At 46.4% G+C, this 120900-nt stretch overlaps 4 protein-coding genes and 1 pseudogene across 8 annotated transcripts; 3 read left to right on the top strand and 2 right to left on the bottom strand.

The window, feature by feature from the left end:
- Nucleotides 1–2000: 2000 nt before the first annotated feature.
- MBD4 (methyl-CpG binding domain 4, DNA glycosylase) lies at nt 2001–11045 on the bottom strand. 3 transcript variants are annotated; one of them, XM_042911237.1, is made up of 8 exons: nt 10760–11045; nt 9518–9748; nt 8079–8917; nt 5276–5350; nt 5064–5198; nt 3808–3957; nt 3205–3308; nt 2001–2293 (listed from the first exon to the last, which is right to left on the bottom strand). In XM_042911237.1, the coding sequence occupies exons 1-8, from the start codon at nt 10846–10848 to the stop codon at nt 2216–2218; spliced, it is 1701 nt and encodes a 566-aa protein (XP_042767171.1). In that variant the 5' UTR covers nt 10849–11045; the 3' UTR covers nt 2001–2215. The 3 variants fall into 3 exon arrangements, with proteins under 3 accessions (XP_042767171.1, XP_042767160.1, XP_042767174.1); XM_042911226.1 differs by having other exon boundaries at nt 8055–8917; XM_042911240.1 differs by lacking the exons at nt 8079–8917; nt 10760–11045 and having other exon boundaries at nt 9518–9617.
- Nucleotides 11046–11108: 63 nt separating this feature from the next.
- On the top strand, nt 11109–84388 carry IFT122 (intraflagellar transport 122). Of its 3 annotated transcripts, none has more exons than XM_042911213.1 (30): nt 11109–11377; nt 18704–18770; nt 20116–20200; nt 25593–25671; nt 27409–27485; nt 30076–30142; nt 31079–31225; nt 32292–32468; nt 34449–34524; nt 40588–40779; nt 40936–41074; nt 42257–42459; nt 43719–43856; nt 45445–45609; nt 48222–48419; nt 53499–53639; nt 57658–57711; nt 61064–61225; nt 65498–65664; nt 68442–68613; nt 70645–70747; nt 72648–72788; nt 73934–74028; nt 77238–77338; nt 79377–79542; nt 80527–80638; nt 81293–81418; nt 83097–83176; nt 83512–83676; nt 84071–84388. In XM_042911213.1, exons 1-30 carry the CDS (start codon nt 11337–11339, stop codon nt 84158–84160), a joined length of 3726 nt encoding a protein of 1241 aa, XP_042767147.1. In that variant the 5' UTR covers nt 11109–11336; the 3' UTR covers nt 84161–84388. The 3 variants fall into 3 exon arrangements, with proteins under 3 accessions (XP_042767147.1, XP_042767153.1, XP_042767142.1); XM_042911208.1 differs by lacking the exon at nt 11109–11377 and adding an exon at nt 16081–16099; XM_042911219.1 differs by lacking the exon at nt 32292–32468 and having other exon boundaries at nt 11110–11377.
- LOC122213615 lies at nt 24184–24838 on the bottom strand (annotated as a pseudogene).
- A 6919-nt stretch (nt 84389–91307) lies between the features above and the next one.
- On the top strand, nt 91308–96907 carry RHO (rhodopsin). Its single transcript, XM_042927549.1, has 5 exons — nt 91308–91710; nt 93917–94085; nt 95355–95520; nt 95627–95866; nt 96732–96907. The coding sequence occupies exons 1-5, from the start codon at nt 91350–91352 to the stop codon at nt 96840–96842; spliced, it is 1047 nt and encodes a 348-aa protein (XP_042783483.1). The 5' UTR covers nt 91308–91349; the 3' UTR covers nt 96843–96907.
- A 7630-nt stretch (nt 96908–104537) lies between these two features.
- Nucleotides 104538–116325, top strand: LOC122213424 (histone H1.8). Its single transcript, XM_042927550.1, has 5 exons — nt 104538–104637; nt 112095–112354; nt 114093–114456; nt 115562–115623; nt 115941–116325. The coding sequence occupies exons 1-5, from the start codon at nt 104538–104540 to the stop codon at nt 116187–116189; spliced, it is 1035 nt and encodes a 344-aa protein (XP_042783484.1). The 3' UTR covers nt 116190–116325.
- Nucleotides 116326–120900: the final 4575 nt, after the last annotated feature.

The following is a 120900-nucleotide window of genomic DNA, read 5'->3' on the forward strand; positions in this document are numbered from 1 at the left end:
GCTTTGGGTTTGACTATTAACAGGCATGGAGTTTCTTCTTAATGCGTTGCAAATGTCTTAGAATTAGTGATGATGGTTGCAGAACATTGTCAGTATACAGAAAATCATTTAATTGTATATTTAAACATAATTGAGTGATGAATTTTAGATTATGTGAATTGTCTCAATGAAAGAAGTTAAAAAAACAAACACTTGAGTGCTTATTCTGTATAAAGTACCTTCACTGAATTGCATTATCTCTGTGACCCTCTCAACCTGAGGTTGTCATTCAGACCATCCCTATGAGTCACGTTAATGTAGCACTTTTATTTATTTCAAAAAATTTTTTAATATTTATTTTTGACAGAGAAAGAGAGACAGAGCATGAGCGGAGGAGGGGCAGAGAGAGAGGGACACAGAATCTGAAACAGGCTCCAGGCTCTGAGCTATCAGCACAGAGCCCAACACTGGGCTCGAACTCACAGACCGCAAGATCATGACCTGAGCAGAAGTCGGATGCTCAACTGACTGAGCCACCCAGGTGCCCCTATTTATTTATTTTTTTAAGTTTATTTATTTTGAGAGAGACAGAGACAGTGTGAGCAGGGAGGAGAGAGAGGGGGAGAAAGAGGGAGACACAGAATCCGAAGCAGGCTTCAGGCTCTGAGCTATCAGCACAGAGCCTGATGCGGGGCCCAAACCCACAAACCGTGAGGTCATGACCTGAGCTGAGGTGGGACACTTAACTGACTGAGCCACCCAGGTGCCCCCAGATTTTAAGTAATCTCTACACCCAACATGGGGCTCAAACTCACAACCCCATGATCAAGAATCACATGCTCTACTGAGCCAGCCAGGCACCTATAGAAACCTTTTCTGTAGGCTGAAGGCTCTACAGAACCTTTTCATCTTTTTTCATCTGTCCTCCAGCACAGAGCTTTGCACTTAGTAAATGCTACTTTGAGGTTTGTTAAATAAAGATGTAATGGGACACTATAAAATGGACATTTGCCTTGTGGGGTGGCAGGGATGTGGCCAGTTTTCCCATTCTCTGGTCAAAATTCAACTCTCTCTCTAAAAACTAAAACTGGCTCACTAATATGGAAACAACCCACTAGCCCTGCAGCATATTCCACCCTACAACAAAGGTAGTTTCCCTAACAATTTATTTTTCATTTATTCAATCAATTTTATTTTCAAATTATACCTTAAAATGGCAATTGGTAATTAAGACTTAGTAACTTGGGATTTTTTTGTTGTTGTTGCTTGGTGAGTTCTTTCTAAGGTAAACGTTTCAGTATTTGTGCTACAACATTATGATGCCTGTATTAAGAACAGCACAAAACTGGGGCGCCTGGGTGGCGCAGTCGGTTAAGCCTCCGACTTCAGCCAGGTCACGATCTCGCGGTCCGTGAGTTCGAGCCCCGCGTCAGGCTCTGGGCCGATGGCTCGGAGCCTGGAGCCTGTTTCCGATTCTGTGTCTCCCTCTCTCTCTGCCCCTCCCCCGTTCATGCTCTGTCTCTCTCTGTCCCAAAAATAAATAAAAAAACGTTGAAAAAAAAAATTTTAAGAACAGCACAAAACTTAAAAACTTTCACAATGGGGTCAAGGTGCATGAGCCAGAAGCTGATACTCTGAAACAAAATGGCAGGCAGATAATCACAGGTTATCAATTGGATGCTGGGGTCCAATCTCTAATTACTAAAAGCCAGCACAGAGTCATCAAGAACACATGATGACAAAAGTAACTTACTGTTATCTTTTTTTAGTAAAAAGACTAATTGCCTATTATTAGCTGCCTATTATACCCTGTAATATCTTTTCTTACATTTTTGGTTGCAAACTCTTTGATTGCTTCCTACATAACAACTGTGTAATTCCATTTTTATTGAAAGAGAACTGAAAGTCTAATCTTTCCTTAAGCAAGATTGATAGAAATCTGCTTTGTATAATTGAGAGTTGACAGAAGATTTTTCTTCAACTTCAAATCATATTTTATTATTGGAAAATCATTTACATTTTTAGGTTTCTTGTCAAATAATTTATTTTTTAAAAAATCTCAAAACATGTTCTAGTACATTCAGTAACAAAGATCTACCAGTGTTACACATATTAAGAAAACCTGTATCATGTTTCTAGTTGGAATAACTAAAATCTATATGCCTGTGCTTAATGGAGCTCTTAACTTACTTAAGTACAAAGATATAAAAACTGAGTTTGAAAACTTCAAACAATTTTAAGACAGACTTAATTTTTCATGATTTTCCCAAAGCCAGTCATGATATTTGTTTAACTTATGGTCTTCAGGGTGCACCTGGAAGAAATACAACACATTGGGAGACAGAAGTTAGTCAGAAATACATTTTTAAAATGGGCCTTTCAAAGGTACAGTAGGGGAACAATACCTTATTGTAATATTCCTGCAAATTAAAACCTTTAACCTAATTAGATTCATGAGTACTTAAAACTCTATCTTACATTAAGGCAATCCTTCACAAAGTACTTTCCAATTTAGTACTGATCTTTAACATGACCTAGCACGTGGGCTGGTGACAACATGAGTCAAGTATTAATATGCCATTTTTCAGAAGAAGGTTATAGACCCTGAGAGTTATCACAATAAATGGAGGAGCAGGGATGGGCTTAGCCAGATCTACTGGCTGAATGCTTCAGGGTGAGTCACAGACTAAGAGGGCAGTGTACCAGGCCACCTGGCAGTACCCACCGGCTGCCAGGACACCCGCTGGATGTCTGTGGACAGGGGACACTCATTTGAATGGGTAGCTGAAGTAGGGCCCAGTTACTGTAAAAGCAGTCTGGGACCACTAGGAGAAACCCCCACAAGCATATATTCCAAGTCCAAACCTGCCTGCTTTCCTTCAGTGGTGTCATTTTTGAAGGCTAATATGACTATGACAGGAGGAGAACCACATCAGGCTTAGAGACCACACATGAATAGGAATGACATTACAGGGCCAGAAGTGATAAACTGCTGGAGGTCAGTCAGAGGCCACACCAAGGAGTCTTTATGGAGGTGGGAGTGTCTACGGATCCTCTCCCTTCTGCCAACAGTCCCATGCCATCACTGCCCCTCAAGCCTGGAACAAAACTAGTTGTGATGGTGGCAGCACATGTGCCCAAGAAACAGTTTTGGCTATTGGATGGGTGTATTTTGCCTCAGAGACAAAATGTGCTGGAGATGTTATGGCTGGGGGTGGGCCTCACCTGCTTCCACTCATTGACGCAAAAAATTCGGTAAGAGTCATTGCCATATTTGCCAATCCCGTGAAGCTCAATTGGGTACCTCCACTGCTTTGTCAGATATTCATCTGCAAAGATAAAACTTCACTTATCAGGTCAGCTTCTAGAAAAGATACTTTCCCCAAATATGTGGTGATGCAGAGCTGGATGGTGAGAAGGGCAGGAAGGGACAGCAAAGAGTCTTTCCTAACAACCCCAGTTCTGATGGCTCTTTCTTCTGAATTCCCACAACACCCCTGTCTAAACCTCTCACCTGCCACTTAGTAACCATTGTGATTTTGTGCTGTGCTAACTAGACAAAGGTAAAGTCCCTGAGGTCAACAGGGCCTTCTGCTTTGCTGACTTCTTCATCCTTCCTAGATGGCCTGCCCCAGTGCTGAGCAAAGATTTACTGCTTGGGTCAGTGGGAGACTGTGGTTTGGGGCAAGTGGATTGTTTTCACATGCTCTTAGCCCTTGGGCTGAATGACCTCTATTAATATAGCATCCTAGAACATTAAAGTTTAAGGTTTGACTCTCTTAAATAGGCATAGTTTATGTTCTTTCCTTTGGGTATATGGGAAAGTACCTGAGAACTTGATAATGGTTTTTGCTCGAAGATCATAGAGACCAAGAGGTTTAAGAAGTTCTGACACATCTCTCCAGTCTGCGGTTCTTGCTACCTCAGCGGAAGGGTACTTCTCTAGAAACTCCCAGAGCACAGGGATTGCCATTTTACCTGGGAAGTAAAAGTAACTGTGATTACAAGCCTCCTGATGGGTTGTTTTTAAGTTCAGGTACTTCCTCTCTAGAAATCTCATACAGAGGGGTTTTTGTTTTGTTTTGTTTTCCTTTTTAAATCCCTGATGAGAAGCCATTACTTGAACTGGTAACCACCTTCAGAGTCAATAACCAATACTCCTGACGATTTGGCTAAGAGTTAAAAAAATTTTTTTTTTTTTTAACATTTATTTATTTTGAGACAGAGAGACAGAGCATGTACGGGAGAGGGTCAGAGAGAGGGAGACACAGAATCTGAAGCAGGCTCCAGGCTCTGAGCTGTCAGCACAGAACTGGATGCAGGGCTAGAATTCACAAACCGCGAGATCATGACCTGAGCCGAAGTTGACCGCTCAATCGACTAAGCCATCCAGGCGCCCTGATTTGGCTAAGAGTTTAAATCATGCTGATACCTGGCCTTGCATGATATTAATTTTCTTTTTTTTTTTAATTTTTTTTGAATGCTAATTTATTTTTGAGAGAGACAGAGACAGAGCATGAGTGGGGGAGGGGCAGAGAGAAAGAGAGACACAGAATCTGAAGCAGGCTCTAGACTCTGAGCTGTCAGCACAGTGCCTGATGCGGGGCTTGAACTCACGAGCCGTGAGATCATGATCTGAGCTGAAGTCGGACACTCAACCAACTGAGCCACCCAGGCGCCCTGCATGATATTAGTTTTCAAATAATCCAGTCATCAGATAACTAGTATAAAAGCATACAGAACACAAAGTGCCAATGACATTAAAGAAAGCATTCAATGAAAAAGAAATGCTTTTACACATGACAGAGGGTGGAAGAATGTTAAGTAACTGATTTTCACTATGACCAAAACTAGTTTGGAAGTAGAAAATAAATGACAATCTATCTGTTCCTTAGTGCCAAAAAGGCTTTGGCTGTCATCTAGTCTAACTTCCTCATAGCTGAAGAGCTGCAGGGCTGCAAGAAGTCCTTGCCTGAGGTCACACAGACTCAAAGTTCAACTTGAACCCAGGGCTCCTAATCAATCCAGTGTTCTTTCTCCTCATTGCACTGTCTCTAAGATAAAGATTAAAATAATCCACAAACCTGAGGTCCGATTGAGAAATATAGTAGCGATGAGGAGCTTCCATGGATCATGGAAAAGTGTTTCTTGGACGAGGTTAAAAGGTGACCGAGGAGGTGTCCACTTCTTAAAGGCTTTGCGTCGTGGGGGGCTAAGGGCTAAACAAACACACTGCATCAGAGCTGAACATCTGAAACAGACTTAAGATCGGATTTTCTGATTGGGAAAGGGATACCTTCTTTGTTATATTTGCTGGAAAAATACAGGCTTGTTTTCCTTTTTTCTATTTGTGTCCGTGGAATGGTATCTTCTGAAAAGGAAGGGTGAACATTGTTTATAGAAGCTATGGCTTAGGCTAAAGAAATACTCAGGGGTACAAATAACAATAACACACTACTATTATAAAGCATTTAGTACGTGCCAGGTACTGTTCTAAGCAAAGCACTTTACAAAAATTAACCAATTTAATACTATGGACCTACAAGCTAGGTACTATTTACTTTTACCTTACAAATAAGGAAACGGAGGTACAGAGAAACTAAGTAAACTGCTCAGGGTCACACAGCTAGTGACAGAGTTGAAATTCAAATCTAGGCAGTCTGGCTCCTGAGTCCATAACTTTGACCACTGTGTTACACTAGTATTCTAAGACATGCTCAGAGTTCTTAGTACTGAAAAATTAGAATATGGAATATTTTAAATTAGGACATACTTGTACAATGTGGTCATTAAACCATTTTGAGACTATATCATGAATAGCTTCCCCCATGTTCTTAACTTTTAAATAAAAACGCAATATTCTACATATGATCCCAATTTAATAAAAAAAGAAAAAAAAAGATTAGAATGTAAAAAACCAAACCGGTATAATGGTTATTGCTAATTGTTCTTTTCTCCTTTAATTTTCTATATTTTCCAAAATTTCTGTGGTGAACACTTTACGCTTAAAGAAAGGACCCAGACAAAACAGAACCTGCCGAAAAACCTGATTTGGACCTTGGAATACTGACCACTGTCTACTGGGAAGCTCAGTTAATTTAAGAAAGACCATTTGACCAGCATTATTGGGCTTCCCAAGTTTTTAAAATCATCACATTTAATACTCTCCATAAGGTTACCCTCTAAATTTGAATGTCTGTTAATAATATCTTGCTATTTGTATAGCGTGAGCCATCTTTTTCACTTCTCCTTTTACTTTGTAATATTCTTGATGTGAAACACAGGACTGGTGAGGATTATTACCTCCATTTTATAGATAAACAAACTAAGGCTTAGAAATTAAACAACCATCCTGGGGTGTCTGGTTGGCTCAGTCAGGAAGAGCATGAGACTCTTGATCTCAGGGTCATGAGTTTTTGAGCTTCACGTTGGGCACAGAAATTACTTTTTTAAATGTTTATTTTTGAGAGAGAGAGAGAGAGAGATAGGCAGACAGTGCACAAGGAGGGGAAGGCCAAAAGAGAGGGAGACACAGAATCAAGAGCAGGCTCTAGGCTGATAGCACAGAGCCCACACAGGGCTCCAAGCAATGAACCATGAGATCATGACCTGAGTGGAAGTTGGACACTTAACTGACTGAGCCACCCAGGTACCTAGGGCATAGAGATTACTTAATAAAAAAGTTAAAAAAATAAAATAAAACAGCCATCCCAAAATGAGAATGGGATCGACTATAGATTGGGATAGGTATCCAGCTCTCAAGATAATTAGCTGTTTTTTGCTATTCTATTTTGAATAGGCAAAGCCTAATATAAAGTCAAAAAAGAGAACAAAGGAAACTGCTCTTATTAGTTCCATTTCTTTTGTGGGCTCTTACAAATAATTATTAACTAGCCTCTTTTATTATTAGGAGACTGAAGCTCGGTTTACCTGGCAATTTCCAACTAAGCCAATGGGAAAGTCTTTACTATTCCATTGGACACCTCTTAAACTAAGGCTACTTCACCTGGTGTTGAGAACTAGACTTCTTTACAAATAGGATACTTCCATTTTGGTCACAAAAGGATGTTTTTCATATTTTATTTACCCATTATACTAGCAATAAAGCTACATAAACCTTAAGATTCTAAGAAGCTTGAAGTCTTTAAAGGACAGGCTTGTCCTACGTATATATGAAGCACAAGGTATATATATAGAAGCACTTCCTAGGTATATATGGTTCAGCTTCTATTAAAGATAAAGGAATTCCAGGCACAGCAAAGACATAAAACCATGAGTAGGGCTGAGAACAGGAATCAAGTCTAACCCCGTTCTACCATTTGTCCAGGCTGTCTCCCCATAGGACTTTAAGTAAAATTCTTCTTCTTTAAAGGAGTTATTCATTATGCCATAATGGCATAATGAATATATAATACAGGGCTACTCAAAAGGTCTTCTTTTTATTTCTTATTCACTGAGGTATTATAAAGGCAAAACTACTAAGCTCTGAACTCTGTATTAAGAGCATATTACAAATAATAGATGAACTATGTGATTACAGTTTTGAATTATTTAGAGCTCTAAAGCATTTTAGAGAAGCATTACATTATAATAGAAGATAAAAATGACTATGATATGTACGAAATGAAATTGGAAGTCACACATCAGTGATAAGTAACAGAAGGGGTGCAAAAGAGTAGACACTGACTATTCACAACCAGTTTATGCACATCAAGATTCTTCCCCAAACCTTTTCTCACGTGGAGCTTTTTTATTTTCCCTAAAGTTGTAATATTATTGGCTGGAAAGAAGATGGGAAGAAGGGAATGCACTGTCGGGGAGAGTCCCTGCTGTTGAACCAGGGAGAGATGGTAGCAGCTGTTAATGGCACAATTCTCCTTTGCTGGGGGTATCAAGGCAGTAGCCAGCCAGTTCCCTCTATGCCATGGGTTTGAAGATTGGTTAACAGAGGTACTAGGAACAACTGGTAGGACATATCTGATATTTGGCCCTATTTCTTCATTCTATTCCCACATCCTAACTGGGTACCGGCATGAAATATACTGTCTGGGAGTATAAACTCATCACATGTTTACCAGCTGCTTCAGCGCTCTGAATACCTTGACATATTTTCACAGAAATAGAGTCTTTCTCCGTTTGTGAGCAGTTGTCATCCATTTCAGAGCCACATTTTAAAATGTCAGCATGCAAATGTTCCTTCCTTTCCCCAGCTTCTACTTTTGTTCTTATTTCCTCAGATTCTAAAAAGGTTTCCTCACACTTCTTGCTGTGTTCTGCTTCTTCGGTTGAACATAATTTGTTTATGATGCCAGGAGTTATTTGTTCAAAACAAAAGTTTGATCCTGAACTCAGTGATTTTTCTTTTACAATTCTCTTTTCTTCATTGGTTACACTGAGGGTCTTGTTGCTTGCTCCAGCATCAGAAATGGAGAAAGTTTTATCAAGCTGACTTCTTTGCTCAACAGGTTCACTTTCAGCATCTGCCTTATTATATTCAGATTCTCTTTTCCTATTACTTTGAGTAGACTCGGGAAGACCCTTCTGGCACCCTGTTTTTGTTTTCTTAATTTGAATTCCTTTTAAAATAGTCACCTTTCGTTTGGACTTTCTAACCTTTCTGGAGTCAACATCATTAACACCCTCATCTTCTTTAAAGTTAGATGGTCCTCTGCTATTTTGCGATTCCAAAGTACCACTTGGCAGGGGAAAGACACCTTTTCTCCACCAGCTTCGTGTCCTGAGGTTCCAGTTTGAATTGCTCCTTTCATTTTGCATTTGGGATGTCAGAGGCGCTATGTTGTTATCTTTATGTCTGGCCTTGATGCCCCTTTTAGAAGGTACAGTAAAATCAAAATCTTCTGGTGTAAGAGAAGTCTCTCCATTTTTGTGAAGATATTTAGCAAGTGAACTTTTGGATCTGAACTTCAGTCCTTGTGGGCTAGAAAATGATATTAAAGAAAACTTATTGGTAGTAAATAAAAGTGAGTTTTACAAAGAATTGGACCACATTTCAGATTTTTAGTTAATAATTTCCAAATGTTGCTATGGGTATTTGTCATTGAAAATTTAAAAAGCACGGGGTGCCCGGGTGGCTCAGTTTGCTAAGCGTCCAACTTTTGATTTCAGCTCAGGTCATGATCAAGCCCCACGCTGGGCGTGGAGCCTGCTTAAGATTCTCTCTCTCCTTCTTCCCCTCCCCCACTTGCATGTACTCTTTCTCTCTCTGCCATGGGTATTTGTCATTTAAAATTTAAAAAAAGTGATAAAGTGGTACTTCTAAATAGTTTTCTCTATGATAGTATAATTTTATAAATATTTACAAACTACAAATTTAAAGGCACCCATTTGAAGTAGAAGTATGTAGTACGTACTTGTTCCCAAATCACTTGATATAACTAACCTGTGACACTCAAAGAACAGAATCCATAATGGCTGTTATGATAAAAATAGAAAAAAGCCAAGTTCTTGTTATGCTTTCCTGCTACCTATCTAGATAAAATAATTTGGCTGTGCTATCGGTACCACATTGTATGCTCACCTGATAAAATATACATCATATCTTCCTGCTGTTTTCCCTGATAACCTTTGCTTCACAACTCTTTCCCATCCGCATGGGACAGACTTACGGCATTCTGTCATTGTACTACCACCAATCTGACTGGAAGCAATGGATTCTTGCAGCAGGGGATTCCACTCACTGCTGTTTTTTATCACCATTTGCTTTTCATCTTCTCCCACTCTTTCCAATTCCAGAGTAACATCTTTCTTACTAAACAAACAAAAAACAAAAACAAAGTACAGGTGATTGGCTTACTTAAAATTTATTTTCCTCTGCTTATTCAATTTCAATCCATGACAGAGCAGGAACCATATGGACTATTTAGATTATAGGAGAGATTAAAATCAGTATGGACCAGTCTTATGCTATGTGATTATCTCTCTGTCCTGCAACATGGGTTAAAAACGATTGGAAATCTCTGTATAATCTATAGAGGTATCTAACCCAGATTGTTTTCTACAAATAGGGAAACTAAGCAAGAGTTAGTAACTAGAATTAGAACCAAGTTCTTCTGAAATATTTTGGGGTTAATAATTTTGGGGGTTTGGGTGGGTCTTAAGAAATTATATAGTTCACATTTTAGGAATAAGGAAACTGAAGCCTGATGAAAACAGCACAAACTTTAAAGTCAGTGAACTGGGTTCAAATCGCAGCTCTTGCGATTTACCAGCTATGCGTCCAAGAGCAAGTTACTTAACCTCTTAAAGTCTCCTTTCTTCACCTGTAAAAAGGAGGTAATACTTTCTTAAAGGTAGTTCTGGGGATTAAATTTTGAAAAAAACAAATCAGTAGATAAATCATCCTAACCCCGTATCTCACATATACAAGTACTGTACTCGAAACAAGACTGTGGCTTCCTCTGGAACTTCCTATAGGACTTCCATTTTGGGGTCAGCGGCGCTGGCTGCTTAACGTGACATCTCCTACAAGGTTTTCCTGGGACCCTGCAACCCAAGCAGATCTCTCCTTGCTCCCCTTGCACAAAACCTCCCTGCTCCTTCCACCTCCCTCGTCATTTCGGGTAACGAAGTAGGGAGCACCCTAGGGCTGAACCTCACAGAGAATATCTGAGCCACAGCCATTGCTCCGAGTAAACTAACCCTGTGGGTCTCGAGCTCTGTCGATCCTAGGTTAGAAAGGACCACCAGCCTTCTATCCACCCCAGCCCGCTCCCCTTTTATAGTTGGTGAAAATGAGTCCCGAAAGGGGACAATGACTTGCCGGAGGTCACTGGGCTGGTCTGGGTCTAGGCGCTCACTGGAAGTGACCGAGCGGGCAGCTCCGTAGTCCCGCAGGCTCGGACTCTCCATCCTAGCCGTGCCCTTCAAGGGGTCTCCCGCGGCAGCAACTGGCCAAGAGGGTACGACAACCAAGGAGTGGAGCAGAATAAGATGCGAAAGCTTCTTCAGCTCGCAGAGCAAAGCTGAAACCAAAGCCGAAGAGAGTGAATGTCCGTCAGATCCCACCGCAGCTCCCTCACCTCCCCCTCAGCCACAGGCGCCATTTCCACGGCTCAGCCAATCAAATCCTTCGTCGAGGAAGACGTACCGCCTTCCGCGCGTTCGGACCAGTAGAGCTAGCGCTAGTCGCGCAGACACCTTTTAGGCCCCGTTCCATCTACGCTTTTGCTTCTTTCTTAAGCCTTTCCATTTAGACCTGCGCACTTGGAACTCAGCCGCGCGCCCGAGGCTCACTGCGCATGTGTGTTGCCAGGGGTAGCGCAGTAACGAAAGCCGTTAGGGGAATAGGGCCTGTTACTGAAGCGGGAGGAGGGGCTTGAGGCGTGAGGGAAACCGCGATGAGGGCCGTGTTGACGTGGAGAGATAAAGCCGAGCATTGGTGAGGAGCGGGGCGGTCCGGGAGGAGCGGGAGGCCGAGCCCTGGCGGGGGTGCGGGAACCGTTGCGGGAACCCCCGTGGTTGCCAAGGGCAACGGGCCTGCGGCCTGGGCTGAAGGCACTGAACCCCGGGTCTGCGCGACTGCAGGGTCGCCCTCCCACCCCTTTGCGGATGGAGAAACTGAGGCCTGGCGCGGGAGCAAGGGGGTGTACCACGCGTGAGGTAGTGGCCTGTCGAGGCCGTTTTACACAGACAGAATCAATGTCTGGCCCTGTCCAAGTCCGTTCTGGGTTCAGCTTACACCCACGGCAGTGTTTCTCGAACGTCACGATCTTTGCCACATCCACATGTTACCCATACTCTTGTTTCCTTGGCGTTTTTTTCTCTAAATTGTCTCACTTACTTTCACTCAAATATGATTTTACAAGGAAACTATTGCTCCGTATTTGAAAATCAGTACCATTTGCTTTGAGATAACTGTGAAACTTAAAGCAGCGAGAAACAAAACGGTATTATTAAGTTGTAGCTGGATACTGGCAACTAGGAATCCTTTAAGCCCCTGGTCTATAGTCTGGAAAACTGGAAGGAAATTTATCCAGCGCCGTCAGAGAGGTGCTGGAGATGAATAGCGTCAAACCAAGACTTTCTCCTGTGCTTAATTAGAAGGCTTGAAAGAGAATCACCAGAGAATGACTTTCTCGCCTTAGGAGCGGATGTTAATGTTCTATTCCATTTTTATCATCGAAATCCATCATACAATGAAACATTTTGGGAAATGCTGACTTACTGGATCGTTCTCCTCAGCCTGACTTTAGAAATCTTCCTAGATGGTCTTTTCAAGCTTCATTGTGCAGCCTTTGTTTTGGCCACTGGAACAGGGCCCTTGCCATTCCCTCTCTGTCTTTGCTTAGTCTCTTCTGTGTGAAGCTAGCATGCCTTCTTTTCTCATTTCCTCACACTGAAATTCGGAACATTCTGTAAGGCTCCCTTCAGAGATGGTTTCTCCCTCTTCTGTATTCTGCACTAGTAATAGCTAACGCTTACTATGTGCCAGGCACTGGCTGAGAATTATGTCTTTTATCTCAGTCATTTCACAACATTCCTCTGAGGTAGGTACTGTAATTACCTCTGTTTTACATGAAACTGAAGCACAGAGAGGGTCATTAATTTGCCAAGGTCACACAGTGAATGAGTGGTGGAGCCAGCTTTTTTCCTCACTCCAGAGCCAGTGCTGTTTGTTAGCTACTACATTAATTTTCTTCATGTTACAGAGACTGCAAACTCAAATGCCTGCAGGAGTCAGGCAGGCAGTATCATGGGAGGTGTTTATTTGCATCTTAAACTCACAGAATTGCCTGTCTGTCTTAGGAGGATTCTGCTTTTCTACACCCCATTTCTCTTGAAACAGATAGCCTTCGCAGTATATCTTTCACTTCTTTTAATAGAAAATTGAGCTTAAAAAATTCTTTTTACTTTTTTCTTATAAAGCTGCTGAAAACTAGCAACTGAACATTTGGCTTTGAGGTCAGGGAGTAAGAGGGAATGGCAAGGAGTGTGGCAAACTAGAGATCTCATGCTCTGCCTAAAAGGGGCAGCTGCTGCTCAGCTCCTGCCAATTACTCCCCTGCAGGAATTTGGCCTCGAGTGCTCAGATCTTCCTGTTTCCACCAGAAGCTACGGATTTTTATGTGAAATGCCCTAATTTTTAAGTGTTGGCAACTAATTTAAAAAAACTGAAATAAAACACCATGTGAGCCAAACAAAACAGTTGCTGGCCAAATACAGCCTGATTTGCTCCCAGTTTTCAACCCCAGGCATAGATTTTGTTCATTCCTCTCTTGTGGTACTTAGAATCTGTCTAGTATGAGAGTTATTTGTGAATCCGTTATCCCAGAAGTCTATAAACCCTTCAGAAGCAATGGCTACTTTTTATTCATTTCAAAGGCATATTCCAGAGCTTAGACAAATCAGTGGTTGGTGTGACTATTTGATGGATATATGTATTCATGAATTAATGAATGAGTGAAAGAATGATGAATGAAGGTTGGTTATTTGGGTTTTGGCCCATTACAGCTTTGAAAACAACTGTTTAGAATAGGCAGTGTAGGGGTTCTATAGACCAGCGATCTTGGTGGCAGCAACATATGCCAGCTGGTAGCCCAGAATAAGACAAAGCAAAACAAAAACTATTTAAAAAAATAGGTAGTAGATCTAAGAGATCCCAAATATCTAAGATTAGTCCTCCACAACTGAACCAGCCACTGTCTCCTGGTCTGCTGTTTTGCTTCCAGTCTAACCTTCCCATGGCAGGAGGATTTCTCTTTTTTGAGTCCTGCTGCTGTGATCCATTATTCTACTTTGCATAATCCTAGATTGACTCCCATTTCCCTTCTGAATCAGATTGTGCATTTAACTAGGTGGTCCTGTTACCATCCCTCCTCCCCCACTGCTTGCTAACATTTAAATTTATGCTTTCCAGTTCAGCTGAAATCTCCATTTTTCTATCCAAAGCTCCTTCCTAGATGCTGTCTTATTCTCTGAACTCCCTCATTTTTTCCTTAAAACCACTGCTCCAGGTTTCCCTCAACCATGGTGACTTTTCTGGCTAGACTGCCTTATTCCAGTAAGGACAGCATCTGCTATTACCCTTCAGTCGTACTAGCTCATATTTAGTGAGTACTTGCTATAGGCCAGACAGTGTTTACACGCATTATTTTATTTAACCTCCACACAACCTATGAGGTTAGAATAATTACCCTATTTACAGGTGAAGAACCTGAGACTTAAAGTAACATAATTTGTCTAAGATTCCAAGCAGGTAAGTTGGGGTGGGTCAGGTTGGGCAGGATTTGGAGAGGCACCTTGACCTTGGGACTTCATTTACAGTGCGGTGGGCACAAAGTTGGCAGAGGACAATTTGCAGGACTTGCTCTCTGTCTCTCTGCAATGTAATTTGATAATGTATCTTTCTCATAAAAGGTGGCAGATGGGTAGAGAGAGCCATCCTGTAGTGTAATAAACTCTGCATACTGGTGACTTCTCCAACCCTGGGAGTGTTCAGAGGCTGGATGGCCATCCATAGGGAATTCTTGCCTTGGTGGGGGAGTTGGACTACATGACAAGTTCTAGGGTCTTTCCCAATTCTGAATTTCTGTGCTCTTGTCAACCCTGAAAATAAAACAGCCAGTTATTTTGCCAGCAAAGTGGGTTTATTCAGGAGTAGGAGAGCAGTTGCAAGCAGGACAGCAATTGGGACAAGCAAGCTATGGTGAACCATAGGTAAGTCCAGAAAACAGAGGAGCACTCTTTTATAGAGGAAAAAGGGGAATTGGGAGGGGCTGTTATAAACAAAAAGTCCATTAAACTGGGAGCTCAAAGTGTAGTGGCTTTTTATTGGCTGAGTTGTGACAGTCTCTCATTGGCTGGGCTGTTGCTGGGCAAGGAGAAAAATCTTCCTTCATCTAGGGTGGTGATGAGGCATAAGCTTCTTCCTGTTGAGTCTTCAAAGGGCTGCAATAAAGGTACACCATGAGAGCTCCCCCTTCTGGCCTCCTAGCTCCATTTTAAATGAGGTTTCCTTTATTTGGTTTCATAGTCTCATGATGTAATTAAAGTCTGAAGGGTTCAAGATAAAACATTGTCAGGTTGTTGGTTATATTCATTTTGTGTCTAGGACCATGCCATGCACCAAAGGCCCATAAATGTCTAAAATGGGGTCTTTGCCCTTAAACTGCAGGGGACTATAATTGACTGTAATTAAGGGGACAAGATAGTATTTGAAACAGTGTAAAATATAGACGATTATGTAATTCAGAGCTATGATAAATTATACAGATCCTAAGTACCTTAAGAGTTTAGATTGGGGTAAATTGAACATTATGTTGTACTTTAGGAAGGCAAAATTCAAGACGTTTATTTATTTTTTATTTATTTATTTTTAAATATTTGATTTAAAAAAATTTAAAAAATTTTTTTAAATCTTTATTCTTGAGACAGAGAGAGAGAGACAGAGTGCGGGAGGGGAGGAACAGAGAAAGAGGGAGACACAGAATCCAAAACAGGCGTCAGGCTCTGAGCTGTCAGCACAGAGCCTGATGTGGGGCTCGAATTCATGAATTGTGAGATCATGACCTGAGCCGAGGTCAGATGCTTAACCGACGGAGCCACCCAGGCGTGCCCCCCCCCCCATTTTTTTAATGTTTAATTTTGAGAGAGAGAGAAAGTGTGAGCAGGGGAGGGGCAGAGAGAGGTGGAGACACAGAATCAGAAGCAGGCTCCAGGCTCCAAGCTGTCAGCACAGAGCCAGATGTGGGGCTTGAACTTCTGGACTTAGGAGATCATGATCTGAGCTAAAGTTGGACACTTAACTGACTGAGCCACCCAGGCGCCCCAAATTTCAAGACATTTAGAGAAAATGAATTTTCATATCTGAGAGGAAGACAGTTTAAGACTTGGCCCAAATCAGACACTCAAATGATTTTCTGAGAATTCAACCCCAAATGATCCTTATGAAGAAGATCCCCACAGGAACCACTTTAATGAGCTTAGATTATCTACATTGCAGAAAGGGAGCCACAGGACCACGGATGACTGTAGAAGAGTGGTGCAGATCCTTTCCAAAATCTGGTACCTCATCACAGTAACCCACAGGTGTCAGGTGCTTGCACAAGGGTGGCCTGTGCACTCAGAGGTGGGATGGCAGCTCTCTTGCCTTGTGTTGTAGGTGAGGACTAAAGCTTGGACAGGGCATCAGTTCTAGCCCCAACTCCCTTCTGATTTTCATTTTACCACCCTGTTTCTCCTCAGTGTGATACATGCCAAGCACATTTCCCCATAGGTTCAGAGAAAGAAAGCCCAGGAAACAGGCCCAGATCTGTTACCAACTAATAGGAGGAAGCTGAAGAACTCAGTGTCTGTGTTTGCTTCTATCAAGAGGGATGCCTAACTGGAAAGGGTGTAATATTCATCAGCCAGCTGTTGAATATATGTGAAGAATTACTATTATTTTAAAAATTATTTTTATTAAAGGAGGCTGTTGTTGTCCACAGAACCTATATAAAATTTTTTTTGGATTCTACATGTAATGCCTTTTTTCCCCCCATTGATAAAGCATGGAAACTGTTGCTATTATATTATCGACTGTGACATATGCTAATAATAATGAAAATAAGGGCCACAGATCATAGTGGTTAGATCTTGGGCTTTGGAGACAGACTGCCTGGGTTTGAATTCTGGTTCCACCTCCACTCAGTAGCAGTATATTTCCTGGCAAGTTATTTAGCTTCTCCGTCTTAATTTGTCTCATTTGTGAAATAGGTATAGGGTTGTGAGGGGTAAGTGAGCTGATACATGTAAAACATTTAAATTGTACTTGCACACATAGTAAATAAATATACTTAATAAATGTTATCCACTGTTATTGTTAAAGTATTAAAGATAACAGAGATTTGTCATATTTGACAATAGTTCAAGTAGAAGGTAGAGAGTAGAAGGTAGTATAGCACAGACTCTACAGTCAGACCCAAGTTGAAATTCTGGCCCTGCCACTTGCTGGTCGTGTAATGTTGGGTGGGATAGTTGATTCCTCTGAGCTATGGTGTCCTCAACTACAAAACCGAGTAATAATTCTTACTTCATAGAATTGTGAGGATGAAATGAAATAATGCATTGGAAGAGCTCAGCACAGAGTATCTCTGCAAAATGCTCCAAGTACTCTTACCCGGGGTCTGTATTTCTAGATGACTTCAGGTATCAGGTGAATTTATCCCATGCTAAACCTTTGCAGTAGGCTGATTTGGCAGTGCTATCTAGCACATTTTTACTAGAGTCACCTGAACTAATGAAATCCCCTGCCGAGGGCATTCAAGAATCATTGCAATATGGCCCCAGCCTGTTGTTTTTCTAGCCTGATCTCCCCCTACTGCCTTACATATAGCCAAAGTTTCAGTCAAATTTGATTATTTAGATTATATGCTATTCCCCACCTTCATGTCTTTGCTTGTTCTGTTTTCTCTGCCTGAAATGCTGTACCCTCCAAATCTCCTCCTGCATGTCTCAAAAGCCCTATTTTTCTCACATACTTTTTTCTTCATGAAGCTTTTTCTCATCCTTTCTCCAAATCTTTTCTGCATCTTCCTCATTTGAATCCTGTAATATATGTTTTAATGTATCTCCTAAAACCTTTACACAGTATTATTCTGTAGTCATCTAATCTAAGAGGTCACTGATTGTAAAATACCGTTATTTTAAGTACCACTAAAAAACCAAAAAATGCTTCCAGTTAGGCTGACACATCATCAATTATAAGATACATAACCTCAGAGATTTTATTTTGAGAGAAATAGAGAACAAGCAGGGGAGGGATAGAGAGAGGGAGACAGAATCCCAAGCAGCCTTCGTTAAGTCAGTGCACAGCCTGATGCGGGGCTTGAACTCATGAACCTTGAGCTGAAATCAAGAGTCGGATGCTTAACCAACCAAGCCACCCAGGCACACCCTCCGCCCCCAACCTCAGAGATTTTAAAATGTGAAAAAAATGTATGCTTCAGAGTTGATGACATATGGTAGTTCTTTGTGAATGTGTCTGAGTCATATCTTCCCAGTGGATGGGATTTCTTTGAGGGCAGGGAGCGAATGTGATTTACTCATTTTGTATCAGTTACTATTGCCTAGCACCTAAAAGGCATTTATTAAATATCCAGTTGGTTGGAAATAATAATGATATTTTTATTTTATTTATTTTTTTAATGTTTTTATTTATTTTTGAGACAGAGAGAGACAGAGCGTGAGTGGGGGAGGGGCAGAGAGAGAGGGAAACACAGAATCTGAAGCAGGCTCCAGGCTCTGAGCTGTCAGCACAGAGCCCAACGCGGGACCTGAACTCACAGACTGTGAGATCATGACCTGAGCGGAAGTCGGATGCTCAACCGACTGAACCACCCAGGCGCCCCAGTAATGATATTTTAATAAATGACCAGTTTTTCAGAGACATGCGGATTTAGTAACCCTCACGCATTCTCTCAGTTTGTGTAGTCTTTATAGGAGAGTTAGTGCCTTCAACTGTTGACCCTTTGAATCATCTCTGGCGTCTGGACAAGTGGAAACTGGGACATGAAGCTAACTGCCAAGTAAATCGTGATTGAATGGACTGCCAAGGTGCGGTGGCTGAACGGAATTTGCAACCAAATGCAATTCTTAGCCATTATTTTTCTCTCTCATACACAAGCAGTATTTCATAATGGAAATAAAGTTTGCTTTCCTGGCCATTAGCAGACCTCATCCTTTTGGTTCCTAATTGTCCTTTTGTCTTGTCTTGTCTCCTGTTTAGTATATATGACCTCGCATTTAAGCCCGATGGAACGCAACTGATTTTGGCTGCAGGAAACAGATTACTGGTAGGATTTTGTCTGAGTTTCCTTTTTAAGTGCTTTTTTCCCTCTCCCTCTTGTAAGTGCTCTGAAATTTGACCCTTTATTTTTTAAGATAAAAAAGTCAAGGGCGGAAAAACCAGTCATTACTTTTTAATAGGGAAGGAAATGGGCTATTTAAAACAGGTAAGTAAACTGTCTATCAGATAGGAACCTGTGAACAATACCTCCTTTGGAGTCATTAATCTTTCCCTTTTTACTTTGAGACACCCATGAAAGAGTTGAAAACAATTAATCAAAATGCCTTTGAAACTGGGCTAGTGTCAGTTCACATTTTGTCCCCCTGAAAAATTTAAGCAACAAGACTGAAGGGGTTCCCTCCCTGAGAAGCCAGATAGCTTGACCCCAACTTTTAGGCATTGGCCTACCTAAACAATTCCATATGGATGCTGTCCTTTTTTCATATTTTCAAAGAATATAGCTAGTCTGGAACTTATCCCAGTATATAAAAGTAATTTTCAGAGGACTCTTTATGTTTGACCTAAAAACCTTTGTATGATCTCTCCTTCCTCCTGCGTAAGTCCACTTCCCCTTGCTCTGTTGTCTCTAGATATGCAGACTGACTGATCTCCATTCTCTTTATGGTAACTACATAATCTTAAAGCCTTGGTTACATTGTTCTGCAGACTTCTTCTCGCCAGGGTAAACAATCCAAATTCTTTTACTTTTTTTTCATAGGTTATCTTCTCTAACACTGTTTTTGGAGGGTTTTGCCTTGATTACTCAGATAGTGTGTTTTTTAAATATCCACACATTTATAGATGTTACAGTGCTACAAAATATCCTAAATCCATGTTACAGCTGGGTTTTATAATATTTCCTCTGATTTGTAAACCTGGAGTTCAGGTCTATGACTTTCAAACTCTTGATAGCAAATATGAAACATTTCTCTATTATGTTGATACTGGAGTCAGGCTAGAACTAAAATTTAATCATGTTGTAGCTGATTCTTTGTGTGTGTTGGCTTTATTTGGGAGGGTTTAGCTTGATTGGTCATATATCCAAATTCACATAAGATGAATGAACTTTGTAGTGAAGTTCCACAGAGTGAAGTTCTATTTCTCAAGAATTAATGATATGTTCCTGGCCATGTAATTCACAGAGTTGGGACCTCTACTTTTTGGGTTTCTCCACTTAGAGTCACATTCTTTCTGGGTTTTTTTGGTGTAGTTTTTACTTGATGCAAATTTAGAATATTGACAAATGTTTTGTCATTTAAACAACAACAACAACAAAAAGCAGCAGCAACCTGCAGGAATTCTGACTAATAGATGTCATGTGGATAATGTGTAATTTTGTGTCTTTTTGCCAGGTTTATGACACCTCTGATGGCACCTTACTTCAGCCCCTAAAGGGACACAAAGATACTGTGTACTGTGTGGCGTATGCAAAGGATGGTAAGAGGCTGCTCTGGTTTTATACCCTCTGTAATGGTCTCATAGCTGCCATTTTTCTCCTTAGTCACTCCTTAATTAGTGTTAGTAAGCTGACATACAACTCACAATCACAGAAGATAGTTAAGTTTCTTACTTTATTTCAATCATTCAAGTCAATAAGGGCCATCTATGTGCCAGGTATTATTCTAGGTGCTTGAGATAATGAAGTAAATTAAACAGTATGCTGGAAGTAGGGCAGAATAAGGGGAGTTGAGAATGCTGGATGGGGCAGGGGATGGGTATGGGAAAGGAAAGGGTGGTGACGGTGGGCTTATTAAGATAGGGACAGATGAGCAAAGTCTTGAAGGTGGAGAGGCAGTGAGATTCTGATAGTGGGCATCCAGAAGAAGAAAAACCATAGCAAAGGCTCTCAGGTGGGAGTGTGCCTTCCAGGGGCTTTCGTGGAGTGAGTCAGGGGGAACAGTAGGGGATAAGGATAGAGAGGTAATAGGTATGGATGGGGTGGCCAGATCATGTTGGCTGTTATAAGGACTTTGACTTAGATTCTCAGTGAAAATGGGGAACCACTAAAGACTTCTGAGCAGAGGAGAGATCTGATTTGATTTATATTTTTAAAAGGATCCCTTTAGCTGATGTTTTAGAAACAGTCTGCAGGGGGTAAGGGTTGGAGCAGGGAGACGAGTGAAGAAAGCATCATCCAGGCAACTTTTGTAACACTAGTGATGGTGGCTCAGATCTGTGGGAGCAAAGGAAGTAGTAATGAGTGGTCAGATTCTGGATATGGTTTGAAGGTGGAGCAAACAGGATTGCCTGAAAGACGGTGTGTGTGGTGTGAAGAAAGTAGTCAGGTGTGACTCTAAGGGTTTTGACCTGAGCTACTGAAAAGGTTGGAGTTGCTTTCCACTGAGATGGGAAAGGTTTCAGGTAGAAAAACTTACAGTGGAATATCAGGAGTTCAGTTTAGGACATGTTGAATTCGAGAAACATTGATGCTGGAGGGGAGAGGGGAAGGACTTGCCAGGAAAGAGTTGTTGAGTTGGCAAGAGGAGATGGGATCTATGACCTAGATGGGACATGGTGGGAAGGTAGAAGGTACCACCACGATGTTGGCAAGTGGGGGCATGTGGTATTAGGAATCTAATGGAAATTCTTTTCCATTCTTTCAGTGAAGTAGGAAGCAATGTCACCTGAGAGTGAGGATGGGGAGGGAGGTATCAGAGTTGAGGAGAAAGGAAAAACTGGAAAATTGCCATTTAGGAGAATGGCTGAGTAAATGTACTGTGAAATCCCAAGCAATACGAAGGGCCCACTTGAAGCTGGTTATGAATTGAAAATGAGATTCATTGGTGTGATTATGTCTTTCTCTCCACTACTTGAGCTGCATAGATGCAGGGACAGGGGTGGTGGAGACTTGGATTTAACCAGGTTGGTAGGTTTGCAGGCACCTCTGAAGATGAAATAAGAGGGCAAGGGAGTGGAGGATGTATGTGAAGCAGTGATCATATACAGTGACTTTGAACTGTCGGCCATTGTAATGAGGGATTAGAGGACCACAGGGGGGTGGGCAGTGGAGAGGTTCTGGTGGACTTGAAGAGGGTTATTGGATGTGGTAAGGTGACAAAGAGAAGTGGCAGTCAGAGAATGGGTGCATTCTCTATGTGGGATTAGTGGAAAGAACATGGACTTTGGAATGAGATGGTTCTACGTTCCAATCCCAAAGGTTCTGGGAGTTTGAGGTAGTTATTGAGTCTTCTTGAGTCTCAATTTCCTCATGTGTCAAACGGATATAGGATGAGAGGTAACATTCTGTGACCACTGCTGAGAAGGCACAAAATTGGAATGTTACAATGCTTGAACAAACTTTGGAGATCAGTCAGGTTCCAGGTTTTTAACTTCTTTTGGATGATGAACCTCTTTGAGAATCCAATGAAAGCTATAGACCTCTTCGTAGAAAAGTGCACATTCTTCATATATACACACGATTTTGTGGGTATAGTTTTAGTGTCATCTAGCCCAATGTCTTCATTTTAGCCCATCATAAAGACATGGAAAAGTCAAGTAACCTGCTAAGGTCATGTAGCAAGTCAGTGGCAAAAACATTATTTCTTGCCTCATAGTCAAGTGTGCTGTGCCACAGTAGCCATGGTTTTTTTTGGTTGTTTTGTTTTGTTTTGTTTTTATGTGTGTGTTTGAGTTCAAATTCAGAGTAATGCCATGAGAAGGCCTTGGGGTCCTCTGGAGTTATAAGCCTGGGGACTCTTTGGCTTACTATGCCACTAGGGCCCTTGAGGGTGTCAGAGTGTGGCCTGCCATTAGTGGCATTTGTCAGCATTTGCAGAGTCCTGTCACACATATCATCAGATTTGATCTTCCCAACAACCCTCTGGAGCACTCAGAGAAGTTCTCAGCTCCTCTCACGGAGGAGAAAACAGGTTTGGAGCAATTACGGTGGCAGCCGGTCATGGTGGCAGCCGGTGACGGTGGCACATATGTGCCTGCCCCAGATCCTCCTGACTGCAGAGCCCTCATGCCTTCTAGTATTTCATGCTGCCTCTTCATGACGCATAATGATTGAGAAGTCTTTTAATTCCTCTCAATCGGCCTTTTCTCCTTGGATCTAGAAAGGGAAATGCTCTCAATTATGGTATTGCTCTTTAAGTTTGCTTGTTTCCAGTGTCTCCCTTAAGTTTAGCAAATACTTAATGAACAGCCATGATATAAAGGTATGTAAGAACTAGTTATTTTGGTTCAAGAAAAACATGACAATATGAAGAAATAATTGTAATAGTAGCTAATATTTTTTTAAGCATTGATTATATTCTGGGTACTGTCTGAAATACTTTAATCTCATTTAATCATCACAACAACTGTGAGGTGAATACTATTGTTGCAGCCGTTTTTCAGATGAGGAAATGAAAGCATGGAGATGTTCAGGAACTTATTTCAGGTCCGGCAGCTGGTACCATCACTGGGAATTCCAACTCAGACTCTGAGCCCATAGCCCATACTCTTCAACACCATGTCTTACTGTCTGCCAGTGTTGGGGGAGTAGTGACAGGAATAATAACAAATAAAAGCAGCTTCTGAAAAATAAATACATACATACATACATACATACATACATACATGCAGCTTCTGTGTATTTAATAGATGCAGCAGTATCATATGGCTCACCCAAATATCTACTGTTCCAGCCATTGTGAAAGGTGTTTTACAGATATCATCTTAGTTGTCGCCCTGCACAAAGTCTCTGAGGAAGGTGTTACTACCCCTTTTTGTTTCAGATGTAGAAGCTCAGAAAACAATGACTTGCTCAGAAAACAGGTCAACTTCTATTTGCCTTAAGAACAAAGTCTAAAAATCCTTAACAAAGGTTACAAAATCTGGCCCATGGTTAATTCTTCTTCTTTTTTTTTTTTTATATAATTTATTGTCAAATTGGCTAACATACAGTGTGTAAAGTGTGCTCTTGGTTTTTGGGGTAGATTCCCATGGTTTATCACTTACATACAACACCCAGTGCTCATCCCAACAAGTGCCCCCCTCAATGCCCATCACCCATTTTCCCCTCTTCCTCACTCCCCCCATCAACCCTCAGATTGTTCTCTGTATTTAAGAGTCTTTTATAGTTTGCCTCCCTCATTCTCTGTTTATAACTATTTTCCCCCTCCCTTCCCCCATGGTCTTCTGTTAAGTTTCTCAAGATCCACATATGAGTGAAAACATATGATATCTTTCTCTGCCTGACTTATTTCACTCAGAATTATCATGGTTAATTCTTCCTTATCTCTCTCCAGAGTAGGTGAAGACTCCTTATTGTTTGCGCCTTGATACTCTGCTCCACCTCTTAAGTACTACTTGCAAATTTGCAACAATGTAATTAATAAGTAATTACTTATTATATGTTGCCTCTCTAGTCCATTCTTTCATGGTTTTCAAAGAATTTTAAAAACTTTAATACAGTTCAAATCAGTGTGCCAGGTTCATTTCAGGTCCTTCTGTGCCAGACCTGGGGGCAGGGACTGTTTCAGTTTCTCTTCTTTCTCTCTGTCTGTGATGACGAAAGTGTAAAGGTATCTACTGCATCGAACATCAAACTTCATGTTATCCTTATCTTTATTTAATTTCATTTATTCTATTTTTAAAAAATGTTTTATTTGTTTTTGATAGAGAAGGGGACAGAGGATCCAAAGTGGGCTCTGTGCACACAGCAACAAGCCCGATGTGGGGTTCAAACTCAAAGAACTGTGAGATCATGATCTGAGCCGAAGTTGGGTGCTCAACCAGCTTAGCCACCCAGGCGCCCCATGCTTATTTTTCTTGATCTTGATGGATTTGGCATCCTTTCATCTGGCTGTGAGCAGAAAATCCTTGATTTCTTCAATTTGGCAAGGCGTGGCTATGAGGGGCACAAGGGAGCGTGCAGCTGGCACCACCCGAGAGACCTAGTCCATTCTTTCATAAAGCCCAAGTAGTGTGGACATGAAAATCTCATTTGTTGCTCTTGCTTAAAGCCTTTCTTTGAGTTAAAGAACAAGATCTTGACTATGGCCTTGAAGCTGCTAGAGATCTATCCTCTACCCACCTCCCCCTTGGCTCTTGGTATTCCATGCTGCTGCCTCTCAGCCACTCAGACATACCAGGCTTTTCTTACCTCAAGGCCTTTGTATATCTTTTCTATCCATGTGGATGGGTCTTTTGCCTCTACCTGGCTAAGCTTTGCTCATCCTTTAGGTCTCAACTGAAGGTTCTCCTCCTGAGAAGCTTTTCCCTCATCTAAATTACATCCCCCAGTTATTCTCTTTCCTAGGACTCACTTCATTTCTTAGCACATTATGTTCATGTTAGATTTAATTCATTCAATGCCTACTTTTCCCACTACACTAAACTCTGTGAAGGTAGGGATTACATGTGCTTTAATTACTACTTAATCCTTAGCATAGAACATGATACTTAACATGTGGTAGGCCCTCAATACATCTTTGTTTACTCAGTGCCAGAAAAAGTAAAATTTGAACCCAAACTTCCTGAACTGCCAGCCAGTACTGATAAGAAAAAGAAGTAGAGGGGCGCCTGGGTGACTGTCGGTTGAGCATCTGACTCTTGATTTTGGCTGAGGTCATGATCCCAGGGTCGTGGGATTGAGCCCCATGTTGGGCTCCATGCTAAGTGTGGAGCCTCCTTAAGATTCTCTCTCTCTTTCTCTCTCTCCCTCTGCTCCTCTCCCCCCCCCCCCACTCTCTCTAAAAAAACAAAAACAAGTAGAGAAGCAGCTGACACTTGCTAGTTAACCTTAAAGAACTAGTTTTCTAAGAAACTCCTTTCTAGGAAATACTCTTTGAGAAATGCTGGTTTAAAACAAATATGAGTTTTCTTTTTAAAACACTTTTAGGCAAGCGCTTTGCTTCTGGATCGGCTGATAAAAGTGTTATTATCTGGACCTCAAAATTGGAAGGCATTCTGAAATACACGTAAGTAACCATTTAGGTGTGCAGTATTATTGGTTTGGCTCTGATTGAGCTACTGTAGCAAAAGCCCCTTAGAAATAATATAAGGAAGAACTTTTTTTCTCTGCAATTGAGTTTGAGGTTAAGTTATAGATAGGAGTATATGGTGGGTATAGGAAAGTTGGGTAATGAACAAATGAATGAACATTTGAGCACAACTAGCCTGGCCAGCACTGAGCTAGGTGTTTTCATATAGCTCAGTTTAGTTACTCTGACACCACAGATTCCACCTGAGTCCAACTTGTCCCCTTCTAATGCCCCCATTTCAGGGAATGGCGTCACATCCACCCAGTTTCAACAGCCAGAAACTTGGAGTCAGTGTGCACCAGGCTTCCTCTCTGCAGAGACTTTGCTCATGTTCTTCCCGTTCTTCCCATTCCTCCTCCGCCAGGTTAACCCTACTTGCTCTGCAGATCTTAGGCTCATATGTTGCTTCTATTTGAAGCCGTTCCTGCCCCTCTAGACTCAGTCAGGTCTCCTTCCTGGTATTTCTCACAGTTGTAGTTTTACATTTATTCTGGTGATCGATGGCTGTCTCCCATCAGCCTGTAAATTCTGTGAAGGCAAACACTGCATCTATTTTTGCTTACCCATGTGTTCCTGGTGCTTAGTGCAATGTCTGGCCCATAATCAGTACTTAACAAATGATTTTTTTCTTTTTAATTGTGATGAAATACACATAACATAAATTAATCATCTTAACCGTTTTTTTATGTGTACAGTTCAGTTGTATTAAGTACATTCATGTTGTTATATAAAATCTCCATAGCTCTTTTCATCTTGCAAAACTAAAACTCCGTACCCATTAAACAACTGCTATTCCCTGGGCCCTCAGGCCTTGGCAATCAGTATTTTACTTTCTGTCTCTATGAATTTGACTTCTTTAGGCACCTTATGTAAGCAGAATCATATAGTATTTGTCATTTTGTGACTGATTTATTTCACTTAGCCTAAAGTCCACTAAGTTTATCCATGTATCAGAATTCCCTTCCTTTTTAAGGCTGAATTATATTCTAGTGTGTGGATATAGCACATTTTGTTTATCCATTCATCTGTCATTGATGGACGTTGAGTTGCTTCTACTTCTTGGATATTTTGAATAATGCTGTTATGTACATGGGTATATACATCAATGAACAACTTTTGAATGAGTGAATAAATAAATGAGCGAATGAATGAATGAAGTTATAAGCAAAACGTTACCTAGAAGCGAAGAAATAAAGTAGAGGCTGAGATGACATACGTGACTCACTCAGCTTTCGCTATTGTCTCAGGATTTGCCGTGTTTCCAGATCTTGGCCTGTAACATCTTCATTGCATCTCCATCCTGTATTTCCAGGCCTCCACAAAGCAATAATTAACAGCCGTGAATAAAGCACTTCCTGTGTACCTGGTGCTAGGCTAGGTACTGTACATCATTATCTTATCAGCTCACAAACCAGAGGTATCAAGAGTGCTGGTCCTGGAGGAGGTTGCATTTAAACCAGGCCAGTCTGGTGGGTAATGTTTAAGAGAGGAAAATGGTGGGTGAGGGGCAATCCAGCAGAGGAGAATTCATCCCTGTGCTTTTTGTTGATCACTGGCATAAGAGCCTGTAGTGTGTAGTCAGAGAGACTGTGGGCTCATCATAAAATCTTCAGTTGTTGCCACTGAAGCATTTGTGGTTTGCTGCATAATAATCTATAGTTGTTTACTTGTTAGGCACAATGATTCTATCCAGTGTGTCTCCTACAACCCTGTTACCCACCAACTGGCATCTTGTTCCTCTAGTGACTTTGGTAAGTTCTGATTCCTGATGTCTTGTCCTGGAGTTACTGAAAATCTGGGCAAAAAATGTTGAAATCCATCCAGAATGTGGTGGTTTTGTCCTGAGAGAGTTCATGCTACTTCCCTGCCTTTAATAGCTGAGGGGAGGCTGACAGTTATCTTTAAATTGTAGAGAAACCAAAAGAGTGAATGGTGACATTGAATCTGGTACAAAATCTGGGAGACAGCAGGAAGGGCCCCAGGGAGGGAAATGGTAAGAAGGGTGGGAGAGCACAGACATAACGTTATGCTGCTGCCTCTGGGGAACCTTCCCACCTCACCTGGCAGGAACCAGTGATTGTCTCCACTTCTGTGTCCCCCAGCATCCTTGTATGTGTGAAATTCTTCACTATTTCAACTTGTGCTTCTTGTGTAGTGTGTCACCATTACTTGTCTGGTGGCTGTAGCTGTCCTTCCTGAGGGGCTGGATACCCTGAGGAGATTACTGTGGCCCCACTCATGGCATTGGCATGGTGCTGACACAGAGGAGAGGCCAGTGAAATGGCCCTTGAGGCAGGGAGGGAAGGAGCAGAGGCCTGTAGGTTATCTCTGTCAAGACCAATTTTGCTTTAAGCTCATCAGTTCTGTCTTCCTTGCTGACAGTGGGTACAACAGAACAGCCATTATTGAGGAGTGAGAGACCATGTAATCCCTCTCAGTGTTTCACGGTCCTTATCCTACCTGTGTACCTCACTGCCAGAGTGACAGAGATCTGAGGTTCAAGAGAGAATATAATTGAAAGCACATTGTATAAAAGGGAAAGGGACTGTCATTCATTAAAAATGTTAACCCCTATGTGAGGCACTGGTCTGTGTGCTTACTTTTTTTGTTGTTTATTTATTTATTTTGAAGGAGAGAGAGCATATACAGGTGTATATGTGAACATGGGAAGGACAGAGAGAGAGAGAGAGAGAGAGAGAATCCCGACACAGGACTTGATCCCATGAATCATGAGATCGTCACTTGGGTGAAATCAAGAGTTGGACGCTTAACCAACTGAGCCACCCAGATGCCCCTTTGTGCTTACTTTTGTGATTAAAAAGACAACATAGAATCCCTGCCCTCAAAGAGCTTGTGGTTTGGGGCAGGTGGAGAGGTAGAATTTGTAAAAATAGAATATCAAGTAATAATAATAATAATAACAATTAATAATAATAATAAAATATTTGTTGAATGCTTGTGATGTGCTAGGCACTGTACTGAGAGTTAAAATGAATTCCTATTTGAGCTGTATGACCACCCCTAAGGTCAGATATTCTCATTCCCACACCACTGATGAAAAAGAACTGGGGCTTAGAGTGGTTTGGTGACTCACTTGAGGTTGCCCAGCTGATAAGTGGTGGAACCAGGGCTTGGACCTCGGCCATGCAATTATATCTAAGGCATGATCTGCTAAATAGTGCTGAGGGAGGCCCAGGAGGGAGAGGTTTCCTTTGCTGGAGGCTCCAGGTAGGCTCAGTGGAGCATAGACAAGATGTATAAAAGTTGAACATTTGTGGGAGGCATTCTAGACCAGGGAGAGGGAGAAACAAATAGCTTGTTTGATGTTGCACCTTGCTATGTAAGTATATTATTGCCCTGGATTTATTTTCTTGATCATACTTCATGGCTCAGGCAAAGAGTAGAACTTGTTCGTGTTGCCTAGATGTACACCTGTTGTAGGGCACTGAGCCACTAGCAGGAGGCAGTAAACCAAAAGTGGCCAGTGTGCCTTGGACAAGGCACAGTCTAGACAGGGTCATGTGCTGTTGGTGAGGCCTGAGAGAGGAAACTGATTTTTAGGAAGCATCGTTCATTACTTTGGATGCTGATTGTACCCTGGTTGTAATGTAATAGTTATGAACTGTGATGTTGCCATTTCTTTGAGTTAAACCTCTGAAATTCACCAATCTAGGGGCGCCTGGGTGGCTCAGTCGGTTGAGCGTCCGACTTCAGCTCAGGTCACGATCTCGTGGTCTGTGAGTTCGAGCCCTGCGTCGGGCTCTGGGCTGATGGCTCAGAGCCTGGAGCCTGCTTCCGATTCTGTGTCTCCCTCTCTCTCTGCCCCTCCCCCATTCATGCTCTGTCTCTCTCTGTCTCAAAAATAAATAAAACGTTAAAAAAAAAAAAGAAAAAAAAAAGAAATGAAATTCACCAATCTAGAAATTCACCAATCTACCTTGCTGTTTTTTCTTTTTCTTTTGAAATAATTATAGATTTGCTGTCAGTTGCAAAGATAGTAGAGTTCTACCAGGAAATGAGGCCTGGCACAACATGTGTATATAGTTCTGTCATTTCATCACGTGTGTAGATTACCATTGCCACAAAGACATTCCTTTATCTCCATCCCCCTCCTATTATCCCTAATCCCTGGCATCTGGTAACCATTAAGCTGTTCTCCATATCTATAGAATTTTGCCATGTTGAGAATGTTATAAAATGAAAGCATATAGTACATGACTTTTTGAGATTGGCTTTTTCATACAGCATAAAGCCCTGGAGGTGTATCAATGGTTTGTTTCTTTTTATTGCTGAGTAATATTCCATCTAATCTTATCTTCCTTTATATATTTTGTGTTGAAGGCTTGTGGTCTCCTGAACAGAAGTCTGTCTCCAAACATAAATCCAGTAGCAAGATCACCTGCTGCAGGTGAGTTAAAGGCAGCTCTGAAGCTTTATATTCCCTCCTCTTCTAAACAGACTCTTAGAATCTGGTTAGGTCACACAGTGGAAAAGTTCTTGTGTGACCTAGTTGGTTTGGGCCCCTATGTTTTCTCTTTTCTTTTACTGTCTCCTTGATGGGAAGGACCTGTGCCTTTGATCATCAAGCAAAAGAGAACTACAAGTTGCCTTCCTGTAATTATCTAGTAATAAGTCTCCTCAGCTAGAAAGCTATACTCAGTGGAGGTTTTCTGGAGGTGCGAGGCTGTCCTTGTCCAGGCAGCATGTGTGCTAAGAGAAAGCATAGGCTTTGATACTAGACCTGGATTTAAATCCAGATTTAGTCACTGATAGGCTCTGTGACCCTAGGAGGTTCCTCATTTTACAAATAGAGATAAAAATACTCAATAGGGCTGTTGTGAAATGTGCACAAACTGAGTATAAAACAACACAGTACCTGATGCATTAAAGACTCTATAAATAGGAGCTATTCTGGCTGTGCAGATTCTGAGTGTAGCCATTCTTTCATTCAATATCTGTTAAACACTTATTTGAGAAGCTAGGTATACACCAAGACACAGATTCTGTTCTTAGATGCTCTTATAGTAGGAGGAGGTTGAAATGGTGAGTGGAGAATAGAGGCTGGCTCAGTGTTGCAAGCACAAGCTAAGGGCTTTCATGGAGGTATGTACAGAAAACCGTGGGAGCTCAGGAAAGGGTGATACTGCCTTCACATCTCACTGTCGATTTTAAAAATAAATGGGGCTTGATGTTTGGTCCTCTGATTTTTATATCAGGACCAGGATGAGCCCTTCTGTTGCTGCCTCATTAGACTATATTTTGACCAGGGCATCCTCCTCACTGGCTTTACCTTCTGTGTGTTCCTTTCCCTCTCCCCATGCCCTTTCGTTGGTTGTATGAACAGCTGGACAAATGATGGTCAGTACCTGGCTCTAGGAATGTTCAATGGGATCATCAGCATACGGAACAAAAATGGTGAGGAAAAAGTGAAGATTGAGCGGCCAGGGGGCTCCCTCTCCCCCATATGGTCCATCTGCTGGAACCCTTCAAGGTAATCTTATAGCTGTCCTCCTTCTAGGACAAATACTATTAAGAAAAAGAGCTTTCTCAGCAGGCTGAATTCTCTTCCTAAGGTGTCCCTCCATTCAAAAGCTTCTCACTCCATTTGACTGATGTTTTGGAACCCATTCCATTTGAATGGAATTTTTTAAGAGCCCATCTTGAGTTTTGGAATGAATCCCAGAGATTTTAGCTAAGCAGATGAACTATCTAGGCCAGCCCAAAGCATGCGCGCGCGCGCGCGCTTGTGTGTGTGTGTGTGTGTGTGTGTGTGTGTGTGTATGTTTGTGTGTTTGTGTGTGCATATGCTACAGAAAGCCCATTTCTTTATGAATTAATAGCTCACCTGTTTGCTGTGGCTTTATTTGGGTCTTTTCCCTTTTTCATTTCTTCCCTTCAATTCTGGGCAGAACATGTGCCCACCCAATAATAAATAGCTGTTTCATGAGCCTTTTTTGCTGCCCTTGCCAAAAAAGTAAAAATTAAGTCTAGAAATGTCCTCAAAGCCTATAGTTCCACAAACAATTGGCATCTACCTTCTCAAACCTTACACACACTTTCCCTCTTCTGCCCATGTGACTTTAAGGGTAGACTAATAACTTTAGGTGCTATTTGTATAATCCTCTAATATTATTAAATTCCTGGTATCCCCCACAAAGTCCTCTGAAGTAAAGGACTTAATTGTTTACCAGCCCAATGTCATTTTACAGGTGGTACCTACTTGATTTACAAGGTTGTTTGATTCCATTGCCTTTCTTACACCAGATTATTATGCTTCTTCCTGAATAATTGTGTCCAGCCCAGGGCTGTACCATGCATATCTAATGCCTTCAAAGGCCATTAGCCTACCCCAGAGTTCCTGCTGTTTGATTTTGTGGCCACAGATGACTTTGTGGCTGCACGGTACCATTTTTAATTCATGAGAAGCAGGATGCCCAGTATACCTGGTTGCTGTCCTCTTCCGGGCAGGGTTCAGGGGCTTCTTGACAGGTTTTGAAATTATAGCTTTAGTGCAGTTCTAGGCAACATGATTGTGAACAACCACTTACTATCTACAGCCGATGGGAGAATTTCTGGATGAACAGAGAAAACGAGGATGACCAGGAAGTCATGGTCGACAGATATTTTCAGGAAATCCCTTCCACTCTGAAGTCAGCAGTGTACAGTAGTCAGGGTAGTGAGGCAGAGGAGGAAGAACCAGAGGAAGAGGACGACAGTCTCAGGGACGACAACTCGTGAGTGTGTCCTGAGGAGCAAGAGCCCCCCTCCCCCCTTGGAAGGGTCGAGGCCCCAGCATAGACCTGCCAGGCAGACACTGCTCTGAAGTTCCTTTCTAAGAGGGTTGGGGGAATTGTTGGTGAAAGCTCCCCCAGCAAGGGGGAGAGCCCACCCTTATAATTTATGTTATAAAATGATTCTTTGGGAAACTTAGGAAATACTGAAAATCTAAAGGAGAACTTTTTAAAGGTTCAACTTTTTAAAAAGGTTCAACTTTTTTGTAAAACCCTATCCGCTGAGGGAATCATTATTAGCATTTCAGTGTATTTCCCCCTCAGTCTTTCAGTGTGTTCATATGATTAAATAAATCATATCTGACTCTTTTTTTCCACTTAGCCACCATAAAGCAGTCTCTTTCTGGTAACATTAATGGTCCTTTTAAAAAGAGGATTTTTAATACCTGCATAGGATACGCTGTGTGGATGCATCATAATTCATTTAACACTTCCTCTATTACTAGACACCTTTCTTAGCCTGTTCCCATAGTGTACCTTACCTTGTATTTGACAGGACATGTATCGGAGAGGAAGCCCTTGCCTTACCCACAATCCTCACACCCAAATCCTGGCTGTCTAGGCATTCTCTCTTGTTTTTGATCGAGTTTACCTATAAGGAAAACATTGGCATACTGGAATGGGGAAAGCTGGGGTAGCCAGGATATTCTGATTGGGCAAAAGTGATCTAGCTTGGGACTTTGCAAACTGTGCTCTTTGATATCTGGGGTTCCTTGGAAGAAGGAGGTGGGAGATGAGGGACAAGGAAAGGAACAAAGGGTGGGCTTCAGGTCCCTATTTTTGCTTCAGTCAGATCGGCCCCTTTTATTGCTTGACATGAGATTTTGTCCCACTTCCAGGAATAAAAAAGAGAAAAGGGAAAAAGGAGGTTGAAAACTATCAACCCAATTGATACATGTGACCTCCATAAGAAGGTTCACCATGGGCTGGGTTCCTGGACTGTGTTTGGACCTCATATGAATCCTACAGAGTTCACCTGCAGGTCCCTTCCTGTTAACATCCCTCTCCATCTTCATCTTTTTTCCCTTAGTTGTGAATTAGTGCCTATATTTGCCAGTTTGCCACCCTTGGCTATGTTTTGCCGGTGAGGCTGCACCCCGCCTTGCCTGCATATCTAATGGTGCTACCAGATGACCTCAGGCCCTGGGCTTGAAAATTAATAAACAAAGAGGAGGCAACATTAGGTGGAGTAAGACCAGGTCTCAAGGGCTGAGAATGTCTGTCTCTTGAACTAGATTCCCAAGTAGCTTGATCCCCAGCCTCAGCTGAAGAGGTTTCTCCGGTGTGCTGGTCCTACGGCCCTAGTCCCAAGGCACTGATTCTGATAGGTGGTCAGTTTCAAAGGCAATTGCTGGTCTTCAGAGAGCACACTATATTTTATTCATCTAGTCAGAAACCATTTCACCTGTTTGAGGACCCTAACTGTGAGAGAACTGATCTTTAGGTGTTGATTTTTCCCTCTTCAGGAAGCGCAAGCAAACTTCCTCTCTGTCCATTAAAACATCAGACAACCCATTGCCCTTTCATTGCAATAGATTTGCTTCTCCATCATATCCCCACATTTTATAGTACATAAATAAAAGGCACTCTTGGCTCTACAACCTTGTGCTTTCTTAGCACTGCTCTCAGGAAGCTTTGAAATGAGGGGTTTAGCTTCTTCACTGTGGCAGAGGCCCAGCACCACAGCCTATGGTAGGGCATTCAATGAAATAACAGATCCAAGAAGGATCACCTTGCCTCATCCCACTGGACTGATTGATGGGTTGGCCCATGTTATAACTTTTGGCCTCAGTATTGCTATATAACATTTGGTAATCTGACAGTCTGGCCAGGGGTTTCTTTTTCCTGTTGTTTGTTAAACCCTTGGGGCTACAGTTCTCAGGCCATGGCCCCACATAACCTCTTTTGTCTTCTGTTGGTTAGAGAGGAACATAATGACATCCTGGCTGTAGCTGACTGGGGACAGAAACTATCCTTTTACCAACTGAGTGGAAAACAGGTATGTAGTTCTGTACAAACCCAGTGGGAGATACAATTGCAGTCATGCTTGTTCACTTTTAGAGGTTATATTTTTGGTAATTATACATTATTATTCTTGTTGGCTCCTGTTTATTGAACATTTACTTTGATACCAGGTACTATGCCCAGGTTTTGCATACTTTATCTCATTTAATTCTTACAAAACCCTGCAAAGTAGGTACACTGGTTACTAACTTTTTAGAAACGAGTAGACAAGACTCAGAACATGAAATAAAGATTATACCCAAATAAAGATTATACACCTCATTACTACTGAAGGTGGTGGGGATGGCTTAGGTACCACAGCCTAACAGGTGAGAAATACAGCCTGTTCAACGGAGCCTTTGTTTAGTAATATTCTTAGTCCTTAAGAGGGGTTTCAGTTATGTAGCCTAGTTTGCGGGCCATTTCTTTTCTACCTCATCATTTGTCTTTTTTTTTTTTTTTCCATAGTTGAGTAAAGACAAGATAAAAATAGTGAAGTGTCTTCTGAGTTTCCCATGGCTGATTTCCCCAAACCCTCACTTTAATTATCTTGTATCTAGCCCTGGACTATCTGTTCATCCACTTGATGTGTGTATATCATCATTCAACACATATTTATTGGTACATCTATTGTGTACCAGGCACTGGGCATAGGTATTGGAAGTTCTTGGGAACAAATAACCACACTACACAGAGAGAGAATGGAGTCTTGTTGCTACAGTGACAATAAAAAAGAACTTGACCTGGTGGTCAGAGCCATGGGAAATATCTTGCATGTATGTAGCACTAGAGCTCATGTTGTGGCCCAGAGTTTTTGAATGATAAGCAACCTAACTGCTGAGATAACCCACTTGGTTTGGGACAGTAAAATTGTTTCCTTAGTGGTTGTCTTTTAAATCTGGGAAGATTTAGAATTAAATATAGGATGATGAAGTAAATCAAACCTATACTTTTGTGTTGGTCTTAGGTATATATAATTTGTGTATTTTTAGCTATTTAAGTGTTTATAATGTTTAAGGGTATCTGGGTTTCTCTTGCACTGTTGGTGGGAATGCAAATTGGTGCAGCCGCTCTGGAAAGCAGTGTGGAGGTTCCTCAGAAAATTAAAAATAGACCTACCCTATGACCCAGCAATAGCACTGCTAGGAATTTATCCAAGGGATACAGGAGTACTGATGCATAGGGGCACCTGTACCCCAATGTTTATAGCGGCACTCTCAACAATAGCCAAATTATGGAAAGAGCCTAAATGTCCATCAACTGATGAATGGATAAAGAAATTGTGGTTTATATACACAATGGAATACTACGTGGCAATGAGAAAAAATGAAATGTGGCCTTTTGTAGCAACATGGATGGAACTGGAGAGTGTGATGCTAAGTGAAATAAGCCATACAGAGAAAGACAGATACCATATGGTTTCACTCTTATGTGGATCCTGAGAAACATAACAGAAACCCATGGGGGAGGGGAAGGAAAAAAAAAAAAAAAAAAAAAAAGAAAGAGGTTAGAGTGGGAGAGAGCCAAAGCATTAGAGACTGTTAAAAACTGAGAACAAACTGAGGGTTGATGGGGGGTGGGAGGGAGGGCAGGGTGGGTGATGGGTATTGAGGAGGGCACCTTTTGGGATGAGCACTGGGTGTTGTATGGAAACCAATTTGACAGTAAATTTCATATATTAAAAAAAAAAAAAAAAAAAAGGGTATCTGGGTTAATGATAATAATAGCTAACATTTATTGGGTTTCAGGCATTGTATAAACTCTTTATAAGGTTAACTCTTTTAATCTTTGTAACAACTCTGTGAGGTATGTACTGTTACCACCACTTTACATGTAAGAAAGTTGAGGCACAGAGAGGTTCAATGACTGCCCAAAGTCATACAGTATAGTTAGTGCCCAAGTGTGGTTTGGAACCCAGGCAGACTGATGCTAGAATCCATACTAGAATATCTATCATATCTGTCTTGTGATGACCATTTAGAAGTTGTAATTGAGTAATCAATTTATATGTCCGATTTTAAATTGAAAGATGTAAGAAATTTTTAGTAAGTACCTAAGTAATATTGGAATGTTAAAGAGATTCATTATATTTTGTCTTGGGGTGGGGTGGGGGATGATTACTGATCTTCCTGAATCTATATATTTATGTCTTTATTCTTTCAGCAAATGTGGAATAATTCTTTGTTATTTCTTCAAATAATTTTTCTTCTTCATTCTCTCCTTTCCTTCTGGGTCTCCAATTACACATTAGACCTTTTGATACTGTTCTCCAGGTCATTGAGGCCCTTTTCATTTTTTAAATCTTCCCCCCCCCCCCCCCCAACTCTGATCTGTTGCTCAGTTTTCAACTTCATTGACTCTTCTGTCATCTGTAATATTTCTGTTAAGCCCATCCAGTGAATTTTTGTTTCAGTTATTTCATTTTTCAGTTCTAGATTTTCATTTGATTCTTTTTCATTATTTGTTCATTCATTATAGATGTAGGTATATTTGCCTTTATATCCTTGGCCATAGTATAATAGCTATTTTAACATTTTTATGTGCTAATTTGTATCTGAATTATCTTGGGGTCAGTATCTACTCATTGTCTTTTCTCTTGAATATGGTTCATATTTTTCTGCTTTTTGGAATTTTGGGTTATATTCTGGACATTGTAAATGATACATCATAGGTACATCATAGGGATTAATTTCTGTCATGTTCCTCTGAGGATTATTGTGTAGTTGTTTTGGTTTTTGTTTTTTTTTTTAAGTTTATTTATTTTGAGAGAGAGAGAGCACGCTGTAGTTGAGCTTTTTTAAAACAGGTAGTTAACTTTGCTGGACTCAACATTCAAACTCCACCTTTCTAGTGTGAGCAGCAGCTGAAGTCTCTATTCAGCTCTTTAGCCTTGCTGGGCTGCTTGGCATCTGCCCCACATGTGTGTAGTTCAGGGAACTCCAGATATTCAACAGAGTGTATGTGCAGAATTTTGGCTCTCCCTCTGCATGTCTCTTTTCTGGGATTTCCCACCTCATTTTTAAGCTGTCATGGCTTGAAATTCTGTGCTCATCCAACAGGGTGCTGATAGGGCCTGCCCTCAGGCAAAAAGCCATTAAAAAAATGAGAAACTCACCTAGGGCCAGGCCTTTCTTCCAAATGCTCATGTGTCTTCAGTTTTTGTCTGCTTCTGGTTGCTCTGTAGTGCCTTCAGGTGGTTGTAATTTATAGTTGGTTCAGCATTTATAGTTGTTACCTGCAGGAGAGTTGGCCTAGTGGGAACTAGTGAGCCATTACCAGAAGCTGCAAACCTTCTATGTCATGACTCATAAGATTTTTTTAGTTTTCTTACTATCATTTACTATCATTACTGTAAGTGCTAGGGGATTTACTATCATTATATAAGTGCTAGGGGAATTTTGGTGTTAGGCATTTGAAATTTTTATAAAGGAAAATTGAATATATAAAATTAATAATTACAATTTATTAATTAAAAACAATTTTTTAACATTTATTCATTTTTGAGAGACAGAGACAGAGTGTGAGTGGGGAAGGGGCAGAGAGAGAGGGAGACACAGAATCGGAAGCAGGCTCCAGGCTCTGAGCTCTCAGCCCAGAGCCCGACATGGGGCTCAAACCCACAAACCATGAGATCATGACCTGAGCCAAAGTCAGATGCTTAACCGACTAAGCCACCCAGGTGCCCCAAAATTATTGCAATTTAAATTAGTTTAAGGGAATCAACTAAAATCCCTTAAACTAAGGGATTTTAAAATCTGTTCAAAATTTAATTCAGTAAATGATAATCAGAGGCCCCTTTTCAATTAGTTGTTTACTTTTGCTAGACTTATAAATAGAAAATATTTGTAAATTGAACTTAAAAACTTAATGAAGAACCAGGTTTTTAGGATTATTTCTTTAATAAACTGTTAGTTGTTGTGAGGTTTTTTTTTTTTTTTTTTTTGACTATTAGTTTAACAATGGTAATCATAAATAGTCTTTTTATTTACAAAAAGCACCCTCAGGGCAGCAAAAAACTCCAGTGACAATAAGGAGCTTGGGTTTTAACAGGTTAAAAGGGGAGAGAGGACATCAAATTAAACCTATAACTACAGAGCATTGAGAGCAGTGCTGTGGGGGAGGTGAGCACAGGGCCATGGGAGCACAAAGGAGGGAGCACCCTTGGGTAGGGTGAAGAGATAGGGGATGTTTTTTGTAGGAGATGACACCTGGTGGAGAGAGAGAGAGGGAGGATAGTTCTGGCTGGGGTAGTGGTGGAGAATAGCACTTGTGAGGACATGAAGGTCTGAAAGAGCATGGTCTGCTTGGCAAACTATAAGATGTTTGTCTTGGCCAAGGGAGCTGAGCTCAGGAGCTTGACCTTCATCCTAAAAGCTAAGGGGACAGTACCAAAACTGAAAGACAACTCATAGAATTGGAGAAAATTTTTACAAATCATATATCTAATAAGGGACATATATCTGGAATATACAAAGAATTCTTACAACTCAATAATAAAAAGACAACCCAATTAAAAACTGGAAAAAGGATTTGAATAGAGATTTCTCCAAACAAGATATACATGTGGCCAAATAAGCACATGAAAAGGTCCTTAACATCATTAGACATCAGGGAAATGCAAATCAAAATCACACCCACTGGGCTGGAAAAATTGGAACCCTTACATACTACTAGTATGAATATAAAATGTTACGGTCACTTTGAAAAATACGGCAGTTCCTCAGAAGGTTAAACATAAAGTTACCAGCTGATCCAGCAATTTCACTCCTGGATATATGTATCCATAAGAGATGAAAACATGTCTGCATAAAAACTTGTACACAAATATCCATAGCGCTATTATTCATAATAGTCAAAAATTACACATGGCCATTAACTGATGAATAGATAATAAAATGTGGTATATTCATGTAATGGATTCCATGTAATGGAATATTATTCAGCAATGAAAAAGAATGAAGTACTGATACACGCTACAATATGGATGAGTTGGTCACAAAAGGCCACAAATTGTGTGATCCAATTCATAAATTGTGAGATCCCATCTCCCATTTGGAGATTTGTGAAATCTGCAAAGTAGACAGAACTATAGACACAGAAAGTAGATTAGTGGTTGACAGAGGAGGGAAAGAAAAGAGAATTGAGATCAACAGCTACCAGGTATGTGGTTTCTTTTTGGGGTGATAGAAATGTTCTGAATTAGTGATGCTGTTTGCATAATTAACTGCACGCTTTTTTTAATGTATATTTACTTTGAGAGAATGCACACACATGTGTACACCATATGCGTGCACACACACACATACAGGTGAGCAAGCAGGGGAGGGGCAGAGAGAGGGAGAGAGAGAATCCCAAGCAGGCTTTGCACTGACACAGGGAGCCTGAGCCAAAATCAAGAGTCGAATGCTCAACCAACTGAGCCACCCAGGCATCCCAATTATACACTTGAAGTGGGTGAATTGTATGGTATATGAGTTATACCTCAGTAAGGTTGTTATAAAGAGAAGTATGATGGGTGTAGTTTCAGAATAGAGGACAGTTTTTTAAACCAGATGAATTTAGCTTTATGAAATACTTAAGAAGAAGAAGGAGAAGGAGAAGAAGAAGAAGAAGAAGAAGAAGAAGGAAGGAAGGGAGGGAGGAAGGAAGGAAGGAAGGAAGGAAGGAAGGAAGGAAGGAAGGAAGGACCTGAGGGGAATCATTGAAATCCTTGCAAAGGCTGTGTGTGGAGGAGGCCTGTGGGAGAAAGTCCGAGTGGGAGGAGGGTCCAGATTGGCTGAGGAGCTAAGATACACACCTAGAGCACCTAGTGGGACTCCGGGAGATAACTGCCAACTCAAGCAGTGGAGGATTCAGCTGTGTGGAGGGGAGAAGTAGGGAGCTCCAGAGGAGGCTGGCCTGTGTTCATGATGGAATCACACAGGAGTTAACTCTGGCCAGCTTGCCCTTGTCTTCTTGACTCCCCCCATTAAAGTCATTAGGAAAAGCCCTTAATTGTATCGTGAATAGTATGGATTTAGGAGTGGTTTTTCCCTTGGTGTGTGTTCTCTTTCCTCAGATTGGGAAGGATCGGTCACTGAACTTTGACCCCTGCTGCCTCAGCTACTTTACTAAAGGGGAGTACATTTTGCTGGGAGGGTCAGACAAACAAGTATCCCTTTTCACCAAGGACGGAGTACGGCTTGGGACTGTTGGGGAGCAGAACTCCTGGGTGTGGACGTGTAAAGTGAAACCTGACTCCAACTACGTGGTAAGAAGAAGTCCATTCTGTTGGGCTGTTGCCTGACTAGGCACAGACATCAGCCATGTTTAGCCAGTCAGATCCTTGACATTTGCTCCTGACAAATGGGAGGGCAGACTCTTTCTCCAGAGAGAGCTGGGAATTGACAACTCTCTTTCCCTACAGGTGGTAGGCTGCCAAGATGGCACCATTTCCTTCTACCAGCTTATTTTCAGTACTGTCCACGGTCTCTACAAGGACCGGTATGCCTACAGGGATAGCATGACTGATGTCATCGTGCAGCACCTGATCACTGAGCAGAAAGGTAAAAGGCAGACTTTGGGAAGAGGGATAGGTTGAGAGGACTGCTGACAGAGCAAGTAAAATGATAGGAAATGTTCCTCCTCAGTCTTTTGGAAACACATTGGACTACTGGTTCTTCTTTTGTTTTTTTCTGAGGGTAAGGGGAGGATGTACATGTCTTTGAGAATCTAAAGAAAGCAATAAACCCTCTGTCTCAAAAAAAAAAAAAAAGGCACAGACTCACATAATTTTGCTGCTGCCAATTCCAAGGGGGACGTGGACTTCTTGACTAAGGGAAGGGTAATGTATGACACATCAGAGCCAAGGTGGCTGAGCTGCATCAGTCTTTGTGGATGTGTATCCTCTCTGGTGTGGATATACTGGAATGCTTCTCTCTCACCTTCATCTCCACTTGCCTCCTGGTGGGTCCTTACCCCAGAGGTAAGCAGGGATAATGGGTCATCACACGCTTAGAAGATCTGGGTTCCAGGCCTAGCACAGTCAGTCTGAACCTCAGCCTCCTCCGCTGTCCACCCAGTAGCCATGCTGATTAAATGGGCTAAGGATCCACTTATTTCAGATGTATTCATATACAGATGTTTGGCCACAGCACACTGCCTGGTGCCTGTGTGTGGGTATGCACACTGAGGGTTGTCTTACAGATTCAGTGGCATCCTTTGGTTCCCATCTGGGAGCACCTCTGTTTGAAGATTCCAGCTGTGCTGGTGAGGGTATAGCTACTTGGGCAGTTCCCCAGTTTCCCTTATTGGGGACACTTTCTCCACCTGGTCTGCAGTTAGAGTGTGAGAGTCTAGTGTATACAGAAACTACATGCATTTCCCTGTTATTGTGGGTGGTGGGTGGGGAGTGGCCAGAGATGTGGGTATTTATTCAGATGGACTTCTGATCATCAGGGGCTGTTAATGCTGTGCAGAGGAGTTTTAAACTTATATTCAGTAAGTGATGGTAATGCTAAGAATTTTACTTTCCGTACTCAGGTGTAAGCTTTGGACCACAAAGATTGTATACGATTTTGGATTCCCATATTTAGTAGAGCTGATTGTACATATTAGACAGTCTGTAAAGATTTTTTTTTTTGATGAAAGTGTCTCCTTTAATTGCCATTAAATGATAGCTTTTAATTTCTCTGCCTTCTACCTTACTTAACGTCATGCTAGAGCTGGAGTTTTTTTTTCTTTGACAGTTCGGATTAAATGTAAAGAGCTTGTCAAGAAAATTGCCATCTACAAAAATCGATTAGCTATCCAACTGCCAGAGAAAATCCTCATCTATGAGTTATATTCAGACGACTCGTCAGACATGCATTATCGGGTGAAGGAGAGGATTGTCAAGAAGTTTGAATGCAACCTCCTGGTGGTGTGTGCCGATCACATCATCCTCTGCCAGGTGGGCACCAGGTTGGAGGAATCGGGCTGAATCTTCTTCATGTTTCCTCTAAGGATAGGGTACCCAACTCATTGTTTTAAAGTTGGACACCAAGAAAGTCCCTTTCCCTCAAACTCAGTAGCTGTTCATTGCTTTCATTTTATTGACATCTAGAGGAGTTGGACTCTACCGGAAAGTCATGGACCATAACTAGGAAAATACCTTTTTGTATTGCAAAGCACTTTGTTATACTAGGATCATACATATTTTAATGACTTAAAGCATATACTGATAGAAATGATCAATTTTTTGGTAAATATATGTAATATATATATTACATGTATATTTTACTATCTGTTAAACAAAAATATTTATGATATCAAGTCAAAAATAGTAAAGGAAGTTTTACTTTTTGAGAGATTTTTTTCACAGAAAAAAATTTTTCAACTTAGAGCTTCCTAGAAAATGTCTAAGTCAATGCCAGGAGAAGTTTGGAAAGACTTTGAGATAAGGCCAGCCCAGCATCTTTCTTGGAAGTAGAGGTAGATTTGGATTCATAAAAGTAGGCCTGTTGGAAGTGATAAAGTTTTAAGAAATCCTTTAGCAATCACTGTATGTATGGGCACCTGGGTGGCTCAGTCAGTTAAGTGTCTGACTCTTGGTTTTGGCTCAGGTCATGATCTCACAGCTTTGTGGGTTCAAGCCCTGCATCAGGCTCTGTGCTGACAGCATGGAACCTGCTTGGGATTCTCTCTCTCTCTCTCTCTCTCTCTCTCTCTCTCTTTCTCTCTCTCTCCCTCCCTCCCTCCCTCCCTCCCTCTCCCTCTCCCTCTCCCTCTCCCTCTCCCTCTCCCTCTCCCTCTCTCTCTCTTTGCCTCTCTCCCTCTCTCTCTGCCCCTCCTCAACTCACACTGTGTCTCTCTCAAAATAAATAAACTTAAAAACCACTGTATGTAAAATACAATTAAAATCTCTCTTATGTCTAGAACTAAAAGCAGTTTTGAGGTGCAACAAGTTATAGGATAGATGTGGCAAAAAGATATGCTTTTGGATGCTGCCTTTGGCTGTGGCTGCCTAGAGGTCTGCACAGAAGATGTGAGGCTGAGCTGGGCTCTGTGGTGAAGGCTGTGTGAAGGATTAACGAACAATGCCAGTCATGGGGACTAGATCCAATAGACCCTGAGGTATTTTTCATCCCTCACATGCAGGAACACCTCCTGGGGAGGGCTGGGAACACTTACTCTGTCAAATATCCATGCAGAACTGGGTTTGCTTTCTAGGAGAAACGGCTACAGTGCCTGTCCTTCAGTGGAGTGAAGGAGCGGGAGTGGCAGATGGAGTCTCTTATTCGCTATATCAAGGTGATTGGTGGCCCTCCAGGAAGGGAAGGTCTGTTAGTAGGCCTGAAGAATGGACAGGTGAGTGTTCTCATGTGTCTCCCATCAGGCTGATAATCTGTGTGCCGACACAGGGACCAGTCTCATTACGACCCTGAATGGTTTCTTGGGGCAGGAAAAAGGGTGTCCCCCACCCCACATTTGCCATAGGCACATTGGAGGGCAACCCAGATTTTCATGTTTTGAGAACAGCTTCAGGCCAAAGACTTTTAGCATGCGCATCCTGGCAGGGTTGGCACTGTGGCTTCTGGGCTGCCTGTAGAGTGGATTAGTGGGTTTAAGGGCATCCAGAAGGTGGGAGATTTGTTAGAGGTGCAGTTTCAGTGGCTTGCTAAGGAGGGAGGCATAGCTCATTCTTAGGTGAGATCCCTATTAGGGCAATGAATGGATTAAGGCAGTGAGTTTCAGCTTGTGTCTTAGAGGGTACTGGTCTTCAGGCAATTATTACTAGATATTGTAAGAAAACTGGGCCCTTTGCTCATATAGATGTGGAAAATCTAGGTTATACAAAGTTAAACAGATTTGTGTGTGTGTTCTTTGCTCAAAATAAGAAAAGTTCTAAGTGGGCTACATGGAAATTTGAAAGTGAAAATATAACCGCATTAGCCTGAGAGCCAAGCTGTCTAGCAGATGGCTTGTGGCTGAGGCTTATCAGGCCTTTCCTGGGGACAGAAGTCATGAAGTATGAATTAGTGCGGGCTGCAGGGTAGCAATACCAAAGGGTGGAAAGTCTGCTTCTTTCTCACGGTCAGCTGTCACTTCCATTGTGAGACCTGAGAACATGGATTTTGGGGGCAGGTCAACCTGGGGTCATGTCTGTGCTTAGCTGCTTACTGGCTGTATGACCCTAGGCAGGTCACATTGCCACTCTGAGACTGAGGTTTTACAAATCAGGATAATGCTTCATGTTGCATAAGGCTGTCAAAAATAGTCAATAACTGATAGCTGTCATCATCCTTATCATCATCATCATCATCATCATCATCATCATTATTTTGCTGTAGTTACACCAGATGTCTTGTCAGTGTTTAAAGTAGCCTCTTCCTGGGGCGCCTAGGTGGCTCAGTCATTAAGCGTCCGGCTTCGGCTCAGGTCATGATCTCACGATTCGTGAGTTCGAGCCCTGCGTCAGGCTCTATGCTGACAGCTCAGAGTCTCAAGCCTGCTTCAGATTCTGTGTGTCCCTCTCTCTCTGACCCTTCCCCGTTCATGCTCTGTCTCTCTCTGTCTCAAAAATAAAAAATAAAAACATTAAAAAAATAAAATAAATAAAGTAGCCTCTTCCTGTGTTAGTGTGACTCAGATCTCCCAACTCTGAAGTTTGGGTAGTGTTATTAACAAATCCCCGTCAAGCAGACATTTAAGAGAGTTTCTTGCATCTTGGGGCTTGTCATTACTTTGGCAACCTCTGAGGAACTGTACTTCTGGTTTCCTAAGGATAAGTCCCCGCTCCCTTCTTTTGATGAGTTCTTTTCTCTGCACAGAGCCTCTGTTGAAGTTAGTGGGAGTTGTTCTTGTAGAACACATGGGATTCCAATACCTGGCAGAGTTCCAGAGTCTTGTTGCCATGGTAACTCACTTTTTTTTTTCCTCTCTGAAATTTTGCCAGATCCTAAAGATCTTTGTGGACAATCTCTTTGCCATCGTCTTGCTAAAGCAGGCCACAGCTGTGCGCTGTTTGGACATGAGTGCCTCCCGTAAGAAGCTGGCCGTGGTGGATGAAAATGACATGTGCCTGGTGTATGACATCCATACCAAAGAGTTGCTTTTTCAGGTGAAATCCCAGAGTTTCCATGACATGGTCCTTTGACTTCTTTTTTAGCTTCCTAGTTCCTGCAGGAGGTGCTCACGCTCTGGCTCCCAGGCAGATCTCTGGGAGGAGTGGTGACATGGAGGGGTATAGGCTTTGAGCAGGGGTGCAGAGCCCAAGTGGCCCCAGGGCACAGCCCACCCCCTCCCACACATGAGCTGCAGGAGCTGGAAAAAGTCTCTTTGAACTTTGGTTTCCTCACAGATAAGATGAGCAAGTAACACTTTTCTTTCTGTGAACAGTAAAGAAATAATAATAAATATCAGTGGGGCATGTGATAGGGTCTCAGTGTATTGTTCAATGAGATGATATTCTTTTGCAAAAGGGCTTCTCACCTATTGGAGATATGCCTGTATCTATGAGTGACCTAAGACGTAGTAAAGAAATAGGACAAGTTTTGTCATCTGAAAGAAGGGAAGGCATGGGGGAAGCCCTCCCTTCTATTTATTTCACAAAGATGCTATAAGAGCCAGCAAAATGTGAACTGTTTGGGGGCATAGGCATTGTTTACATACCATTTGGTCCTGTGGCCGGTGGAAGTGTGTCACTGGAGAAGAGAGCCCAAAGGCTTCATGCCCACCACCTGGCTGGCATTCTGCCAGACTCAGTGCCACTCTTTGCCTGTATAGGGCTTTATAAGAGGTCAGGGCCCATTTGCCTGAAGCAAGCTTCCCCTAAAGCTGACTGGCTTCTTCAGCCTCAAGTCTCCCAGTGTTAATTGGCAGATTGAGGTCCCCTTCTCAGGGCTCTTCTTTGTCCCTGGGAGCAGAATCAGCAGGACAGAGGGATGTTAGAGTGTAGGGAGCTGCCTCAGTCAGTTAGAAGGGGCCACCTGGCTACTGCTAGCCCAAGGTGGTTCCAGTAGATAACAACTCATTTATATCACTGTGGAGGCAGAGTGGTTAAGGGAAAGAAAGAGCATAGGCTTTGTCTTCAGACAGACTTGGGCTCCAGTCCTACCCTCACCACTTACAGTGTGATCTCAAGCAAGTTAGCACAGTTCATTGAACCTGAATTTTTTATTCTCTCTGAAATTGAACTTGTAATTGCCCCCTCACAGAATTGTTACAGTACTAAACAAGAGACTACAGTAAGTAGCTCAGTGCCTTACAAAACATGGCCCTAAATGTTACTTTTCCTCTCTTCAGCCTCAACACTAACTCCTGTAGGTAGGTTAGCAGGCCTCCAGTTGTGAATCTGTGTCTGAGCCTAGAACCATATAGGAATGGAAGGGTGTGTGTCCTTCCCCATCTCCACTGAAGGTTCTGTAGTAGCTAGGGAGGGTAATTCTCAGACCTTGTCAGGAGATATAAGCATTCCCAACTATCTTTTTTTCTCTCCACTGCCCCTGCCCCCTGAAAATTAAAACAGCTCTATTGTTTTTGCTTAGTATAAAAGTAATCCATGCTCATTATAAAAGATTCAGACATTGTAAAAGATTCTAGGCAGAAAGGTATGAACATCTGCTCCCTGGGGCTCCACTGCTAAGCAGAAAACGTATAGGAGAGGGAGTGCCCCCCAGGGTGACTGTATTTCTACAGCATGAGAATTGTAAATGCAGAGATGATATATTATTTTATAATGTAAAAATAAGTTTTTTTCCTTATTATAAAAAATAATAGATGTTTATGATCAAAAGAGAATTTCAGGCAAACAAAAAACATAACAAATGAAAAGCACCCACAATTCCACCCACCCCAAAACAATCACTGTTAATTCTTTGAAACATATCCTTTTATTTATTTTTGTTTGCTTGTTTTATTTTTGTTTTTACTTAGAGTTAGAGAGCACACACACACTGGAAAGGGGCAGGGAGAGGGAAAGAGAGAATCTTAAGCAGGTGCCACACTCAGTGTGGAGCCCAACGCAAGGCTCTATCTCATGACCACAGGATCATGACTGTGAGATCATGACCTGAGCTGAAGTCAAGAGTCAGGCACTCAAGCAATTGAGTCACCCAGGCACCCTTGCTTGTTTGTTTTATTTTATTTTAGAGAGAGAGAGAGCAGGTGCACATGTGGGTTGGGGAGAGGGAGAGAGGGAAAGAGGAAGGGAAAGAGAGAGAGAGAGAGAGAGAGAGAGAGAGAGAACCCCAAGCAGGTTCCATGCTTAGCACGGAGCCTGACGCAGGGCTCAATCCCATGACTGTGGAATCATGACATGAGCTGAAATCAAGAGTCCGATGCTCAACTGACTGAGCCACCCAGGAGCCCTGGAACATATCCCTTTAAATCTTCTGTGTATAGCTGTGTGTACTCATTCTGTAACAGAAGTAAAGCCACTTTGCTCATTCTCTCAGTAGGTAATGATTAATATTTGGGATAATAATACTTTTTTTTCAAAAGTAATGCTTGTTTATTAAAAAAATTCCAACATAAACAAGTGCATAGAGGCATAGAGGATTTTGCTTCTATGCTTCTATCCTTTTCTTCTGCTTCCCTTTTCCTCCCTTTTCCCCCATCCCACTCTTAGCAATTTAGTTTGATTCAGGCTTTAAAAAGTGCCTAGCTGAATGCAGGAATGGTGGCAAAGGCCAGGGTGGTTGTCAAAGGATCCTTACTATTCCTGTTCTTCAGGAGCCAAATGCCAACAGCGTGGCCTGGAACACCCAGTGTGAGGACATGCTCTGCTTCTCGGGAGGAGGCTACCTTAACATCAAAGCCAGCACCTTCCCTGTGCACCAGCAGAAGCTACAGGGCTTTGTGGTTGGTTACCATGGCTCCAAGATCTTCTGCCTCCATGTCTTCTCCATGTCGGCCGTGGAGGTGCCACAGGTAACCAGGGTGCTTGTCAGCTCTCAGCCGTGGCAGGGCAGACAAGACCCAGGAAGCCAGGCTACGCATTTGTGTATTGGGTGGGGGATGGATGGTGAGGAGAGAGGGAAGAGAGAGGAGTTGCAGTTATGATGTCATGGAAGGTACTCTGGACGAGAACCTGAAACTCTGTCTCTACCTTATACAACCTGTGTGTCTTTGGACAAACAGCTCCACCCTATTGAGCCTCCAATTCTTTCTGGTCTCCCTTTCCTGGTTGGGACAGGGAGGGGTATTCAGGGTTGTCTGTCTGCAGACAGAGTCTGTTTCACTGAGGGCCATGCATGGGGCAGAGGGGAGCAAGCCAGCAAAGCTGGGAGTCTAGCTGGGTATATGCGCAGATGTGTGAGCATGGTAGTGTGTGTGAGGGAAAGAGAATGTGGGTCAGATGGAGGGGCGGGGCGCTGAGGTGTGTGAGCCAAGAAGGGAGCATGGGACTATGCACAAGTCTCTCAAACTAGGAGGAGGCCAGAACAGAAATGGGGACCTGGAGCCACAAACAGGAGGACAGAAACACAGGAGGGCAGAGATTGACAACCTAAGTCTGGTCTGGCCTAATCCCAGCTGTCCAGGCTGCCTGTCTGCTCTGTGAGTGAATCATGCCCATTGTAGAAATGCCCTAAAATAGAGGCAAGCATGAAGGAAAGACTTAGCTCTCAGAATCCCATCCTCAAGAGAATCACTCTTTTTTTTTTTTTTTTTTTTTTTTTTTTTTAAATTTTTTTTTTCAACGTTTTTTATTTATTTTTTAGGACAGAGAGAGACAGAGCATGAACGGGGGAGGGGCAGAGAGAGAGGGAGACACAGAATCGGAAACAGGCTCCAGGCTCCGAGCCATCAGCCCAGAGCCTGACGCGGGGCTCGAACTCACGGACCGCGAGATCGTGACCTGGCTGAAGTCGGACGCTTAACCGACTGCGCCACCCAGGCGCCCAAGAGAATCACTCTTAAACGTCTTAGAACATATCCACCCAGGCTTTTTCTATATGTATACGTAATATATGCAGGACATACAATTAGGAGTATATAATTTTATATGAACATTGTAAACAAAAGTGGAATCTACTGTAAATATTATAAATCTAATCGATGAAACCTCAGATTTGCTGTTCTTCCTTTACTGAATGTGGACTATAAAAGAGAGAGATTTTTAGTCATCTTCCTTTATCATTATCTTCCAATTTAACCTACCATTTACATATTGCCGGCCCATCACTATATGAATTATTGCCTGTCAGCTAGCAGTGTGGCTTTTTCTCTCAGCAGTCTACTGGAAACATGGCTCCACATCAATAAATATACTTTCCTAGCATTTTTAAGATACTAAGATGACTGTAGATTTACTTATGGTTATAAGAAACCATACAGAGATCCCTTGTACAACTTGCCCAGTTTCCCCACTGGTAGCAGTCTGCAAAACTATAGTACACATGTATTACCTGGATAGGTTCATGTGTCTCCCACCACCAACCCATGAGATCTCTAATGTTGGACTGCCTTTTCTTTCTTTTTTTTTTTTTTTTTAATGTTTATTTATTTTTGAAGGAGAGAGAGACAGAACACGAGTGGGGGAGGGGCAGAGAGAGAGGGAGACACAGAATCTGAAGCAGGCTCCAGGCTCGGAGCTGTCAGCACAGAGCCCGACACAGGGCTCGGACCCACGAACTGTGAGATCATGACCTGAGCCGAACTCAGATGCTTAACTGACTGAGCCACCCAGGTGCCCCATGGGCTGCCCTTTTGTTATAACCATTCCTGCCTCCCTGCTGTCCCCACCCCCACATTGTTTTTAATGACTGCTTTTTGTCCTGTCACGTGGATGTTCCTTCCACATCTTACACAGCCACTATCTTTTGTTGGACATTTACACTGCTTACAGCTTTTTTGCTATTGTTGATAGCATCTTTCTTGCTAAGTCTTTGTACCTGTCCCAACTTAGCTCTTCAGTATGAATTCCTTGAAGTCAAATTGCTAGGTAAAACGCCACATACATTTGAAAGATTTTTAGACACATTTCTAGATTGCCATTCAGAGAGACTGCATCAGTCTGTGTTTGCCCTCCACACACACGTGCCCTACTCACTGTCCCCGGCTCAACTTCTTTTTTTTGGGGGGTGAGGGTGGAGGGCATGATACCATTTTATTGAGGGGCTTCAGAGGATGGTCAAAGGGCTGGCAGGACAGTGAGATCCTATGTCCTCAGCCTGGCCAAGATCTCCCCACCTTTATAGTCACCAAAATCCTGGCCTGGCTTCTTACAAAGGGTGGGGCTGGAGTCCACTTCTTCCTCTAAGTTGTTGATACCCTTGCTACTCATTATGCAGAAATTATTAGTGCCTGGCACAGAGCAGTTATTTGGTAAACATTAATGGAATTCAGATTTGAGGTAAAGGAAAGAGAAAGAAAGGAAGGAGAGAGGTGGGTGGAAGTGGCGTCAGGAGGAGGGGCAAGAATAGCCCCTACTGGACTGTTTCCTAATAGTCCTCATCTGCCCCCCATCCCAGATCCATGCACCGCATCCACCAGAAACCTAGTCTTTCTTAATCATGCCAAACACACTATGTTGACTGAAAGTTTTTCTCCCAAGACTGCCATCCCAACCTCAAAGATAAATGCAGTTTGCTGCTCCCTGACTTTGGCTGACCAAGAAGAGCCAAAAGGGGGGCCTGGGGCTTCCTCTGCCAAGCCCTTAAGATTCAGAAGTCAGAGTCATCCCTCCCTCACCCCCCCCCCCCCCCAGCCCTCCATGGCTTCACCAAGGCCATCCTGCTGATGCAGCAGGTCAGAACTGCCAAGGGTTAGGAAAGGCAGCCTCAAGACAAAGGCTATTTATCTGTTGCCTCTGCCTCCAGCCATCCTGTGGTTTTGGCCTAGAAAGGAGGGAGAAAGCATCAGACCACTCTGGGGATTTCTGGTTTCCTTTCGAAATTTACATCATCTTGTGCAAGAACTGGTTTGTTAGTGCTGCCAAGTAGGGCGGCAAGCCCTTGTCAGGCTTCTTGGGGTGAGTGGTGACTTCATGCTTGGAATGCAATAGTGAGATAAAGTAGAACTCAGAGGGCATTTGTTCAGTTAGGATATTTTTAAAATTCCCACTCTCAGATTGTACTTCCCAAGCAAGCCCGAATGTTAATCATTCATCGTCTCCTCGATTCTCATGTGCCTGTTGTGTCCTCATGGGGTATTCAACACGGTGAGAAGTGTGCAGTTTAGGGGAAAGAACACTGGCTTTGAGTTCTGACTTTGCTGCCCGAACCAGCTGGGATCTTGAGCAACTCCTTTCACTCTTTGGAGCCTCACTTTCTATGCAGTGGGGTTAATATACCTGTTTTATGGGTTTTGTCTGGCCCAGTTCCTATTGTTATTGTTATTAGCAATCTTAAAGTACAAATGCTATGAAACAGAACTAAATTGGAACAGGGTGCTCACTAAGGAGTTTAGAAAGGAAAGCTCATTGTGCACAGGGAGTGTGGAAAGCTTCCAAGAGGTGGTGACACTTGATCTGAGCCCTGAAAGGTCTGGGAACATAGAGAGGAGCAGCAAGGGTGTTTCAGAGAGAAAGGTAGAGGTAGGAACAAGTCTGGAGAGTTGGGGAGATGGCGAGGAGCTGGTGCTGAGAAAATACAGTGGATGTACTGATCATGTCCTGTTTGCCCATAGTAGTCTGTGAGCTGGGCAGGGCATCTAAACAGAAGTTAATCAGTTTACCCAAAAAAGCACCCAGCTAGGATGTGACTGAGCCAGGCCTGGCTTCTGGCTCAGCTGCTCCCCTGTCCGTACCCCTTTACCCCTCTAAAGGAAGGAAAGGTAGACAGAATGGTATGATAGAAAAGATGAGCACTCCTAAACAGCCACATCTTGCTGTCAGAGGGCAGAATGGCTTACAAAGAAAAAGAAAAAGAAAAAAAAAAAAAAAAGCTTTAACTCTGAAGCTAAAAAATGAGACAGGAAAGTTCAAAGATAAAGGCCCCAAATGGAGAAAACAGCACTTCCAGCTCCACATTTGAGAACCATTAGCATGAGGTACTGGCTGATTGATCTCTACTGCCCCAGAGAGATTCAGTTCCCTTCAGCACACTGGCTTAAAACAAGGGCAGGGCCTTCTTATTCAGGATGCCAGATCCAGCTCAGACTTGTTCTTGTGTGCACACATTCATGTACCCCACATCCAAGAGCCAGGAAAGTGCTCTTCCTTGTGTTTTCCTTGTGCCACTTATGTGTCCTCAGACTGTAATCAGAGAGTGATAATAACCTGCAACACAGACCTGTTGGGACAGATGCAAAAGCAATGTGTAAACCTAAGAAGAGAAATTATTAGGAACCATTCACAGGTATCACAGTGAGGCAGCCCCGTCTGGGAGGAGGGATGGCAGGAAGGTTCCCAGCCTTCCCAGGTAACCTGGAACAAATCACTTACCTTTCTTGGGTAAGCTGGTTTCTTGGCCCTCTTTGTAAGAGACCATCTCAGACCCCTTCCTCACAGTAACGTTGTTCCTTCCTCCACCAAACAGAGACTGAAGGCCTGCTGGGGGAGGTTAGTACAAGCCCACCAGTGCCTTCAGGGGTTGTGCCCAGACTTGTGGAGGAGAGGGGCTTGTCATTATAACACAACTGACTTCTGGATAAAGGGCAGAGAAAGCTCAGACTCCTTTCCTTGAGGGGTCAGCAAAGACTTTCCAGAAGAGGTGACATTTTAACAGGACCCTCAAAGCCAAATAGGTACTTTCCAGTGGGTGAAGAGGAACAAGGGCATTCTAGATGAGGGTGATACCTTGTGGTAAAACAGACCTGGAGGTGGGGAAAGCTAGTGGTGGAGGGAAGGATAAGCAAGAAGTTTGTGCTGCTGAACACAATTATTTGGCTATGAAAAGGAGTGACAAATGGAAGGCATTTGGGGTGAGAAGGGTACTGATTACTCCTTATAGTATTCCTCTATAGGCATTTGTAATTAAGTCAGTGCACACATCTGGAGTCAGGCTTTGTATGAATCTGATTCTTTCCATTGTCTCAGTCTTCTTTCTTTTTGATGAAATCCTGCAGTCTGCTCCAATGTACCAGTACCTGGATAGGAAAATGTTCAAAGAAGCCTACCAGATTGCTTGCTTGGGTGTGACAGACACTGATTGGCGTGAGCTGGCCATGGAAGCTTTAGAAGGATTAGAGTTTGAAACAGCAAAGAAGGTAAGCATCTAGTCAGCATGAGCTAGAATCTGACCCTTGGAGGGTCCCTTGAGGCAAAAGTGAGTCCAGGTAACATATGGAGAGGCAGATGCATACAGTAGAGAGCTCTGGAGATAGGCTGACCTGTGTTCAGATCTCAGCTCAGCTATCTCCTAACTGGGTCTGGGCAAGTAACTCATTTCTAAGGTTGTTTGTTTCTAAAAATAGGGTGGTGATTGGCTTCATCCTCACAAAGTTCAAAGGGTCTAATGTGATAATGTCTGTAAGGCCAGATATAGGAGAAATACCGGATAGATTTTAGCTGTCACTCTTATTAGCTATCATTTATGTAAAGCACCTAGCTGAAAGCCTAGCACAATAATAGGGACATACTAAAGGGTAGCTTTAAAAAAAATTTTTTTTAATTTTAGAGAGAGCACAGATGAGTGGGGGAGGGGCGGGGGGAGAGAGAGAGAGAGAGAGAGAGAGAGAGAGAGAGAGAGAGAGGGAGAGAGGGAGAGAGAGAATGAGAATATCTTAAGCAGGCCCCACACCCAGCATGGAGCCCAATGCAGGGCTTGATCCCATGACCCTGGGATGATGATCTGAGCTGAAATTAAGAGTTGGATGCTCAACCGACTGAGCCACCCAGGCCCCCCAAAGGTAGTTTTTATTATTGGTGTTTTGTTATTGGTGTAATACTTATTGGTATTAGCCATTAATTACACAATGCTATTTTTCATGGTACTCTACTAGGTATGGTGAAGAGATGGTCAAGCTCTCTGATTCTGACAGCAGTGTTACTCCCCACATACCTTCATGGCCTTGATTCATGGTGTCATTTACTGGCCAGTATATTAAAGCTACAGAAACTGGCTGACAACATTTGACCCCTTTCTACACATCAGAAAAAGCCCAGCTCTGTCTGAATTGGGTTTTCATCTGGAACCTGATGTGGGAAGAAGGAATGGCCTTCAACTCCCTTTCCCCTACTCCTCCCTTCCCTCTTTATCTTTCCATAGCCAATTAATCAAATACTCCTTTGTCCATATTACTGAGCATTCAGGGAAGGAATTACAGGAATATGTGATGCTTGCCCTGTGTTGGGTCCAGACTTCTAGGCATGAAAGGAGAGAGGATCTGAGGCCAGATACCAGCTCTGCTATATATAGACTGGATGGCCCTGTGCTAGCTGCTTCTCTCAGAGACTCCATCCTCCCATGTCTGCAGTGGGGATGGTGAATGCACTAGCTGCCCTGCCCTCCTGACACAGGGTCCTTAGGCTTACCTACCACATTGTAAAAGGGCTTCTAGAACTAGCAATGGTTATACAAATGCTAGCTGTTATTAAAATAAGTAAAATTTCTGTTATTTAATTATGTTATGTTTTTAGATCTACTAAGTGTCAGAAAACTGGTAATAGAGGAGGGCTTTAAGAATTCAGAGGCAGGAGGAAACATTCTTATGGAGGGAGCTTCCTTCTCCTGTCCCCCATCCCTACCCCCCCCCCCCCCCTGCCAAACCTCCCTGCCAAAATACCAGGAGGGATGAAGAATAACAAAGTATTCCTAGACTATGTTTTGTTTTCAGCCTGGAATGAAATTTAAATTTTTTTAAATGTTTGTTTATTTTTGAGAGAGACAGAGAGTAAGCGGGGGAGGGGCAGAGAGAAAGGGAGACAGAATAGAGCCTGAAGCAGGCTCCAGGCTCTAGGCTCTCAGCTGTTAGCACATGAGCCTGAACTCATGAACCAGGAGATCGTGACCTTAATTATGGCTGAAGTTGGACACTTAACTGAATGAGCCATCCAAGTCCCCCTAGCCTGGAATGAAATTTAAAGTCTTCCTTATAGATTGTCATCTCCTCATACCCAAGAACTAAACACCTACCTCATTTTAGTTCAGCCAACACTGCCTAGCATGGGGTTAGGTGCTCAGCAAATGTTTAAATGGATCAAAACAAAGCTGGAATGAACCATCATTTGTTTAACACTAACCCCAAGCTTGTATTCCCCAAACACTTCCTGGAAATAGAAATTATTAAACCCACAAGATTTTGACCATAGACTTGAGCTTGACCATTTTATCCAAATCCCGAATCCCCAGCCTTTCTTTTTATGCTTTGCCAACTCACTCAAGCAAACAGGAGGTGGAGGGTGGTGCGGGAGATAAAGTAGTGCCCTCACTAGATGGCAGAGGAGAGCTGTTTAGCACCGGGGACTGCTGCCTTGAGCAGAACTGCAGATGCTTCCCGGTTCCCATGCTTCCTTCCCTCTTCTGAGGTTATTCACGGGCCTTGTGACTCTGACCACTCAGACCAGGGCACCTCTGACTCTATAGAATGTGTTAGGGTCGAAGGAACTCTGAAGCAGATTTCTCAAGGTGGCAAATCCTAGAATCCTAGCAGAGCAGAGCTAGAAAGACCTTGGAGAAGACATCGCTAGTTTGCCCCTTTCCATAAGGCAGACTTGGGAGCCTAGAGGCAAGGAAGAAGTTCAGGGGCCCCCAGCTGGAAAGTCTCAGAGCTAGGACTGAGACCTGGAATGCTCCCTCTTTCCTCTCTGCCCCTTTGTGGACATTCCAGGTTTTCCCCTTTCCTATGGTTTTAAGGAAGCCCTGATCCAGAAGAGAGCTTATAAGATCTCCAGTGAGGAACACAAGAACTCTTGGTGCTCCTTTGCTCATGTGATGCCTACTTTATCCTTTCAAAGAATTCCTCTTCAAGAATACCCATTTGCCAGGTTCCTATTCTGTGATACTCTTCTTAATCCTGCCTCCTGCCACTGCCCATGCTCAGACAGTGAATCTGTTTTCTCTAGAGTATCTAGTTCATACTTGTATAGCTCCTAGCTCACAGAGATTTGATGATCTGTTTAATCTGCTTGCCTCTCCTTTTAGAGTATGGACCAGTGAAATGGGGAGGGGTAGAGGTCACATTCACCTCTGGATCCTCAGTCCCTGATAGGATGCGTAGCCCTGCAGGATGAAAAGATGAAGTCACATTGTGGTCATCTGCGAGGCAACCAGAGGCCAGATGACTTGATCATTTCCCCAAGTCTTTTTAGGATGGAGGGCATCATGCAGCAGAGTAGAGGTTGCAAGTGGTCAGGGTGTTTCTTCCGCATTTCATATTCAAAGGACTCCTGGACCTGCTGTCTCATCTAGGTGTATCTCAGTCCATTTCAAATGGGACAGTGTAAAGCAGCACACCTGGGTAGAAATGTTGACAGCAAAGCCACCTGAAGATCAGCCTGACATGATGGGTCAGGTTCCTCTCTAAACCCCTTGCAGAATCAGAAGGCAGAAAAAAAAAATTACCTAACACCAATCTTCCTGAGGAAGGCTGCCTAGAAACTTCTAGCAACCTATGGGTTAAAGTCTCTGGGTTTACTGTGAGTGGAAGGCAAGAGCTACACTTTTAGGATTTACATAAGAGTTTGCCTTCCAGGAACTTGGAGTGATTTATTCCCTAACGTCCCCCTCCCATCTAGAAACCATTTTTATTCCTTCTTAACTTTCTCCTCCCACCCCCCCCCCCCTTCCTCCTCCTCTGTGCCAGTACTGTGGGCTTTGGGTGCCCTGTGTTTATGCACAGTTGGTAAGCTTAGCTGTCTCCCACTTTCCGTCCCAGTCATCTAGACGCATAGCAGTGTCTCTTCAGTCAGTACACCTTCCCCACTCCCACTCCAATGCCACTGCCTCAGAGTATCAGACCGCCCTGTTCTTTTCTTTTGCATAGAGATTTCTCCAAGCACGCACCATCACAGACTGCAGTATCATAGTTTTGTTTTAACTAATCCCAAAGTGATTGATGCAACCGAGACGTCTTTGCTGTTCTTTGTGTGGACTAATCCCAGGGATAAAGCCGTGCCTCACTGGGTGGTATAACCCTCCTGAACACATGGCGATTAATCAATGCTTGCTTCTTTTCCCTCGTTACTGGCTCACTTTCTAATGCTTGACTTCCCACCCCCAGCCAATCACCCACTTTTGAAGCCCAGAGGGCAGTTGATTTCATTCTTTTATTTCTTCCCCTGTAGGCCTTCACCAGAGTACAAGACCTCCGATATTTAGAGCTCATCAACAGCATTGAGGTAAATGACAAAATGTTCTTCCTTCTCAAGAAAGCACAGACTCGCAGTCAATGGCTTATAGGGAGCTATTCTAGCAGGCGAGAACGTTAAGGGCACACAAATAGAGCCTACTGGTGTCTGGGTATTTGGGCCACAGCCTTGGCCTGGGGGAACAGAATGCTGTGGGGGCAGGGAGACAGCACATGGGAGCAAGGAATGCCATTTGTCACTTGGTAGTGGGGTAAGGCAGGTGGGTTCCTAATCTCTCTGAGCTTTGTTTTCTATCTGTGAAATGGGCTGTTTTCCCAGGGTTGCTAGGAGGATTAAATAGGTTCTTAGTAACTGGTTTTCATCCTTGTAGTGGTTGTTAGGTGGTTACCATCCTGTAGGGCTCAACAATGTGCCAGTACAGGAGTCATTTTCCAAACTCACATGAGCTACGCCCCATCCACAGCAATGGGACCTGGGGAGGGAGCCAGTGTAGTGGGTGGGCAAAAAAGGCTTGTTCTATGGGTTCCATTTGCTGGGTAGCAGTAGACAATACTCTTAATTCCTGTGACTGTCTGTAAAAAGGCGTACATATTTTTTCTCCTGAACAGATTTATTGTGAGGCTAGGGGAATGTGAGATACATTTGAATTCCCATATGGAAGTAGTGAGGAAATCAGCAAATGTCTTGTCCTTGTGATTCAGTTCAGCATAATAAACACCTGTCATGGGCCAAGCCTTGTGTTGAGCCCAGTGGGCAAAGAGCTGAGTGGAAGAGAGGCCTGTGGGAGCTCACAGACTGCTAAGCCTAATGATAGTTGCCACTTGTTGAGTGCCTGCTCTGGGCCCCATGCACGATCAATGTGTATACTACAGCTGAGCCTTGAACAACACGGGTTTGAACTGCATGGGTTCACTTATATGTGGATTTTCTTTTCAGTAAATATAGTACAGTAACTGTTAACGTATTTTCCTTATGATTTTCTTAATGACATTTCCTTTTCTCTAGCTTACTTTGCCATAAGAATATGGTATATAATATATGCAACCTATAAAGTATGTGTTAATTAACTATTTATGTTGTGAGTAAGGCATCCAGTCAACAGGAGACTAACTGCTATTAGTAGTTAAAATTTGGAGAGTCAAAAATTATACCTCAGTTTTCAGCTGTGAGGGGGTCAGTGCCCTTAACACCCCTGTTGCTCAAGGGTCAGCTGCATTTTAAATCCTCACAGTGACTTAACGAAGCAGATATTGTTCTTATCCCTGTTTGATAAATAATGAAACTAAGGCTCAGAAATCCTATGCCACATCCCCAAGGGTCCAGAGGCAAAAGCTTGGTTGGAATTCAAAGCCAGTTCTAATTCCCAAGCTCAAGCTACCTTTTTTTTTCTTTTTTTTCTACATGTATTTATTTTTGAGAGACAGAGTGAGACAGTGCACGAATGGGGGAGGGGCAGAGAGCGAGAAGAAGACACAGAATCTGAAGCAGGATCCAGGCTCTGAGTAAACTGTCAGCATAGAGCCCTATGCGGGGCTCGAACCCACGAACCGTGAGATCATGACCTGAGCTGAAGTCAGACGCTCAACCAACTGAGCCACCCAGGTGCCCTTCACGCTATCTTTACCTGAGTTCCTGCTGCCATCTAAGTTGCTTCTGATGCACCGCCTCTATAACCCCCACCCCAGCACTGTCTGAAGGAGCTTACTTACCTGCATGGTGAAGGGTTTGTTCAGAGCCATCTACTTGAAATGCCCAGTACTGCTTATTATAGGGGCTGGCATTTGGGAATCCACTGGTCTGGATCTAGAGGCCTTAACATGAAACCATGGAATATGTTCTTTATGCAAAGGTAACTGACTTCTGTGAGGACCACCTCTTGCCATTTATCATGTCTTACTGCTTCTTCTAGTGTGCTATGAGGAGCTGGGCAGTTGGTTAAACTTGTAAGAATTGCCTCTTGAAAAAAAAAAAAGAATTGCCTCTTGAAAAAGAGTAAATTGCCTTCAAGCGTTGAGCCATTTGGGCTGCTCTGAAGCCTTAGTAGCTTGCTTCTAGGCATTCGGCATCATTCCAGAGAACTGAGTTCCATGCTAGGCTCCTTTGGGATAGGGGAGATGTAACCATACTGATAACAGGAGGAAGAGAATCTGCCCATATGGCTACGTACATACAGAATAGACGTAAATCATTTTTTATTGATCATGGTGATATTCTGTGGCCCAGGCCTAAATTCCATGCCTAGTAAGACCTATTACGGCAAGATTTTGATTCACTCCATACAGTTAGTAGTTAGTTTATTTGATTAATTAGCCTAAACTACACATAGTTTAGCTAAATTTATTTTTCAATTTTGGGTGTGGGTTTTTTGTTTTTTTTTTTTTGTTTTTGGTTTTTTTTTTTTTGGTTTTTAAAAATTATTTCTGTCAGTGGGGAAGCATGCATGTTGCCTCCAGCTGTTAAAACTTTCACCAGCTTGTCTGGGAGTTTGATTCAATGTCTCATCTTCCCCCACTGTGATACACTTGCTAGAAAACAAGCAAAAGGAAACTGCTGGGGATGAGACTTTGGGTGCTATGGAGTGTTTACAAATACTTGAGCTGTAGACTAATGAATGTTCCCTAACACCAGAGGAAGGAATATGTCAGTTATTCTCTTCATCCTCAGTGCTGCTCGTCTGTGTGTGTGCCTGTGCAGGTATGTTGTTGGGGACTGTCACATGTTTCTGAAGGTGGTATTATGTGGTACAAAGAGCATCTGGAGTCAGACAGACTGAGTCCAAATGCCAGTTCTCTATGACCCTGACCTGCTCCTCTTCTGAATCTCAGCTCTCTCAGTGGTACCACTTACCTGTGGGTCCTGTCAGCACCTAGCAGATGCTCAGCATGTGGCATTACTTGCCTTCTCTTTAGAGACAGGGACATATTAAGACTCATTATCCCATTTTGTTGTCTCCTTGTGAAGAGACCCTAAGCTTTCTCCTTGTCTGCATCACCATGAGTCACAGCTCAGCCAAACCAGGCCTGGGGACTTGGGAGATCCTGAGAGCTTGGGGGCCACCAAAGAGTGGGTAATACACACCATCCTAACTAGCCAGTTGTTTCCTTGGAAGATTATACAAGAAAGCAGCCCTGAGGAATTTCCATTAAACAAACAAGAGTTTGCGTTACTTTTGATCTTCACTCATCTGGGGGAAAAAATCTGCTTTTGTTGTCAGGCATTCCCACCAGAAACCTAGGGGAGAGACACAACAGCCCAGGAGCCAAGTGGAGGTTCCAGTAGAAAAGCCCAGGGGCTTAACTTGAAATAGCAACATCTAACCTTTGTAAAGGCTGCTTCCTGCCATGGCTGCAGGGGCTATTTCCTGTGCTTCTAATTTTTCCAGGAGAGGAAGAAGCGGGGAGAGACCAACAATGACCTGTTTCTGGCAGATGTGTTTTCCTACCAAGGGAAGTTCCACGAAGCTGCCAAACTGTACAAGAGGAGTGGGCACGAGAACCTCGCACTCGAAATGTATACCGACCTTCGCATGTTTGAGTATGCCAAGGTAATCCAGCCACATCCTGGGCCCAAGCTGCCATGTGGAACCCACCAGTGTTCTGCCACCATGGTGCCCAAGTTGTTTACCCTAAGATATGTTATAGATGGAAAATAGCAACTGCCTTATTAGAAAGGGTTTGGGCAAATTGGCAAAGGAACCATCAATGGCCACTGGTTCAGGCTGACCTAAAACTGACCTTTCAGGCTGACATCAAAGGGACAAGAGTATGACAGTTGAAACCTTTGTCAGTGCCAGAGCTGGCTGGAGTGTGAGTCTGAACCAACATGTCCCTTCATTAATTGTTCAGGGTTCAGGGTTTCAGGTCTTTCTCCCACAAATTCTCTTAAACTGTTGTAGAAGCCACCGAGAACCCACATCCTCAGACATGAGCTGGTTCTACCATTTTCATACAGGACAATATGGTTCACTTCAGCCACGGTTTCCTAAGTGTCTGCTCTCAGATTGCTACCAGGCTTCCCACTAGGCCTTGGAGACACCATGACAGAGTCCCTGCCCTCCAGTACAGTGTGCCTCCTGTCACCCCAAGGATGTATCTGTAAGGGTGATGGTGGAGATTTCCTCTTGCGTTTGTAGATCCTCTGTTTTGGTTAGTTTCCAGTCGGTCTGTGTACATGACAGGGGTCTTCCCAGAGCAGGCTCCTGATGGTTTGTGTGAGAACGAGTCCCACTGGGGAGACCAGGCCATCAAGACATTTGTAGTTCAGCCTAATGCAAGGTGAAAAGAGCCTTGGGTGCATTGAGCAATGAGGCTCTTCCTTCCGCAGAGATGCTTTTGTTAACCTGCCTTTCCTGGTACTGTCAAAAGACACTTCAGAATGTTATTAAGTGAGTCATCAGCTACAACCAGTTAGTGGCTATTAATGGTAATTATCTAGCTCACAAGTTCAAGATGGAAAATCCTCCCCATTTTTTTCCTCCTTTGCTGTTCCCAAAGATGGCTATGCTCTTTTATCTTCCACCTGTGAGATCCTGGGGCTGAAGGTTGCATCTCAGTCACTGGGATGTGGCTCAGGGGTTTCTCATCATCAATATCTGAATGAGCACCTGGGTCCCAGCCTGTCTCTTCACCTTGGTGCTCCCTTTACTCCATCCGTCAGATCGGAGTGCTCGAGGTTCCCCCACTTTGCCCTCTTCCACTCTTTTACCCTTTCCTTATACTCCCACCATGTACATATGATTGAACACCGCATTCATACTGAGAACAGCTAAATCAGTGCATCATTTTCTAGGGATAACAACATAACCTGAGGACAAAACCTTAACTAAAGGATTAAATGCCTAGGAGTGAAATTTAGGCATTAGGAACAATGGGGTGTGGTTGTTCTTCAGAGCCAGCAGCCTCTCCTGGAACTTCTGAAACCTCCTAGTCAGCAGCCCTGGTGCTCGCCTTGGCATCTGCAGAGCTGGAGAAAGTCCTAGTCCTTCCTCTGGGTGACCTGGGGAAAGCCTCTTCACTTCGTTGAGCCTTCATTTTCTTCTCAGAGGTTAACATAGCTACAATTCAGCTCAGAATTGCACAAAATAATGTATGAGGAAGCCCTTTGTAAAGACCAAACTATAGAAAGGCTGGGAACATATGAGGAGCCTAGCATGAGCACAGACTGGCTGTTCTTTAGGCCTCTCCCCGGCCAGCCCCACTCCTCGCCCTGCGCTGAGGCCCCTCCTCACACCTCGGCTGGGCTTTGGCACCACAGTCTCCCATCCAGAAATGCAGCCCACTTACACACTCCATCTGGTCTGCCTCTCTATGAAGGTAAATATTCTGGGGGTTGTTTTGGTTTTAGTGTTTGATCGCAATTCCAAGTAAGTTGGTTCTGTTTCAATCCCCACCCCCCAGTAGTCTGACTTTGAGGAAATGTGTATGTACACATTATGTTGGGGGGGGGGGGTGCGGAATACAGTGCTTATTAACATGGCATGTTTTTGTTTACTTGAAAATTGCTTCCCAAGATTCAATCTGGTTTTTGGAAAATTTTTAAATTACATTCCCACGTACAAATAAATTGTATGCTTTCCGGATAAGTGACATGTTTATATGGTGATAAAGGGAATTATAATGCTCTTAACTCTTATATAGTATGTCCTTATCAAAATCACCAAGCATGAGAACACTGTTTAGTCTCATTCATCACTCAGCACAGTCTCTTTCTGTCCACTCCAGGACACAGTCTTTGCCATGGCCCCAGATAACATGTAAATTAGCTTCATGGAACCAAAGAACCTTTGAAAACTGAGTTTGCTGGGCCTTGAAGGAACCATTTCGACTCAGCTTCAGTTATGTCAGAGCTCCTGGAGCTGGGCTGTTGGGCTAGAGGTGGCTGCTTCAAGCATGTGAGCTGTGTGCCTGGCTGGTCTCCTTGTTGATAATCCAAATTTATGGCTTGCTCGTGGCCTCTGACCCTTCTCACTGTAGTCGCCCTGAGTCCACTGAGCACTCACTTTGAAGGATATTTCTGTTCTCTTAGGATGCCTGTTTTCTCCAGTTGCTAACTTCATCTAACCAACCAGGTTAGCAGAGTTTCTGACTTTGCACTGGCATAAAGGGTATGCATTGTAAAGGCTGTGTGTGTAACGGCCCAAACTAGGCATCTTCAGATAGTCAGTGATTGTTTCCAAGTTTCTTTCTCTGTGTGAACTCCAGAGAGACCAGATGCCAGCAAGATGGGCCTGTATTTTATTGGATTTCCAGCATCAGAGTAAATGATGCCCTTTCCTCCCCTTACAACAGTTGGTTGTCTTAGGCCAATCTAATGTATTATTTTAGGGGCTACACAATTACCCTGAAAGCAAATGGAAAAAAAGGAGAGCTAATTGTTCAAGTGGGTTTTTAGCATACATTGACTGTACTTTCCTGACAAATGAGTGCTAATCATGGGGAAAGGAGTGCTTTTTTTATACTTTATGAGGTTGACACAGCGCACTCTCTGCAGGGTACATTATTCCTAAGACAAACCGCTTCTTACTAGTAATGCAGATCTGCTTCTAAGCGCTTTTAATTTCCCTTTTTGAAAAGCCCCACCTTTAAAAATGTCAGCACCAAAGCTTCTCAACTATGGCAAACTCCCACGCATATAGTTGGGGTAACTATATCCTGAAAAGAGGTGATTTTCTGAGGCTGTTTCTCATGCATTCCAGGGCCAACCCAGGGAAGCTGGGCATAGAGCTTCAGAGGCCTCCTGTTGTGGTGGAAGGACATCTCTTCCTTTCTGGGTTCTCTCTAGGCCTCTTCCCCGACCCTACCCTACCATGGCCTCCTGCTGTCCCTCTCCCTACAGACCTGATATCCAGAACAGAGTGTTCTCTGCCCTAGCCACGTAACTGAGGAAAAAGCCAATGGGATGATACCCTAAGTTCAGGCAACAGAGTGTGAACAGAATCAGAAAACAGATGGAAACAGTACTTCCAGTGTGGTATGGTAGTTGAGGAGAGGGCGGGCTCCCCTAGAACTCTGTACATCATTTTGTCCATTTAAGTTTATGGGACTACGTCCTTAGCCTCACTCTGAGGCACATGGTATCATTCCTATTACCTGAATAAAGATCCTAGATCTGAATATTTGAAATTAGGCAACCGGGGGCGCCTGGGTGGTGCAGTCAGTTAAGCGTCCGACTTCAGCTCAGGTCACGATCTCGCGGTCCGTGAGTTCGAGCCCCGCGTCGGGCTCTGGGCTGATGGCTCAGAGCCTGGAGCCTGTTTCAGATTCTGTGTCTCCCTCTCTCTGCCCCTCCCCCGTTCATGCTCTGTCTCTCTCTCTCTCAAAAATAAATAAACGTTAAAAAAAAATTAAAAAAAAAAAAAAAAAAAGAAATTAGGCAACCAGGTTGTGGAGTCACATATAGGAATAGTCACACAAATAGCCAACTCTATATGAGAGAGAGACAGAGCTACCTGATCACAAAACCCCAGCACTGCAGAGTTTGTGTACAGTACTCGAGAGAGTCCGGAAAGTCTTGTTTAACTGAAAGACAAATGTCTGTTAGTGGGAGGGGCAGGAAACATGGAGGGCTACAGTCCTTGACACCGTTCTGGTACCCCCAAGGAGCACCTGTGGAGCAGCCTGTGAGCATTCCTCCCTGATACCTGGGACTGCGCCCCCCCCCAACCAGTCAGCCATGCAGGGATGAGCTCACGCCTGCATCCTGATTGCCTGCTTCAGCCAAACAGAGCCCTTCCTTGCTCCAGCTTTCGGCAGCCTGACGTAATGCTGGCAGCAGGAAGTTCTAATCCGGAGTGTTTTTGTTTGTTGTGCTTCCTCAGGATTTCCTTGAATCTGGAGACCCCAAAGAAACAAAGATGCTAATCACCAAACAGGCTGACTGGGCTAGAAATATCAACGAGCCTAAAGCTGCAGTGGAGATGTACATCTCAGCGGGAGAGCATGTCAAGGCCATAGAGATCAGCGGTGACCATGGCTGGGTCGACACGTGGGTTTTCAGTCCCTGCCCCAAGAAGCATTTGGCAGCATGTCATGTCATGTCACCTCTTGGTTTTGACTGACAAGGGAAAAAATAGTTTTTCTCTAAATATATAATCCAAATGTTATAGTGACTGGGTTTGGGGGAGACACAGAGATTGAACAAGGCAGGCACTGCCTTTGAGGAGCTTAGTGAGTCCCTGGGGAAAGGGTCGGGGGTGGGGGGAAAGTAGGGGGAGATACCCAGGCATTAGAGCTGCCATTGACTGAGCCTCCCTAGGAGTCAGGCACTGCAGTATCTTGCAGGCATTTGATTCTCTCCCGTACCCAAAGCTGTGGTGTTTCCATGAGGAAACCAAGGCTCAAGGACCAAGTGATCACGTGAGGCAAAACAGCTGGCAAACGGTGGAGCTGGGCTTCAAACTGACCTGGCTGATTTCAGTGCTCCTAACATGTGTAATGGTAGGAACTAAAAAAGAACAAGAACAGATCTAAGCACATCAGGGAAGGAGACATGAATTCTCAGGGGAAGAACTGTGGCCATCTTCTCCTAGGAGGTGGTCTTTGTATGAAGGGCCTTGATAAATTTTAAGAGGTAGAGGTGGTAGGAAGGGGAAGGGTATGAGGCCAAAAGAACATCACAAACCAGGCGTCAGCTGAGATTGGAATACACAAGTGGGGGCAAGAGGGTGATAGACAACTGGCTGCAGGCAGGGGGATCTGGGCTGGCCACCTCGGGAGGGCCTCAGGCGCTAAGCTGAGGCATTGAGATTTGTCAGTAGGAGTAAGAACCCTGGTCATGGCTGTGCTGCTGGAAGCTCACTCAGGCAGTGGGTGTAGAATGGAGGGAAAATGAGAGGGAGGCAGGCCAGACAAATGGCCAGTGCAGTTAGTTACCAGAGAGAAGTATGGTGGCTGCAGGAATGAAAGAGACGTGGAGGAGCCACAGCTGACAGGACCCAGCTGGATGTGGACTTGAGGCTGGTCCAGCAAGGGAGTTGAAGACCGATTCTGAACTCTGGGCCTGATGGTCAGTAATGCCATTTTCCAAGGTAGAAAACAGAAGAGGAGTGAGAGTGGGGTGGGGCCACCCAGAGAGAGGATGGATTCAGTCTTGAGAATCTTAGAGCATCAGACCTCCAGAGGATGGCTTTCTTCTCCCTCAGTCAGGGAAAGTAGGCTTCACATTCGTGTGTGTGTGTGTGTGTGTGTGTGTGTGTGTGTGTGTGCGCGCACAGGTGCACATTGCCATATCTGGCAAAGAACAGGTGAGGGAGTGGCTCCTGAGGGTGGCTCAGTCTGAGCCCTAAAGGCTTTTGGTTATTCTGAAAGCCACATTGTGGTCAAGTAGTGGCCTAGGCAGGACCTGAGGAAGGAGAGGGCTGGTTAATGATTATGTCACCTCCTTGAACTCCACCATGTAGTTTGCGTGTATGCCCCTCACAAAGGGACTTTGGTGGATGACCTACCATCCCATCTTTCTCTTGTGCAAGAATACAGTTTCTTGGAGACAGAGGCAACAGATCTTGCCCCCCAAATTATTCTTTTCACAGAAGGAATGTTACAGGAGAAAGCCAGGAAGATTTGTGGCCCTGCTCTCCCCTCTGGTTTTTCATGTCACTTTCATTTGCAACTGACATGTATCAGGTTATCCTGGAGATACCTAACTAGTTTGGGAAAGAGATATTTAAGCATGTTCCCTCTTTTTCCAGGTCTGGCTGTAAAAGGTGCCTCTTCCCCAGGGACATTTGGTTTGATGGGTGGGGCTGGGGGCCTCTTAGGGGTTGGCTGTGCCACCTTTCTCCACTGAGAAGTGTTATTTTTAGATGCCATTATTATTCTAAGTACAGATTGACAGGCCTCCCTGAGCTTGCCTGTCTATGAGACAGGGATCTGTTACAGCTGCTTCCCCTTCTTTTCTCACAAAGAGAAAGCTGGGTAGAACCCCTTTCCTCTGAGAGAGCTGGTTTTACTCCAAATCCCGCCTGACCAGAAAGAACGAGCACATTCCATCCAGCCTTCCTGCCCCATGAGTAGTGGCGGGGGGGGGGGGGGGGGGGGGGGGAGGGGGGAGTGCAGTTACCACTGGGAAGAAGTGGTGGCCAGTGATGATCCCTGTGTCCCCTCACCTGTGGTCAGCACCTTGGCCAGCAAGAGAGGCACAGCCAAGATTTCCTGGGGGCCTTTCTTCCAGAGCCCCACACATGCCTCTTCCTTTGAGGTCCTATCAGCTGAAGAATTCTCATGCCTCTGCCTCTACTTTCCTAGGAGAATTCCTGAAAAGGTGGTAGAAAGAACATTCTCCCACTTCATGGCTTCAGAGTCTTGAGCACCCTGCTTCATCTTCCACGTAGCTTTTAATCTCATCTGTAAAATGAGAATTATAGTACCACTTCTTAGGGCGGTGAAGATTCAATGAGATCACACATGGGAAAGCTCATGGCACTATGCCTGGTACCAGCAGGTGATTAGTAGATGTTTGTTTCTATCCCCAGATCCTGCTGTGTAGATAGTGACTCTGTGAAAGGCACACAAGGTTGGGGAGAATGGTGTCCTTTAGCAGGTGACTTCTCCCAGTCACTGGGCAATGTTTCTGGATTATGTATTCACTCATTTAATAACCACCCATCAGACACCAGGGGCCATGGCACCATATTGATCACTGGGGACATCAACATGAGTCGACACGCAGCTCACCCTCAAGAAGACCCAAAAGCTAATGCTGCTTCCTTCGATCAGGCCCCTTTTACAGGAGTCCATCTTCTCCCTATGCTTTCATCTCTCCAGGTTAATCGACATTGCCCGTAAACTGGACAAGGCTGAGCGGGAGCCCCTGCTAATGTGCGCTCATTATTTCAAGAAGCTGGATAACCCTGGCTATGCTGCTGAGACCTATCTGAAGATTGGCGACCTGAAGTCCTTGGTTCAGCTGCACGTGGAGACCCAGCGCTGGGACGAGGTGAGGGTAGAGCCTGCGTAATGGGTCAGGGGGCCCCACCTGGCCATAGTCAGTTTTTTGGGGTTTGTATGGGGAGCAGCTGCCCCTCATCATGGGAATGAACATTGGCCTGGCAATCAGGAGACTAAGCCTCGAATTTTCTGAGCCAGAATGTCTTAGAGGCCCTTTCAGTATGAGCTTTCCATTTATTTGCTCATTCAATCATTCATTCAGAAAATCTTTTTTTTTTTAATTTTTTAATGTTTATTTTTGAGAGAGAGAGAGAGAGAGAGAGAGAGAGAGAGAGAGCTTGAGCAAGGGAGGGGCAGAGAGAAAGGGAGACTCAGAATCTGAAGCAGGCTCCAGGCTCTGAGCTGTAGGCATAGAGCCCGATGTGGAACTTGAACCCATGAAGCCTGAGATCATGATCTGAGCCAAAGTCGGAAGCTTAACTGACTGAGCCACCCAGATGCCCCATTCAGAAAATCTTTATGCATTGCTGGCTTTGTGCCAGCCCTGTAGTACACACTGTGGACATGAGAGTTAACAGCCCTCACTGTCTGCTGTTGGTCTGAACTGCTTTTGACCAACGCCACATACTGATGGATCTCTGGCACGTGTAACATTCAAAACCTGCTGGGTGCCTTTTAACAGAAAATGCCACCCATACTCTCCATGTGCAAGCTGCCAGAGCTTTTTCATGGGCAGCTCCTTCTCCTCCGCTCTTTCCTAACCTGGATATCTCTGGCATGAGGGGTGGGTGTGAAGAATTAGCCGGGCTAGTAGCAAAGATAGCTAGGGCCGGGCTGGCAGTAGCAGCTGATGTGCTGCCCACTCTGTGGCTTGACTCCCACCCTGTAGCTCACTGTGCTACCTGTGTAGCTACCTGTGCCCTGGATTGAAATTCATTCCCAAGAGGATCGGAGGCTGTACCTATGGTCCTCGCTCTACCCCACCCACCCACCCATGCACCCACCCACTGAGGTCTAGTTTACAGAGCCATAGCAAGACCTTTTCTGAGTAAAGTTATCTGACTCTCGTCTGCCTTATGAATGGCTCCATTTGTTGAGGTGACAAGGTTACTGATGAGAAGAGGTGGGGCCAAGGACAGGCAACAATGGCTTCTCAAGATAAATTTATTAGGAGATTTCTTTAGCAGCATATATTACAGCATTTTAGAACCATTAAGTCCTGGGGCACCGGGCTGGTTTGGTCCACAGAGCTTGTGACTACTGATCTTGGGGTTGTGAGTTTGAGCCCCATGTAGGGTTCAGAGGTTACTTAGAAAAAAAATTAATAAGGGCACCATTCGGTTAAGCGTCCGACTCTTGATCTCAGCTCAGGTCTTAATCTTTGGGTCATGAGTTCAAGCCCTGCATTGGGCTCTGCGGTGGGTCTGAAGCCTAGATAGATAGATAGATAGATAGATAGATAGATAGATAGATAGATAGAATCATGAAAGAAAGAAAGAAAGAGAAAGAAAGAAAGAAAGAAAACGAACGAACCACTCAGTCCTAACTGTGCATCAGGCAAACTTTCTCCTTGTTGCCACATACTGTCCCCCATGACTCATTTCTAATTCTCCTGGCCTGACAGGTGGTTCTGGGGCTTAGATAAAGCAGTCACTGGGTCCTATACAGCACCAAGTCCACAGTCATCTTTGACAGCTAATAAGCAGTGATGATGATAATGTCAATTCTGTTTCCTTAGGTGTCGCCTGCAATTAAAAGAAATCTGTTTGCAGCCCTACAGGAGCCCACGCAAATCCTTAAAATAAAATGTTTCCGATTCTGTGCCGCTTCTGTGGTCCAGAAACAGACTGTGTTGTTATTGAATCCAGTCGCTTGCATATTGCTGTTAATTGCCTTTTGTTTTCAAAGAGCTGATTTGTTTTTGCGTTTCTGGGGGTGGTGGTAGGGGGAGGCACTCTCCCCCTCTGAGTTGTCAGGCTGGCAAAATATGACACATTCCTAATGGATTCAGCCAAGTGCCATGTTTTCATGGGGGCTGTCGGGGCTGCTTTATTAAGAATGCATTTGCTCCTTCCTCCAGGCCTTTGCTTTGGGTGAGAAGCATCCTGAGTTTAAGGATGACATCTATGTGCCCTACGCTCAGTGGCTAGCAGAGAACGATCGTTTTGAGGAATCCCAGAAAGGTAGGCCACACAGACTGCCACCTTGCAGAAGGGGCAGGAGACGGCACTGCCAAGGCGTACATTTCAGGAAGGCTACCAAGCCCCTCCCATTGTGGGCTTGATGATGGATGACTTCATCCTGGGGATATGACATGTTTCATGGTGAAAGACTGGGGAGCAGTGGAAAGAACATGGGCTTTGGAGTTGGACACACCTGGGTCCATCACTCACTTGCTTCCGGACGTTAGACAGGTCCTGTCTCTTCTCTGAGCAAAGCACTGTGCATTCAAATATAGCTTCCCACTCAATCCTCACGACAGCCCTATAATGTAGCTACTGTTTCCTAGATGAGAAACAGGTTGGAAGAGGTGAAGGGATTTGCCTGAAGTCCCACAGCAAGGAAGTGGCAGAGAGGGAATTTGAGCCAGGCTGGTGTGGGGACAAAATGTGAGGACTCCCACAGAGTGTCTGGCATGGTCTCACCTGCCACTTTCCTCTACCGCAAATAGGAATTTGGGTTCTGTTTCTGGCTCAGATAAATGGGGTGACCTCTGCTCTTTGGCATTTCCATTGGTAAAGTGGACTGTACTCCAGGTATGGCAGTATCTGAGATAGGAGTGAAAGAAAGCACAGAGCTTTAATTGGTGGTAATAATTTTAAAATGTGACTTCCTTCTCTGTGTCAGGCACTGGTTAGGCGCTTAACTATATAACCCTGAACCTTGCCAGCAGCCCTGCAGAGACACCAAGGCTAACTGTGCCCTGCAAAGTCAGAAAGCCATGGTTGGACCAGGATCTGGCTGGCTGGGAACCGGATTCTTGTGACTAGGTCTTGCTGCCTACTTAAGAAGTCTTCTTATTGAAGCTGGGTGTGTCATATTCCATAGCATCTCATTTACACTTCTATATGGTAACAGTTGCCACCTCCGGACACATTGCGGAACAAATGTCTCCCTGTTGGAGCTCCTCAGCTAAAAGCCCCCATTGAAAGACAGCATGTTCTCTTCTGCTTTAGCATTTCCAGAGCACCCAGTTGCTGAAGTATGTGCATGTTTGGGCAAAACACATCAACCTATCCATCTGTCTGTGTCTGCCCTTCCAAGAATCCATCGCCATAGTAACTTGGTACTCAGACAAGAGATTATAGATGAGACTGGAACAAAGGCCAGACCTTTTCCTTCTCTAAAGCAGAGGATTTGGATCATCTGAGTCTCCATATGTGGGCAAGTGTCATAGCTACAAGTGCTTCCCTGGCAGCCCCCAATATCATGACGGTCTGTCTACATAGTCAAGATTCAGGAAGTTTCTGTTAAATGGATATAGAAACTATTGAGAGATTTTTTTGCATGTTTTCACAAATGTTTGATTGCTAGAACTGCGCCATATTTTTCAAGGTTGTCATTAAAAAGCACACAATTGAAGACTGAGGACTTGAGTTGAGCTAGGTTCTGTGACCTTGGGTATGCCACTTTACCTCCACCTTAGTAAGTCTGTTGTGATCCTCCATCAAGGAATCAGCAACACTCTGTAAACTACCAAACCTGTTAAAGTGTCAGGTGCTATGAGTGTCACCCCAGATGTCACAAAACTGTCCTGGAATGGATTGAGGGTAAAACCTCACTGGTGATGGGCAACAGTGCTGTCCTCAGACTTTGCCCTGCAGTTTGCCCCCTAGGATTTTTCTCTTCTGCCATGCCTTTCCAAAGTCAGCTGCCTTTTCCCTGCCAAAAAGGAATATATCTCACTGTACTTTTTTTCAGGATGTAGCTTTGGCTATTTATAGCCTTCGGCCTGAGAGGCGCATCCCAGCAACGAAGTGCTGCAGATGCTCCCAATGAATGTCCTACTTCTACAGCAGCCCCTTGCAAGCCCCGCATAATTCCATCCCACTCCTCAAACTGTGTTTTTTTTTGCCCCTCTAGCATTCCACAAGGCCGGGCGGCAGCAGGAAGCAGTCAAGGTGCTGGAGCAGCTCACACACAATGCTGTGGTGGAGAACAGATTTAATGACGCTGCCTATTATTACTGGATGCTGTCCATGCAGTGCCTTGATATAGCTCAAGGTAAGTAAACATCGGCCAGGCCGCTTGTTTTCCCCAGCCCTGCTCTGGCACCAAGATAAACATCGAAAGAGCTGGGACGTTTTAATTAAAGCCCTGGGCTTGTTTACTGGGTGTATTGTCCGTAACCCTGTCTTGCAGCAGCATAATCTGGTGTGTCATCTTTTTCCAGTTTGCCCATAAATTTAATGATGGTATGAGGGCCATCCTGGGGTTATGGTTGGGAGGTCCTGCCCTGTGTTGCTGATTCAGAACATATCTCTCCCCTGCTACCTGGGAGCCTATAACTGGACCCAGGTGAGCACTGGTTTAAAAAAAACTTAATTAAATAGAAAGATGAAGAAGAGATCACTTTACAGTAATACACTCCAGATTCTCACTCAGCCCAGGCAGAAAAATAGTTTCAATGTTGCTTTCTTGAGATTTCCCATGATGCACCGAGGGAGTTCTGGAAGCAGAGGGGACTGGGAGATGTTTTTCACTGGACTAAGGCCAGCATGCTGGAATGGGAAAAACACTGGAATTGAGGCAGTTAGGTGACTTTTAACAAGTCACAAATTCTTCCTAAGCTCTATATCCCCATCTGTGGTGTGGGGATAATCCTATCCTGCTGCCTTCGTAAGGCTGCTGTGAGCCTACCGAAGTTGTGGTCCTAGTTTGGAAACTGTCAGGCCCAGGTGTAAGGTGGCATGTTTCTGTCCGGCCAGTGGTCTGTGCCTTGGATGAGGCATGGCACAGAGGGAAGAGGCTTGAGGTGAGATGAGTAAAGCCGACGTCTGCCCACCCTCCATGCCAGACTCCTCTGGTGTGTCCGGGTGCCAGTAATCACCTGCTTCTTGCTGCAGCTGGCACTTCCCCGGTGGAAGGACCCAGTAGGCTGCAGTGTGGGATCCAGGAGGACTTTCGAAAAATGTCCTCAGACTTTTCCTGGCTACATACTCTGCCCAGCTGAGACTTTTCCTGTCTTGAGATGGTCCCAGCTCCTAAGCAGCACCTTTCCCATCACTGCACTTCCATGTCACTCTCCCTGGCACGAGCCTGATGTCGGGGGAGAGCTGACACTAGCAATGCTGCCACTGCCTCGCCTTGTAGACACGGCTTGACACATTTTCCCCTCTTGCCCTACCCCCTCCTGCTCCACACCTCAGACCCTGCCCAGAAGGATGTGATGCTCGACAAGTTCCACCACTTCCAGCATTTGGCCGAGCTGTACCACGGCTACCATGCCATTCATCAGTATACGGTAAGGTGGCTAGGAGATGGGGTCTGGTGAGGGTGCTGCCTACTAAGCTAGGGACCCAGGCATGGCTTACAGAGCAGCAGACCTCTGGATGGAAAGTAAACCGACTGGGCAGGATGTCCTGCTGAGAAATTCTGATCTTCTGGGAGACAGAGTTTGGGACTTCAATTTTCCTCAGTTAGCCACTTTTTGACCTGTAGCAAGCTGTGGGCTTCTGAATTAATAAGCCAGGGCTAGCATGGGCCTTGCTAGTTGCCAGCTTTAGGTTTGTAAAACTCAGGCAGACTCTGGGTTAGCCAGACAAAGAGCTATCTCTAAAATGATCAGGGGTGGATGTTCCACTCTAGATGGGTGAAGGCCCAGCTCTAACCAAAGGCCCCAAGGTCTCTCCTAGGCCCTGCCACTCAATTGCTATGTGACCTTGAACAATTTGACCTTGAGCAATTTGTTTTCTCTCTCTGGCTCTCAGTTTCCTTCTCTATAAAACGAGGGCTGGCTTGATCTCCAGAGACCCAAATGGTTCTTTTTAGTCACTCCCTGATTCTTTTGATTAAGCATTTTAAATCTGTCTCCTGACAATGGGGAACAGGTGATAGGTTGTTATCAGTTCCCTCATTTTGTGTATCCTCAATCTCTCAGCAAATGTTGATTAAGCTCCTACAATGTGAGCTTATCCTGTGCTAATAAACTAAGAGGATAATTCCAATAACCCACCTTTATTGAATACTTACTACTTAGCAAGCAATGTGCCAAAGACTTTATTGTATCGATGTATTTAATCCTTTCAATCATGCTGTGAGATAAGTAAGTATTGTCATCCCCATTTTACAGATGAGGAGACTGAGATGCTGAACACAGAGATCCCACAGTTAGTACGTGAGAGCCAGGATGCAAGCCCAGACGGGCTGGCTCCGGAGCCTGTGCTCTTAGCTTCTGCTCCTCCACCCCCTCTAACGTGGAGAAGGCCAACGACCGGCCTCACACCCCAGCTCCATTGTGTGACCTTGGGCAGGTTGTTTACTTTCCTCTGTGCTTCAGCTTCCTTCTCTGTAAAATGGAGATGATAATAGTACCTACTTGATGGTCTTGTGAGGATTAAATGAGTTAATATTGGAAAAGCACTTGGAAGAGAGCCTGGCACAGAGTGACCCTAGATGAGTGTCAGCTATTCCTCCTGCCCTGTGCGGAGGCTTCCAGCCAGTTTTCCGTGGGCCTTCTCCCCTGCAGGCTAAGCATTTCACAGTTCTTTGCCCATCTTCAAAGGCCCTACCTTTTACACCGGGTCTTTGCCCCACATTTGTGCTGGGCACTCGGCACGTTCTTTGTCTCTGAGGAAAGTCTGGCAAGAGAGACTCCTCTATTAGGCAGAGACAGCTGTCAGTCCTTCATCTCATCTCTTCCTCACACCAAGGTCAGTGGTTTCAAGGTACCTCATCTTCCCTTACAGTCTTTTCAAGGCCCCTCATTTCTATTAGGTGCTCATGTGGAAAGAAGCCACCCTAAAACAGATCCTAAACTCAACTCAGCTTGAAAGTCAGGACCCCAGCTCAGTGTTGGTTTGCCTGAGCCACTCTGGAGCTCAGCTCTTTGTCTCCCTTCTGTAATAACTGAGCTCTTCTCCAGGACCTACATGCAGCTGTGAGCTTGTGGCATCTTCACACCAGCTGGGGCTTTTCATCCTAGCTGAGGCTTCTTCATTGGGCCATTTCTTTATTCAACAAATCCCTCCTGTGTGACAGGCCCTGTGCTGAGGCCTTGGGACACAGTGGTGAACAAGACATCCCTGCCCATGAGGAACTCACAGTCTGTGAACAAGCAGTTGTAGTCCAGTTCCTTCAAGAGAAAAGCTTAGAAGACCAGGAGGACTTCCTGGAGGAAATGATCCTAAGCAAAGAGGAGGGAGATTAGTAAGAATGGGGCAAGGGAAGAGGAGGGGAAGAAATGGCATTCCTGGCGGAGGTCACAGCATGTGCAAAGGCCTGGAGGTGGGTGGTATTTTAGGGTCTGGCATCAAAGCCCAGCAGAGCAGCTCTGAGTCAGAGCAGACTGGAAAGGGGAGCATCAGACCTATCCTGATATGATGGCTTCTTTCCCAGAGGAGAAGTGTTAATCTTGAGGACCCTCCCCCCATTCTGTTCTTTCTGGGACATTTCTTAGCTTCCACACCTAGTGCGATGTAACCAGAGGCAGGCTTCTCCCTGGCTCTTACCCAGAAAAGGATGCAGTCTCAGGTTTTCTTGGGTTCTTGGAACTAACAGAGGCTGTAGAAATTTAAATGAGAGCTAACAAGAGAATGTTGGGCTCCAAACCCAAGAAGTAGTATAAAGCAAGTCCTCACAAATGTAGACCAATTAGGGTCTAAGTCCTCCTGGCTCCCTGATGAGTACAGCCTAGCAAGACCCTTCAGGAAATGTCAGTTTATTACCATTGAAGTGCTTGAGGGGGAGCTGGCGTGCTTTCATCTTGTCATCTTCAGTAGTCTCAGTTTGCACACAATGTGCCAGATTCCTTCAAAATTCCTTCTTAACCTTTTATGGACCCCTCCCTGATAGAAAATTCCCTGTGCTCTACCATGCTGAGCTTCTGGCAGCCTCTAGGTACAGAAGACCTATTCATGTGTGTTAGTGCCTGGTCTCTTAGGGCCTGTGCCAGGTGCTGGGGGCACGGGGCTGAGCCCTTGAGGAGCTCCACTACATGTACATGTTTGGTGGGCATCAGGCGGCTAGGCTGCTTCTGGAGAAGAGGCATGTGATTTCATGCTCTAAAGAGTTAACTGCGTCCACTTAAAGACATGCTTATGTCGGGTCATGTCCTAAATTGCATAAAAGAAAGGTCTTCTTTCTCGAGCTAATTGGAGACAACTTGAGCTCGAGGAAGTGGAATTATTATCAACACCAGGGGCAGTGCAGCTTGGAAGAGAGGCATTCTTGGGCTTTGGAATCAGACCTGGGTTTGAATCCCAGCTCTGCTCTTTTCCAGTCTTTTCTAGCTGGATAACTCGGGCAAGTCGTCTCTCTGGGCCTCAGTGTTTTCATCAATACAGTGGCAATGACAGTGTATCCTCACAGGATTATGTTGAAGACCACATGAGACGGCGGCTGGAAAGCACACAGTAGATGCTCATTAAGGGAGATTGCTCTTCTACTGAAGTAACTCAGAATCATTGGTGTCTGCCTTAGGAATTCAATCCCTATTTTCTTTTCTCTCTGCAGGAGGAGCCTTTCAGTTCCCATCTTCCTGAAACCCTCTTCAACATCTCCAGATTCCTACTGCACAGTCTGACCAAAGACCCCCCCTTGGGTATCTCTAAGGTGTATCCTTTCTCTCACCCCCACCCTCAGTCCCACCCCTCTTGTCTAATGGCCCCTGCAAAGTTCTTTCCAGAGCACTTTACTGGCAGATCCTTCCCTTTCTCCTGTAGCCCTCAGGGAAGAGAGAGAGAGTTTGTCCTGCTGCTGCTGTTTTGCTGTAGAAGCATCTCAGCCAAGGGAGGCCAAGGGGCCAGTGCCAAGAGAAGATTTGTTTTTCAGGGCTCTCTGGGCTTGGCCCAGCAGTGGGTCTCTAACCAATACACTACCCAAGCCCTCCCAGAACCCATAAATGAGGGAGTAACTGAAATATAGAAAACACTTGGACTCTTGGGCATTTCCCCGGGTAGAAGGGTGATGGGTGTTTGTTCAGCCCAGTAGATGGAGCACCTGCTGTGCCCCAGACACTGGGCCAGGCAATAGGTGACGAAGTTGCCATCTAGTAGAGGAAGTAACAAGTGAACTGGGCTTAGTTCAGTGGGATGTGTGCTGTGCCCAAGGGTGGAATGCAGCTAAAGCTCGGGTCATGGTCAGGCAAGGCTGTCTGGAGTTGCTGACATCCATCCCATAAGCTACCAGGGAAGACGGTAGAGTAGATGTTCCAGGAGAGTACCCAGCACATGGAAAGGCACAGAGGTGAAGTGAGCATGGTGTATGGGAGCAGCTGAAGAGGGGAGTGGGAGCCAAGCTGGGGATGCAGTGGCCTGAGGGCCTCCCTGTGAGTTGGCCTCACCTTCCCCAAACCTGTGAGGGCCATTGAGAGGCTGTAAGCAGAAAAGAGGATTGAGGATGCATGCTGCCAGAAACGACCAGGATACAGCCAAAATCCTTAAAGTCCTTATAGTCATAAAAGTCCAAAAGGACATTCTCCTTGTCCTCTTCTAAAGCTTATATTCTCTCAGTCCCTTTCCAGCCCCAACCTTGCCGCCTTTCTGTGAGGAAAAGGCCTTCCCAGAAGAGAGCTCAGAGGTATTAATCGGTTAGAACTAGCTTCTCTAAAGGGTTCCAGGCCCATCATTTACATTTCAGGGGAAACTCCCCCAAATCAAGCTGTGCCTTCATTGACTGAGACCTTTGCAGAGGAGTGGTCAGGGCCACACCTGCCAGAGCCTCAGCACATGTGTCCAACCTTTCCAACAAGTTCTATATAAGTCAGCAGAGTTTGATTGAACCTCTGCCCTAAGCTTCACCCTATACTGTCCACTGGGGACCTAGAAATGGCTCCTGACATGGTCCCTGACTGGGAGGGGTGACAGTGGAGACACAGACAAGGAAACTTACCACCATGTAACTGCTAGGGTAGAAGGTGCCACACTGGGGGTGTGGGGAAGCAGGAGCATCAGGGGGAAGAAGAGTGCCAAGGAGGCATGGTACTTGAGGCTTGCCAGGGAGAAGTGGGGAAGGGGGTTCACCAGTGGGGCAGGGGAGGAAGGGCAGGCCTGGCCTGGGCACATTTAGCATTTAAGGTGACCTGGGATCAAGTGTAAAGGCCTGTCAGCCTCAGATTGAGGAGCCCAGAGGAGAGCCTCAGAGAGCCGGGGAGGCTGTCCCTCAGAAATCGCTGTGGCTCCTGGTGGAAGTGCAGGCAGAGAGAAGTACTGTGCACCCAGTGACCTCTGTGAGCTGGATCTAAGTGAGCTCCCCAGGCAGTCTGGGACCTGTCTCCTCCTGGCGAGGCTGGAGCAGGATGGCACTTGGTGCTGGGCATTGTAGGACCTGGCTGGCAGGCTGGGCGAGGTGGGGAGAGACATTTTGGCCTAGTCAGGGTACAAGATGAGCCATCAGCAGGCCCAGAGAACCTAAGCAAGGTTAAAATATTAATGGAAACTGCACTGTCTTTATCTCTGGAAAAATCCCTGTGCTTTGATATCCGAGAAGTACACTTACATCCCACAAATGAGAAAAGCACTTCTCAGGCTCCTGCCCATGCCGTCCTGGCACTAGCACAAGCTGTGTTCCAGCACGGGGCTCACTTTGAGGGTAGGCAGTGCCAGCTCTCAGGCCCAGTGTGGCCTCTGCTGTCCTTAACCCTGTCATTGACAGAAAAACACTCTTCACTCTGGCTAAGCAAAGCAAGGCCCTGGGTGCCTACAAGCTGGCCCGACATGCCTATGACAAGCTGCAAGGCCTGCATATTCCTGCCAGGTTCCAGAAATCCATCGAGCTGGGCAGCCTGACCATCCGCTCCAAGCCCTTCCATGACAGTGAGGTGAGGGCACAGCTCCCTCAAGCAGGAGGCTTCTCCTCCTCTTCTTGAACATCTCCTGATGCCTTCTTTCCTGGCCTGGGTTCTGTTTGAAAGATGGCTACCATGCTCTCAGGGCTCTGTGAGCCTCCTCCCCTTCCTAAGCCTTGGTTTGCTAACTCTTGCTTTTCCCTCTCTGCCTCCTCTGTCCTCTACTCAGCCTCCTGTGCTCCAGCCACAGACCCTGGTGTGGGCCCCATAGTCCTACCCTCCCTTGCCGCCCAGCTCTCCTCTGAGGCTCTGAGTTGGCTGCAGCCCAGCCCACACTGCTCTGCCTTTAACCTCCTTCTGCTCCTCTGTGCCCAAGTGGCTCTGCCTTCGCCTCATCCTAGGATCCCCTGCCCTAGTCCACCTTCCTTCTGGAACCAGGTTATCACTGTCCCATGTATCTGCGGCGCAGCTGTGCTCCAGCCCTCTTCTTCCAACCTGACAACCTATTGTCTCTTTCACAATCTCCTCCTTCAAACTCAGAGACTTGGCATCAGACAGACCTTGGTTCAGATCCCATCTCCACCATTTCCTAGCTATGTCTGTATTTCTCTGAACCTTGGTTTCCCCCTCTATCAAATGGGGACATACATAATAGCTTTCCCACAGGACAGATGAGCTTGCCCAGATAATGTGCTTAGCACGGTACCTGATGCATGGTAAGTGGCCAGTAAATGACAGCTGTGGTGTTGTCATTCCTGCTGGAGAAATGTGCTGCTGAGCCCTGCCTGTGAAGGAGTGTCCAGAGCAGTGGGGCCCAAGTGATGGGGCCTCAGATGCCTCTGTAGGCCCTTATCCTGAGTCACCACAGCACAGAGCCCTGAGCCAGTGCCCCCTCCCTGCCCACACAGATGGCCTTTCTTCTTGGCAGCCAGGCCCCAGGGGGCTGAAATCAGAGTGGGGAGCATTTCTTCCCTCCAGGTTGGTCCTTGGGCAGTTGTGGTTCTTGTGCTTTTGTAGGAGCTGGTGCCCTTGTGCTACCGCTGCTCCACCAACAACCCATTGCTGAACAACCTGGGCAATGTTTGCATCAATTGCCGCCAGCCCTTCGTCTTCTCCGCCTCTTCCTATGGTAAGTCTGGCATGTGCAGATGGAGCAGCCAGTGGATGGCTGAGCCCTCTCCACTGCTTACTGGCCACATGTGTCCTCATTTGTAAATTGGGGACAGTGTGACAACCCACCCCACCAGATGCACAGTCACTAAGGGTTCCCAGAAATAGGACCCCCCTGCTGCCCAGACTTGAAGCACCCACCCCTCAGAACCTGGTGTGGGGTTTTGCATAATATAAATGCCCAGGTGCCACTGGTCGGGCATTGGGTCTGGGAGGCTAAGATGGGCTCTTAAGTCCCAGTTCCTTCTATGTTGATGAAGGATCAGAAGCCCCTTCCAAGTAGCTGGGCAGAGGCCGTTCTTCCTCCCTTGGAGAGGAGCCCATCCAGCTATTAGGGGGAAGAAGGAAGGGCTAAAGACCACTGCTTCTCACCCATGCACATACACGCCACATGTGCACACACATGCATACGTGCCTGCTTCCTCCAGACATGCAGTGTTCAAAAGACGCGGCCCTGCTGTGTCTCCTTGCTTACAGAGAACCCTGCTGCCAGGTGGGGAAGGAACTTTGATCCTCCCACCTCCCCTCATGCTGCCTGGTGAGAGCATCCCAGCCCCTAGCTCCTCCTGAGCCGGCCTTCCCACAGCCCTTCCCTGTGCCCTGTGCCCTCTAGAGGTGCTGCACCTGGTTGAATTCTACCTGGAAGAGGGGATCACTGATGAAGAAGCTGTCTCCCTCATTGACCTGGAGGCACCAAGACACAAGCACGAGAACAAATGGCAAGAGATCACAAGCAGCAGTATCCTGGGTGCTGGGCTGGACCTCTGTGTGTGCCAGCCGAACACAAGGCCTGGGTGCAAGGCAGGAGGCAGGAGGGCCTTGGGGGATGGCTGGGCCAGTGGGGGCAAGGGCATGGCAGACTACTGCTGAGTGATTGGAGAGGCCCAGATGGTGGCAGGGACAGGCTGGGAATGGGCAGAGAGCTGGCCAGGGTGCAGAGGTACAGGAGGGGACAGTGCATGCCTACAGACCCAGAAGAGGCATGGAAGGGGAGATGGTACCTTGGTCTTCACCTATGCCTCGTTCCTGGGAGGGCCTCCCGCCTACCCTAGCTCCTAAAAGCATACTGTCTATGCTTCTGGCCATGCAGAGCTGATGAGCAACCAACACAACATATGATGTCTATCAACTTTTGTAGTCAGGTTACTTTTATGTACAAGAGACAGATGCCACAAGTCAGGCTGAGCAAACAAAAGGTGTAAAGAAGCCTAGTCTTAGATAGACACTCAGCTGGATCCAGGTGCTCATTCGGCACCAGCGGGAGGCTGTCTGTTGTCTTCTTGGCTCTGTTGTCCTCTGAGTGACTTCATTCTTTGATAGCACCCACCCTGTCCCACCAGCAATACCAACCCTGAATCCCATCAGTCTTACAATCCTGGGAAAGGGCTGACGGTCCTCCCAGCATGACAGCAAAAACCCCAGGGCACATCCTCGCTAGGATACCTTAGGCCAAAGGCCACACCTCAGCTTATCCCTCTAGCTAGGACCATGTTCATTGTCCCAGCTAGACACAGGCGGAGGGCTTCTACATGTGACTGTGCACATTCATCACCTGTGGACCTTGGTAGCACACAGCAGTTGGTTCAGCAGGTCTGAGCGGACTGAGAGCCTGAGTTTCTATAAGCTTCCAGGTGATGCCAGTGCCACTGGTCTGTGGGCCACCTTTTGAGAAGCAGAGCAGAAAGGAAAAACCAAGGAGTTGTTTGCTGAAAAAGGGGGACAGAAATCATGTCTGCATGCCAGCTTTCTGCACACCCAAGTCAGATGGTTTGGCTAACTTGTTACTGCCGGGGGGCCACATGTCATACCTAACTTGGCACCAGCAGCCTCCGTTCCCCTGGGGCCTTCCTGTGGGAACCCCACTCACCCTGGCCTCACATCAGCCTGGCAAAAGGGGGCAGCTCCCTAGGCACCTTCAGCCTGGTCTGGCTAGCCTTAGGACTTGGGAGTTCTCACCCCCTTCTACATGAAATAGGACCTGTAAGGCCTTCTCAACTGCCTACAAACTACATGGTGATTGCTAAGTGTTTCTCTAGGAATTGCCAGGTTTTCTGGCCATGGTTTCCAGGTAGGCCCATTATTTTTCCTCCCACCCGCGGTAGGCCTGCAGCCTCCACTTACTAGGTACTTCTGGTCAGCAGGCCTACGTGGGCCATGGCACGGTCTGTATGGGGCAGCAAAGAGCCCATCAGAGCCCCTTTCCTGCATGTGCACTGGGGCCCAGCCTCTGTGTGACAGGGGCTGTCTCCTCCCTGGCCTATGTTCCTTCCATTTCTCTATCTAGAAACCTATTCCACAGACGAGTCATAGGAAACACTCCAGGCCCACATAGAGTTCCCATGAATCTTGCGTTGGGTGGAGGGCAGGACCTGTTTCCCACTCAGCCTCAGGTTGCATCCTTGACCAGACCCCTCCAGATTCCCAGACTCTGAGGCTGGATGAGACCACGGACTCCATGAGAGATGATGACCCGTTCACAGCAAAGCTGAGCTTTGAGGTGAGGGCACCTCTCTGAGTGATGGGCTGTGGAGACACCTGAGACTTGTTGGGAGGGGTGACTCAGATCCCTTCTGTACACATTGCTTGGCATGAAGCAGACTTGTTCCCTGTTAAGGCCACTGGGGGAATTGAGGTGATGGGTTCCCCCTCACTAGAGATGGCTAGCAGGAGCTACTTGACCTGCCAGCGTTCTGTCAAGGTACCTAGCAGGGGAAGTTTCTGGGGTCCTCCCTGGTTGCCCCCAAAATTCTGGGATCATGACCCATATAAACATGTCACCCTGGCTGAGTGAGAGCACCTGTGCCCCCTGCTTCCCACCTGCCCACCCTGCAGCAAGGTGGCTCAGAGTTTGTGCCCGTGGTGGTAAGCCGGTCAGTGCTCCGCTCCATGAGTCGTCGGGATGTCCTCATCAAGCGCTGGCCTCCACCCCTGCAGTGGCAGTACTTCCGCTCACTCCTGCCTGACGCCTCCATCACCATGTGCCCCTCTTGCTTCCAGGTACTATGCCTACAACTCATATGTGCTTACCAGTTTCTTCTTTACACTGCTTTTCCATTTCACAAGTGTCCCCTTGGGGAAGTCCTGGGTGGCTCAGTTGGTTTGTGAGTTCAAGCCTGGTGTTGATCCCCGCTTGGGATTCTCTGTCTCCCTTTCTCTCTGCCCCTTCTCTGCTTACACTGTCTGTGTCTCTCTCAAAAATAAATAAATTTAAAAAAAGAAAAGGGGCCTCAGACCCCAGACCCTTCCCCCCTTTGTTCTAGTCCTCAGACAAAGGTGTTCTGGATCCTGTGTTTCTAGCCCTGACTCACTGCCAGGCCTCCTCCCCCTTGGAAGGGCGACAGTCCCTGCCAGGCTCAGGGGTTGGCACTGGGTCATGACTGTTTCTTCTCAGATGTTCCATTCGGAGGACTACGAGCTGCTGGTGCTTCAACACACCTGCTGCCCCTACTGTCGGAGACGCATCGATGACCCCGGCCCGTGACTGGCCCCCTCAGGATCACCACTCCTACCAGGGCCACCTTGTGCTTGGATGGGCTGTCACAGGAAGAGTTAAACTGTCAGAAAAAAAAAAAAAAAAAACTGTTACTTTCAGAAAGGCTCTGAGTTGGTGGCAGCCTGCTGGAGTCCACAGATCTGTCAGACCATTAACATGTACACTTTGTGAACAGATTGCCTCAATAATTACAAATAAAAGGGCTACTTATTTTCATCAGTGTCTGCATTTTAGCAAATCTTCATATTGTCTGCAACTTAATTTCCTTATGCAAAAGTGCACCTGTTTCTAATTTGATCTGAGAGGAACATTACATTTGCCTGCTCTTAAAATTTAATCTAATCGAAATGGCAATATGGGAATAGGTAGGGGAACGAGTGTTTATTTATTTTGGTTTAGCGGGGCTCTGTCTTGACCAGAAAATAAGGTTCCTGGCTCCACAAAGACAATGGCAAAGAGGGCCTCTCCACAGAGGTTCTGGAACCCACCCTCTGCTTCCTGCCTATGGCCAAGCCCCCCTTTACTCCATTCATCCAGCCCCACAGAGGCCTCTACCCCACTGAGGCTTTCCCCTTCCTTCCAGCTCCTGAAGCAAGTGGGTCTGTTTGAGGTTCTGCTAAGGTTGCTGCCCCTGAGCGTCAACAGTGTCTGATTTGGCAGCTTGAGAGCATGGGTGGGTAGCACTTTGGAAGCTGAGGAGGGAGAACTGACGTTTATTGGGGACCTTCTCTATGCCAGCCGAGTTTCATATGTTGTCTCAGTTCTCACACCAGCCTTGTGATGGAATCGTTATGATTTCCTTTCTGTAGCCATGAGAGTCGGTGGAGGTGCTGGAGCCCAAGGGCTCATCCAGCCCTCGGTGGAAGCCCCTGATCTGCCCTTCCCTGAGTGCCCTGTTCCCTTTGCTTTCCACACTACCTGTCCCGGAGGTGGCAGTGATCCAGTGCTTTATGCAAAGTCCTGACAGCAGGGGAAGGAGAACTGGGCTGTCAGATAAGAAAACCACCCCTGTGATTGGATATTGATACTTTACAGCTCTTCTGTGAAGTGGGCAGAGCCGGACAAATGTCCCCATTGGAGGGATGAAGACTGAGGCCTGGAGACAGGAGTGGCTGCAGAGACCACCCAGTGGTGAGTGCTGAAGCTGGCCCCCTGCCCTCCCCCTTCCTCTCCTGCCTCCCTCTGTGTCTCTCTTTGGAGATGATGGAGGAAAATAAAGAAAGGAAGCCAGACAGTTGTGCCAACAGAACTCCTCCGTTGAGTGTCTAATTACTTACCATCATGCATGCTCTCTCTCTTGCTAAACATTTATTAATGTGTTAGGATTTCCATTAGCGCATTATTTGAACTAAAATCATTTGCATATGGCTGGGAAAAAGAGAGGAGAGAGAGAAAACAGCCCTAGCCACCCAACAGGCGTCAATCACAGTGACAGATCAGATGGTCGGTGGCTAGAGGCAGGGGGTGGGGGGCCCACCCTGAGACTCCAGCATGCATCTTCTCAGCCGAATAACACAAAAACCAGGGTGTGCCGTGCCAGGTTCTGCTGCCGCGGGGAAGCACAAGGAAGCTGTGGAGGTCTGAGACAGTAGCTTCCTTTAAATCAAATGCTTACTGGGTACCAGACACATTGCTAAGCACTCTCCATGCGTCGTCTTCCTCAATCCTCAACAGCCTCCAAGAATGCCCATTAATGCAGATGATGAAACTGAGGCTCAGCAACATTCTCTCCTTTATTCAACAAATACTTACTGAGCCAAGATGCAATTCACACCCAGGCACAGCCTTTGCACCTAAGCATTATGTTCTGCATCTCTCCTGTCTCAGCCTAGACAAGGTCTTGACCAGGCCCATTCTTTCTCCAAGGCTCAGTTTCCCCATGTATGCAGAAGGGCCTCCTCCAGCTCTGACTTTGAGGTTGAGCCTCAAGTCTCCATCTGATGAGGCTGATGACCCTTCACATGCTACAACAAGGAAGGCACTGTAGGGATGTTGAGATGCCCATTTCACTAAAAGGCCACCGAGGCCCGGACAGAGGCACAGCTGCTGGAGGCTGCACAGCTTGGAAGTGGTTCAGGCTGTGACTTGATCTTCCAAGTCCCCAGTGCTACCCATGTTCCTAGAAGGAAGAAGTAAGGAAAAGGGGGGGGGGGGGTTTGCACAGCCCAGAAAGAGCCCTGGACCAGGCCTTAGGTGGGCCTGGCTTTAGTCTGGCCTCAACCAGCTAGGTGTCCCCATCCATCCCAGTGAGGCTGCTGAAACCAGGAGCCCCTCGTGGCTCTTGCACAGGTAGGCAGATGTCCTGTCTCCAAGGTTGATGCCTATGGCAGACACCAAGTGACCTTCCATTTGTGCTAGCCCCACCCTCAGGGTAGGTGGGAACCTTAGCAAAGAGGCCTGCACTGGGCACGGCTCTCTCCCTGGGTCCAGCACTTATCCCAATACTCCACCCAGACTCCAGAACATCTTCCTAGAATGAGAACCTAATCATGCTTCTCCCCTGCTTATAACCCTCCCCGTTGCTAGCCAGCCAGCACCCGGATTCCTAGGCCTGCCCTCCCCTGGCCGGCCATCCACCCCAGGCCCCAGGGCCTCCATACCAGCTGGCCCTTTTCTTGCTGTGCCTTGGTTCAGTTGTCCCCCATTCTAGGCTAGGGAGCCTCCCTCCTCCCTCCCTCCTGGTCTATACCTTGCTCCTCTGGGATCTCACAGCACTGGGGCTGGGAACAGAGCCCTACATCCCATGGTTATTTGTTTTTCCTTTGTCAGCTGGCCCCTAAGCCTGGGACCTCCTTGAGGGCAGGGGCTATATATGATTCATCTCAGTGTCCCTAGCACCCAGCCCTGAGCGTGGCACCTAGAAAGTGTTTGACTAATGTTGGGGTAGGAGGGAAGTGGGGGGAGGGAGGAGGGAGGAAGTGGGACTGGAGGAGAAGAGGAAGGAAGGGGGGGGAGAGTGGGTCCATCTCCTTCCTTTCTTCCTTTTGAGATTCTCAGCTCAGTCTAAGGCCTCGCTCAGCCATGGTGATGCAGCTAGGTGGGGCTAAGCCAGGGAGAGGAGGCAGAGAGAGAGGAGGAGGAGAAAGAGAAGGAAAAGGGAAGAGGAAGCTGCTGAACCAGCAGCACCTCCATGCAGAGGCTTAAGGGCTATTTGTGTGCTACCTACTAAGCCCCTAATCCTCCACGGCCAAGTCAGAGCCCTGCACCTGGGCTCCCAGGGGGCCAGGCTCAGGGAAGCTTGGAGATAGGTGCTACCATCTTCAGAGACAACTAACCCCAGCCCTCCACCCCCATAGCTCGTCCCTAAGCCTGACTGAGGGGCCAGTGGCTCAGAAAGCCACCCACACCGGGGCTTGTCCCTTGGCATGCTCCTAGGCCCCTTCTGGACCAGCTGGCATAGAAGAAAGCTCAGACTGGGGAGTTAGACAGCCAGTTCACCTCCGGCTCTGCTGAGGAATACTAACCCTCTGAGCCCATTTCCTCAGTGGTCAAAGGTTAGGGAGTGAGACCTCCTCATGGGGGGCCAGGAGTTGTTCATCCACTCGACAAATATTTATTGAGTCCTTGCTCCAAGCTGCCAGCTCAGATTCAGCAAAGTCCAGGCCAGCCCAGCCCTGTACTCTGGAGAGAGATGGGCAATGAATCAGTAAGGAGACAAGTAAGACCACTGCTGACAGTGATAGGTACCGAGTAGAAACGAATGTGATGTGGGAGGCAGAGGGGGAGGCCCGGTGTGTAGAGTCAGGGGCCTCTCCAAGGAGTGCTTTGTAAGCTGAGACCTGAATGAGACTCTAAGAGGCTAATACTGTCAGCAACAGTCATTGATCACTTACAGGCAACAGAGTAGGAAACTGAGGCACAGGGAAGGGAGGGGGCGGGGCTGTGTCCAGGCGGCATGGCCTTAGAGCCTCAGACCAGATGTAAGGGTAGGTGTAAAGGGGCTGTACCCAGCTAAGGGATACCATGGCTCCTAAATGATAAGGTGTGAAGATCTGTGACTGGACCCTGGTGGGAAAGCAGGTCACATCAAACCTGCAGATGGGTGTGGATCCCCCAAGGTTTCCTAGCTTCAGCAAACTGAGGCTGGAGAGGGGAAGTGGGACTTCTCAGGGTGACTCAGGGTCCCAGGCGAGAGTCCAGTGCCACCCCCTGCCTTCAGAACCACCACTGCTGCCCCAGGCCTGTGTGACTCAGTCTTGTGGCTTTCCCACCAGCCCAGCACAACCTCTTTTTTTCTTTTTTCTTTTTCTTTTTTTTTGGTCATTTATACCATGATGTAAACAGCTAGCAGAACTTTCCTGAGAGCTATCTTTCGTGTAGGGATGGAGGCATGGCCAGGCAGGTGGTAGCCAAAGTTTGTTATGTGATCTGGGCCACTGACTCACTGACCACCCTGGACCTCAGTCTCCCCACCTGTGAAATGTAGCAGGGAGGGTCGGTGACTTCTGTTGAACTTTTTGCTCACTATGAGCCTGTTGCTCTGAACAAAGAGCGTTTTTTTGTTGTTGTTTAAGAAAAGGATTCTTTGTCATGCCTCACAGAATACAATGCAATGTCACAGTGGTGATGCCTTTAATTCCTCCCTGGCCATAGCCCTGTGACAAGGGTCATTAAACTCTGAGACTTAGAGAGGGAAGCACTGATTGAAATAACCTAGATCTGTCTATCCACTCGATCCGCAAATGCTGAGCACCTACTATGTGCCAGGCCCTGAGGATACATCAGTGAACAAAACAGACAGAAATCCCAGCTCCTTCCAGTGTATGGGAAGTGATTTACATTTTGCAACGTCCTGAGAACCATGCTCAGCTCTGGGAACCCTGCTGAGAGCTGGGCAGACCACACACCCCCACCCCCCACCCCTGCCTGCTCACATGACAGCCTGTGAGTTGGACAAAAAACATGTGAACAGAGCATAAATTAAAATCTTCCAAGCTGTCACAGCATTAGGAGGAGGTGAAGGCAAGGTGCTGAGGTCTATGGTTGAGGGCTCACCCCAGCCAGCTCTGGGCTGTGTGGGGGTCAGTCTTGACCCAGGGAGTCTGGTGCGCCTCCCTCCGTCTGGCTACCAGGGCCACGTCAGAATCAAACCCTCCACCTTGACCTCATTAACATTGGGCCTAATCACTGAACCAAGCACCTTAAACTGCGAAAGGTCACACCCCAGCAGCCCTGCCACGCCTTCCCTTGAGCTCATTCCACCAGTACACACTTCTGCAGCCCTCCATGTGCAAGCCCTGACCGCCCGCAACAGGCAGGGATCTGGACTCTCAGGCGGGCTGAAGGGAGGGGGAGGGCTTTTCTGAGGAAACAGGTCTGGGGGTGTCAGGGGGGAAGAGACTGCATTGAAGAGAGTATAAGGGCTGGAAGTCTCAGAGATGGGGACACTTCCCTGGCCGACTCCTTCCATCGATCACTAAGTTCATGGTTCAGACTTCACCTTTCTGGACTGCTCCGAACGACAGTGTGTTGGGAGCGGGTCACGATCTGAACTTGTCCTATTTCATTTGTTTCAGTACTTATTTGTGAGCGCTGCCAGCCCCACAGAATGGTACTTCCTGTGGGCATCGTCCTTCTCTACCATGTTCATCAGAACTGAGCACTGTGGGTGGAGCACAGTAGGTGCTCCATACACGTTTGTGGTTGGAGGCTGGTCATCAAGCACCGGTGTGCTGGGCACTGCCATGTGCCCCACTTCATTTCTCGGGGGGCATCACTGTGCCCCTTTCACTGATGGGGGGAGCCTGTCAGTGCAGAGCCATTCGCCCCCAGAACCTGATTTTGTGGAGTGACCTGCCACACAGCTTCCAAGGCCCACTGTCCCAGCCCAGCTGACACAGACGTCCCCAGATGTGCCCTGTGTGTTGCAGTGTCCAACCAGTTCTTTTTCTAGGCTCAGCCTCACCTTCACACTGGACCCAAGCCTGCCTTGCTCACGGCAGTGATCTGGTGCCTAGCATGTCACCTGGCACACAGCTGCCTCCTGGATGCAAGGCCTTGCTTCAGGAGCCTTAGAGCCTCTGTCCCCTTTCTGCTCCAGTCACCCCCTGCCTGGTCCCCTCCTCTATCCTCACTCCCTCCAATACATCTTGGGGGCATTTGAGCCACATTTCTGCCCCTTATGATCTGCCCAAGCCACTGCCCAATGCTATTTGGATAAAACCAGGTTTCTCAGTTTGGTATTAAGACCCACCAGAGCTGGCTTCATAGCCCATGTGCGGCCTCACCCCTGACAGGCCTCAGGCCTCTGTCAGCCCTTGTCTTTAGTCTCCCCTGTCTTCCCTGCTTGGCAACCTAACAAAATACTCCCCTCCCTCAAAGACCCAAACTTCACCTCCTCGGACACCTCACCGTTATAAGCGGTCTCTCCTCCCTTGGCCTCATGGAAACCCCTCCCTGGACCTGGATCTGTTCAGGGTCTTCCTCGGCGCATAACCTCCTCCTTTCTGGATTTTTGTATCCCCAGTGGCCTGCACATGAATATTTAATGAACGAGTGAGTGAGTGAATTCCAGTTCAAATACTTATTGAGCTCCGGGTCTATGCCAGGCTGTGGTCTGGCATGGAAAGTGCCAAAGATGGCAGGACGTGGCCCCTGGCCCTCATGGAGCTCATAACTTGGTGAGATGGACTAGTGTTAGGGACTGAGCCAGGAGGTGACAGGTGGGGAAGAAATAGGTAAGAGGCTGAGAGACTCAGAGGAGACATGAGAGAGCTCATGGTCCAGTGGGGAGGAAGACAAAGTCCTCTGGCATGAAATGAGGGGGACGTGGGCGTGGAGCCAGAGGTCCCAATGCCAGGCCAAGGCCAACAGACTGAGATGGGCAGAGATTCCTGGGGACTAGAAGAGTTGGGGTTGGGTCTCCTGCCCTTTCCCAGGGTCCCCAGTACCTCCCTTCTCTGGCCCCAGGCTTCTGCCTAGAGTCACCTTGGCCGTTCTTGGAAGCCAATTAGGCCCCCAGTTGCAGTAGTGGGGATTAGTATGATTAATAATGCCCCCAATCTTCCAGGTGCTGATTCAGCCAGGAGCTTAGGGAGGGGAGGTCACTTTATAAGGGCCTTGGGGGGGGTGCTTAGAGCCCAGAGTCGTCCAGCCAGAGCCCTGGGTGGCCAAGTTCAGGCCTCAGCAGCACTCTTGGGTCTGAGCCGCCCCCAGGGCAGCCACCAGGACCACAGCCATGAACGGGACGGAGGGCCCGAACTTCTACGTGCCCTTCTCCAACAAAACGGGTGTGGTACGCAGCCCCTTCGAGTACCCACAGTACTACCTGGCTGAGCCATGGCAGTTCTCCATGCTGGCCGCCTACATGTTCCTGCTCATCGTGCTTGGCTTCCCCATCAACTTCCTCACGCTCTACGTCACGGTCCAGCACAAGAAGCTGCGCACGCCTCTCAACTACATCCTGCTCAACCTGGCTGTGGCCGACCTCTTCATGGTCTTCGGTGGCTTCACCACCACCCTCTACACCTCTCTGCATGGATACTTTGTCTTTGGGCCCACAGGATGCAATTTGGAGGGCTTCTTTGCCACACTGGGCGGTAAGAACTGGTGTATGGGTGGCTAGCTGGGGGAGTCAGGAGTCAGCGGTGGGGAGGGTGTGGAGGGATCTGGAGAGAACTCCATATTTGGGGATGGTGGTTAAGAGGACTTCTCCCCTCTACATTCATCAGTGCTCTCCACTTAATCAACAAACACTGTCAGTAATGATAAGCTAGGCTGCTGTTTATTGAGGGCAGGCATTGGACACTGTTTATCTCACATAGAGTGGTGCCATTGTCTTGCTTTGCATCAGGGAAACTGAGGATGAAAGAGTCAAGGGCCTTGCTGGGGCCACATTGTGGTGAGGATAGAGCTGAGTTTCCAGCCCACATTTCTTTTTTTTTTTTTAAATTTGTTTTAACATTTATTGTCAAGAGACAGAGCACGAGCGGGGGAGGGGCAGAGAGAGAGGGAGACAGAATCTGAAGCAGGCTCTAGGCTCTGAGCTGCCAGCACAGAGCCCGATGCCAGGCTCGAACTCACGAACTGAGAGATCATGACCTGAGCAAAAGTCGGACACTTAACTGACTGAGCCACCCAGACGCCCCTAACATTTATTCATTTTTGAGAGAGAGAGGGAGACAGAGCATGAGCAGGGCGGGAGGGTCGTGCAGAGAGAGGGAGACACAGAATCCGAAGCAGGCTCCAGGCTCTGAGCTGTCGGCACAGAGCCTGACGCAGGGCTTGGACCCACAAACCATGAGATCATGACCTGAGCCCACATTTCTGCGGCTCCTCAGGCCATGTTCTATTTCCCTCGGAGAAGCTGTGCCTTGTCACACCCATGTTGGGCAGTGGGAATAGAGCTGGACAAGACAGATCTCTGTGCTCAGGGCTTTCAGACCGGGGTGGCACACAGATCATTAGTCCTCTGGCCACTGGACTTTGCCTGTGCTAAACAATGGGCTCAGTCTCTCCCCAACAGTGTCTATCCAATCTTGCAGAGAAGGGTCTGCCTGTGTGTGGCAGCCCTATATCACTCCTACCTCGTGGCATGAGACTGGGTGATCTGTGACCATTGAAGGTGACAAACGCCCAGTGGTGGCCGGAGATTCCCCAGGCATGGGGCTGAGACAGTGTCCTGGACATGTGAAAGAGGGAGAAGACAAGGAGGCAGAACAGTCCTTGTGGCTGGTGCTGGGCTCTCCCAGCCACCCTGGCTCTCTCCTGCTTGCCTGAGAGGCCATGTGTCCTCAGAGAAGGGGGGCACTTCTGGATCTGAGCCAGGAGACCTAGGCCCTTGTCACTGCCCTGCCACATCCCTGAATGTGCCTCTTCTCTCCTCCGTGCCTCACTGTTCTCATCTACTAAACGGGATCTGTTATCTCTGCAGCAACCCCATCAGTTTTCTAGTCAAAGGAACTATTTGATCGCACTTTTCAAAGCTACAGATCTCCACACAGGTCTAGTCCCTCCCCTATGGAAGGGGTTTCTTGGAAGGGGATAAGCCCCCCACACACAATAAGGCTGGAGGTGGGTTGAGGAGTCTCAGGCTAGAAGGCAGGGGTGAGATGGAGGCCACATGCAGGTAGACACTTCTCTGCCGGGCTGGCATCAGTTTACAATTATTTTCCTGGAGTAATACTTAGTAGTGTTGTTTTTCTCTCTCAGAAATGTCCCGGTTTGGTTGATAAATTCTATGGCTAACCTCCTGAATGAGTTTCTGGGGTGATGTGTAGGGCAGTTGTCTGAATTCCACCATTCTTTCCTGCTTCTTCTTCTGGGCAAAACATTGCTCAGCTTTCTGGCTCCCAGGTGGGGACCCACAGGCCCAGGTTATTTCATTCCCCACAGGGGAGAGGCTGCTGCACAAGAGGGAGAGCAGGAATTCTAGCTCCAGCAGGCACTCTGCCTGTTGCCCCACGAAGTGCACATTCTTCTGCAAAAACTCCCTACAGGGATCCTAGTCTAATCATGACCCTGGAATCTGATTTCCTGTCCTTCATGAACCCAGAGCCCTGACTGAACTAACTCCTCTTCCTGGGAGGTACCCGGTTCACTCTCTTCTCAGCATAATGCCTTTCTGCCTCACAGCCCCTTGGCTCCTCTTCTCAGAATCGAAGCCCTCTCTTTCCCAAGTCCTGGCTCCAACTGTGCCTTAGGTGGCCTTCCTGCCTGCCCTCTCCCATCCAGGAGGAGCGCTTCCTTCTTGGACAGTGGGGTCCAGGCAGGTGATGTGTTGACTGATAGCTGACTGCCTTGCAGGTGAAATTGCCCTGTGGTCTTTGGTGGTCCTGGCCATTGAGCGGTACGTGGTGGTGTGTAAGCCCATGAGCAACTTCCGCTTTGGGGAGAACCATGCCATAATGGGCGTCGCCTTCACCTGGGTCATGGCACTGGCCTGCGCTGCACCCCCCCTCGTTGGTTGGTCCAGGTAATGGCACTAAGCAGAAGGGAAGGGTCCCTGGGGTGGGGGTTCTTTACAGGGTCCCCGGCCAGGACTCAAACCTGGGGCTCATTCTGGGCACCGAGCTTATATGTCCCCCACCCCAAACACCCACCCTGGCAGCTCTCCCAGGGTTGGGGTTTAGGGTAGGGGAAGAGAGAATCAGACCCTAATGTTGCTCCAGGAGCTAGTGCCACCTCCTGGGCCCCATGTCAAAGGAGAATCCAAGACGCCCAACCCTTAACCTTGGCTGTGCCCCTAATCCTCAACTAAGCCAGGACCAGATTCCAATCCTCTTTGCCCCATAGGCAACTCCCTCTGACCTTGGGCCTCAGCACCTGGGGAGGCCAAGCCTACCTAGTGCAAGTGGGTGACACTGTAGCCCCTGGGAACTGTGTCCTGTCCAGCCTCTAGTCCATCATCTGCAAATGGGGCTCAGATGAGAGATGGGAGGACAGTGGTTTGGGAAACTGGACGGGTGACCCTGTGGCTTCCTGGAGGCCTCGTGTCCCTCTGCTTCTAGGAAATTCCCAATCTTTCTTCCCTTCCCTCCTCTCTCAGCTTCCTGGGGTCAATTTTCTTTTTTATTTTATTTATTTATTTTTTTGTCCTTTGTTGAATCTGAGCCCATCGCCTCCAGCCTCTTTCCCTGTTTTCTCCAGTCCTGCCCAGTCCCATCCCCACAGGCACAGCCAATAGACACTCCATTGTCACCATCCTCTGAAATCACAGAAACATCCTAACCATCTGTCCCTGGGACCTCTTGTTTCTCGAAACTGTGCAAAGACCCCTTAGTTACTCTGTGTGCCCATCTTTGGCCTAGAAAATACACTTACCCTGTTAGTAAGACCCTAGTTTGTACAAACTGCCTCAAATACAGAGTTCGGGGGCTTTTCTCGTCTCCCCACCAACCTCTGCCTTGCACAGCCTGAGCCTCCAGCCACTAGAAGCAGCCAGTGTGGTGAGGAAACACAGTGCAGGTCCGCGGTGTCCGGGCTCTGCTAGGCAAGAGACTGGACCATCTCATGATAGCATGGCTGTTTTCACAAGGGCATTTGAATCCCTCATCTCCGTTGATTTGATCCTCACAGTCATGCAGCCATGCAGATATTTTATTATGCTTCTTTTAAAGAGAGGGAAAGTGGGACCCAGAGCAAGCCCAGCCACACAGCAGGTGTGTTGGGGGCCTGTTCCTCAAGTCCCTCACATGTGGGTCTCCCCGTGCCCTCTCTTGCCCCGTCCCCCTCTGGTGGTCAGGTACATCCCTGAAGGCATGCAGTGTTCATGCGGGATCGACTACTACACACTCAAGCCAGAGGTCAACAACGAGTCCTTTGTCATCTACATGTTCGTGGTCCACTTCACCATCCCCATGATCGTCATCTTCTTCTGCTACGGGCAGCTTGTCTTCACAGTCAAGGAGGTATGGACCTGTGTTGGGTGCTGGGGACACATACATTGGTTGGGTTGAGACTGGCCTCTGTCCCAAAGGAGCCACAGTCTGGACAGCAGACCCTGTGTCCTTACAGGCGGCAGCCCAGCAGCAGGAGTCAGCCACCACCCAGAAGGCTGAGAAGGAGGTCACTCGCATGGTCATCATCATGGTCATTGCTTTCCTGATCTGTTGGGTGCCCTACGCCAGCGTGGCATTCTACATCTTCACCCACCAGGGCTCCAACTTTGGCCCCATCTTCATGACACTCCCGGCGTTCTTCGCCAAGTCCTCCTCCATCTACAACCCTGTCATCTACATCATGATGAACAAGCAGGTGCCTGCTGGTGGGGCGGAGGGGTCCAGGGGCCCCAGGCTGCAGGCATTGCCTGCGGAGGACAAGCCATGTCCTTGACTGGGCCTCAGTCATTTCACCTGCAAAACTAGGCAGGGAAACTGGTATCCCCCAGAGCATCAGAGTCATCTAGGAGAAATGCAGATTCCTGCTGAATCAGAAGCTCAGGGTGAGCCCAGGAACCTGCATTTCTAACAAGCCCACCAGGTGACTCTCACACTGGCTCAAGTATGAGAAGTGCCAGTCCAGACGGTTCTGGAGGCCCACTTTAAAAGTCAAATGGTCTAAGTCCCAAGCCTGGGAATGGGATGGTGCCAGTCTCCACAAAGCTGAACAAGGAGCTAAAGTCTTATTCCGAGGGAGGAAGGGATAAAGCAGTTCTTTAACACCAACCAGTGACTTCTCTGCAGAATCCATGAACCTGTGGGGGAAAACATGGTCTCTAGAGTTAGGCATATTGGTTTCAAATCCCAGTTCTTCTTTTTTAGCTGATTGACACTTGGGAAGTCACTTCCCTTCTCTGGGCTTCAGTGTCTTTTTCCCTAGAGAGGGTAAAATCCCAAACTCTAGGGCTATATAAGGTACTTACAGATAGCCCTTGGCACACAGAGGGCATCAGGGAATGTCATCAGTAGCAGAGCCCTCTTGGGTTTGGTCCCTGGCATCTCTGGGGTGGGGCCACATGCACTTACTAAATTCCCTCCAGGAAGCCAGATTTGAGAGGGGAGTGGAGGCTGTGAGAGCCAGAAGCAGGGAAGGGGTTGGAGGTAAATCTCGCCAACCACTCCAGTTTGCTACACACACTTTCGGTGGACCCTGATTCTGACTCACGTTCTTTGCCTTCCAGTTCCGGAACTGCATGCTCACTACCCTCTGCTGTGGCAAGAACCCACTGGGTGATGACGAGGCCTCCACCACTGCCTCCAAGACGGAGACCAGCCAGGTGGCACCAGCCTAAGCCCTGCCAAGGACTCTATGGTCAACTGTAGGAGTCTCCCATTCCCTATGCCTACCCCCAGCTACAGCTGCCCCACCAGGAACCAGGTCTGTTGGAACCAGGTTGCGCAGACTCCTTGAGTTAAAAAAAAAAAAAAAAAAAAAAAAAGAATAACGAGAGAAAAATGAGGCTCCCCACTCGACAAGTATGACCCGATCTGGAGTCCTGAGTTCCCAGGGGCTGGTGGGATCTCTGCCCCTCCTCTCCCCAACTCATGTCTCAGGAACACAAGAACTCTTGCTCCCTGGAAAGGTGTCCCAGCTTAGGGATAAATGTATAGCACAGAGTGGGGCACACAGTAGGTGCTTAATAAATGCTAGATGGATGAAGGAAGGAACGAATGGGGGAATGAATGAAGGAATGAATGGGCAGGGAGAGCATATCTACCCTCTCAAAACCACCTTAGCTGCAGCTCACCTTCAGCTGGTGTCCTTGAACAGTTTCCCTCCCTGGGCCTCACTTTCTTCGCCCGTAAAATGGAAACCCCAAATTCTTGGTCCTGCAAACGCATGGCTGCTGTGAAGATCAAATGAGATTTTGATCTCATATATGTGTGTATATGTGTGTGTGTGAGTGTGTGTAAGCACTTTGTAAATGGTAAGGAGCTGTACAGATTGTAGTTAACATTATGAATAACACCAATTAATATAATTAACTAATATGATCATCTCTTCTTGATAGTCACCATTTTGAGACTGGGCAAGGCCCTGAGCATCCAGCCTCAGCAGGTTTTTTTAAAATTCACCAGATGTCAAGGCCAGACCAGGGCTGGTGGTCGGTCTGCAGAGAGGGACTGTCAAGGGAATGCAGAATACAGTCATCAGGACTGAAAAAACAACGTCAGGGGACTGCAGTCTGGGACCAAGGCCCAGGGTCTCACCTCTGACGTGAACTCCCAGGCCCGGTGCCTCCCCTTCCTCATGCAGCCTAGGGAGAGACAGGCCTTTCTCTCAGCTTCTGCAAACTACCTGCCCTCCTTCCCAGCCCCTAGGCCGCAGCAACTCTAGGCCAGCATGGAGCTGGGCCTAGAAGCCATATGCTAGGCTAGACTCTAGGCCAGCATGGCCATATGCTAGGCCAGCAACTCTAGGCCAGCATGAGCTAGAAGCCATATTCACCTGCCCACATTTAATGAAGAGCTGAGTCCCCAGTGGAACCCTTTTCTCAAAGATCTCAGAAACAGAAAGTGGGAAATTCAGATGGGCCCATCTTCCCTGGGGATGTTCACAGATCCCAGAGTTGAGCACCCTTGCTGGGTAAGCCTGTTTTTAGTAGCTCCAGTCCATTGTCCATTCTGGAAAGTCCTTGCTGCAAAGCTGGTGGGAACTCTAGGGTATCAGAATTGTGCTGCTTGCATAACTGCCCCTCCTCCACGTAACCAAGACCAGAAGCTCTAACTCTTCCCAGCTCTGCCTGGAGACTAGGCAAATCGGGGCATTAAAAGCTCAGCTCTTATACTTGGTGTTAAGGGTGGTGGTTTTTGTTGCTCTCAAGCTCTTTCTCTGCAGGATGGATTGAAATTGGGCAGTAATTTCCACCTGATCTCTAACCCTGGGATGCTGGGTTTGGGCAACCAGCAGGGCCCCCTGCGGGTGTGGGGTGGAGGGAGCAGGCCCGGGAATGAGAAAAGCCCCAACTTTGGAGTCACAGAAACCCAGGTGACCTTTGAAACTGCAAGCAAGTTTGGCCATCTCTCTGAGTCTCCTTATCAGCAAAAAGGAATCTGAACCTGAGCTTGAGGGGACCGCAAACTTCGCGTGGCCAGCCTGCTTCCTGGTGCACTGTAGCCAGTGGGAGACTTCTGACATTACTGGGCCTCAGCTCAGAGCTGGCCTTACCAAGAACACCATCTGCAAGGGGAACAAGGATGGAGACATAGTCTCAAGAGTTACCCTCAACCTCCAAGGTGGGAAAGGGTGGCTGGAGCCTGAGATGGAAGTTCCCCAGTGCCATGGTGGGGGCTGAAGCAGGTAATAGCTGGGATCTCTACTCTTGCCCCTCTAGGTGATATACTCTGCCTCCGTAGGTGATGCCAGTCAGGGTTTCTTTGGCTGCAAGTGTCAGGAAATCTAACTCAACAGGGCTGAAACAGAAAGGAGAAATTGTTGGCTCCCCAAAACAAAAAAACCCAGGGCTTCAGGCATGGCTAGATGCAGGTGCTCAGATGTTATCAGACTTCTGTATCTCCCCTCTGGTTATAGTTTTCTCTGTTGGCTTTGGAAAGGGCTACCAGCAGTCCCAAGCTCAGCTAGCCTTGCAGGAAGTGAGCTGTTTTTCCTGACAGTTCCAGCAAAGGTCCTGGGTAGGGCTCTCACTGGCCAGGTCTGGGTCACCTGATCACTCCTAATCCTGTCACCAGGTTAAAATGGGGATTCATCCTCTGATAGGCCCGGCTTGAGTCACCTCATTGTCCCTAAACCTATCACCAGGCTGGGATGGGGATGTAGCCTCTCATTGGCCAGGGCTGGGTCACCTGATCACTCAGACCAAGGTAGGGTTAACCCTACATAAACCAAATGGTCTGAGTGAGGGTGGGGACTGGAAGGAGCCCAAAAGATTCCTGGGGGAGGGGGGGTGTCGTTACCAAAAGGAAGAGGCCCAGAGGTAGGGTGGGCAGAACTAACGGTGGCCCAGAGGGGCTGGCCTCTGTCTAAGTAGGTGATGTCCAGCTATACCAGGCTTCCCTCCCACACTGGGGACCCAGGGGAGAAGATTCCCATGGTGGGTCCCGCACATCTCACTCTCCATTTCTGATGTGTTGGGCCAGGCATGGCCATGGGAGAGACATGCTTGCTTTGCAGGCAGCCCTCTTTCCTCACTGCCCCACCTCAGTCCACTTATTCTGAGGAGTGGTATCCTTGTTTTAGCTACATATTCAGAGAAAAAAATTAACTCTCTAGCCAGAAGTCTCTTTTTTCATGGTAGAAGGGAAAACCTCTTTCCCTCCTTAATTTATAACCGATTTGACAGGCACTTGGGGACATTTGCCAATAAAGGCAAAGGAGTGCTGACTTAGGTTTGGTTGAGGGTGTTACCCACCTCATCTCCAGGCTCCAGGTAGCCAGCAGGTTTATGGAACACCTCTTATATACAATCATATCTACAGTCAACCTGATCTTAGGAAGCTGACCCCAGGCCAGGATGAGCTGGGGACTCAGAGATGGGTTGCAGGTAGCAAGTCTCTGGGCTGTAGCCTGGCCAGCCACAGGGACACAGACCTCTCTCACCCCTGATCTTACCTCTGGGAGGAGAGAGTATGAACTAAGCCTCCCACCCCCATACCACCACAGAGACAGCAAAGCCTGATGGCAATCTGCCCCATGTCCCCCAGTAGACACATGCACCCCTGACGTCCAGGGTGGCCCCAGAGAGACAGTGCATGCCCTTCTCAGCTCTGCAACCTCACACCATGTTCCTGAACCTCACTAGGTCTCAGGCCTCTGAGCTTGAAAGAGGAGACTCATCTCAGTTCGTAGAATTGTCCACAGACTAACGAGATTGTTGCTATAAAAATTTCAGTGCACGGTAGACACTCAATAAATATGAGTTTCCTTCCCAAAAATGTGAATCAAGTTCAAAGGAGCAGCCCCTGGAGTGGTAGGAGATAGAGCCCCCGGTGTGAGAGTCAAGAAATTAAAGTAGCAAAGGGGCCTCAGGAAAGGGGGAAGCAAGTGCTAACTGCCCCCAATATTTATTCCCTTTCTTCCTTTTAATAATATCACATCAAGTTCTAGCTGGGCACCTAGCTATCCAGTGCAGGACTGCACCTCCCAGTTTCCTTTGCATCTGCAGTGGCATGACATTAAGGTCTGGCCAGTGAAGTATAATCAGAAGTAGTATATGAAGTTTTGGGTTGTGCATTTCAGAGAATGGAGGCATCCTTCACTTCTCTTCTTTCCTGTCTGATGGCTGGAATGTGGTCGTGATGACCAGAGCTGCAGCAGCTATCTTGTATCATGAGGTGCAGTCCGTGGGCAGAGAACAGCACAGCATCAGGAGAGAAAGAGACTGCAGGTCCTCTATGCTGCCTTCCTGCCCTGCACAACTTGCACTTGAAGAGTCTCATGAGAGAATGACTTCATGGTTTCTTGTTTAAGCCACTGTTATTTTGGAATTATAGCTGGTTTCTTCACTAACACAGAGGGCTTCCATGCTGCAGCCTAGGGTCCGGACTCAGGAAGATTTAGTACAGGTCCTTTCTGAACTTTAGTGTCTTCATGTATAAATAAGATAGTGAATATAAAATATGTACATGGACATAGAACATGGCAGCTATTACCATATCTACCCTGCCCTCTATGCATTTGTTGACTAATGTCACAAATAATGTCCTGATGCTACAGGGGCTAGAGTTACACAAAACAAGACACCCTATCACTGCTTCAAAAAGTTTAGAATGCAATCTTCAGACCTATGAGAAAGTTCACATGTAGGACGCCCCCATTCAATGTTCAAAGATGGTAAAACAGTTGTCAGCAGAAATTTAAATTCCCTACAGACCTCAATAACCGTCAAATAAGTACACCAAGCAGCCCGCCCTCTCTCCAGCATCTGATGCTCACAGTTATCATTTCCCTGTAAAAAGGCAATGCTCTAGAAGAATTTTTAGATCTGCAGTGCATTTTAGAACTTCTTCCCCTCCAAATGCAAAACTCTATCCTGGCACAGCCTGGGAGCAGGGTTTCACATGAAGCTCATGGGAATGTTTGTATCTCCAAGTTTTTCTCTATTTCTCAATTCTTGGAAATTTCCCACAATGTGATCAAAATTGCTGCCCCTGTGTGTGCCAGCACCATGTGCCTCTTTGCCTCATCTCACCTCCTGCTCTAACGTGGTTCCTGCAGATGGTTCTCAGGTCTCCCTTCATTCAGCCAGGCTGGGCTCTGGCACTGAGGCTCCACAGCAATAGGTGCTGAGCCCCTACTGTGTGCCAGGCACTGTGCTATGCACCAGGGATACCACCAGAAAAAGTCAAACACAGCCCTGCCTACCCCCAGGGCCCTTCAGAGCTCAGGGGCTAGTGTGGAAGAGTGGGAACTTAGGGTGCTGGAGGTCCCAGGGGCTGCTGGAGCCAGAGGAGAGGACCCTAACCTCCTAAGGGGTCAGCGAGGGCTTTTCTGAGCTACACTGAGGCCAAAACGATGAGTGGGAAACAGTCCAGAGAAGGTAGGTGGGGGTAAAGAAGGGGGTTCTAGGCAGTGGATCAGTTAGCTTATGCTGCATGACAAACAACCCCAAACCTCATGGTTTAAAACAACACACCATTGTTGTTTGTGACTGTGAGTCAGCCAGGTGGTTCTGCTGATCTGGACTCAAGTTGGTTGATCTCTGCAGATCTCTAAAGCATCCATGGTCAACTGAAGTTTTGGCTGTTTGACCAGCTGTGGGCCGGGTGGCAGGGGTGACTGAGCTGCGAGCCTCTGAGCTCCAGTGGGCTAGCCAGGATTGGGACTGCCATGGCATCACTTCCACCGTATCCTGTTGGTCAAAGCAAGTCACAAGGCCAGCTCATATTTAAAGAGTGTGAGAGGAGCTGCAAAGTTGCATGCAAATGGACATGGATATGGGCGCGGGTGAGAAATTGGGGACATTTTTGCATCCATCTAACACACACACAAAGGAAACACAGAAGAAAGCCCAGGTCTCAACATCTAGCCCATTCCAAGAGTCACAGAGGTTGGACTGTGGGCCTCTAGGGAGAAAGGGGCTCCATAAGCAGGACAAAAGAGGTCAAGCCTCCACACATGGACAGTAGGGAGCTATGAAGGGTGCTAGGCAGGAGAGGAGTGATCTCTGATTTCACTTTAGAACACTTTTATGGCCATCACCTCCCTCAATCCAGACTCTGGTGCTGGAGAGTCCCTGGAAAAATCCCAACAATAAAGGAGGGAAGGAAGGAAGAATGGAAGTTTGTTTTAAACCTGTCCCTCCAACTCCTACACCCTCCTCGGAGGTAACCAATGCTATTACCTTGGTGTGAATCCTTTCAGACCTTCTTCTATGCCTTCACTTGCATGCACACTCACACACACACACATACTTGCACAGACACAAATTCTTTCTTCTCAGAAAGGGAGAGCATATTCCACGGACACATTGTGGTTCATTTTGATTCATTCATTCATCTATTTATTTATGTATTTTCTTCTTTCCTTCTATCTCTGTGCCCAATGTGGAGCTCAGACTCACAACCCCGAGATCACAAGTTGCATATGCTCCACTGACTGAGCCAGTCAGGAGCCCCTCTGGTTCGTTCATTTTCACTGCTGTATACTACTCCACCATGTGACTAGACCACAGTTTATTTGTCTGCCTTTCTTTTGGTGGGTAGTTAGGTTGTTTTGAATTGTTGCTGGGATTGCAGCGAGGATCTTTATCGGTGTAAGGGTTTCTCTCAGATTTATACCCACAGTGCCATGGGGGGGGTGTGTGTGAATCTATCTTTAGTTATGTTCGATGTCACTGCATTGCTTTCTAGAGTGGCTATCAGCTTACCCTCCCAGTGGCTATGTCTTTCTTCATGTGCTGGACACTCAGCATCTATAGATCTAATTTAAATATCTGTCATTCTACCAGGTGTGCAATAACCACCTCATCCTTGTTTTAATTCACCTCATCATTTCAAATGGCTGCAGAGTTTTCTGCAGAAGGGAGTAGTTCAGTCAAGCCTCCAGTGATTCATGTGGAAGTTCTCTTTTTTTTTTTTCTTTTCTAAATAATGTAGCAATTGTTTCTTTTCTGACTACTGCACTTCTAGGACAGAGAAGTGCAATTGCTGAGTTCAAGGGAATACCTTTCCAAAGCAGACTGCACCCCAATTTACACCCTTAGCAGAGGCACTGAGGGCCAGGCTCCCTGCATCATTGCCTGTGCTGTCTTCAATTTTAGTCAATTTGATGGGGAGCTAGTATCTCATCATTGTTTCAATTTGAATTTTCCTGAATGCCAAGGAGGTTGAGAATATTTTCTTGGGTTTATTATCAGCCTTTCCGGTGAATTGCCTATTCATATTCTTTGTCCATTTTATCAATGGTTATCCTTATTTGTGGAGACTTGCTAGGCAATTTTATTTAAAAATTGCTCATTCATCCTTCAAAATTCTTTCTTATAAAACAAAACAAAATAAAACAAAACAAAAGGAGGCCACAGGTTGATTTGGGGGTGTCAGCTCCAGGCAAACCCCACCAGTGGGCCTCCAACTTCTTGATAAACCAAGGCCAGCAGTGGCCTGGGAACAGGAGCAGCCCTGGAGCAGGTGGGATTGGAGGCCTCAATGGTCGCCTCCCCAACCCAGGTGTGCCCAGTTCCCCATCAGCATCTCCAGGCCCCGTGGAGTCAGAGGGTGCAGGAGGGATCAAGCATTTCAGCACCCATCATTTTGCCATGGGACCTGAGACACAGAGAAGTCAACTGACTCATATGAGGTCACCCAGGAGTGGGTGGCTCAGCTGGGGCGTCGGCACACAGGCAGGGTTGCAATGCCCCATCCCAGCCCTCCTGCCCCAGTCAGCAGCTCAGAGCCTCCCAGCCCAATCAGGGGCTAATTGGAGTGGTGGGGCCGGGCTGTGGATATATAAGAGGAGTGGGCAGGCCTGGCAGCCTCATGCCTGGGGAGGGGGTCAACTACCTGCATCTGTGTCTGCATCTACCCGTGCAATGGCTCCTGGGAGCATTGCCTCCAGTGACACCTCCACCTCCTCAGCATCCTTGACCTCCGCAGTGGGGTCATCTGGGCTGTCTGAGTCTGAAAAGCCAGGTAGGCAAAGGGAGGTGGGGTCCTCGTGAGCTGGTTCCCTGGATGTTCTGGACCCTCCTCTGTCATCCAGCCTCCGCTCCTGGCCCCGGCACCCATCCTGGAAGCCGTTTGAATTTTCACCTGCTCATTTGGCAGAAGAGCTGATGCCAGAGTTAGCAGGGCCAGGTACAGCCTGGGGGCTGAGGCTGGCCCAACTCCAGGAAAGCGGGCAGAGCGGGGTCTCTCCAGCTGGAGCCCATTTTCTTTTGGTGGGGAGGGTGGGTGGCCGGCCGCAGCTGCAGGGCAGCTAGTTGGAGGGACATTACATTTGATGCAGAGCCGGGCCTTGAATTCAGGGCTGCATCCCAAGTTTCAATCAACAAACAATGCCTCAGTGTTTCTCTGGATATAGATAGGTTCATTCCCTCCAGGAGCTCCCAGTCTGATGAGCTAGACTGCCTCACTGATGGATCCCATTTGATAATAGGGCATGCGCCTTAATGTCAGGAATACAGAGGGCTCTAGGAACCCAGAGCAGTTGCCGACCCACTCTGGGAGATCAAGGAAGGCTCTCTGGAGGAGGCAACCCCTGAAAGAGGGTTAAACCTCATCCAGGACAAGAGTGTGAAGCAAGAGAAGCATTCTGAGGATGAGTAAATACTCCTTCAGAGGAAAAGTTAGAGGGTGGGCTCCAGGTGCCTTGGAGCACACGGCAGAGTTGCTCATCCTGGCTTGGGAAGTCAGGGCGGTATATAAATCATGGTGCTGTGTGGGCCTTAAAGCAAGAACTACCTGATGACCATGGGTGACAAAGGCCAACCAGGCAGGGGGAAGAGCATGGGCAGAGGCCCAGAGGTGAGGGGGCTGGGGGAACATCCAGTTGTTCACAAGCCCTGCTCTGGCCAGGGGCAGAGTGGCATCACAGGAAGGGGTAGCCTCCCAGGCCTCAGCCAGGGCCTTGGACCCTTACACTGAGGGCCAGCAGGAGGTGAGGGATATGAGAAGAAGGCTGAGGCCCTCGGGGTGGGGTGGCGGAGAGAGAATCCCACAAGGAAGGGGTGGAGTGGTGTGGGGAAGGGTAGGGAGGTCCAGGAGGTCGTCCAGGTTCTTGCTTGGGTGTCTGGGTAGGTGTGGTGGTGTCATTCCTGGGGAGAGAAGATGGAGGACAAGTTTGGGGAAAAGCAATGACTTCTGGTTCTCCCAGGATGTAGCAGGCATTGAATGATGCGTAATAAGGAATTGAATTCAGCCGCAGGGACTGGGGACAGAGGAGACTTGGGGTGGCTCCCTGGGACAGGGCCTGGTTTGGGGAAGCTGAGGAAGGGTTAGAACACTTCCCACAGGCCAGGCTGGAGGACACTGTAGCTGGGAGGGTACAGATTCCCTAGGGGCTCTATGCCCACTACACAGATGGGAAGACTGAATCGAGGAGAAGAGAGTGAAACTCCCAAGGTCCTGCAGGTGGCTGACCAGGGACTCCACCCATTCACAAACTTTGGCTTCAAAATGAATATTCCCAGACACTGGGCTCTTCGTGGCCAGGAGACAGCAATGGTTGAATTGGATTAGGTCTCTACGTTTGCTTGACATCTAGAGTCTCTGGGTGTGTTGTTTGTTTGTTTGTTTTTTTCTACTTCGATATGTGTTTGGGGGAAAATTATATATTTATGTGTATTTAACTAACTGATTCTCTTTAAAAAGTCTTTAAGTTTTGCAAATTGATCAGAAACCAACATTTCTCTTTTTTTTAATTTAATTTATTTTTTAAATTTACATCCAAGTTAGTTAGCATATGGTGCAACAATGATTTCAGGAGTAGATTCCTTAATGCCCCTTACCCATTTAGCCCATCCCCCCTCCCACAACGCTCCAGTAACCGTCTGTTTGTTCTCCATATTTAAGAGTCTCTTATCTTTTTGTCCCCCTCCCTGTTTTTATATTATTTTTGCTTTCCTTCCCTGTGTTCATCTGTTCTGTGTCTTAAAGTCCTATGAGTGCAGTCATATGATATTTGGCGTTCTCTAATTTTGCTTAGCATAATACCCTCTAGTTCCATCCACGTAGTTGCGGATGGCAAGATTTCATTCTTTTTGATTGCCGAGTAATACTCCATTGTATATATATACCACATCTTCTTTATCCATTCATCAGTTGATGGACATTTGGGCTCTTTCCATACTTTGGCTATTGTTGATAGTGCTGCTATAAACATGGGGGGGCATGTGCCCCTTCCAAACAGCATCCCTGTATCCCTTGGATAAATGCCTAGTAGTGCAATTGCTGGGCCATAGGGTAGCTCTATTTTTAGTTTCTTGAGGAACCTCCATACTGTTTTCCAGAGTGGCTGCCCCAGTTTGCATTCCCACCAGTAGTGCAAGAGAGATCCTCCTTCTCCGCATCCTCGCCAACATCTGTTGTTGCCTGAATTGTTAATGTTAGCCATTCTGACAGGTGTGAGGTGGTATCTCATTGTGGTTTTGATTTGTATTTACCTGATGATGAATGATGTTGAGCATTTTTTAGTATGTCAGTTGGCCATCTGGATGTCTTCTTTGGAGAAGTGTCTATTCATGTCTTTTGCCCATTTCTTCACTGGCTTATTTGTTTTTTGAGTGTTGAGTTGGATAAGTTCTTTATAGATTTTGAATACTAACCCTTTATCTGATATGTTATTTGCAAATATCTTCTCCCATTCTGTTGGTTGCCTTTTAGTTTGGCTGATTGTTTCCTTCACTGTGCAGAAGCTTTTTCTTTTGATGAGGTCCCAATAGTTCATTTTTGCTTTTGTTTCCCTTGCCTCCAGAGACGTGTTGAGTAAGAAGTTGCTGTGGCTGAGGTCAAAGAGGTGTTTGCCTGCTTTCTCCTCGAGGATTTTGATGGCTGCCTATCTTACATTTTGGTCTTTCATCCATTTTGAGTTTATTTTTGTGTCTGGTGTAAAAAAATGATCCACGTTCATTTTTCTGCATGTTACTCTCCGGTTTTCCCAGCACCATTTGCTAAAGAGACTGTCTTTATTTCATTGGATATTTTTCCTGCTTTGTTGAAGATTAGTTGGCCATACGCTTGTGTACCCATTTCTGGGTTCTCGATTCTGTTCCATTGATCTGAGTGTTTTTGTGCCAGTACCATACTGTCTTGATGATTACAGCTTTGTAATACAGCTTTAAGTCTGGGATTGTGATGCCTCCTGCTTTGGTTTTCTTTTTCAAGATTGTTTTGGCTATTCAGGGTCTTTTCTGGTTCCATACAAACTTTAGGATTGTTTGTTCTAGTTCTGTGAAGAATGCTGATGTTATTTTGGTAGGGATTGCATTGAATATGTAGATTGCTTTGGGTAGTATTGACATTTTAGCAATATTTGTTCTTCCTATCCAGGAGCATGGATATCTCCCTGTGTGTGTGTGTGTGTGTGTGTGTGTGTGTGTGTGTGTGTGTGTCTTCTTCAATTTCTTTCCTAAGCTTTCTATAGTTTTCAGCATATAGATTTTTTATCTCTTTGGTTAGATTTATTCCTAGGTATTTTATGTGTTTTGGTGCAATTGTAAATGGGATCAATTCTTTGATTTCTCTTTCTGTTGCTTCATGGTTGGTGTATAGGAATGCAACTGATTTCTGTGCATTGATTTTACATCCTGCAACTTTGCTGAATTCATGGATCAGTTCTAGCAGTTTTTTGGTGGAATCTTTTGGGTTTTCCATATAAAGTATAATGTCATCTGTGAAGAGTGAAAGTTTGACCTCCTCTTGGCCAATTTGGATGCCTTTTATTCCTTTGTGTTGTCTGATGGCTGAGGCTAAGACTTCCAATACTATGTTGAATAACAGTGGCAAGAGTGGACATCCCTGTCTTGTTCCTGACCCTGGGGGGAAAGCTCCCAGTTTTTCCCCATTGAAGATGATATTAGCATTAGGTCTTTCATATATGGCTTTTATGATCTTGAGATATGATCATTCTATCCCTACTTTCTTGATAGACCTTCTTGAGCGTTTTTATCAAGAAAGAATGCTGTATTTTGTCAAATGCTTTCTCTGCATCTATTGAGAGGATCACGTGGTTCTTGTCCTTTCTTTTATTGATGTGATGAATCACTTTGAGTGTTTTACGGATATTGAACCAGCCCTGCATCACGGGTATAAATCCCACTTGGTCATGGTGAATAATTTTTTTAATGTATTGTTGGATCTGGTTGCCTATATCTTGTTGAGGATTTTTGCATCCATGTTCATCAGGGAAATGGATCTATAGTTCTCCTTTTTAGTGGGGTCTTTGGTTTGGAATCAAGGTAATGCTGGCTTCATAGAATGAGTTTGGAATTTTTCGTTCCATTTCTATTTTTTTTTTTTTTTGGAACAGTTTCAAGAGAATAGGTGTTCACTCTTCCTTAAATGTTTGGTAGAATTCCCTTGGAAAGCCATCTGGCCCTGGAGTCTTGTTTTTTGGGAGATTTTTGATTACTAATTCAATTTCTTTACTGGTTATGGGTCTGTTCAAATGTTCTATTTCTTCCTGTTTCAGTTTTGGTACTTATATGTTTCTGGGAATTTGTCCATTTCTTCCAGATTACCCATTTTATGGGTGTATAATTGCTCATAATATTCTCTTATTGTTTGTATTTCTGCTGTGTTGGTTGTGATGTCTCTTTCATTCTTAATTTTATTTATTTGGGTCCTTTCCTTTTTCTTGTTGATAAAACTAGCTAGTGGTTTATCAATTTTGTTAGTTCTTTCAAAGAACGAGCTTCTGGTTTCATTGATCTGTTCTATTGGTTGTTGTTGGGTTTTTTTTTTGTTTTGTTTTGTTTTTGTTTTTTGTTTTTTTTTTGGTCTCGATAGCATTGATTTCTGCTCTAATCTTTATTATTTCCCATCTGCTGTTGGTTTTGGGTTTTATTTGGTGTTCTTTTTTCAGCTCTTTAAGGTGTAAGGTTAGGTTGTGTATCTGGGACCTTTTTTCCTTCTTTAGGAAGGCCTGGATTGCTATATACTTTCCTCTTGTGACAGCCTTTGCTGCGTCCTAGAGGTTTTGGTCTGTAGTGTTATCATTCAGAAACCAACATTTCTAATCACATTTAAATCAGGTTTCATATTAAGCCACTTTTATGCACCTTATACTGACTGACAGCTTCTCACCCCTTGATCCTATTTTCTTTGGCAACTTAAAATATCATAGCTAATTGAGATATCTCCATAATTCATGTACCATACAATTCACCCATTTAAAGGGTACAGTGGGTGTTAGTATATTCACTGCTGTGTGTTTCTCTCCACAGGCAATTTTAGAATTTTTTCGTGCCCTCAAAAAGAAAACCTGTGCCCAATACAGTTCTGCCCTTACCCACCCACCATGCCCAGTCCCTGGCAACCACTAATCTACTCTCTAGGATTGTCTCATTCAGGACATTTCCTGTAAATGAAATCCTATACAGTATGTGACTTTTTGTGACTGGATTCTTGTACCAGCATGATTCCGAGGAAGTACTTCATTCCTTCTTTTGGCTGGATGATATTCCACTTCATGGTTAAAACCATGTTCTGTTTATTCAATTCATTAGTTTATGGACATTTGGGTTGTTACTTTGTGGCTATTGTAAATAACGTTATGAACGTTCATGTACAAATTTTCATTTGAACATATGTTTTCATTTATCTGGAGTATACATACCTAGAAGTGCAATTCTCCTATAGCTTTTATTTATGAAAACTTTCAAATGCATGCAGAAGTAGACAGAGTGGTATAGTGGCTCCCATCTACCACCCACACCACTCCCTTCCCTATGTGCCCATCATCCAGCTTCAACACTCACCAGCTCATGGCTACTCTTATTTCACCTACTGTGTTATTTCAAAGCAAATGCCAGATTTATCATTTCATCTATAAATAGTCCAGCATTTATCTTTAATTTTTTAAAACAATTTTTAATTGTGGGATGCCTGGGTGGCTCAGTTGGTTGAGCGACCAACTGTGGCTCAGGTCATGATCTCATGGTTTGTGAGTTTCAGCCCTGCATCAGGCTCTGTGCTGACAGCTCAGAGCCTGGAGTCTGCTTCTGATTCTGTGTCTCCCTCTCTCTCTGCCCCTCCCCCACTCATGCTCTGTGTCTCTGTCTCAGAAATAAACATAAAAAAATTAAAACAAAACAATTTTTAATTGATATACAATATTTTATTAGTTTTAGGTGTATAACCTAGTTACTTATATGCATTATGAAGTGCTTACCATGACAAGTGTAATTATCCTCTGTTACTGCACAAAGTTATCACAGTATTATTGACCATATTTTCTATGCTGTACATTACACCCCCATGATTTATTTATTTCATTACTGGCCGTTTATACCTCTTAATCCCTTCACCTATTTCATCTATTTCCCTGCTCCCCTCTGGCAACCACCAGTTTGTTCTCTGTATTTGAATCTGTTTCCATTTTGTTTTGTTTAATTTTTTTATTTTCCACATGAAGGTGAATTCATACAGTCTTTGTCGTGCTCTGACTTATTTCACTTAAGCATAATACCTTCTAGGTCTATCCATGTTGTTGCAAATGACAAGATTAGGGCTGAGTAATAGCCTGCTGTATCTATATACCATATTTTCTTTAATCCATTCATCTCTTCATGGACATAGGTTGCTTCCATATCTTGACTACTGCAAATAATGCTACAATGAACATAGGGATGCATGTATCTTTCTGAACTAGTGTTTTTGTTTCCTTCAGCTAAATACCCAGAAGTGGAATAATGTTTGAGGAACCTCCATACTGCTTTCCATAGAGGCTGTTCAAGTTTGCATTCCCCCCCCCCCACAGTGCATGATGGCTTCTTTTTCTCCACATCTTTGCCAATACTTAGCTTTAATTTTAGCCATTCTGACAGGTGTGAGGTGCTATCTCATTGTGGTTTTGATTTGTACTTCCCTGATGATCAGTGATGTTGAGCATCTTTTCATGTTGCCCATTTGTATGTCATTGGAGAAAATGTCTATTCAAGTCCTCTGCCCTTTTTTAATCAGATTGGGGTTTTTTTTGTTATTGGGTTGTAGGAGTTCTTTATATATTTTGGATATTAACCCTTTGTCAGGTATATCATTTGCAAATATCTTCTCCCTTCCAGTAGGCTGCCTTCTCATTCTGTGATGGTTTCCTCAGCTGTGCAAAGCTTTGGTTTTCTAAAAGGATTTTGTTTTCTAAAAGGACTATTTAATTCTTTGAGTGAATCTTTATGGAGCTCCTGGTGTGTGCCCAGCCCTATGTCAGTCACTGGGAGACAGTGTCCAGATGAGGAGCACTCCCTGCCCTCAAGCCTCACTGGCCGATGGGCAGTAGTGCTGACTAGGGCTGCATTTGATCCCCCAGGTCCCTTGCCCACCCACTGTGGGGCCTGGCTGGTGCCTGGCGGGTGCTCTGCCAGGCATGTGTGTTACTGATTGGGACTGAGGGTGGCCTGAGCTCTGGGTGACGCCCTGCCGTCCATCTGTAGGCCTGAGCCATAGTGGCATCCGAGGGCCACGCCGTCACCCTCCCGTGCTGCGCATGGTTCTGGAGGCGCTGCAGGCCGGAGAGCAGCGCCGGGGCACCTCGGTGGCGGCCATCAAGGTTTACATCCTGCAGAAGTACCCAACGGTGGATGTCCTCCGGCTCAAGTACCTGCTGAAGCAGGCCCTGGCCACCGGCATGCACCGCGGCCTCCTGGTCAGGCCCACCAACTCCAAGGCCAGGGGGGCCACTGGCAGCTTCAAAGTGAGCCTGCTTGGGCTGGGAACAGGGTTGAGGGAGGTCACAGTGTGGGGGAGCTGGGCCCCAGGGTCTGAGCTTCAGTCCCAGCTCCTCCTCCTTGTCCTCTGTGTGCTATTCCCCTGCCAAGAGGCCTTTCTCCTCCTGTCTTCTCTCTGTGTTTTTCCTGTGTCTTCTCAGAGGTACCTTCTCCTCCAGGAAGGTTAGGGCCCTGCCCCATCTAAGACCCCCACAGGGCCTCAGTCCCTGCTTTGTCCACCTTCATTCCCCGTCAGGTGTGTTCAGTGACAAGGGACCGTCTCAGCCATGTTCATTTCTGGGTCCTTGGAAGAGCCCCTTCCTGGAATTCTTCACCACAGACGAGGCACACCCAACCATGGGCTCTAGAAGGTCACTGTTGGGTGTGTTCCCCACGCTCACTGGCTCCAAACCCCAGGTCTCCAAACCAGGGCTGGCACCTCCCTGGGCCATCACATCCTCCTCTTTCAAAGGGGAGGGTCCCAGAGAGGAGCCATCCAGGCACACCCAGAGCTGAGGGCAGATTTGGCACAAAATCAAGCCCCAGCATGGTGCCACCAGGAAAATCTCAGGGACCCAGATATGGGGTCTGTCTTATCATTGCTGGGCCCCAGCACGTGGCAGTTGCTCTAACAGTAACTGTAGAACATTGTGGAATTTTCTCAGCATACCATGTTCCAGTCCCTGTAGGTGGCTGAGGACAGGAAGTCCCTCATAGAACTCCTGTGTGGAGGTCAGAGCTTGGATACAAGCCATGCCAAGGCCAGGTGCATAGGGTATGGGGAAGGGGAGCAATACAGGGGCACTGGGGTTGCATGTGGCTGGGTTAGGCTGCAGGGCCTGGGAGCTAGTCAGGGAAGTGGGCTGAGGGAGGGGAGGAGGCAGGGAAGGAAGCCTGGTGTGTCATGTAGTTAGAAATGTGTGTATGCTGAGAGGGGATTTGTTTCTGGTCTTCACGGTAATGGGGAGCCATAAGATTTGGGGGGCAAAGGGAGGAATGCCCTTAGAGGCAGGCTCTAGAAGGACAGAGACCACCTGTTTGCCAAGAGCCTCCCCAACTGCCTACTGGTCACTCACTCCCTGAAGGCCCCATTGTAAAGATGGGAAGACTGAGGCCAGTGGGAAAAGAGAAGACTTCCTGAGTTGCACAGGAAGTTAGGAACTCTGAGCTATCAGACTTGGAAGGTCCACCCAAGGGGGAGAAAGGAAGCGGCAGGGAGGCATGGAGGTGTGAGGCATGAGGTGGGGGACGGGAAGGAGAGTCAGAGCCACAGAGCTGGGAAAGTGTGTGGGTTGGGAGGTCATGGATGGGAGATTCATAAATTAGCATCTCAGAGGACTAGAGTCCGGGCTCCTGGTCGGTGCTGTGCGATTTACTCCCAGGAGCCTGGCTTTGAGACTTCAGGTGCAGGGTAGGGGAGCCCGCCTGCACCCTCCTGACACCCACCTGGGCAGGAGAGAAGAGAGCCTAAGGTGGGTCTAGGAGACTCAGGTCCCCCAGCTCCTAAATGGCCACACCCCTCCCTGGAAGGGCAGTGCAGGGATAGAATGTGTCTTCGGCCTCAGGCATTTTGGCCGTGGTCCTGCTCCCCATGCCCCTGACCACCTTCTCTACCCCCTCCCTCTTTTGGAACAAGGCATTCTCTCTGAGCCTCATGTGGGATGTAGGAGTATGAGACCCTAAGACCTCCTGCTCTCCATTCTACCCCACTCTCTCCTCTACCAGTTAGTTCCCAAGCACAAAAGGAAAGCCCAATCTAGGAAGACATCCACCATGACAGCCCCCAGGAAACCCGGTGAGGCCAAGGAGAAGGGTCCCAAAAAACCAAGGGAGGCAAAGAAGGACACTCCCAACCCAGGCGAGGTGAAAAGGGGACCCAAGAAGCCAAGAGAGGCGAGGACAGGTCCTACCAAACTGGATGCAGCCAAGGAGAAGGCTCCCAAGAAGGGCAGCCAGACCAAAGACCAAGAAGCAAGACTGAGTGAGGCCAAGAAGGCCTCCCAACAGCCAGACAAGGCCACGCAGGACCTTCCCAGTGCCACTGGCCCAAGAGGAAAGTCAAAGGTCAAAGGCAGAAGGAGCAACCAAGGTAGGTGTGTGAGTGGGGTGAGAGGAGGGCCTGGGCACAGGGATTTGCGACAGCCATTGGATGTGAGGTAGGACGGAGGGAGAGGCCTGCTCTGGGGAGGGGATTCCTTATCTAGTAAATGTGCCTGAGTGCTTGTCTTGACCTGGAGAGTTGGAGAACCCATGGTAGCTGTGGAGGGTAGGCTTAGGGAAGGGAGAACCCAGAGAGAGGAGGAGCCTGACTCCTCTGAGAGGAATCAGGGGAAGCTTCCTGGAGGAGGTGTCCCAGGGAGGACAACAGGCTGCACAAAGGCCCAGAGGCATGAAGAGGGTAGAGCTTTTGAAGAAGTGCATATAGTTCGATGTGCAGCATGAGAAGCAGAAGGGAAAGACTGTGAAGGGCAGCTGGGAGTTCGGACTGTATCTGGAGGATAAGCAATAGCCATGGAAGGACTTTGGGGAACAGCTAGGGTACAGGGTATTGTTTTATTTATTTATGTATATATGTATGTGTGTGTGTATTTAAAAAAAAATTTTAACGCTTATTTATTGTTGAAAGAGAGAGAAAGAGTGTAAGCGGGGGAGGGGCAGACAGCGAGGGAGACACAGAATCGGAAACAGGCTCCAGGCTCTGAGCTGTCAGCACAGAGCCCGACGTGGGGCTCGAACTCATGAACTGTGAGATCATGGCCTGAGCAGAAATTGGACACTCAACTGACTGAGCCACCCAGGCACTCCCAGGGTATTTTTAAAAATGTTTCACAGCTGCCACGTGGAAGACAGGCTAAAGACTAGAGGCTAAGAAAGACCTGTCAGGGGTCTTTATTGTGAGTGAGTGCAGAGTAGGGGGTGTCTGCTTGGTGCCTTGCTGAGGGTGAGGGATGGTCTTCCACAGTCCAGTCAATCCCACCGCACCCTCCCCCCACCCACCCCGCCAACCCGTGAGAGATGTTGTTATCCCTAGTTTGCAGACTAGAGCACCCAGGCTCAGAGTGGTCAAACAATTTGCCCCAGGTCACAGAGCCTGTGAGTGACAAGGTGAGGACAGGGGTCCCTGAACCTTCTGCCCACCAGCAGCTCCTCCAGAAAGGGGTCCTTCCCACATTTCCTCCCTCACTCTCTGACAGATGGTGAGGCCCACAGGAAAACAAAAGCTGGGAGTCAGAATTCAAAATCCACGGTCCCCAAGGTAAGGTGCCTGCATGACTCCCCTGGTCTGGGTCTCCGCGCTGAGCAGGCCAGAGCATGGGTGTCCCGCTGGAAGGGACTGTGGGGCAGGGGGTAATTTGCTTTTGTACAAAGCCCAGTTCACTGACTTTTGTCCAGCCCTCTAGTGTTCTGAGGATCATCCTTCCCACTTCACAAGTAAGAGACAGGCTTAGAGAGGCGGGGTCCCTTGTCTAAAGCCACCCGGAGCTGGGATTTCAGCCCTATTCTCGTGAGTTCTGAGCTATGTGTGAACCCTGCCCGGCTCTGTCATCTTGCCCCTGGTTTGCTTTCTTATAGGACAAGAATAGTGCTGCTTCTCCAGCCAAAAAGAAAGAAAACAAGGTCCTTAAAGAAGTTGTTGCCTGTGGGGCCAAGGTGGGGCCCAAAGCCAAGGCCACTGCTCCTCCCAGGGCCAGTGGGTCTAAGACAGTGCCTGCACCCCTGGCCAGGAAGACAGAGGCCCCCAAGGGCCCGAGAAAGCCCGGCATGCCCACCAAGGCCTCGTCGTCCAAACTGGCCAGTAAGAAAACAGAAGCTGAAAGCTAGAGCTGGGGTGGAGAGAGACTGAGATTCTGCTCGAGTTTTTATTTCCCAAAAAACCATTACTCTATTTATTTCATTGTAACCTATTTATCAATAAAGGTGTTTTTCCCCTCACAAATTGGTGTGAGGAGAGGCTGAAGTCCAAGGATTTGGCCGTCTGGGGCTTGGGCCCAGGTAGGAACTCCTGTCCTGCAGGGAGACAGGTTGTACAATGTAAAGGGTTCAAGGCCTGTGGAGGCACAGAAAGGGTGTTAAACCCAGCCTGATATCTGGGACTGCTTCCTGGAGGAGGCAGCTTTTGGTCTTAAAGGATGAGCAGGAGACAGCTGAGGGGAAGGATGCTGCAGGCAGAGGACCCAGCATGTGAGGTGGGGCTGGACATTGTGGTAGAAGGAAGGGGTTTGTGGCTCTGAAAGGAGCATGAAGTGGGGGTAAGGGTGAGGGTTGGGGGAGACGAGGGAAGGTAGACTTTCTCCTGGGGGCAGTGGAGTACCAGGGAGGGTTATAGGCAAGGGGGGGAGACTAAAGTGGTGTGTGTTCAGAAAGAGCCCTCTGGCTGCAGAGAGGTGGGTTTGGGTTGCTGAGAGCAGCCAGACACCATTCAATGCCTAGCAGTGCCCTGTTCTAATCAGCAGAAGGAGGGGAGAAGCAAAGGCCTGGCGGTGGGAGCATGCTTGACAGGCTCAAAGAGCTGGAGGAAGGTCCGTGTGGCTCAAGTCCAATGAGGGGGCAGTAATGGGAGATGAGGTCCAGGGTGCTGTGACATTTGTGAGACTCTTCCCATGGAGAGGTGAAGTCTACGTCCCTGCCCTTTAAATCTGGGCTCTGTGATTGCTTGAACAGTAGAATATAATGGAAAGGACATGATGATGCTTTCTGGGCCCAGATCTTAAGAGACTGGCAGCTCCTACTCCCTGTGTGTAGTGTTGGTTTTGGTTTTGGTTTTGGTTTTGGTAGTTGCCCTTAGAACTCCACCACAATGCTGTGGGAAAGCCCAAGCAGCCAGTGGAAAGGAACAGAGGCATCCCAGTTTTCAGCCCCAGCTGCAATCCCTGACCAGTTTGCCAGGCGTAGGAGTGTGCCCCCTTGGATCCAGAACTTCTGGCTGTAGTTAGCTGCCTCGGTTGACACCATGGCCAAACCCTGTCCCAATTGCAGACGCACAGGCAACGGACAGTAGTGTCCCCTTATCTGCGCTTTCGCTCTGTGTGGTTTCATGTACCTGTGGTCATCCATGCTCCGGAGACAGGTGATCTTTCTGACCTATTAGCTGAAGGTCGATAGTCATCTCATGCTACGTCAGGGTGCCTACGTCATTCGCTGACTTCATCTCACCACATGGGCCTTTTATCATCTCCCATCATCACAAGAAGTTATTTTGAGAGACAACATTCACATAATTCTTATCATAGTATAGTATTATAATAGCTCTGTTGATACTTGTTGATCTCTTACTGTGCCTACTTTATAAATTACACTTTATCAAGGGAATGTATGTCTAGAAAGGTACACAGTATATACAGGGTTCATACTGTGCAGTTTCAGGCATCCACTGGAGGTCTTGGAATGCATCCCCCGCAGAGAAGGGGGAACCACTGTAAATAAATGCTGTTGTTTTAAGCCCCTGAGCATTGGGGTGATTTGTTATGTGGCAGTAGATAACCATGACAAGGACTGCAGGGTAGACCAGGGCTAGACCAGGAAGGGCCTTGTAAACCAGGGTAAGAACTTTGGGTTTCGTTGGTTTTCGTTGTAATTGTGAGGAGGAGCCATTAGAGGGTCCTGAGCAGCAGAGTGACAGCAGGGGACACGGGCAGCAGTGGGAGGCCCGCTCCTGCAGCAGGGGTCCAGGTGAGGGGAGGGCTTAGAAGTGGTGGATTCTGGGTAAAAGTTTAAGACAGGTGCATGGAATTTGCTGAAGGGTTGGATGTAAGAAAGGGGTCACTGATGAGTCTACAGTTTGGGGTCCACACAGCCTGGTAACTCGACAGTGACAATTTCCTGGGGTGAGGACTTGGTTCGGGCAGGAGGCTGCAGAGAGGTGGTCAAAGTGGTGACCACTGAGCACAGGCAGGGCAGAGAAAGAATGGGTGAGTTAGAAGGGAGAGGGAGGTAAACTGGACAGGAATTGGGAAAGAGGGCAGATGGGAGTCAAAGGGAAACTGAGGCAGGCCAGCATGGGGCATGAGGCAGTTCCCTTCCTGTCCCTGCTCTTTCAAAACCCTACCCTCCTTCCTCGAATCCCACATGAGGCTTTTTCTAGCTGTGCTGACAGCCTCCCTGGGGTATCTGTAGTGTGGCTGCCAGCAGGGCCCCAAGGATACTTTGAGCAGATGGCAGGGGCTGGGCCGGCACTTTCCTTGGAGAGGGTCTGGTTGTGCCTCTGCTCCTTTCATGGTTTGGCAGGGGGTTGTGGGAGGCACCCGGCCAGGCTCTGGGGCGGCATTCCGGGGCCTCACAACTCCACGAGCTAGGAGCGGGTTAGCATTCCTGGCCTGGCAGAGGCCAGACAGCATCCAGTACCCGTGAGACACGGACGAGTCTCCTACCCGCTTGAGGACGCTGCGCTGAAGGTCTCCACCTCCCATGACCCTCGGACAGCGAAGACACTCCTGAGGCTGCAAGGCAAGTCTTCAGGGCCCCAGATAAGAACTGTGGACAATTCACAGAAGTTGCCCACCTTCCGTGTTGAGAAATGACCCCAGAAACCAGAGCTTTCCTCCATGTACAAATGTGTTGTGAAACTTCAAGAAGGAATTGCATGTTAATCAGGCATGAAAACAGGCTGCAGAATATTTAATGACACGGAAAGATGTTACTGACATATTGTTGCATGGGGGAGAGGCAGGTTACAAAATGGTGTGTACACCCTGGTCCCGAATTTTATTCAGCCCCCGACCCAGGCAGGCACACAATCTGGACCGACATTCTCTGAGACATTGACCTTGGGTGGGTTCGCATAGCTTTATTTTCCAAGTGCTTTTTGTACTTCCTGACATTTCTGCAGGAAACCTGTGTTCACAAATCACACCAAAAAAAAAAAAAAAAAATCCCTATCAAATGTGTCAATAACTTAAATTAGAAAATCTGCTTAATAAAAAGGAATCAGTGCTCAGAATAGAAAATTTGAAAAGATAAAGAATCTGTCCCCACCCCGAAGCCAGTACAGGAAAAGGCTATTTTTAAAGCTAAAAATTGTTTATTTTTCTTTTCTCACTTCTCTGTTCTCATTAATTCTAGAACTGGTATTTGTGGGATTTTGTTTCAATTGTATGAATTTTTCTGTCCTAGTTCTTATTCTTGATAAATGTATGCTTAGTTTTTTCCCCATTATGACGGAAAAATAATTAACTTGAGTAGCTTCTAATTGGGAGCCAGTTTGCTAATGACCTTTTCCCGGGGGATGGCGTTGAACACACACACACACACCCCCCCCCCCCCCCCCCCACCAGCTTCGGCCCTGAGCCAGCAGGGTGGGCCGGGGGTTCTGTGGCAGTGCTGACCCTGATGAAGGTTAACTGCTGTGAGGAACAGATTGCCCCAATGGAAACAGTCCAGGGTTACACCGGCCTTGGGGAAACTGCGTATTTCCTCACGTGAAAAAACGGGGTTTTCAAGATTGATGAGATATTCAAGGGGCATGTGTAAATATCAGCTGTCTTCCTAGGACAGTCACCTTGACCTCCCCACCCATTTGGGGTCCACTGTGGAGACCGCCTGGAGGAAGCACAAAAGAGAAGAATAGGGAGGCTGTGCAACCTGGTTTGTGTCCCCACTTTGCTGCTCCCTGGCTATACGACCTGCGGGGGTGGGGGGTGGAATTCCTCCACTGCATTGAGAGTCAGTTTCTACATCTGTAAAATGGGCATAATATTCTGTTCCTCACAGGCCTGTTCTAAAGGTAGGTAGGAGCAGGACCCACGTGGCAGCTATGACATCTTCCTGGAGGTCCCATGGATGCCCTCCAAGCTCAGGAAGGTCGTCTATGGGTCAGGCCCAGAGCAAGCAGACATTGTCCCACTGAATCTTGCCATTGCCTTCACAGAACTAAGGTATCTGCCCAAGATTGTGAATGAGGATGGCGGAGGCAGGGCTCTAAACCTGGCTGCCCTCTCCTTTCTACTACAAGCTCACCTTTCCCTCCTTGGCCATCTCAGGATAAAGGCTGGAGCCCACGCAGGTTTTCCCATCAGGCTTTTATTATAAAGAAGGTTCCAGAGCTTCCCAGCCACCCCCTCCAGCCCAGCCCCCACAGGCTCGGAGCCAGTCCCAGTGCTGGCTGGGTCTGCTGCAGGGGGAGCCGGGACAGCCACGGAGGGTTGCTTCTGACAGGAACAGAATGGGTGATTTTTTTTTTCAGGCCTTTGGGGGGTGGGGGGGGGGGGTCTCTGCCAGGTCTGCCTGTCCTCTGGAACAGTCATTTCCAGTGTTATGTTGGGAGCCCCTAGGGACCCCTCCCCAGGTCCTCTGCACAAGCGGCAGCTATTCACAGTTGGCGCGTGAGAAGTTTTTTAATATATAAAAGCTTTAAAAAAAAAAAAGTGGTGCTATCTTTAGAAACACTTCCAGCAAGATCAAGTAGCCCAGCTACAGCCTTGGTGCAACTTAGCCCCCTCCCCTCCCTTCAGCACCTGTCCCCTCGTCCTCTGCCCGCCCCAGCTTGTGGGAAAGCCCACGGAGCCTGCCCACGGGCCATGGGCACTGCCCACTCCAC

The sequence above is a fragment of the Panthera leo genome, chromosome A2 (assembly GCF_018350215.1).
Source record: "Panthera leo isolate Ple1 chromosome A2, P.leo_Ple1_pat1.1, whole genome shotgun sequence".
NCBI lineage: Eukaryota > Metazoa > Chordata > Mammalia > Carnivora > Felidae > Panthera > Panthera leo.

Coding starts and splice junctions, on each gene's coding strand:
- MBD4 (XM_042911226.1), bottom strand. CDS start 10,848: ATGGAGAGTCCGAGCCTGCGGGACTACGGAGCTGCCCGCTCGGTCACT. Junction 3,309..3,807: donor AACCATTATCAAGTTCTCAG/GTACTTTCCCAT, acceptor TTATCTTTGCAG/ATGAATATCTGACAAAGCAG. Junction 2,294..3,204: donor GCGTCAATGAGTGGAAGCAG/GTGAGGCCCACC, acceptor TATTTCTTCCAG/GTGCACCCTGAAGACCATAA.
- IFT122 (XM_042911213.1), top strand. CDS start 11,337: ATGAGGGCCGTGTTGACGTGGAGAGATAAAGCCGAGCATTG. Junction 57,712..61,063: donor AGCTCATCAACAGCATTGAG/GTAAATGACAAA, acceptor TAATTTTTCCAG/GAGAGGAAGAAGCGGGGAGA. Junction 83,677..84,070: donor TGTGCCCCTCTTGCTTCCAG/GTACTATGCCTA, acceptor GTTTCTTCTCAG/ATGTTCCATTCGGAGGACTA.
- RHO (XM_042927549.1), top strand. CDS start 91,350: ATGAACGGGACGGAGGGCCCGAACTTCTACGTGCCCTTCTCCAACAAA. Junction 91,711..93,916: donor CTTCTTTGCCACACTGGGCG/GTAAGAACTGGT, acceptor ACTGCCTTGCAG/GTGAAATTGCCCTGTGGTCT. Junction 94,086..95,354: donor CCCCTCGTTGGTTGGTCCAG/GTAATGGCACTA, acceptor TCTGGTGGTCAG/GTACATCCCTGAAGGCATGC.
- LOC122213424 (XM_042927550.1), top strand. CDS start 104,538: ATGGCTCCTGGGAGCATTGCCTCCAGTGACACCTCCACCTCCTCAGCA. Junction 104,638..112,094: donor GTCTGAGTCTGAAAAGCCAG/GTAGGCAAAGGG, acceptor GTCCATCTGTAG/GCCTGAGCCATAGTGGCATC. Junction 112,355..114,092: donor GGGCCACTGGCAGCTTCAAA/GTGAGCCTGCTT, acceptor CTCCTCTACCAG/TTAGTTCCCAAGCACAAAAG.